At 50.0% G+C, this 144,179-nt stretch overlaps 1 protein-coding gene across 13 annotated transcripts; it reads right to left on the reverse strand.

Annotated features, from left to right (window-relative positions):
• Positions 1-19,218: 19,218 nt before the first annotated feature.
• Positions 19,219-95,134, reverse strand: LOC116950050 (uncharacterized). 13 transcript variants are annotated; one of them, XM_032967442.2, is made up of 31 exons: positions 94,889-95,132; positions 89,953-90,151; positions 82,705-83,357; positions 81,108-81,232; positions 80,516-80,750; positions 80,107-80,304; positions 79,329-79,432; positions 77,751-77,811; positions 75,787-75,891; positions 73,351-73,560; positions 71,160-71,459; positions 69,988-70,176; positions 69,250-69,420; positions 68,064-68,180; positions 67,273-67,330; positions 64,015-64,098; positions 63,478-63,634; positions 62,663-62,828; positions 62,172-62,354; positions 54,825-57,332; positions 52,830-52,967; positions 41,441-41,538; positions 40,957-41,077; positions 37,942-37,997; positions 34,452-34,475; positions 32,295-32,315; positions 30,146-30,263; positions 27,467-27,629; positions 23,957-24,027; positions 21,839-21,969; positions 19,219-20,380 (listed from the first exon to the last, which is right to left on the reverse strand). In XM_032967442.2, the coding sequence occupies exons 2-31, from the start codon at positions 90,035-90,037 to the stop codon at positions 20,158-20,160; spliced, it is 6,873 nt and encodes a 2,290-aa protein (XP_032823333.2). In that variant the 5' UTR covers positions 90,038-90,151; positions 94,889-95,132; the 3' UTR covers positions 19,219-20,157. The 13 variants fall into 13 exon arrangements, with proteins under 13 accessions (XP_032823333.2, XP_032823332.2, XP_075928698.1 ...); XM_032967441.2 differs by having other exon boundaries at positions 23,957-24,030; positions 94,889-95,131; XM_076072583.1 differs by having other exon boundaries at positions 23,957-24,030; positions 37,942-37,994; positions 94,889-95,130.
• Positions 95,135-144,179: the final 49,045 nt, after the last annotated feature.

The following is a 144,179-nucleotide window of genomic DNA, read 5'->3' on the forward strand; positions in this document are numbered from 1 at the left end:
TAAAAAATATATTTTTTTATTACGTTTTATTCTTCTTATTTTATTATTACCCTTCTGCATGACTATACCGAAAGAACCAAGAAGAGGTGTAGTTCACTTTTTCTGCTGCACCTCCTTCTCCTGGTGAGCCGGGGGGGGGGGGGGGGGAGGTACAGCTCCTCCTTGAAGCCCACGGGAAGGGAGTTTTACAACATTTGCGTGTGATACACTAACCACTACAACTATTAACGACCCGTTTTAAATCAGTGCTAAAGGAAGATACATCCGTAAGCGACCCATTTGCATTCTGCGAAGGTCCGGCAGCTGGGGAGGTTTACGGGTTCAACTCCCCCTTAGGGGAGGCTGTCTCAGCCCATCATCCCTCCCGGGTCGATACAATTACCAGCACTTTGCGGGGAAGTCAACAGCGATCGCCCTAGGTGATTGATTGCTGGCTTAAATGTTGGAGGAAAACGGAGAATCCGGTTAAAACTCACCACGCATATGCGTGTGGGTCGGAGGTTGTGGAGTGATGGGGGGGGGTAGGTGGGGTGGGGGGAGAAGGGGGTGGGCGAGGAGTGAACACACGAAGCTGAGCACAGACCGGGTTGACAAAATAAACGCAGCCAACCGATTAGCACGGTTTGCCACGTACGGTGCAAAAGAAGTTCAACATGCAAATTAACTCGCTGTGTACTACCATCTCCTGGTCATCTCGCAGGCGAAAGGCCTCGAGCGATTTTAATGTTAAAGTCCCACCCCCCCCCTCTCCCCCCTTTCATGTCAAGGAGAGTTATACTTCTACGGGATGTTCAGGGCCGTTCATCAATCGAAGTTGATATTTCCATTGGCCACGGTTGTGGGAATATCACCACTACAAATCTCGACGTGATCCCCCAACACTCGCCTGCCGAGACCGCCGACCCGGCTCGTGAGACATACGCCACCACGCACGGACGCCCTTCGCTCGAAGATTTGACGGCGTTCAAAAGAAGAACGCCGTTCGGCGCCCCCGTCCCATCAACCTTGGCTGGGCGCAATGGAGCCGTCCCTTAATATCTGTGATGTAAAGAGTCACAGAAGATTAATCGTAAATTGGCGTGCACTGGAGGGTTGCGAAGGTCCATCCAAGGTGGCCAGACGGCAAACACACACAGATACACACACACAGACACACACAGACACACACACAGATACACACACACACACACAGACACACACAGACACACACAAACACACACAGACACACACACACAGACACACACACAGACACAGACAGACACAGACACACACAGACACACACACAGACACAGACAGACACAGACACACACAGACACACACACACAGACACACACACACAGACACACACACACAGACACACACACAGACACAGACAGACACACACAGACACAGACAGACACAGACACACACAGACACACACACAGACACACACACAGAGAGACACACACACAGACACACAGACACACACAGACACACACAGGCACACACACACAGACACACACACACAGACACACACACAGATACACACACAGACACACACACACAGACACACACAGACACACACACAGACACACAGACAACAACAACAACCGCCATTCACCACTAAGTGGCGGTGACGTCACCACGACGCTTGTGCCAGGCTATGTGCACCCTGAGGCCACGTGAAGTGTCGAACGCCCGCTGGCAGGAGGTCACAGGGCAGACCCAGGTGCTACGGGTCGACTGAGATTACTGGCTGATGCACCACCTGTGCCCCCTACTGTGCCAACCCGCTGTGCTTCAGCCACCCGGCGCTCCGCTCGTTGTTGTGAGCGTCGCTCCTCCGCCCTCCGTTGTTGTTGGAGGGCGACTACCTCCAACTGCCCAGTAGCGTCCTTCACGAGCCTCCTCCACAGAGGCCGATCTTGACACCGCTGGTACCAGTCATCGGCAAGTCCACTCAGCTCCACGTCCTCCTGTACCACATCACTCCATCTCTTCTCTAGCCCGTGCCGCGCCAGTTTAGCCCCTCAATCCGGCCGAACAAAAGCTGTTTCAGCATGCGGTGGCTGGGCATGCGGGCTACATGACCCAGCCATCGCAGCCTTGCCCGCTGGAGGAGCTCACCGATGGGACCTTGCCCAGATTTTCAAGGATTTGTGAGCTCCTCACAAAATCCAGTCTGGTTAAACCCAGGATGGATCGTAGGCAGGACAGCCTAAATGTTTCTAACCGGCGAAGATGTTCCATTAGGGGGGTCCACGTTTCGCAAGCGTAGAGAAGGGAGGGAATGACCGTGGCCGAGAAGACCTGAAGCTTAGTGCGGAGCGACAGACCAGGTAGCTTCCACACACCGTTACGCAACCGATGAAAGGATATTGCCGCTCGACTGATTCAGAGTGAGACCTCTGCTGTTAAACTGGAGCCGGTAATAAGCACACTGCCCAGGTATGGGAAACTCTCCACTCTCTCCACAACTGCCCCATCACCGATTGGGAATTGTGGGGGTGGAGTGTCCTATGGTACAACATACCCAGGCAGGTGCTTAGTTTTGGTGGGGCTGATGGTAAGGCCCCACCTCTTAGTGGCACGCTCCAGTCTCAACAGCAGCGTCTCCAACTCCTCCTCTGAATGAGCAGCTATTACCAAATCATCAGCATACATAACGTGGTTGAGCAGTAGGGAGCCATCCCTTGACTGCACCCGGGCATCGATCAGCCTCCAATTATATCTGTACCATATGGAGATTCCCCCGGTACAGCTATTGAAGGCTTCACGAACTACGTGGTCAAAATAGATGTTAAATAATGTGGGAGCCAGAATACATCCCTGTCGCACCCCAAGGTGTACAGGGAATGGCTCTGACTCCCGGCCACGTAGTTTTACCCGGGCCCGCTCACCATCATGAAGGTCCTTAATGATCGTGAGCAGAGGGTCAGGTACTCTAAAAGCACGAAGAACAACCCAGAGCCCAGGCCTACTGATGGTATCATAGGCCTTGACCAGGTCAATAAAGCAGAGATGTAGGTCTTGTTGGAATTCCCTACACCTCTGCTGTAGCAGACGGACAGAAAATATGGCATCTGTGCAGGACCGCCCTTTCCTGAAACCGCATTGGGGCTCCGCAAGCCTCTCCTCAGCGTGCCTGGCAAGGCGATGCTGAATAATCCTTGCCAGGACCTTTCCCGGCACACCGAGTAGTGAGATGCCCCTGTAGTTGTTACAGTCTGTGCGGTCCCCCTTCTTAAAAAGGGGGACCACCAGGGCATCCTTCCAATTTTGCGGAACCCGTCCAGTGGTCCACACCGTTGTTATGATGTCATATAGGGCAGTCTATGCACAAACGCCACCCTCCCTCAGCATTTCGCTTGGGAGATCATCTCTGCCCGCTGCCTTTCCTGGTCTCAGACTCCGGATCGCCTTCAGTACTTCCTCTACAGATGGCACCTCAGCCAGCCACTCACAGGGGGTGACTTCTTCCAATATTTGAGGCACCGCAGCCTCAGCAGGGTCATCCTCACTTTGTGCCACGATATTTTCCTGGCTGAGGGATTTTCCCTCCCCCAGGACCTCACAGAAATGCTCAGCAAATCTGCAAACCTGCACACAGACACACACACACAGACACACACACAGACACACACACAGACACACACACAGACACACACAGACACACACACACACACAGACACACACACAGACACACAGACACAGACACACACACACAGACACACACACAGACACACACACAGACACACACACAGACACACACACAAGACAAAGCCCTCCTCTTCCCCCCCCCCTACCCACCCCACCCACCACTACCACCACTCCGACAGCCATTAGCACACTGCTGGGGACAAGTGCTATTAGGGAGCACCGATGGTGCAAGCGGTGATGCAAGCGGTGGTGTAAGCGGTGGTGTAGGCGGTGGTGTAGGCGGTGATGCAAGCGGTGGTGCAGGCGGTGGTGCAAGCGGTGGTGCAAGCGGTGGTGTAAGCGGTGGTGCAGGCGGTGGTGCAAGCGGTGGTGTAGGCGGTGGTGTAGGCGGTGGTGCAGGCGGTGGTGCAAGCGGTGGTGTAAGCGGTGGTGTAGGCGGTGGTGCAGGCGGTGGTGCAAGCGGTGGTGTAAGCGGTGGTGCAAGCGGTGGTGTAGGCGGTGGTGTAGGCGGTGGTGCAGGCGGTGGTGTAAGCGATGGTGCAAGCGGTGGTGCAGGCGGTGGTGTAAGCGGTGGTGCAGGCGGTGGTGCAGGCGGTGGTGTAAGCGGTGGTGCAGGCAGTGGTGCAGGCGGTGGTGCAGGCGGTGGTGTAAGCGGTGGTGCAGGCAGTGGTGCAGGCGGTGGTGCAGGCGGTGGTGCAGGCGGTGGTGCAGGCTGTGGTGCAAGCGCTGCACTTCGCTATCCATCCCGGCGAGGCCAACCCAGGTCGATTCCCGCTCAGTATCAACAACGATGCCGAAAAACTGAACCGGTCCTGTGCTTCACCTAGGGCGACTTGGCCTCACCTGTTTTGGGTGGCAAGTGCTGTTAGCCTCTTCCTCCCCGCCGTGGCGATGTTTCTACACACAGCACCGAGTACTCATTTTGAGGCCGAGTCGACCCAACCGGTAGGTGCAGGACCGGTACCGGATAATCGTCGACTGCTGTCGTTGATCGCGAGGGGCGATCGAACTTCGGGTTCGCCGAGTTCGTAGGGCGCTTCGCCCGCTGCGCTACAGCTCCCCACCAAAACAGCGGACATCGCCGTTGATACTCGTTCTGCAAACGGACACTTCCAAAGAGTCGCGGCGGAAATGACAATTCACGCGGTTGTCCTGCCCACGTGATTGCGCGCGGGGTTGTCCGTCCGCGAAGACGAAGAGACAACATCGATGGCAATGAGGGTGGCGGGGCGATGGTCTCAGTCGAACGAGTGTTGAGATTTGGAAGGGAAAAGAGAAGCTGTTGCCCCCCCCCCCCCCCCCGTCAACTCACAGCCACAGTGATCTCCTGGCTCGATGAGCGTTGAGGTGTTGGTGCTGATCTCCTGTTTAGAGCCCTGGGGCCAAGTTGTGGAACATTCTACCAATTCATCATTCCCATGGCCGGGAGCTGGAGGGGTGGGTGGGTGGGGGGGACGATGAGGAACCACAGATAATTGGTGTTGGTGGCAGTCAACTGGGCCTCTAAATTTGTCGATTTAAAGCTTTCGTGACTGCAAGGATTCATATTCTTTGGTTCTTTCGGTAAAGTCACGTAGAATGAGAATAAAATAATAAATTGATAAAATAAAGAGGTTTTCAGACTAGTGAGTGTTTTACACGAGGGAGGATAGGACGGATGAAGATTAGTTTAACACGTAGGATTTCGCGACCAATACCATCCATAATAGAGGTGTTTTGGGTTCGTTAAATCCGCCACCACCCGACACAGCCAATTAGTAAGGTTTGTCGCATAAACAAAACGTGTGAATTCGTTATTAGTACAGCACGCCAGTGTGTTGTAAATGTTGTGGGTTGACTCTCCAACACATTGGCTGTGTCGGGTGGTGGCGGGTTTAACGACGCAATTATATTTACGCGATCCAACCCAAGGCACCTCTTATAGACGGAAATGCGTCCACACATTCCTGTGCCTCCTTCTCCTGGAAAGGCAATGGCTATGGCACCCTCATCAAAGCCCACGGGGAGATTTAAATTAAACAAGAAAACAACGTGATCTGAAGTAATCTTCTCGTTTGTTTATTTTTGTAAACATCTTATTTCCGTGTGATTTTTTTTAAAATTTTAGTGTGCATTCTGAAATATATGTAATTGTTTGCTTGAGCGGTGAGTCAAGAAATGTGTTTGTGCCGGATTAAAAGCATCCACGTGCGTGGATGCCACCCCCCTCTCCCTCCACATTAATAAACAAGACACGTGTAAACAATATTTGTCCGTGATTCTATTTCCCCTCCCACCCCACGTGTAATAATAATGATGATGATGAAGCCACTCGGATGATGCTGACATACGATCACGTTTCTGGACAGCAGCTCGCCGTCTGAACAAGAGCTAACGGCTCAGTGTTGGGATGGCTTTATCTCGTAAATAAATGTTACTATTTGTATTTAAAACAGTCTCAGAACGTTGCTAACGTGAGTGGCTGACGTACCCGCCCCCTCTCCCCCCAATGTCGATTTTATTTTCTTTCGTGGGTCGCGAGCAGAGCAGCACCGATGTCATCGCGAACACAGCGCACGCGTTGGGGTGCGCGCGCGCGGCAATTTACGAGCGCCCAGACGCAGCCACCGCTTAATTGGGACCGGCAATCTGGCGCGGCTGCTGTGTTGCAAAGGCACGACCGAGCGATTGCCCCCACCCACCAATCCACCCACCCACCCCCACCCACCAATCCACCCCCCCCCCCTCCTCCCATATGGATAAAGAATAACTCAAGTCTACCGCACGGTGACATTACCACACCTCCCCCCCCCCCCCGCTAATTTAATCCGTTTGTTGCTGAATTATTGGAACGCGTTGTGGTTTCTATCGGCGGCGAGTTTTGTCTGGTAGCCAATTGACGTTCTCCCTTCGCCGCAACGGCGAAATATACAGGGTGGCCCAAAAGTCAGGTCACGTGAGGGTTATTGTAATACAGGGTGGCCCAAAAGTCAGGTCACGTGAGGGTTATTGTTATACAGGGTGGCCCAAAAGTCAGGTCACGTGAGGGTTATTGTAATACAGGGTGGCCCAAAAGTCAGGTCACGTGAGGGTTATTGTTATACAGGGTGGCCCAAAAGTCAGGTCACGTGAGGGTTATTGTTATACAGGGTGGCCCAAGGGTCAGGTCACGTGAGGGTTATTGTTATACAGGGTGGCCCAAGAGTCAGGTCACGTGAGGGTTATTGTTATACAGGGTGGCCCAAGAGTCAGGTCACGTGAGGGTTATTGTTATACAGGGTGGCCCAGGAGTCAGGTCACGTGAGGGTTATTGTTATACAGGGTGGCCCAAGAGTCAGGTCACGTGAGGGTTATTGTTATATATGGTGGCCCAAAAGTCAGGTCACGTGAGGGTTATTGTTATACAGGGTGGCCCAAGAGTCAGGTCACGTGAGGGTTATGGTTATACAGGGTGGCCCAAGAGTCAGGTCACGTGAGGGTTATTGTTATACAGGGTGGCCCAAGAGTCAGGTCACGTGAGGGTTATTGTTATACAGGGTGGCCCAAGAGTCAGGCCACGTGAGGGTTATTGTTATACAGGGTGGCCCAAAAGTCAGGTCACGTGAGGGTTATTGTAATACAGGGTGGCCCAAAAGTCAGGTCACGTGATGGTTATTGTTATACAGGGTGGCCCAAGAGTCAGGTCACGTGAAGGTTATTGTTATACAGTGGCCCAAGAGTCAGGTCACGTGAGGGTTATTGTTATACAGGGTGGCCCAAGAGTCAGGTCACGTGAGGGTTATTGTTATACAGGGTGGCCCAAGAGTCAGGCCACGTGAGGGTTATTGTTATACAGGGTGGCCCAAAAGTCAGGTCACGTGAGGGTTATTGTAATACAGGGTGGCCCAAAAGTCAGGTCACGTGATGGTTATTGTTATACAGGGTGGCCCAAGAGTCAGGTCACGTGAAGGTTATTGTTATACAGTGGCCCAAGAGTCAGGTCACGTGAGGGTTATTGTTATACAGGGTGGCCCAACAGTCAGGTCACGTGAAGGTTATTGTTATACAGGGTGGCCAAAAAGTCAGGTCACGTGAGGGTTATTGTTATACAGGGTGGCCCAAAAGTCAGGTCACGTGAGGGTTATTGTTATACAGGGTGGCCCAAAAGTCAGGTCACGTGAGGGTTATTGTAATACAGGGTGGCCCAAAAGTCAGGTCACGTGAGGGTTATTGTTATACAGGGTGGCCCAAAAGTCAGGTCACGTGAGGGTTATTGTTATACAGGGTGGCCCAAGAGTCAGGTCACGTGAGGGTTATGGTTATACAGGGTGGCCCAAGGGTCAGGTCACGTGAGGGTTATTGTTATACAGGGTGGCCCAAGAGTCAGGTCACGTGAGGGTTATTGTTATACAGGGTGGCCCAAGAGTCAGGTCACGTGAGGGTTATTGTTATACAGGGTGGCCCAGGAGTCAGGTCACGTGAGGGTTATTGTTATACAGGGTGGCCCAAGAGTCAGGTCACGTGAGGGTTATTGTTATATATGGTGGCCCAAAAGTCAGGTCACGTGAGGGTTATTGTTATACAGGGTGGCCCAAGAGTCAGGTCACGTGAGGGTTATGGTTATACAGGGTGGCCCAAGAGTCAGGTCACGTGAGGGTTATTGTTATACAGGGTGGCCCAAGAGTCAGGTCACGTGAGGGTTATTGTTATACAGGGTGGCCCAAGAGTCAGGCCACGTGAGGGTTATTGTTATACAGGGTGGCCCAAAAGTCAGGTCACGTGAGGGTTATTGTAATACAGGGTGGCCCAAAAGTCAGGTCACGTGATGGTTATTGTTATACAGGGTGGCCCAAGAGTTAGGTCACGTGAGGGTTATTGTTATACAGGGTGGCCCAACAGTCAGGTCACGTGAGGGTTATTGTTATACAGGGTGGCCCAAAAGTCAGGTCACGTGAGGGTTATTGTTATATAGGGTGGCCCAAAAGTCAGGTCACGTGAGGGTTATTGTTATACAGGGTGGCCCAAAAGTCAGGTCACGTGAGGGTTATTGTTATATAGGGTGGCCCAAAAGTCAGGTCACGTGAGGGTTATTGTTATACAGGGTGGCCCAAAAGTCAGGTCACGTGAAGGTTATTGTTATACAGGGTGGCCCAAAAGTCAGGTCACGTGAGGGTTATTGTTATATAGGGTGGCCCAAAAGTCAGGTCACGTGAGGGTTATTGTTATACAGGGTGGCCCAAAAGTCAGGTCACGTGAGGATTATTGTTATACAGGGTGGCCCAAAAGTCAGGTCACGTGAAGGTTATTGTTATATAGGGTGGCCCAAAAGTCAGGTCACGTGAGGGTTATTGTTATACAGGGTGGCCCAAAAGTCAGGTCACGTAAAGGTTATTGCTATATAGGGTGGCCCAGTCAGGTCACGTGAGGGTTATTGTTATACAGGGTGGCCCGAAAGTCAGGTCACGTGAGGGTTATTGTTATATAGGGTGGCCCAAAAGTCAGGTCACGTGAGGGTTATTGTTATACAGGGTGGCCCAAAAGTCAGGTCACGTGAGGGTTATTGTTATACAGGGTGGCCCAAAAGTCAGGTCACGTGAGGGTTATTGTTATACAGGGTGGCCCAAAAGTCAGGTCACGTGAGGGTTATTGTTATACAGGGTGGCCCAAGAGTCAGGTCACGTGAGGGTTATGGTTATACAGGGTGGCCCAAGGGTCAGGTCACGTGAGGGTTATTGTTATACAGGGTGGCCCAAGAGTCAGGTCACGTGAGGGTTATTGTTATACAGGGTGGCCCAAGAGTCAGGTCACGTGAGGGTTATTGTTATACAGGGTGGCCCAGGAGTCAGGTCACGTGAGGGTTATTGTTATACAGGGTGGCCCAAGAGTCAGGTCACGTGAGGGTTATTGTTATATATGGTGGCCCAAAAGTCAGGTCACGTGAGGGTTATTGTTATACAGGGTGGCCCAAGAGTCAGGTCACGTGAGGGTTATGGTTATACAGGGTGGCCCAAGAGTCAGGTCACGTGAGGGTTATTGTTATACAGGGTGGCCCAAGAGTCAGGTCACGTGAGGGTTATTGTTATACAGGGTGGCCCAAGAGTCAGGCCACGTGAGGGTTATTGTTATACAGGGTGGCCCAAAAGTCAGGTCACGTGAGGGTTATTGTAATACAGGGTGGCCCAAAAGTCAGGTCACGTGATGGTTATTGTTATACAGGGTGGCCCAAGAGTTAGGTCACGTGAGGGTTATTGTTATACAGGGTGGCCCAACAGTCAGGTCACGTGAGGGTTATTGTTATACAGGGTGGCCCAAAAGTCAGGTCACGTGAGGGTTATTGTTATATAGGGTGGCCCAAAAGTCAGGTCACGTGAGGGTTATTGTTATACAGGGTGGCCCAAAAGTCAGGTCACGTGAGGGTTATTGTTATATAGGGTGGCCCAAAAGTCAGGTCACGTGAGGGTTATTGTTATACAGGGTGGCCCAAAAGTCAGGTCACGTGAAGGTTATTGTTATACAGGGTGGCCCAAAAGTCAGGTCACGTGAGGGTTATTGTTATATAGGGTGGCCCAAAAGTCAGGTCACGTGAGGGTTATTGTTATACAGGGTGGCCCAAAAGTCAGGTCACGTGAGGATTATTGTTATACAGGGTGGCCCAAAAGTCAGGTCACGTGAAGGTTATTGTTATATAGGGTGGCCCAAAAGTCAGGTCACGTGAGGGTTATTGTTATACAGGGTGGCCCAAAAGTCAGGTCACGTAAAGGTTATTGCTATATAGGGTGGCCCAGTCAGGTCACGTGAGGGTTATTGTTATACAGGGTGGCCCGAAAGTCAGGTCACGTGAGGGTTATTGTTATATAGGGTGGCCCAAAAGTCAGGTCACGTGAGGGTTATTGTTATACAGGGTGGCCCAAAAGTCAGGTCACGTGAAGGTTATTGCTATATAGGGTGGCCCAAAAGTCAGGTCACGTGAAGGTTATTGTTATACAGGGTGGCCCAAAAGTCAGGTCACGTGAGGGTTATTGTTATACAGGGTGGCCCAAAAGTCAGGTCACGTGAGGGTTATTGTTATACAGGGTGGCCCAAAAGTCAGGTCACGTGAGGGTTATTGTTATACAGGGTGGCCCAACAGTCAGGTCACGTGAAGGTTATTGTTATACAGGGTGGCCCAAAAGTCAGGTCACGTGAGGGTTATTGTTATACAGGGTGGCCCAAGAGTCAGGTCACGTGAGGGTTATTGTTATACAGGGTGGCCCAGGAGTCAGGCCACGTGAGGGTTATTGTTATACAGGGTGGCCCAACAGTCAGGTCACGTGAGGGTTATTGTTATACAGGGTGGCCCAAGAGTCAGGTCACGTGAGGGTTATTGTTATACAGGGTGGCCCAGGAGTCAGGTCACGTGAGGGTTATTGTTATACAGGGTGGCCCAAGAGTCAGGTCACGTGAGGGTTATTGTTATATATGGTGGCCCAAAAGTCAGGTCACGTGAGGGTTATTGTTATACAGGGTGGCCCAAAAGTCAGGTCACGTGAGGGTTATGGTTATACAGGGTGGCCCAAGAGTCAGGTCACGTGAGGGTTATTGTTATACAGGGTGGCCCAAGAGTCAGGTCACGTGAGGGTTATTGTTATACAGGGTGGCCCAAGAGTCAGGCCACGTGAGGGTTATTGTTATACAGGGTGGCCCAAAAGTCAGGTCACGTGAGGGTTATTGTAATACAGGGTGGCCCAAAAGTCAGGTCACGTGATGGTTATTGTTATACAGGGTGGCCCAAGAGTCAGGTCACGTGAAGGTTATTGTTATACAGTGGCCCAAGAGTCAGGTCACGTGAGGGTTATTGTTATACAGGGTGGCCCAACAGTCAGGTCACGTGAAGGTTATTGTTATACAGGGTGGCCAAAAAGTCAGGTCACGTGAGGGTTATTGTTATACAGGGTGGCCCAAAAGTCAGGTCACGTGAGGGTTATTGTTATACAGGGTGGCCCAAAAGTCAGGTCACGTGAGGGTTATTGTAATACAGGGTGGCCCAAAAGTCAGGTCACGTGAGGGTTATTGTTATACAGGGTGGCCCAAAAGTCAGGTCACGTGAGGGTTATTGTTATACAGGGTGGCCCAAGAGTCAGGTCACGTGAGGGTTATGGTTATACAGGGTGGCCCAAGGGTCAGGTCACGTGAGGGTTATTGTTATACAGGGTGGCCCAAGAGTCAGGTCACGTGAGGGTTATTGTTATACAGGGTGGCCCAAGAGTCAGGTCACGTGAGGGTTATTGTTATACAGGGTGGCCCAGGAGTCAGGTCACGTGAGGGTTATTGTTATACAGGGTGGCCCAAGAGTCAGGTCACGTGAGGGTTATTGTTATATATGGTGGCCCAAAAGTCAGGTCACGTGAGGGTTATTGTTATACAGGGTGGCCCAAGAGTCAGGTCACGTGAGGGTTATGGTTATACAGGGTGGCCCAAGAGTCAGGTCACGTGAGGGTTATTGTTATACAGGGTGGCCCAAGAGTCAGGTCACGTGAGGGTTATTGTTATACAGGGTGGCCCAAGAGTCAGGCGACGTGAGGGTTATTGTTATACAGGGTGGCCCAAAAGTCAGGTCACGTGAGGGTTATTGTAATACAGGGTGGCCCAAAAGTCAGGTCACGTGATGGTTATTGTTATACAGGGTGGCCCAAGAGTTAGGTCACGTGAGGGTTATTGTTATACAGGGTGGCCCAAAAGTCAGGTCACGTGAGGGTTATTGTTATATAGGGTGGCCCAAAAGTCAGGTCACGTGAGGGTCATTGTTATACAGGGTGGCCCAAAAGTCAGGTCACGTGAGGGTTATTGTTATATAGGGTGGCCCAAAAGTCAGGTCACGTGAGGGTTATTGTTATACAGGGTGGCCCAAAAGTCAGGTCACGTGAAGGTTATTGTTATACAGGGTGGCCCAAAAGTCAGGTCACGTGAGGGTTATTGTTATATAGGGTGGCCCAAAAGTCAGGTCATGTGAGGATTATTGTTATACAGGGTGGCCCAAAAGTCAGGTCACGTGAAGGTTATTGTTATATAGGGTGGCCCAAAAGTCAGGTCACGTGAGGGTTATTGTTATACAGGGTGGCCCAAAAGTCAGGTCACGTAAAGGTTATTGCTATATAGGGTGGCCCAGTCAGGTCACGTGAGGGTTATTGTTATACAGGGTGGCCCGAAAGTCAGGTCACGTGAGGGTTATTGTTATATAGGGTGGCCCAAAAGTCAGGTCACGTGAGGGTTATTGTTATACAGGGTGGCCCAAAAGTCAGGTCACGTGAAGGTTATTGCTATATAGGGTGGCCCAAAAGTCAGGTCACGTGAAGGTTATTGTTATACAGGGTGGCCCAAAAGTCAGGTCACGTGAGGGTTATTGTTATACAGGGTGGCCCAAAAGTCAGGTCACGTGAGGGTTATTGTTATACAGGGTGGCCCAAAAGTCAGGTCACGTGAGGGTTATTGTTATACAGGGTGGCCCAACAGTCAGGTCACGTGAAGGTTATTGTTATACAGGGTGGCCCAAAAGTCAGGTCACGTGAGGGTTATTGTTATACAGGGTGGCCCAAGAGTCAGGTCACGTGAGGGTTATTGTTATACAGGGTGGCCCAGGAGTCAGGCCACGTGAGGGTTATTGTTATACAGGGTGGCCCAACAGTCAGGTCACGTGAGGGTTATTTAATTAAATTTTACATTGGCGTTAAAACGTTTAATTTATTCTGTAAATTAATATTTTATCTATTAGAATTATTGATATCCACATAATTTTCCTTCTTCCTTTTGAGCTATTTAAAAATGTGAAGAAAATTGCCTAAAGGCGAACGAGTTAAACTCGCTTTTATGTACGCTAAAGAAAAGGCAGCTGTAATAAAAAAAAAATCGTAAATTAATTCCAAAAGACCATTCATGCACGCATTTATGTTAATGGCAGTCCGTTTGAACGTTTGTTGAAATAAATATCATAATCCTGTGTGTCCTGACGTTTGGGCCATTCTGTATATTGAGCTGGAAACCAATTTACTTTGCAGAAAGTGGCCCTCGCCTGTGAACCTCGGGGGCGTGATGTTTATTTTGGGTTTGGATCGTGCGAGTGTCTGCTGAAACGTCGAACGTCAACATCTTGCTCGGGCTGTTCCAACACTCCTCCTCCTCCGCATGTTGCTGAAAAACCAAATCGATCGGGATACGTGCCCACGTGACGCGACAACTCGAATTGACTGGCTCAGTCGAGAGGTTGGAGGGCTACAATTAAAAGTGTTGACATTTAACCTACACAGTGAACTAACCCAAAATATAAACTTAATTATCAACAATACATATTGGTTCGGGAATAGCCCGATCCGGGCTGTTTACCAGCATATATTAAAGAGCGCCCGACTCTGCTAATGATTATTAGGGTGCAATTATTATGGTGCAATGCTTTGATGTTGTCTGCCAACCGAGTCGCCATTGAAAACGCGCGTATTAGCTCAATGGGCTTTACTCGGTAAAGACTTATAATTCTGACTGTACGCTACTTTGACGAGACACTGAATAAAGAAAACGATTCACGGTCTTTGCCGGCATGCGTTGAACCAACTGTTGCTCATAGCAAGCTTTGTTGCCACAAGGTCGCGATGATGGGGACGTCTTAAAAGTAAAACTTTTTTTTTAAGTTCATGTTTTGTGTGGAGACACGTATGGGAAAGGACGCGTTAGTTATGATTTGCTCAGCATTCTCCGCGAAGCCGCTGCATTATTATTGTTGCCGTGTTACAAATAACGTGAACCTTGTACGCATCGGAGGACTTAACATACCCTTATTTGCGAGCCATGCGAATTCAAGTGACCTCAAGGATACATCGTTTATTTCTATAGATTTGAAAATATACACGTTCTGGGTTCTCTCTCTCTCTCTCTCGGCACATATACTATAGCAATATACAAGAACGTCGAAATCATTGTGGGCATGCAGCATTCTAGGTTTTTTTATTGAGTGGATAACAGCACTGTATTTAAAATTCTTACGATTCCCCCCCCACCCCCCCCCATGTCGTCCCTTGACCCCCGGCCAACTCCGCCTCACGCCCACCTTCTTCAACACTATATTCGGCCAGTGGAGTCTATCACAAACACGATTCATCACCTCACCAGGCCGGGTCGAGAGAGCTAGTAATAGCCATGGAAACACCGTACAAATTTTGCATTAAAGTGACAATTTCCTCTTATTTTGTTTTGCTCCAGAATCCCATCAAACAGTCTCTTTCATAAAAACGACGCCAGCCGTACATAACACTTCATTGCGAAACGCGCGACTTAAGTGCCCTTTAACATTTCCCCCCACTTGTTCGGCAGGCGGGTGTAAATTTATGCGTTTACGATTCGGGGGCAGACGTGTGCAAACGTGACTTGTAGCTTAAAGCAAAGGATACCTCGCACAATGCTGCACCCGGATCAGACGCACAAAAGCAGGGATTCATCTCCAGTTGAGAATATAAACAGCAGCGGTGCTGGTTGGGGGTAGCGGTGGTGTAGCGGTTAGCGCGCTGCGCTACACACCCGGCGACACGAGCTCGCTTCCCGCTCACGTCCACCACACAACCCCAGCGACGATTATCTATCTGGACCGGTGGCTTGGGCCCCACCCAGATCGGCTCGGTCTCACATTCTTGTGCGATGTGTCGGAAACAGCGCCACTGGGGAGACAAAGGCGGTCGAGCGTGGTGCGAGCCACACACCCACTCGTGTTCCGTTGCGGCCTTCATTGGGTGCTTGGGAACAGCACTAGTCCTAACAGTCTGTTTATGGCTAAGAGGGGATATTTGTCTTTGGGGGGAGGTGGGGGGGAGGTGGGAGGAGGTCGTGGCGCTACGCACCTGGAAACCCGAGTTCGATTCCTGGCCACAGCTAATGTCGTCCGTGGCGAGAGACATCGGAACCGTTCATGACGTGTCTCCCTCTCCACCGCCGCAAGGCATTAATTAACCAGCGCTGACAAAGCGTGGTAAAGTATGGGTAAACGGCCATGCCACTTAAGTGAAGCGAGGAAGCCTTCATCCAGGAAGGGCTGTGAATTCCTATTATCAATATGTATCACGATATAAACAATTGTATGGCCATACTGGAAGAGTAGGCCAAATATACTTTGTCAAGGGGCTCTATATATATCTCTCTCTCTAGAACTCACGGTGGAGGCCCTTCCGGCAGTATTGGCGTGAGCAGGCAATTGCAGGGCTGTGCCTTTCCCTCCACATCAAACAACTGAATCCCGACTCCAGTCTAAACAATGCATTTAAAATGCCCTTCACTCGCTCCAGACCATTGTAACAATCAAATTTTTTTTGTCCCCAAGTGTTACAAACTGAGAATCAACTCCCTTCATCTTCTTTGGTTCTTTCGGTAAAGTCACGTAGAATGAGAATAAAATAATAAAATAACACAATAAAATTCTGACGACGTTTCGGCCACAACACAAGTGGCCTTCTTCAGGTGAAAGGAACAGACCTGTCGGGACGACAGAGCTTCAATGACAGAGCTTCATTGAAACTGTCATTGAAGCTCTGTCATTGAAGCTCTGTCGTCCCGACAGGTCTGTTCTTTTCACCTGAAGAAGGCCACTTGTGTTGTGGCCGAAACGTCGTGAGAATTTTATCGTGTTATTTTATTTTATTAATTTATTATTTTATTCTCATTCTACGTGACTTTACCGAAAGAACCAAAGAAGATGAATCCTTGCAGTCAAGAAAGCTATAAATCGAAACTCCCTTCATATTAAACCAAGAAAGGCAGCCTTTGTTCGTGCCCAAATTTGATAAGATGCTCACAAGTACACAAGCGCGTGCACGTGGTATTGTAGATTTGTTGTTTTTAAACTTCCGCTATCTAATTACAGCTACAATATATTATCGTATAATATAACAATGTACAATGTGTACACAACAACAACAACAACAAAAAAACCGAACCCGCCCCGCGTTCCACCTCGTAACCACATCCCCCAGCCTGAGGACGTGTCCGCGACGCACGTTGCTAACGAGCGGCTCAAACTCCCTGCACATTAACGATCGGTTTCCACACGCGGCGCGACTAAAGAGTCGCATGCAACTCGAATCGCGGTATCCGTATGCGGACGTCTCCGCAACCGGTTGCGGCAACCGGTGGGAGGGCTCGCATAACGAAGAACACAAGTCGACTTGCAAAGCCGGCAATCGGCTTGCTCGGCGAGCCGCGGAGACGCGATTTCAAATCGCGTGCAATGCTCGCAACAACAACAACAAACCAACCCAATAGCTCGCGTGCGATTGTTGGTTGCTGCGTTCACGAATGACGCCACTGCCGCAACTGCTCGCTCGCACACGTGGACGAAGCAGCCGCAGGCGATTCAAGTCGCGCGACCGACCACCACTCGGATGTGGACCCCCCCCACCCCCCACCAAAGCCCCACCCGGCCTTGCACACCCGACGCGTTCCTTAAGCCGGCTGCCCATTTCAAACAGCCGTTGATGAAAGGCCCCGACGAACCGTTACAGCTCTCTGGCGTACACTCGCTTACTCGCTCGCTCGCGCAGTCGTAAGCCACTCTTAGCAGAAACCTCCCCCCCCCTCCCCTTCCCATCCGTGTAAAATATACAGCATACGTCAAAAAGAGCATGGGGGGGTGGGGGGGGGGATACCTTCACGCGACACTGCGCAGGCGACCCCCACGGCGCGGACGGGGGACACCGCGAATGAACGATCCCATTGGACCGGGTTCCTTCCGTTCGTCGCATCGCTCGGCGCTCGCTTCCGACGTTCGAAAAGTGTGGGGCGGGGAGTTGAATGGATGGATTCGGCCGGGTGACACCGAATGATTGCACGCGCTCACCGACACGCACACATACACACACTACACACACTACACACACAACTAAACAACCCAAGGTGTGCGCGGGCGCGTGACGTTTGGTTTGTCGCTTCAAATAATTCCAGCTCTTTTTGAGTTCGGCAAACTTTTCGAGTTTGTTTTGTTTTGTTCCGACTGCCGTGCGTCGGTCACACCGAGGGCGCATCATCGCCACCCTGGCGTGAATTGCGAGGCGACCGAAGGGAACTGGGGAAAAGTGGTTTCTTACGACGTCAACTTCAGCAGCCGTCCCCTGTCGAAAATGTTGTTACATTACACTGCACACCCTCTGGTATGCGTCCCAAGCATTTGCGTCTTCATCGCAAGGGAAGGTCGCAGCAGAATGGGCCAAAGTGGTGTCCCGCATGCTGAACTTCTGTCGCACCGTACGTGACGGGCACGTGATAATCGGAGGTGCGCCAAGGGGAGGGGTCCACCAAAGCGTGCGCGAGTCGGCCAAAGTTACCCTCCAGAAAGGAAAGGAGGGGGTTAACCCTTCGCTCAAGTTCCCCGCGAGTGGAGACCGCTCCGCCAGCAGTGGCGCAAGCAAAAGCAATTCCAGCGCTGCACCTTGACCATGACTAAGTTTGGTTTAAAACAAAAAAAAAACACGACAAAAAAAACCTCGCGCCCACTTCGTGTCTTCACGCGGAAAGATGTCGCTGACGATGACCGCTCCGATAAACTCGACGGGCCGAGGAAGGCAGCGAATAAATAAGGAGAAAAAGATTGTTGTTGCAGAGCCGGGCGTAGGAAGGCGTCGACGACACAATTTGGCGTGCGGGTTCGCGACAAGGGGCGGTGCGGGCAGCGCCCGCGCCCGCGCCCTCCAAGTGCGTCGGGTAGTTTACGGCCTCGCGCTCCGGCGCGGGCACCTGTGATTGTGCTCGCTCGCTCATCATCTCAATTCAAGCTAATAACAACAGCAGCAGCAGCGGCAGCGGCGGCGAGCGATACTCGCGCTCCAGAGGTCCCGTTTCTCCCCCGGCCTCACCCCCACCATGGATTCCACGTGAAAATTGAGCCGCGGTTGATTTACGAGAACGGCCCCGCTCCTTCGAATGAGATTAACAGTTTCTTTCCGGCGCCGGACAGATTTACGACGGAAAAATGACTACAATCATTGGTGCAGGAGCTACAGTTTGATGTTAAACCACTCCTCAAGTATATATATACATTTCTAAAATTTTATTACGGGTTTCAGGGGCGTAAGCCGTAGAATGTGGTTTTTTTTTCCGTGCAGAATTTAAGGCTTCATGAACGGAGCAGCTGATTGAAATTCAGGACCCCACCCACCCCCACCCCCCACCTGCTGAAGGTAAAACAAAAACAAAAATGCGCGTAGAAAATTAAATGAAAACAAAAGTGCCGCAGGTGGTCATCCGTGCGCTTGTGCGAGCAGGAAAACGCGCGCAAAACGGTCGCGTGCAGGCGCATCGAACGGCTGCAGAGGGAACCACCGACGCACAAAGACACACGAGACTCCCCGCCCTCCTCCTCCCCTTTCGTGCCGAGTCCCGTCGCGCGTGCGTGTGCACAGGGGGAGGCGTCCCACCTCCGTCCCACCTCCCCCAGTGTCGCACAACGCGAGGAAGGTGGCGCCGAGCGTGCTTAGACCGGCGCGCGTGACAACGAACGCCGCAAATGCATATATACAGTGACCCCGACAAAACGAAACATTATTTGGCGATACTGCTTTGGCAGTGGTGCACAAGGGGCAATTGAACAAACAACGAACAGATCAACGCATTCGTCAATAACGTTGCCTTCAAAAAGGACATTGAAATATTTAAAACCGGACGAATTTTCGACAATGGTTACACAAATTATGTTGCGTGCTATGAAGAAGGGCCGTTGCCTGAAACGTCGCCTTAATATATTCATTTCCTTTTTATGGCAGTAACCCCTGCAAGGTCATGACACGTGTTCGGATAACCGTCACCGGCAAATTGTCACCAGCAACTATCGCTTTGCCGTCATCTAGTTGCCAAAATGCGGAGCTCTGTGCATCAGTCACTGCTCATCGAACGCCACACAGCGCTCGACAACCTCTGTCCGGATGAGCTGAACTCTTCTCAATCTACGCCACTCTGGCATAACGACGGCGCTCATAGTTTAATGCATTGCCGGTGGCAATCGTAGGTGGCGGTTGCCCTGAAGTTGCCACGGTGACCTATGAGCATAAAACCCACCCTCCTTTCATCTCCCCCCACACCTCCCTAGCCAGGGAGGAGAGGGAGGAGGGGCGGGGGTATTGAGAATTCGTGGTGGTCAGAGTGGTGGTGGTGGTGGTGGTGGTGAGTAGAGGTGAGAATTGAGTTGGTGGTTGAGAGCGACGGTGGTGAGTTTGGAAACTGAGAGACGATTGTGGTTGTGGGGGGAGGGAGGAGGGGATGAAGCAGGGAAGGAGTGGAGGGGAGGGAGTAAGAGGTGGTGGGCGGGGGAAGTTTGGGGTAGGGCAGCACACGGAGGAGGCCGGAGGGAAGGGAAGGGCAGGAGAGGGCGGGAAAGGGTAACGAGCGGATGGACTGAAAAAGCAATTAACGAAGCGATGAGGTCGTCCGTTCGGAGAGAAGACACGCGTTTGTTGGTTCGCCATGAAAAGTGGGAGGCGGATGGGGTCGGTGGCCACGGTGAGAGCGGTACGAGAGAGCGGGGGAATGGGGTCAAGCTGGGCAAGGCGTACTCGGCCGTCTCTAGAATGTCTCGTCGTCGTTGCATTGCTCGGCGGTGTGGCCAAACGACTCGCAAATGCCGCAGTAGGGCCGCTTGGCGTGCCGCTCGCCGTGGTGGGCCGAGTGGGGCGGCTCTTCCTCGGGCTGGGCCTGCGTGGGGCAGTCCTCCGTGTCGTGCAGGTCGAAGCAGTCGCAGATGTCGCAGAAGAGACGCGGCGCCACCTGGCGGCGGCCCTCCTCCGGCCTGCCGGGGGGGAAGGGGTCACGGCAGAGATGGGGTTAGGTGGGGGGGGGGGCGGTGGGTTAAATGCATTTATCGATTCCCGCGGGTTGCCGAGCGCGGGATTAAAAGGGCCGTGTGATGTAAAGAGGTTGGCGATGGAGAGAGAGGGAGGAGGGGGGTGGTCGAGAGAAAGAGAGCGTGCCGACGATAGCGTAAGGAGATAAGTAATGGGTTTCTTGCATTGAGCAAGGTTAGAGGGGGATTGGGATGAATTCCAATGCCCGCTGCAGAAAGCAGCGGGCATTGGCAAAGCAGGCGAGACCTAATGCGCTGAACCACCGTGAGCACGCGAAACTTGTAGGCGAGCCGGGAACACCGATAACGGATGGGAGTCACGATGATGGCAGCGGTGATGATACCAGCGCCTGATCAGAGCTACCACGGTGTCTCCCCGAGTCGGGCAATGGTTACAAAAGCTTGGGAAAAAAGATGACGCCAGAGTTTCCCCAAGCAAGCGACGAGAGAGCACGCGTGACAGGGCAGCAGATGAACGGTGCCGGGAGAGATGGAGAAATGTTGTTTCCCCGCAATTTGGGGCTTTGACGGCAGTAGAGGTTAGAGGACACGGTGGTGGTGGTGGTGGTAAGACCAGGGGAAGTATATGCGGCGAATTACTTCAATGAAAGGAGGAGAGACCTGGAGATCCAGTTGAAGATCAAAAGCAGTTCTCCCGAGATGGAAAAATTCGGGTAATGCGATAGAGATGTAGACAAAGCACCACTGTTAAACCGGTAATAGCGGGCAAGTCCGGGGAGTAAACACAAATAATTACATCTGGGCGCGCCGTCACCGACGCAGCCCTGTTATTACGTCGTCCCCTGTTACACAGCCAACACTGACGAACCTCGCCTTTCGCTCAGCGGGGGCTAAAACACAAATGTTTCCCTTGTAAATCCAAAGGGGAGGCGGGGAGGGAGGGAGGGAGGGAGGCAGGGAGGGAGGCAGGGAGGGAGGGAGGGAGGGAGGGAGGGAGGGAGGGAGGGAGGGAGGGAGGGAGGGAGGGAGGGAGGGAGGGAGGGAGGGAGGGAGGGAGGGAGGGAGGGAGGGAGGGAGGGAGGGAGGGAGGGAGGGAGGGCCACAATAACGCAAGCCGTCAGAATTAGCGTTCTCACGAAGCTCTCCGGAGGATTGCTGCATTGCATGCTTTTCTACTGTCACAACAGTAGAACGCCCGCACGCTTGCTGGCATTCAGCACCGCCGCCGCCACCGCACAGGCGCGCCGAAGCAACACGCGTGCGCTGCACGGACGGACGGACGGACGGACGGACGGAGGGACCGACGGACGGTCGAACGGTCGGATGGATTGACAGACAGACAACAGACAGACGGACAGCCGAACGGACGGGGCTTGCGAGCGAACGGGAATAGTGGGAAAAGCGGTGCCTGCGTCGGGCGGGGCGAGGCGGACGTCTCCTTACTCTTCAGCGCTGTCCCCCTGACCGGCGGCGCCATTCCCATTCACGGCTGCCTGGGCCAACCTCTCCAGCTGCGACTGGAGGTCCTCGTTCTTCCTCTGCAGCTCCACGATCACCGAGTTGAGGAAATCCACCTTGCGCGCACGCGGGGATGAACATAGAGCGACGGTGCGCCGAACACAGCGGCGGCGTCATTAGCACGCACGTGGTGATGCGTTCATGAGACACTCCTGCTGATTATTCTGTTGGGACTACATTTTTTTCAGGAGGGCCCTGCCCCGGTTTTTTCGCAGGAGTGGGGCGACGGTTGCGATGTACAATAACCCAAAAGACGAGCAAACGTGCGGATATTTTTTTTTCTTCCAAATTGGCAAAATGTGGACCGTGACGGGGGGGTCGCATACGGTGGGCCCACTATAGCTCCACTCTGCACTCAATTACTCAGTAAGTGCCGTGTGACCGCTATAGATGTGCCCTCTCTCAATTAACTGCTTTCACGGGTGCACTCGGCTCATCGATAATGACCCTCATGGCTACCCACTTGGGTCCCCCCCCACCCCCGACTTCAAAGAATCATTCCCATGTGGCTGCTTCGTTCATCGCTCTCCTTTTGTACCTAAAATGCGACTAAATTTAGATGATTGCCCATTTACATTTTCTTAATGTCCAGATTACCACGGACATTATCGTATGCTCTGGGTTATAAGGCACGGTTTTCCCCCTTTGTGCATCTGCCAGTCATCTCAGTCGGTGACCCTGTGGGCTACACCTGGGTCTGTCCCTGCTGCCAGAGAGCCTTTGACACTTTGCGTGGCATGATAAAAAATGCACATAGCCTGGCTCAAGCACTGTGGTGATGTCACCGCCATTTAGTGGCGAATGGCGGTTGTTGTTGTTGTTGTTGTTGTCTGGTGTGTGCAGGGAGCAGTGGCGCTGTGGTTAGTGCGCTTGTGCTACGAATCGATTTACGCTCACGGCCATTGATCATCTGAACCAGTCCTGGACCTTCCCTAGGTCGACTCAAACTCAAATGAGGATCTGGTGTGGTGTGTAATCACCACTGGGGAGACGAAAGCAGACGGACGTGGTGCTGGCCACCCATCCCCTCGTGTGCTAAGCTGGCCTTCAAAAAGTGCTTGCTAACAGCACTTTCCCCACCGGTGTGTTAAGGCTATGAGGAGGATCTTTGTCTTTGTGTGAGCGACCACATACATTTAACTATTATTAGCATCGGGTACTAATAAAGTTCGGGGTGCGTCTTACTTTCCAGAGCATCTTATAATCCGAAGAAAACGGAATATTTGTTGTATTAGAAAGAATACATTTATATTATTGGTTCTTTCGGTAAAGTCACGTAGAAGGGAAATAATAAAATAATAAAAATAATGTGTTGGAATCGAAACGTCGTGAGAATTGTATTGTTCTATTTTCATTATTTTATTATTTCCATTCTACGTGACTTGACCGAAAGAACCAAGCTTTAAATCGGGAAAAAAAAAACATTTATATATTATGATTATTATTTTTTCCGTATACAAATATATAATCTTAATGGATTTCAGTTTTTCTGGCCGCGATTCAACGGCAGTTGGTGCTGACTACTGGAGGCCGGGAGAGGGAGGTGGGGGGGTTACCGCACGCACACGCACGCAGCACCAACCATTTGCTGGGCGAGCCAAGGAGCCACGGAGGATGTGGTGGTGAAGGAGGAGGAGAAGGAGGAGGTGGAGACAGTGAAAGTGCAGCCAGGAGATAATTGTGCATCAGGGTTCGAACGGGTGACGGTGTTTGTGGGTTTGGTGGTGGTGGTGGGGAGGGGGGGGTGTAGTGGAGAGAGAGGGTGGGGGTGCAGAAGGGGAAGCAACAAAAGGAATACAGAAACAAAGAATGAGAAAATAAATCACGGGGAAACCAAGTGGAAACAAGAGCCAGAAGGTGAGACTACATTGAAAACTAATCGCACGACCTGAGATAACGAACGCTCGTGCTCCCAAAAAAAAAAGGCACCGCGCGGGCAAGGAGACAAATTAAAGCGGCGTTCGCCGCCGCCGCGGTGCGTTGCGTGTTTGTGTGTTTGTGTGTTTGTGTGTTTGCGTGTTTGTCGACCGCCACCGCGTGTACCTGGCTGCTGATGTCGTCGTCGTCCTCCTCGTCGTCCGCGTCTTGCCGAGCCGCCTTGGTGGCTGCGGCGTCTGCTGCGGAGGGAAGAGGCGGCATCGGTCTTTGGGTCGCATTCACTCAATTGTCAGTTTCGCGTCAAACAGAGCCTGCGTGGCGAGTAACAGGCGCACAAATGCGACTTCAAATGTACGCACGTATGTTGTACGCACGTTGAACTTCTTTCGCGTCTTACGTAGCCAGCCGTGATTATCCGAGGTGCGCTGGTCCATTAACTGGACTGTGAGACATTGACTGACTGTGACATCAACAGACCGCCAAATAATGGGTCATCTCTACTTCTTTGTAAGTCAGGCCTGGCCACCTTTAATATGATAATTATTTGAAACATCATAAAGGTTAATTTGAATGGTCTTCAATGGACTCCCAAATCAAATGGCAACTCCTGCTATGGTAATCCTTCCAATCGGCCTTATTTAAAATATCTGCAAAAGCATGGGGTCCACACAATACCTTCCAAACAATCGATTAACGTGATGAAAGGCAATACAACAAAGGCAATTTTAGGACAACGGTCGATTGAAATTGTCACCGGTAGTGCAGCTGCCACACCATTTGCAATTGTACATATTGTTGGAAAAAACTCTGGATAAATCTGATCGACGCACTCAGGAGTGGGAAATTGGGATGGCAACTTCCAATCAGATCGCAGACACAGGTCACATGACTGCACGGGGGTTGTGTATTGTTTAGACTAATACATGCTTAACAAATACATTTTCAAGGAAGTCTGTTTTTATTGGTTAGTCGGAACTCTAATCACTCTATGCCCCTGCCATGGCACGGTGCTCACAGTAAGCCCTACATTATTAGTCACGGCTCAGATCAGCTCAGGCGTGCCTCTGGCTCACACAAGCCGGCTCAAAGAAAACGCTTAACCCATTCCCGTTCCGGTGACGTACGTGTACGATAACAAAAAACAAAACCGGAAGGAATAATAAAACAACATTATTGGTACCGAGGCTCACACGACGCCATACGGGAGGTGCGCGTGGCACAGCTTGGCGCCGGCTATCGGAGAGTGCGGTCGTGTTGTTAGGGCCTCTCTGCCGGGTGAGTACTGTGTCTTTAAAAACAACGGCGCTACGCCTCTGCTCGTTCCGAGATTCGGCGGTGAATGGAGGTCGCGGGTTCGATCCAGACCCTGATGCCTGTATACTTAGAGTTTGCAAATCTCTCTCCCCGTGGACACGTGGGACTTTCTCCGGGTCCTCTGCTTTTTCCCTCCACATTTAAAACCATGCGTATGGATTATTTTGATTATTTGGATGCTATAAATTTCCACGTAAGTCACTTCGTTGAGCGATCATTTTTTTTTGGCAAGGTCGCTTCTGAAAAAGAAGCTAACAAGCTCAGTAGGCTTTATCTGGTAAAATAAAAATAGCTTAGCTTATTCGTATTTTTTTGTGCTTTGCTTACCTTCCTTATTCTTTGCACTCCTATCGGTTTTTTTGCATTGTTTGCAAAAATAGAGCTTAATAGTCCATCGGATTCCTCCTCCAGTCTCAATAAAGATTCTTAATTCTAATGAGTGGCAACAATAATTGCCCCGAACGTGTCACGGCCTTTGCACATTTGCACCGCAACTATTGTAACCGCAAAGCAAAGATGCGAGCGTGAAGCGCACGTGTGAAATTCAAAAACTGTTCCCACAGCGCTCCCGAGTGAAGCACTACATTTATCACAATTACGATGATGTATTATTTATCTTGTGCCTCGCACCTGCGCACCTAGACGTGTTTTGACATTGAAAATTTACGCACGGGTAACGCAAAAATAGAAATTCGCACCACAGTAGGCATCGACAATATAGAAATGGTAAATCAAAAGATAATCAACTCAAACTAAAACTATACTTGTTTTTTTAGCAGGTAAGACCCAGTGAGCTATATAGCTCTTTTTCAGGAGCGACCCGGCCACAAATGGATAACTCAACGAAGTGGCTTATCAAGTGGAGATTTATATCAGCCAAATACTCTAAACCCATGTTGTAAAAAAAAATCCACGCGCCCACGGGGAGAGAGGACATGCAAACGCTGAATCATGCAGGCTCCAGGATCGGGATCGAACCCATGACCTCCTGCATACCAGGCTAGGGAGTTAACATCTCACCACTGTGGCGCCCCAAGATATCGCCGGCCCGAGCAATCAAAGGAGAGTCTGATAAAATAGGTATTGAAATGAATTGTGAATATTTAAATAAAATTAATTAGTAAAAAAAAAAAATCCCCAACGTTATCCCGATTGTGCTATCGTCCTCGCGTCATCACGTGATGCAGAATCCGTTCAGAAATCTCACACAGCCGTGCAGCCATTCGTGTTAGAGAGTGGGCGGCGGAAGTGGATATCGCACCACTACCGCCAAGATCCTTTCAAATAACCTCATGACCACACACGGTCGAAGGTAGCGCGTCCCCACCCACTCTGCCATACGAGAGCAACGTTTGTCGCGAGACAGCCAATCCAACAATCAGTTCATGGCGCTAAAACGTATCCTGATTGAGCGCAGAGCTACATTTTACGCGATGGCTTTTTAATTCAGGCATTGGTGACCTGGCCGAGGGACATCAAATGGTTGCACTCGAGAATCCGGTTTAACGACGAGCGGCCGGGACCCGGATTTGAACCCAGAATCTCAGAGTGACGTCTGCTTGGCGCTCCGACCTGTGAGCCGGCGGGCAGCCTCATCAACGCTCATTGAATTTTGGCACCGCTTAGGCAGAACTGAAATTCTCGCGTGGGTGCATGTGCGATAAGATAATTAGTCACATTTTAACTTCATTCGGCATCGACAACGCACGACGGCAAACCGGCAGCACCTGCTGTCCATGCTGCTGCTGCTGGCCTGCCACTGATGCATGTTTGCTGTTGCTGATGCTGCACGGGCCACCCGTTCTACAGCGAGCGGTCAGTATCTGTGAGCGTCACACCTGCAGGGTGCCTGGTATGCAGGAGTGCGGTGGGTTTGATCCCGACCCTGACGCGTGTATATTTGGAGGTTTTTTTTTCCCTCCACATTCAGAAACATGCGTTTAAGAGCATTTGGCTGCTACAATAAATTTCTATGTGATAAGCCACTTCGTTGAGCTATCATTTGTTGCCAGATCAATTCTGAAAAAAAATGCTCATTGCTCAGTAGGCTTTACCTGATAAATAAAATAGTTTAGTTTCAGTACTCAAAAGAACCGTTTACGATCGTGTTAAGTTCCCACTCCTAATTCGCGGTTTAACCTTTGCGGTCGACAGAGGAGGGCGAATTAAGCGGCGGAGCGGTGACGATGAAGTCCCACGCTCAAAAGTCAGACCCACATGTACGTATGTTGAACTTCTTTGGCACCATACGTAGCCAACCGTGCTATTCGGAGGCATGAAAGTCGATACGTGAATTCTAACCAAGGCTGCGGAAACCCTCAAATTCAATACCGCTACTCGTCCGTGCGTGCGCTTCCTCACTGGAGGCGGCGATGGGCTGAGTGTCGAGCTTCCTCTTGGTCTCGCCGAGCGCCGACTCCAGGCTCCGCACCTTCTGCTCCAGTCTGGCTTTCTCCGTCTCCAGGGCCTGCACCGTGCTCTGTAGGTCCCGCGCCGCGTTGCCCGCACCGCGCAGGGCTGACAGCTGCACGCACACACAAAGGGGTACAAAGTCCAGAAACGTGCCGTGATGGGTGTCCGTCCAGTGCGTGCCGCGCTGCACTGGCTTCCGGTTGCTGAACGAATACATGATGAGGTTCGCACTCATTGCTCACGAAGTGCCTGCCACTAAATGGAACAACAATACCGCTGCTTATCTCGTCAAGGAGCGCAAATCATCATTCGAACTCCGGTCATCCTTGTAGCGGCTTATGGCTTAGCCATCGAACAAAGACGGTGACTGCATTGTGCGCTTTCAGATGTGCTTCTGTGGCCATCTGGAACGCTCTTCCTTCAAAAATTAGGAAGCCACCGGAACTGTGCACGTTTAAATCTAGATTGAAAACTCATTTTTTTAGAACAGGTTTTTGCATTTCTTTTGTTTTCTATCCCCTGGCACCTCCGATTAGCACGGTTGGCTATGTACAGTGCGAAAGAAGTTCAACATAGATATATACATACACACGCACGTGATTCCGGAACATTCTAGAACGCTTTCCAACACGCGTTTGTGCTCGCGGGTATTTTTTTTTACAAAAAAGTCTATGTATAGTATAGAAAATGGGTGTTACCTGCTTTAACACATCAGAAATTAAGACAAATAATCGTTTTTTTGTGCAGTCGTTGGGTTAACAGGCTGAGCAAGATCAGCTTGATAAACCTGAGAAGCCAGTTCAATCACAGGCTGGTGAAATCTGAATTTTAAACGCAGGGTCTCAGTGTTACCAGCTAAAGTGCAGACATGGCGATTATGCACCCCTTGAGCCGCCTGGCAACCTTAAAAATAATAAAAATGATAAAGCAATTCACAACGGGCGCAATATATCACGGGGCATAAATGACCGCGACCCTGAGGAGTGGACACTGGACAGTCGATGAGGCCGAGTCAGCGGGCCCCAACGGGGAATTGAACTCGCAACCTTCCTCCTGCGAGCCGCTCGCCGTCCCCCTCGGATCCATGCGGAACCGCACGGTTCCATCGGATACAAGCAAGCTGAACTGCAATGTCTCATGCATGCAGAGACCATGTGGCTAACTACACGAGCTTCCTTTTGATGCAGGGCCTCTGATTTCCAGGCTTGGGCCAAATAGTTCCTTGGTTAAATGCCTCAAGCCACGCGCAAAGACAAAGATCCCCGTATAGCCTTTCGACAGACTCTTGGGGAAAGTGCTGTTAGCGAGCAGCACCTACGAAGGCCGGCACGCCACACGACGGGGTGGGTGACCAGGACCACGCACCCGGCCGCCTTTGCTTCCCCGGCGCCGATGTGCATACAGCACACCAGGTACTGACTTAAGGCTGAGTCACCCTAGGAGAGGCGCATGAACGGTTCAGATAATCATCACCGATGTTGGCCGTGGCCGAAAATCGAACTCGGGTCGCCGGACTCGCAGTTCGGCACGGTGAACCACCGTAACTACTGCTCGGCGGGAAGCCATCCACATGCACGCACGCACAGCGCTGGCAACGTTGACCGAGAGATACTAGAACAGATTGAGGCAGAGCGAACAACTTAGAGGCAGCCACATTAAAGCATTTTGGCAAATCCCACTCGGTTTCACTGGTAATGCGTTTTAGTGGCAGTATCCAGACAGTGATTTATACCGGGGATATTAAGTCGTACCCGCCGGGGCAATTTTAAACAAAAGGAAGCAACGGTAAGGCGTGCGAAGATTCACCCCACCTCCCCCACCCTCCCACGGAGTGATTCGATATGAAGTTACGATTCAGGGTTGTGACTCGATTCAAGAATCCATTCTCTTTGGTCAAATCATCTCTTGGTGTCGTTTCTTGAGTTTTATTTCTTCATCCCGTCTTGATAGCACGATGACCAAAACAAACAAATCAGTGCGGTCAAGTTCTTGTCAGATCTTGGTAGGATTTGAGCCTGGTCAGTACTTTGCATGGGAGAGACTGCCTGGGAGTACCACGTGTTGTAGGTTGGAGCTACAAGGTGGTCAGGAGATAGCATTAGAGTAATTGATTCTTAAACCTATCCGTGCGGAGGCTTGAATGTTACAACCTCGTATGGCGAGTTAGGTCTTCTGTGGGTACTCCTGTGTAAAGCTCCTGAAAAGGTGTCCTTGAGACTGGCACCACTTTTCCACTAGCACACCCGAGCCAAGCTGGCACGGCGCCCTCGCGGTACAATGGGAGGTTTTTCTCCACTGGCTGTCTGCCGTGTCCGAGCCAGAGCCAGAGCCAAACCGTGCTCCACTGGCCTCGCAAGAAGACATCCGGAATCTGGATCCCAGCAAAGTGGAGCCAGGGGTGGGGCTAACGACACGTACGCCGCGAGTGACGTCGGCGCCTCTCGGCTTCTGCGGTCGGCAAAACGCAACCCCCCGGGGTCACCCCTTGAGCCGCGTCGGACTTGCCTCGGCTACGGCTCGGATGTGCAGTGGAAAAAGGCAGGTGTCGGCTAAGGCTTTTTTGCTGGGTAAACAAATGTCGTCCGCGATACGACGGACTCCGGAAGCGGGCGGCTGCGCCTCACTCACCTCGGTCTTCAACTTGTCCAGCTCGCGGTCCCTCCCGGAGATCTTGCTCGACGTCAGGTCCAGGGTTTTGCGCAGCGACGAGCGCTCCTCCTCAAACTCGGCCACCAGGGTCGACTCTCTAAGCGAGGGGGCCGGGGAGAGGGGTTGAAGATGAGGAGGAGGAGGGATGAGGAGGGGGGAGGAGGAGCGAGTCACATTTGAGAGCGAGCGTACGTAGGCAGTGGCGGGGGGATGAAGGATGCAAAGGGATGGGACAGAGACAACAGCAAAACCAGAAGCGCGTGAGGACCGCGGGCGGTACACGGATGCAACTGCAGGGGCAATCGTCACTGGAAATAGTTGCCACGGCATTTTTAATTTCCCGAAAACAAGATGTGCGCGGGCATGCATCAAAATGCATTGATGTTCTGTGCTTCCATGCTTCCACGTCCATGCTACCCACACGCTCACAAACCCGCGCTGCAAAGAGGGGTGAGGTATGGTCAAACAACCACCGCAATCCCGCACGGGGTGGGGAGGCCCTCATCCAGCAGTGGATTGCCCAAAAGGGTTGCGTATGTATTACTTGTAAAAAAAATACCAATGGGGAAGTGCTGTTAATATGGAAGGGTTTCCTGTTCAACCGAGGACAACCCATCCCCAACCTGATGACAGCCCTAAAGCTAGTGGTAAATATTCCACATTCCTATGATGGGGGCGAGATATCCATCGGAACATCGCCGTTTTATTCCCACATGGGAGTTCTAGTTTAACTGGCCGAGCCTCCTCTCAACTGTGACTCGATATGTTGCATATTCAAAGCAAAATGGAAATACATTTTGGTCATGTACAGCCCTTTGTAAATCCACTGCTGGCTGAAGACCTCTCCTACGCCGTCTCGATCGTGGGGGAGGGGGGGGGGGATTGTTTTAACTATACTTCACTGCGCTGATCAGCGCAGATTGGTGAAGAGTGACGGGGTTAGGACCGCTCCAGATTATCGCTCGCCACCGCTGTTAGCCACGGCCGGGAATCGAACTCTCTTCACCAAACCTCATACTGGAACGTGCTAGCCAACGAGCCGTCGAGTTCTATATAGAAAGGGCATGGTGTGCCTTAAGAGCAAGCCGGTCCCAACGTTGTGGTCCGTGGACAGCTAGCGAACGCGGAACTGTTGCAGATGCTACGGTGTTTAACATTGTGAAATATATGTTATTGGCACACGGTGGTCCCGTGAAAATGATTTGAGTTGTTGACGGCGGTCTCGCGGGTCTAGAGAGGTTGGGGTAACTCTGCTGCCTCAGGGTATAAAGGTAGGCAAGCCCGAAGGTTAAGAGTAAAACAGGTTTTGAAAAAAAACGTCCCGTAAATTTCACTTCGACTCTTAATTGGGCGAAGCCAGACGCAGAGCGCAAACGTACTTGCAAGCACGCACACGGATGGACGCGAGCACGTGGATAACATCGGCGTGCTATGCAGATCCACAGCCGACAACACGACGTCTGTCGCAGCGACGCGCAATGGCAAATGCATGCACGCAGCCACACACCAGGGATGCAACGATTTGACTTCCAGTGTGGTGGATTTTGACAATCCGCGGGTGGGCGGGGAGCGGGGGAGGGTTACAATTCATGATTCGTGAATCCACCGTTATTCTGCGCGTGTCGCGTTTACAGTAAAAATGAGCAGCGCCTGCAGTTGCTTGCCCACACGAGTGCTGGTGGAAGGGCCCTCTCCAGGAGAGGACGTTTGAGACGAGCCACCTCGTTTTTTTTTTTGCCTACTCTTCCACGCTGGCCAGACACGATTGAAGGAAGGGAACGCTAACCCTTTACCACACCGCGCGTGACGAGCCGATCGACTACAGATGTTGGGCGCAACCCATTTATACCGCTGCAATTTACGGCTGCAACGAAAAAAAACATAACAAATCGGAATCAATTGATTCTCGAGTATTCACACGGGCAGGTGGTTTGGTGCGCGCATCGCGGGCGCCGATGGTCGATCCGAGCCGACGGACCATTAAAACGCTACATCCCTAACGGGTGGGTAGCCCCGACTCGAGCACGTAACGGACACGGGAAAGCCGTCAGTCAGGCATCAGCAAGCCAAGTGAGCAATCAGAAAGCGAGCGAGCGAGAGGCGGCTACCAGGGCAAGCAATACGGTACCTTGGAGCATTGCATGGGAGGCTTTGGGTTGTAAATGAAAGGTTAACGCAGACGCATCAGTGCAAAGTAAAGCCAAAGCGGATCAACAAAAGACCTTGGCGCCACGCAGCGCAAGACTGCATCGCGCCTTATCGAACGCCGCCGATGGGGATTAAGCGCAAACTGATGTCTCGTATCGCCGGCTGAAAGGGGCACTGTATGTGAGCACGCGCAAGCCAGGTCCGTCACGGAGGGGTGGCGGTGGGACAGCTTTCTCGCCCTCAAATGTGAAGCTTCGCAAATATATTCTTAGTTTCATATTTGTACACACACAAGCGCGCGAGAAATTCCAATTGAAATTGAAAGGGTCCGGGGATACACCGGTTGGTCTCTGGAGGTTGTTGCCTTGCCAGATTGAGAGTGCGGGGAGGTGAGGCAGGGATGGTGTAACGGTGGCGGTGGTCTGTTGACAATGGGTTCAAGTTGGATTGGCGCACGGTTTTGAGTTTTTGGTGGAAATCAGAGCAAAATCTCGGGGCTGGATTGTTTACGCTGTCAGCTAGCGCAGTATATGAAATGATTATTGGGCAGGATCGTCTGCTATCCCCCCCCCCCACCACCATCATCTGCCCACTTTGCCCCCCAACTCCGACTCCCCTCAGGGTCTAATGATGCTCCAGAGCAAGGCTGCCGTGTACCCCGCAGGACAAAGCTCTTTGTAATCTTCAAAGCACAACCACAGCGTCGGCGGAATTAATAGTTTGGAAGGAAAGCGTCGGCACGGAAAGCGGCGCGCGGATATTAAATAATACTTATACGTGTGTCTAATGCGGCCGAGATGGCTGAATAGAAGAATGCTAATTCACCGTCAGGAATATTCACCCCCTCCCCCAACTCCCCGCCGCCCCCCCCCAAACCCACTCGCCCCACACCCCCCAGGGCGCCTACTTAAAAATGCGCAACAATTCCTGCTTCATTTGCGCAAGAGAAAGAAGTAATTATCGCGTTTTGGCGTAACGGCTTTGCGCAAGTAGCGGCTCTTGGCTGCTCGAGATCGTCGCCCGACGCGCTCATCTCTCGATTTCCATTTTTTTTCTCTGACGCCCATAAAAAAACCTGCAAATCGGTGCAGTTAAAAAATATATAAACCTTTAGAAAACATTTCGTAAGCAACGCAACAGTTGTTTTATGCACGAATATAAAATTAACAGGAAATACGTCGGCTTTGTTTTTCCATTGCGGTCTTCTTCCATGACATTTCTCCTGTAATATTAACCGTGGGTGTTTATTTAAAAGATGTAAAAAATATATATATATAAATAACCCAGTCCCTACTGCTTTCTGAAAAAGGCCCTCCTACCGATTTCGAATCAGCGTCGAGATGCGGTCGCATTTAACATCCAAATCGTGTTGTACAAAAGGCGGGTCTGAAGTCAAAGTGCCGATATACAGTGTCCTTTTAAAGCCCTTACTATTACCAGCCAACGGCCATGCCCACTCACCGACGACTGCCGCCCCATTGGGCTTGGATCACAATCAGAACCAGAAATATCTTAATAACTCTGATAATAATCAAGAGCTTAAAATCTGTACGCAACATCCGCCAGCGCGGACTAGCATCTCTCTTCAACGTCACGTAACCCCCCTTGCCCATCCACATTTGCACCTTACATTTGTGTTGTTGTTGTTGTTATTAATTACCCAGCGGAATTTTTCGCACCGGCAAAAAACGCGTTTGAAGTTAGCCCCCCCACACCCACCCGCCCCGACTCTTAATTTAATCCGCTGGCAAATCACACGCTGCAGAGGCAGTGAGTCCAGCAACGCGGTGGCGCAGCAGCAGCAGCAGAAGCGTTAACAAACTGCTCGTCAGTTGATATAAAACATAACACGTCAAATATTTATAGTGGTGGCAGGGCGAACAAAAAACAATTAATGTACAGATTTTTTTCTCGCTCTCTCGCTCTCTCTCTCTCTCTCCACACATAAATTTGGTTAAAATCTATCTCTGTCCTGGTTGTGATCAAAGCAGTCGGCGGAGGGATCATCAAACAGGCAGGTCTAATGATTATGCTGAGAGACAGGGGCCGGCGGCGGGGGGGGGGGGTGGGGGCGAGCGTAGGGCAGGGGAAGTTTATGAGAGTGTGTTATAATTGAAGGGAGCCATTAGGAGAGTACAGCTTGGGGTTGACTTTTTTCAGCCTTACCACAGCAAGACACAAAACGCGTACGGAGAGGGGGGGGGGCAAAGAACGGCAAAGAGAGAGACACATACACACACGGAACACATCTTGCATCACGGACACAGACCCCCACAGCTAAATCAGATCACGTGACAACAGCAGCAGCAGACGAGCCCAGATGTTACTCATGGCCGACGAGATGCTGTTTACATCCGGCTGTGTGACCGGTGACCTTCATTGCAGACATTCGATGAGTTTGGTCCGCAATTCGTGTTCATGATTTAGATAATAGTAAAAATAATTTTTAAAAAATCTATTTTTTCTAGCGTCCCATTTTTAGCATCTCGTTTGTATTGTTTCGTCGTCATTATTCAATCGGTTCTTCCATGTGGTTTAGTTTGCTCGATTAGACGAGATGGAACGTGTGTCTGTCATTTGCATGTTATTTGCTCCTCTGACTTGCATCCGATTGTTCAAATTGCTTATATAACTTAATTCGCTGTCTTCCACGGCTCTTTGTTGGACTTAGAATTTTCCCCATTCGGAATATCATTTACAGTGCGTCTCTTGGTTTCCAATTGCATGCCTAATAAATCAAATTCCGCCTTTCTCCAATTGCTCTCACGAATCTTCTTTTATTTGCACACACCATAATTATTTACGTGCCCAATTTGATGCACATACCACTCGCCAGCAAAGAAATATATTTATATCGATGCACCCTTCCATGTCTTAGTATATTAAAACACCAAGGCATCTGCAATTAATTCGTATGAAACACATAGCTGCAATATTTATATTTAATAACTGCTCCTGCAGATGCTATATGTATATTATGAAAATGTTTTTGCTTTGTTGAACCATAGTCTCATACCGTACATTTTGTGCACAGATATATATTTGTGCAGTAAAGTACTTTGTAATGTATCCCAAGTCTCCCTTCCAAGAGACTTATTTTGAATAGGCTCTCACCCACCTGGAATGTGTAATAATAAAAATATATTACAAATAAATTATTCACAAGTTTGTATCGTTCCGCTGCTAGATGAAGTTCTCTCCACGGCACGGTGGTTGTTTGACCGTACTTTACCGCGCAGTTCAACGCCGCTCGCCACTCACGTTGGCCGGGAATGAAACCCAGGCAGCCGGGTTGATGACGTGGTGTGCTAACCACCGCTCCACCCATGTACGTGTTCACATGTTCTGGAGTCTGTTCGTATTGACCCAAGGTTTGTGTCACGCACGTGTCCCCCCCAGTTTCGGGGGGGGGGGAAGCCTGCTTGGAATATGACACAAACAGCGGCAGCAGCAGGACAACGACGGCTATGCCATACTGATGAGGCCTGATAAGCACGAAAACCAGTATACGCCAAATTTTAAGATATTTTCCACCGGTGGCTATTACAGGCTGCGTGCACAATGTATGCAGGAATGGTGATGTTCATCTTGACATGCAAATAATGCTGGGGTTTTATATCGTGATTTTGCAGTCGAAAACAACATTATTATTATGATCATTTTGTTTCCAGCCCGTGCACTTTTTTTGCGGATAATTAGCTTTGCTCGTGGGGAGCGGTAGTGTAGTGTTTAGCGAGCTGCGCTATGAACCCGGTGACCTGGGTTCCGTTCCCGCTTACGGCCACCAATAACCAGTGATGATTATCTGAACCGGTCCTGGGCTTCCCCTCGATCGACTCAGGCTCAAATGCTTCCTTGCTGCAGTGTATAAATATCATCACTGGGAAGACAAAGGTGGCTGGGCGTGGTGCTGGCCACTCACCCCCGTCGTGTGCCGTGCGGCCTTCATAGGTGCTCGCGAACGGCACATGCCCCAACAGCCTTGTTAAAGGCTATACGGGGGATCTTTTGTTGTCATTTATGTATGTGTAGTGACATCAGGGATGTCACTGTATGGTGCCGGCCCGGGAGGGCCGCGGCGTGCGATAAACTTACGTCGCGGACAGCACCGTGTGGGTTGCTGTGTGAGGCCGGCTCTAGCACAACACGACGTGCGATGCACCGTCATCGCGTACACCCCGTGGGTGGGTGTAGCACCAGCACTAGCGGGGCCTGGTGAGCGCTGGGATAGCGCGGGCACCACGGGCTCCTCCCACAAGGGGGAGCGGGAGAGCGTCAGCCCAGAGACGGAGTTGCCCCGAGCCATGGCACTCTGGTTGACCCCGTAGACACGTGATCTGGAGTGTCCACAGAGAAGGCCCCAAGTGGGGGGGCTAGGGGGTGATCACGTGTCCAGGGAGAGCTCTCGAGGGGGATCGAGAGGGAGCTAGAACGCTCGAGAAGGCGGGCGGGGCCGAGGGCGGAGCCGGCCCCGACCCGGGAGGATATAAGGTGGGTCCCTGAGAGGGACCGGGGTCTCTTCGTTCTGCAAGCTGGAAGCTCTACGTCCTACGAGGCATCAACACGTCACCGGGGACCCGACTGAGGGTCCGACCCTTCATAGCTGTAACTCCAATGTATAGTGTAGTTAGCTGGGTGGTCACCACCCTAGGCTGTATCTGGTAAAGGGGCAGTTACTCCTTTGTATATACGTGTTACAATACATGTGTTGCCTCTAAAGAATAACGTCTGCGACTCAGTTGGACTCACTACATATGCGAACTCAAGGTGCAGTGATCAAAGCACTGAAATGGTTATGGAAAGCATTACATTATGCGGGAGTTATTTTTCAAACAGCAAATTACTTCCAAGAACCACGATGCCTTTCTTGGAACAGAATGGAAGCACCAAATTGCAAGCGCCTCTATTAAGGCATATATATTTATATTTGAAAACAGCAAATTTGCAAATAACACTGGAAAAAGCATGCATGGCAGAGAGACGATGTCTCTCGCTCTCTCTGTTGCTGTGTTGAGACAATGCCAGAAACGTTAACTAATATAAATATATTGTCCGTTCCAATTTTTTCCGCGCACAAATTTCACGAAACGGACATAACGTTGTTCCATCGGGATCTCGGGAGAGGTTTTTTTTTTTATATATAGATTCGTAGCAGTTTTGTTGAGAAACACCTTGAGGTTTAAATTTTGATGGGACGCACCACCGCCAACGCGGCACCACCAAAAAAAACACGCGTGTGTGAGGATATCGCGCGGCAACATTTGGCGCACCGCAAACAGCTGGGGGTGCGTACGTGTTGGCAGAATGTGTGCGCGCACGTAAGTGGTTTGATACTGATGTATCGAGGTCAAGCGTAGAATCTCACTTCAAAACTAAAGCTCCTGTACGCAATTAAATATAATCATTGGAAATGAATGCAATTTGCACGCTCTAACGCGGAAAAATGGACTTAATTAATGGTACAAATTATTCCAACCCAAGTCTTTTCATTGCCATTAATTAATAACCATTGCAAATTCTGCCCACACCTCCCCACCCGCACCCCACAACGGCCTTTCATCCCCCACCCCTCCAACCGCCCCCCGCCCCCCCCACTCCCCACACCCAGTCCGTAAAATAAATCGCACCTTCTTTTCATGTCGAGCAGCTGCTGATTGAGAGTCGATTTCTCCTCGTCAAGCTGCTGGGACGACACGAGACCACGGAAAGTTGCGTTAGGCACGAGGAAGCCGACAGCGTGGCGACCGCGCGGTCGACGAGTGGCGACAAGTGGCAACGCGTCCGGACGGCCGCCCTCACCCCCACGGCACGAGAGCCGAAAATCCCAACGGGCGCCAGCGGCGAATCGGCGCCAGCGGTCGAAACCACGGGGGAGAGGAAGCGATTGGTGGCGAGTTGGGGGGGGAGGAAACACGACCGCGGTCCACTCACACACAAAGCCAACAAAAGAGCCGCATCGCACCGATAATTTTTGAATGATTGTCCGTACTTCACCACGCTGGTCAGTCAGTGCTGGCTGTTGAACGGTTCGGGTGGGAGGGGTGGGGGTGCGTGCCCAGGACACGGTTAAGGTGCGTTAGACATGTCCGCCACCGATGTTAGCCATGGTCAGGAATGGAGCTCGGGTTGTCAGGTTAGGAGAGCAGTTTGCTAACCTCCTGCGCCACCGCTCCACCTAATGATTCATTACGTAGCTACAAATGAAGTTACACAGACAGGCCTTTTTGTCATTCCACTGCTGGATGAGGGATTTGCATGATCGCCTGGTCATGGCAGTAAAAGCAAAAGGACTGCCGAATCCATCTGTGCAAGAGCGTGGAGGGTTTTATCCGGGTTCATCCGGTCTCATCGCATTCACGAAACAGAACTGGCCAAACGTCAACAATGTAGTGGGAGAAGAGGAGACTTGGGAGACTCGGTGAGGCTTTCCTGGGTAAATAAAGGACATTTTCTGGTTATAAATATTTATATTCGTTTCCCCAGTGGGTCAGGCACACAACAGGCAGCCGCAGGCAAGTGTGGGCAGCAATAGCGGCGGTGGCGGTAGTACACACATCATCCGACCGCACTGTGAGAAGCGCAACACTTATCACATTCTGGCAGTGGCTTTCGTGTTAATTTTTTTTTGTTCCTCATCATTAAATGCAAAACCAGCTATTTAATGAGTGCACATTGCACGCACGTTTTGCAATCCACTGCAAATTCCCCGGAACAATTAATTCGGTTTAAAAAACGCCAAACTGCAAACGACTTTGGGATGTAATGTGTGATTATGGGTTTTTGTTACTTGTGAAGTATACGCTGTAAGATATTTTTTCCCATAAAAAACACAATGAGTTATTTATGGGGGGGGGGGGTGGCTGCTTGCAATTACAATGCAATACAATTTGGGGTTATGCATACAATGCAATTATAATTATACAACTTTAGTACAAATTTGCGTTGCTATCTGAGACTTGGCCAACAGAAATTATGTTAAATTGGTTCAAAGAAATGAGCCAGAGTAAAAAAAGACAATACTAGAGTATTTGAAAATACGTTACCCCCGCCCCCCCACCATCTTCCTCACTGCCACTTAAAACAACTATTTAAGCAATTTAACAGTTCCTGACGCATGTTTTAAAAACGTTTACATATTTCATGCATATGCATGATTGTTCTGCCTTGATTTCCTCTAGCCAACGACCTACCGGCATGGCTGCCTGCCTACCTGCCACTCCATAAACCAAATTACAGCCGCCGTTTCGGCAAAAGGATCTCGACATGCAGTCGCGCATATGGGTGCCGTATAAATCCAGTGGCATCGCCGTTACTATTCTCGCCATCATCATTCTGCCGCAGCGGCGCTTAAGAGCCGCGTGCGGTAAAGCGACGTCGTTTCGGCTGCGAGGGTGCCAAACAACGACAGCGATGAGCGGCGCCCGCCGCCGTTTCGAATACAAAAAAAAAAAACGTAGGCTGTCAAGACATTTTGTAAAACTGAAGGGTCTGGACGCCCGTGCTCAAATAATCACCGATATTTTCAAGAAATGTGCAAAGATTTAGAAAAGGTCAAGCACGCGCGTGTTAATGGGATGGCGTTGGAAGAACATTGCCACTGTTTTTTCGACCTCGCACGTTTCGGCATCAGGGCAAGTGGAGGAGGGGGTTACGGGGGGGGGGGGGTGGGTGGTCAGTATTAGAGCAGCGGAAACGGGCAATACTTTGACTGGTTTCAATACTAAATTAATAGGGCGAGGGCCTGTTTCGCGGTGTCGTTGTGGTCCATCGGCCAATGAGGCTGCTGCACCAATGTTTTCCAGCAGCATTTTGTTTAAGCAGACGCAGAGTCTCATCAGCAGAGACTGGCCGGTCAGGGCGGTGACGTGGCCCGTCGGTAGCGCGTTCGTCGCCTGTTGCAGAGGTGCACGGTTCCAATTCGGTGGCAGCCCCTGATTATTACCACGGTTATAATAACCATAAATAACACTCCGTGCCATCTGCTTCACTCGCAGTGGACTTCAAATATTCCCACGACGTGATTCGAAAGAGCAGGCCAATGTGTTCCATCAGCGTCAGGGTCCAAACTTGCCAATTTCGAAAATTACACCGCTAATTACTCAATTGGGATTCTACACACAACAGCAGTGATCTTTGAACCCTATTGGCAGACTCATGCCCCTAGTCTCTGGCTTCTCACACTGGTAACATAAAATAATTTTTTTAATTGCATTAAACATTGCTAGGTTGCCCAACGTTATAGACAAGAGCATTCTCAGAATTACAGCAGTGCCAATTATGCAATTTAAAAAAGCTAAAATATTTTCCGACATTCCTGCTCCTCCGCATCTCCGACGCGTTTTCAGGTCGTGCCGCGTGTTGTTTGGCGCAACGTCCAACGTTTCACTCTGCGTGCCGGAAGCTTCTTCAGTATTGTGCTACCGGCACGTGCAGCGGACACAACAGACCGACATCACCGTGCGGTACAACACGAGAGAGAGCGACACGTCGGGACAGACGCGCAGCAACAACCGCGAACACCCAACACGGTCGTGCCCCCGATACCAACGGCAAAAAGCAAAGGCACGGGAACAGGCGAGCACGGCTGGGTGCGCCTGCAAGGCGCGATCATTACCATGTGACAGACAGGCCCCATGTCTTACCTTCTGGCCGACCAGCTCGCCCTGCTTCACCTGTGCCAGCTCTGACACCAGCCTCTCTTTCTCTTGCTTCAGTCCAGACAGCTGCGCTTCCTTCTGGGACACGCTTGCCCTCAATTCTTCGCTGCACGGAGAGAAGGCGGCGATAAATAAATGATAGCCACGCGCTCAAGAAAGATTTCCCTTTGCGAAAAAAGGGAATCTCTTAGGCCGGGGTCCATGCTAGCCCAAGCAATTAGACGTGCGAATCTGCCTCTTCTGCAGTGAGGAACCGGTTGCGCAACTTCCTCGCAACTGGCTGCAAAGACGTCCGCATGAGGAACTCCTCATGCAACTAGTCATGCAGCTATCCCTGTGCAGCACTGGCTAGCAAGCGGGCATTAAGTCTGCCAGTAAGTCGGCGGCGACGTTGCTATGCACCTTTCCCAGATACAGTAATTCGCGAGTGCTCGATCACATTCGGACCAGTGCCCAGTGAAAAACTCACAGCTGAGCGGTGAGCCCCACAATCCTCTGGTTGCTGCCATCGTCGCGCTCTCTCCCCGTCTCTCGCTCCTGCTGACTCAGCTGCTTCAGTCTCTCCAGCTGCGGAAAAACACATGCACGCGAAGAGCAAAGGCACGCTGCAGTAACACGCGCAAGTATGTTCCCACACCCCCCCCCCCCCGTCAATCTACTGCTGGATGAGGGCCTCCGCAATGCCGTGTAGGTCGGCTTAGCTCGAGTTGGTGAAGGAGGCAGGGAGCATGGATGTGGGGACGTAGAGGTATATCACAACTGCTGTACTGCCCTCTGCTGTCCGCCATGCAGCCCTTATGTCGATAGTCGGAACGCCTCTCATGTAAAGTGGTCGCCCACCCAAGCATTATGCAGCCTTAAACCAGCTTAGCTTCCGAGATTGGACGAGATCTGACGCATTAAGTGTTGCAGCAAAATGTTTTTCAACTGGTTTAAAAAAAATAAGTTGTCTTTTCTTCCAATTTTATTCCAACTGTGCTATGGGTGTCATGTCAAGCGAGGAAGCATCCATTAAGATCTCTTGCAAGCCAGTGACCCTCCGTGTAAAGAAAACGGCTCGTGGAAGAAGATATCACAGAACGACTTCTGAGAACCTCTTCAAGTGACCTGCGGTCCACTCGGTGGGTGCCAGCACTCATCTACCTGGCCTGCCGCAGGGAGCAACGTTAATCTCCTGACGCATAAAACCGATATTTTCAATTCTCAGCAGGTTGAATTTTACCAAATAATGACCACAATCTAATTTAGTCGAATAGTTTTGTTTCTGTATAAATCATTGGTTGGTGGGGGCTGGAAACATCAACTTGCTACGCTTGGCAGCAACCTGGTTTAGTCGGGCGACATGGTGACGAGATGTTTACTACTTTGCCTTGGTATACAGGGCATGGGTTCGATCCAGACCCTGACGCCTATATATTTGGAGGTTGCATTCTCTCCCCGTGGTCGCGTGGATATTTTTCCAGGTCGTCTGGTTTTTAACTCCACATTTAGAATCAACATGCGCTTAGAGTATTTGTCTGCTATAAATTTCCACGTGATAAGACATTCATTTCGTTGAGCTATCATTTGTGGCCAGGTCGCTTCTGAAAAAAGCTATATAGTTCAGTGGGCCTTACCTGCTAAATAAAAAAATAGTTGTTCCATATTCCAAGTGGGAACCCTCTGGGCCACGTCAGGCCAGCCCAACATTTGCGAACACTCAAATCGTGCACGTACACATACACAAATGCACGCGCCATTTAATGTAATTGGGCTTAGCCTCTATGGACACAAATCTTCCCGAACTCCCATCCGCCTTCAGCGAAAATTACATGCGATCAAAACCGTTCACGGTCTGGCTATACGCCGTAACATTTAATAGTAATAATGAACGTAAAGTAATTATACTTGGGATTTATACGGTGTCCTTTATCATAGTTCTCAGAGCGCCGAGCAAGTAAAGGATGGGAATTAATAATAAGCAAGGAGTAAGCGGGGGAGAGAGAGGCTAAAGAAAGAGAACGAGAAAAGAGTCGGCCCCTAGTCAGTCGACTCCCAAGTTTAAACCTCCAAGGGGGCAGGAAATTTCCACGGCCTGGGTGCTGGTGGAGACAAAAAGCCGGGGCCACCACAGGACGCAAGCTGAGGGTCCAATAATGCAGCACACGCTGGCATTTCAGCGCACGCTCAAATACAAGCATAATCACTTTGAAAAAATCAGTTCACGTCCGGCGAACCAATCGCCGTGACATTGTGCAAATACAATGCCTCACCTGCACGCCGGTCCTAACGGAGACCGGAGTCGTCCGACCGATTCCAAGCGTGTATCCTTTCAGCGGCGCACGGTAAGCACTCGGTGCAAGGGGTTACATAATTGCATTCTGACGGTGGGGTTTTTTACGTAACCAGCCCCCTCTCTGGACTGCGTAGCAAACAGTGAGACAGAAAGCAGGGCGATCGTCTGCAGGATTAAGCAACTTTTAATCTTCGCCAAAGCGCTCCAAGGTCAAAATGAAATGTTTGATACCGACAGCAGAACACGGCAATAGAGCGACGGAGAATACTCTCCGAGCTAAGCAAGTGACATCAAGCGCTTCCCAACCCCCCTTCATCCCTGGGGAGTGCTTCGAGACGCCAACAAACACGTGGCTCCTCTCTCTAAACGAACGACATTGCCGCTTCGTTAATGCGCCCATCCCTCCGCTCGTTCGCTCCCCTCCCGTTCCCCCTCCGCTGTAACTCCGGCCTCCTTCCACACATCCTCCCCGCCCCCCTCCCCTACCCCCCCCCCCCGGCGATGTTCCAAAGCTGTACTGTCAGCAGCGATTTGCGTCACTGGCCCGCTGAAACGCACACACGCGCCGCCGCTTGATTAAGGCCGTCAAAAACGCAACGGAGGATCGGGGCCACAGGTCAACACCTGCGGGGGACATCTAACGGGGAGGTTACGTTGCGTTTGCCCGAACAGTTAACGAAATAAAAGGAGAATTTCAGCAAAAACGAAACCCATTACAATAATCATCCCCGGCGAGAGCAACGTGGCTATGAATCCTTGACGGTCATTAGACAAGCAGGTATGAAGTAGCACATGCATGGGGCGTACGTAACAGAACGTTTCTTTTGCAACAGTCCGCTGACCGACGCTGTTGAGAGGTGAGCGGCGAGAGACCGGCACGCGGAATCGTTCCACACGGTCGGCTTTGTTGGGGCAATCGCCAGAGACCGGGAGCGGCAGCGACGGTGAAAATTCCCGCTTGCGGAAGATTCTGCTGCAAATCCCCCGAAAGACCTACGCTCTCTCCCTGCTCGGCGACGTGGTTCTAAATCCGCTCCTGCAAATAGCCGCCTCCATTATTTATTTATAATAGGGCGTCTATTTCCATTAGCCGGCACGTTACGGGGACTGGGGAGTAGGTTGGGGGCGGGAAATTGCGTACGCCGGGAAAAAAATAAATGAACGAGCGTACCGCGTGGAGGCGCCGTGCAAAAAGCAACCGATGCGAGCCGCACAGCTTGCAACGGCGCGCAGAAATCCGCTTAGAGTCTGCTTGTCGGGAGGGCAAAAGATAAAAGCCGACGAATTGTTCGGACGAAATTGTTTCCAATGGCGTTCGCGTTCCTCGATGTTCTCGCTTCCCGGTGCACGCTGCAGCGGCGACGACGGGCCGCCAAGTCGTGCGGTGCAACGAGAAAGGGCGAGCAACGTTGGCGCGTCCCGTCGCCAAAGACGGCCATCTGCTGCCCTCTGCAGGGGTTATGCTTCAGGGCAGGGACCACCCTCCTCCGCCCCCCCCCCCCCCCGACCGCCTCTCTAATACGGCTCCGAACAACGGGAGCCTCTCGCCACCCTTGGTGACCATTACCCAGCCAGCGCGTGTCTATAGGTGTGCGCCAACGCGGCTATGCGTCGCAGCTGTGCCTGCTTGTAGACACGCCATGGGGGGAGTTGAGGGAGGGGGGCAGAGAGTGGGGAAATTTCCGCCGCCCCCCCCTCCCCCCGCTCCGTCGCCCTCCCTTCCCCACAAATTTTATTGCTTGTCCGTTGTGCCTCTGATTAGCACGCTTGGCTACGTACGGTGCGAAAGAAGTTCAACATGCATACTTACATAAATCACAAATTCGATTATATGTAGAGATAGAGAACAGAATTTTTATTTTTTGATTTAAAGCTTTCGAAAAAACTAAGAATATAACAGAATTTTTCTCACCGACACTGGTTTAAGCGAGCTTGACTAAGTTGATGAGATACTGAATGCCAAAACTGGTTCCAAAATGTTGCGTGTATTAAACCAATGCTGCTGAAAATATATACACACTCCCAAAAGGCCGTACGGCTGATGACATGCATGTAAAAAGGGACACTTTTAATTTATTTTTCATGTGGCGAGACGAATATGGGAAGGAGGTGTAATTGTCTACTTATTTGTTTTCTGCTTACATGTGTTGTATGTCACAGACCATTTGCTGGAGATATTATTCATTAACGTAAATAATTCATGAACAATTCTTGATGTATATTTCATTGTGGATGCATTTAATGTCATACCACGAAAGGTTAATTTATAGGCTATCGATTTTGCCTCCAAACATGAGTTCATCCAAGTCATTTACCCCGGTCACCCTCGCAATGTTTCACGTGCCTCAATGGGTTTATGTTAAATAAAGTTTTCCGACTAAATAATGGATACCGACTGAGTGACTTTGTGTTCCAGTATAATTAATTTTGCAGTCTGAAAAATGTTCTTCCATCACCGTCTGGCCCTACCTCTGCCCCTGCGTACAATCTCAGCAGCCTACTTGCAAGCACGCATACCCCATTGAGTATTCGTTGCAAAGTGTCGCCCGGTTACGCAAGGACGGTGGACATGCAGCTCTGTCACACTCTCAGTGCCTGCCTGCCCTGCCCTGCCTGCCTGCGGCACTCAGTCCCAGTCATGTTCAGCCTCTCCCCATATCTCTTACCGAGGATTGTCCAGTGGTGGTCTCAAGACTGCTCCATTCAAGGCATACGGATACCCCATTAAGTTGCCACATCCGATCACTGGAGAAACCTCATGCGGGATGTTTACACTTGAGAACACGTGGAGGATCTGTTGCAGGGATCGCTGGCGGTGTACATGTGGGTGAGGATGCCCTTTCTTGACTCAATGTCAACATGATCTTGTTCTCCATCGTGAATACCTGGCGAGAAGTCCCCTTCTTTCTCTATCGTGTCCGATCCTTTCCTCTGTTCTCTCCCAGATTTGCTTTGCTTACCTCGTTATTTTCCGAACTCAATAAATAAGCAATGTCTCTTTCACACATCCGTCTCGCCACGTAAAAGAGAAAATTAATCTAAAGTTTTTCATCAGCTGCACGACCTTCCGGGAGTGCATATATCATTCAAGCATCATTGTTTCAATACAGGCAAAAACCCTCAACTGGTTTCGACTTGACTTTGCTAGATCACGCCTGAGAAACACAAAGGTTTTAACTCACTGACACAAACATGCATCGTTGCTGTACTTCTCCGGTTCTGTATCGCTTTGTTACCGCAGAGCGTAAATAAAAAATAAAATTAAAATTTAAAGCGGGATGTAACGTGCGCTCGGCTGTGTGTGCAAGCGTGCGTGAACATGCACGTTTATGCTCCTGGCTCTCTGCTGGCAGGAGGGAGGATGATGAGGAAGGCATGGAACAAGAGGGGGGGGGGGGGGGGGGGGAGGAAATCCAATGCTTGCTGCTCCATTGCCTAGCAATTTTTTCTCCCGCTCACCATTTACCCCAGGCACGAAATTACTTTCTGGATGGGATTTAAACATTTTATGGCGCAGGAATTGCGCTCGAGTCTCCGGGAGCCGGCGAGAGGGAGCGCGCCGCGGTGCCGCAAGTCGTTCATTAGCGCGCCGTGATCGCCGGAAAAAGAAAAAATATATATACACCGTTATGCGCGGGAAGGCAGCATAAATGGGGCGGAAGGTACGGAAGTATACCGTTTTTAAATGCGGTGCGTAAATGAATTAACGTGAGTTCGGTCTTTGAAACCACTTCAAATGGCCAATTATTTTATATATATATGCCCATCTTGCATTTCTGCTTGCAATATTCAAATCAAATATATATATTTTTTAACGGGCAATATGAAAAGGTAATTAAAACGCCGTGCGTTATAGTGGCTCTTCTGTCCCACGTTAAAAGCACCACTGTGTAAACACGCACACGCATATATGCTAGAAACTTATATACGTGTAGTGACGCATATTGAGTCACTACGGCGTTTAGCGCCAACTACTCATAGAAAGTGGAACTGTGCGTGTTAGAGTCTCTCTCTGACACCAGAGTATGTATGGCATGGAAGGGGGCCCTAGGGAGCATGGTTCTGCTGACTGTCAGAGAGGGGGCAGTTAAGGACGTGACAGTCTGGGTGAACCCGAGAGGACACGTGACCAGGACGGGATAATGAGGGGGGCCAAAATGTGGCGAGAGGGACACGTGATGTATAGGCCAGAACCTTCTGGTAGAATCTAGAAGGGAACATGGCCGAGGGCAGAGCCAGGCCACGCTCAGGGGCATAAAAGAGAGGTCCCGACAGCCAATCGAGGCCGTCTTCTGGAATCAACCTGTCGGTGCTACGTCTCTTCGATCCTCGGTCTTCGGTCTTTACGCTCGGCATCGTGGGTCAGACAGTGTGTCCTGACTGACCCGGTTATGTAGTTACACATTTGTGGTCTAGTTACCCCGTTGTGGTCCAGTTAACCTGTTGCACGTTTATGCAGTTACCCTGTTGGGGTGTGAGAATAAACGTGTCGCCTCCAAATTCCAAGTGTGTGCCTCCGTGGAACCCACTACACATCTGGCGTCAGAAGTGGTAAAAATAGCTAGGTGATAGCCCTAGCGTAGGGCGATGTTTACGGGACGAAAACGACTCACCAAGGCGTCTATGGATGAAGAGGACGACGAGGGGGTGATTCCCCAGACAGCCCGGTTAAAGACTGCAAGGCGGCTCGATAGCGGGAGGGAGCCGACGTCTCCGCGCCGCCGCCGTTGGGGAGCAAGCGCCTGACGCGCATCGCCTGCCCCGTCGATTTTTTTTGCCGCACCAGTAGCGTTGGGTCGCCGTGTTGGAACTGGAGGGACCGCGAAGTGAAGTCGCTGTGCCGGGGGATCCACGGGGAGACGGCTCCGCCGCTGCCGTTTCCCACGCGCGGGAAACCCAAGAAACGCGGCCCGCCAGCGCGCGCGGCCGCCATTCTGTCAGCCGGGCGGGAGCGGGTTCCCGCCAAATCACGTCTCCCGCCAAAAACCGACCCCTGCGGAGGGGAGGACCTCCACTCGTGCCAGGAGCGCCCCCGTCATCTGCTTTGAGTGCCGCCCGCCGGGTCACGTCTCAAGAGGATGCCGCGGGACGCCGTTCGACTTCCACTCTGCCGTCCTCCGCTCACCTCTGGGTCCTCAGGCGAGTCGCGACACATCTCACACCAGTGCCTTGCAGGCACACCATGCATCGTTTTCATGCGCCAGGTGGGATTTGTTTGCTGTTACTCCTCGCCGGGTTGCGGGGCGTGAGGATCGGGTTGCGTTGGGTGTCGGATTGGCCACGGCGTCCGTGTCAGTTGTCCGCGTTGTAACTTCGTTTTTTGTTGTTGTTGTTGTTGTTGCCGTAGAGTTCAGGTGCTCTGAGCCCGTGTTTTGTTAATGGGTATATCCAAATGGCAGGTCCAGTGTTGTTCAAAGTCACTGGCTGTATCCTGTCTGTTGTTGGACTGATTTATTGGGAGATCCAAACGACCGGTCCGGTGCTTGTTCAAGGTCAATGGCTGTATCCTGTCTGTGTTGCACAGATTTGTTTTTGGTGCGAGAATGCCCCTTAAGATCTTGGTGGATCAAGGGTGCGTTGATCTTCCATCTGTCCGTCCTTTTGCGTTTTTGTCCTCTCCGTTTCGATTGTGTACAGCTAACGCTGCGATGCGAGCCCTGGTGAGAGAGACTGTTAAAAATTCCCCCCCCCGATACGGCCAATGCGTGCGACTGAAAAGTGAGACGCCGCGTCAGAAAGACGGGAGGGTGGTAAAGGGCGACTATAAATGTCCCCAGTGATCCTCAAAGGAGGGCTGCTGATGTGTGGGATGGAGAATTGCAACGCTATAACTGTGTGGTACCCACCGTTCTATGGGGCAAAGTATAGCGGCTGCACACTAACGGTTGCTGCACCTTGGGGTGCAGCATACTGGGTCGACCTTGAAGCCCGACTTCTTTGACCTGGTATATGGGTCGACCTCGAAGAGCGACTTCTTTGACCCAGTATGTGGGTCGACCTCGAAGCTCGACTTCTTTGACCCAGTATGTGGGTCGACCTCGAAGCGTGACTTCTTTGAGCCAGGATGTCGGAAGATGTCCACAATCTAATTAAGAGGTGGATAAGCACCTGGATGGTTCAGACTTCACCCTATCACCACCTGAGTGATGGGATGGTTGCACTGCCTCCCCCCTATGTTCCGTTTGGAATTGATAAAAGCTACCATACTGCCTCTACTTGATTACTGTGCCATCGTATATAAATTAGCCCCCAGTACTGTACTGAAGAAGCTTGACTCAATTTATCACTCGATTTGCATTGAACTGCCCATATAGGACCCACCACTGTGATCTCTACATTGGGTCAAACTTAACATCTCTTAATGATCGACCGCTTGTACATCAGATCTTATTTATTCACGATGTACTTACAAAAAAATCCGCAGACTACCTGCTGGATCTCCTGTTTCGAAGAACAAATGTGACCTAAGGTCTTCACTCATTTACCAGCTTCACATTCCTTATTGCCGTACAAATACTGGAGGAAGGGCCTTTGCTATTGATGCCCCCAGGCTCTGGAATGCTATTGCCAATAAACTGCAAGTTGAATCATTACCTATGAGATCTTCACTCAAAACTGCTCTAGAGGAATTGTACACCCCTAGCTGCCACTATTCAAATCAAATGTTTTGCTCCGGATGACTGCTGCAAAGTATGATCTTGTGTTTTGATTTAGTGTGTGATCTTTAAAGGTGTATTGAAAATTTTTGATACTCCTACTGATGCTCCTGCTGTTGTGGAGTGATTCATGCAGCCAGCTATGGCTACAGGGCTTGGTGGTACATGTTGTTTAGGTCGTTTATTGTGAAATTTCGGTCACAGTTCCTATGATCACTGTTACATTGCTTTTATGGCTTCATTTTGGTGATTTAGAAAATGTTTTTTGGTTTGGCCATGTTTATTTGTTGTAGTACGGAGTTAAACTGATTGCTTTAATCTAAGTTATTTTGTGGTTGTTGTTGTTTGACTTGAATCCCACTGGTATTTTTGCACACAGCGTTGGTGTACGGTGATTTTTCTGGAAGATTTTGCTGGTTTTTCCTGGATTTTTCTGTTTGCGCGTAGTCACTTTAAGATGTTTTCTTGTTCATATTTTAGTTTTTTTGTTTGTTGCGGTTGCACCCGATTCAAGAGCCGAATGGCTCACAGGGCGATACCAAATGAAACTGAAACTCTGGCAGGGGACCCTGACGTCCATATTGTGTCGATGGGTGTGTACATATCCAGTATGACTACTCAAGGGCCAGGTGGCTGATGTGTGTGCCTCCGTGGAACCCACTACATACGTATAAATAAATATGTACAGGAAAAGGAACAAAAAACTGGAGCAAAGAGTCAAGAGAGATGAGGATGGGGAGGAAGAGGCTACACGAGGGCCCCGACGCTGCTGCTGCTGCACGGGGGAGCGGCGTTTTGTTTTCACAGTGGACGGCGGCGTGGAGAGGGGAGGGGTTCAAAGTGGGCGTGGCCACACGCGGAGGTCACATGGTTTACAGGAGACTTGAGCGGATTTCACCTCCCGATTAGCACGGTTGGCTACGTATAGTTTTGAAAGAAGCTCAACATACGCACATATGTATATTCTGTGAACTGTGTGGAGCGATGGCATAGTGATTGGTGCCCTGTCCAAAGAAACCACCGCCTAGACTTTGACTGTGGGCCAAGGCTAACATGAGTGGTGCGTGATATCCCAACCGGTCCTGAGCCATTCTCCCACTTGGCCATCCCACAGCACAGACCAGTGTGGTGAAGCAGTCTGCCAACCCCCATAATCGGAACGATGTGGAAAGGCCTTCGTACAACAGTGGCTTGACAAGAGCGCTGCACTTTCATTTTAAATTGTACAGTACAACGTCGCATATCGAACTCAGTGGGGACAAGAGGTATAGGCAGATGTGAGAAATGGTTGGATACGTCAATGTCTATTGAACGACGGCTACACCACGCACTAATAGGTTTAGTGGATACGAATAAAGTGTATGCTGCTGTACACCTCCGATTAGCACGGTTGGCTAGGTACGGTGCGAAAGAAGTTCAATAAATATACTATCTCACGGGAAAATACTTGGCTGGGCCTTAGAAGCGAGCATATGCATACAAGAGATTTAAGAGCACGCACGTGAAGAGGTCCTGATTCGGCAACATGCAAAATACAACATCCATAACCCTGGACACCATTGCAAATGTGATGTTCCACTGATTTAAAGCTTTCGTGACTGCTAGGATCCATACTCTTTGGTTCTATTGGGTAAAGTTACGTAGGTAAAGTCACATACGTGACTTTACCCAATAGAACCAAAGAGTATGTTCCACTGAGGCAGGTAAAATACGATGCGCAGATTAATTACCATCGGTTGAGTATATTTTAATGAAATATATATGTAACCAATAAACAAATATATGGTCGGAATTCAACAATCTAGATTTGAAGTTTTCGTGACTGCAGGGATCCATACTCGTTGGTTCTTTCGGTAAAGTCACGTAGTAGGTAGAAAATAAAATAAATAAAATCACGACATTTCGATTGCAACACAAGCAATCATCATCAGGTGGGAAAACCACAGCAAGATTTTTTTTTTTTGCTGAAGTGGGAGAGAGAGTTGCCGTGGTAGGAGGTTATATCGGTAAGAAAGGGGGAGGAGCAAGGGGGGAGAGGGAGGAGTGGGGGTGTGGGGTAGGGGGAGCGCTGCGTGGACGCGAGGAGGAGTACGCGAGGAGGCGTACGCGAGGAGGAGTACGCGAGGGGGAGTACGTGAGGCTGGGGGGGGGGGAAGTAGGCGGGGCTGGGAGTGGGAGGCCGAGAGAGCTAGGGATGCGGAGGAGAGGTTAACTCGGAAAAATAGAGTAGTAGTGGTACCCGGCAGATATGATAGACGGCAACCACTCCAAAGCAGTTGGGGTTTTACCTGGTTAATAACATCCTTCCAATGATTGCTCATTTTGTATCCATCTTCTCGGTTGAAATTATGGCTATGTTTATATATCTGGATGACTTCATGAACAAACCTTTGATAGTAGCCTGAAGGTTTGCAGAGTACCTTGGTCTCGGACAAAAAACAATATCATGCGAGCCCACAGCGTTATAACGGTGGTCAGCAACGGCAGAGGTATTGGTTCTGCCGTGTTTCAGATCTGACTTGTGTTTGCGAACACGGTCCGAGATATGTCGTTTCGTTTCCACAATGTAACAGCCACCACAGGTGCAACTTAGTTTGTAGACTCCAGGACATTGCAAATACAATATCCAGGCCACTTCTTTATAACTCTTGACCTACACCCATTTCAAACCTTTTAAAACAGTCTGCCTCAGCAGCAGACCATGCTTTCCCACCTGAAACGTCGTGATTTATTTTAATTTATACCTACGTGACTTTACCCAAAGAACCAAAGAGTTCGAAATTTACCATTTTACAACCACGCACAAATACCGCGTGGGTCGAAGGCAGTCAATTGGTTAGGCCAAACATGTGACGGACGGTCGGATAAGCGACGTTGTACCGTATGCTTAACGATAATAATAGTGAGTGAAATAAAATGGCGATCACCTCCTGGGCCAATCTGTTGTTGGCATCGTTGGTCTTCTGCAAGGTCGTGGAGATGCTGGCATTTGTCTCCGCCAGGGCCTCTCTCTCACCCTGCAGCTTGCTCAGCTTCTGCAGGAGCTCTTCATTGGCTTTAAGCGACTGTTTAAAGGCACCGCCACAACCGACACAAACAACAACAAAACACACCAAGGGAAGACGTGTTTGAAATGCAGTGACCTGCCAAGCATCATACCCAAAGCACATTATGTATTGAATTTAATCAATACTTGATTCCTTTAATAAGGTGTGTTTTCTTTAATAAAAGGTACCCATACATAAATTATCATCCAGCTAAAAAAATTAAAATCATGCCATTAGAACAATAATAATATTAATGATCAGGTTGATTTAAAGCCATAAGTTTGGCAACGCGACATCAACCTTCATTTGTAAACGCCAATTTGAACAGGTTAATGTTTGAATAAATTATTGAAACTTTGTGGAGGGTTAGTCCAAGTCTCTTTCTCATCTGGCGACGGAGAGAATGCAACAGGGTCAGTGGCCGTGCGAGCGGTAGAATTATACACGAGCCAACGCAACATGTCACCGCGTTCAAGCGCGGAAAAAAAAAACAAGGCGCATGCTGATGCAAGTCCAAGCATTGCACCCTTCCAAGTAAATGGGGCCGTGCTCCTTACCGGACGCCCTCCCTCCGGGCGGCGCATGCGTGCGCCTTTGTAAACTCCATGTGCTCGGTGGGTTCTCGTCGGTTCGTTTGGTCGTGCGTCGACGCTCGTGCACGCCGAATTATTAGAGACGCGACGTGCGGTTCGGGGAGTCGGGGGGCGGGGGGGGGGAGCTTGGAGGTCGGGCGAGGGAGGGGAGGGGTTAATCATTTCGACGATGTGCAGAATCACGCTGCCTTCTCAATCGTCTCGCAATCGATGAAAATGAATGGTTTGTGAGAAAAAGATTTCAGAGGATTCAATTTCTAGACAAGAGTAGGTAAGAACACCTCATTACCATATCCTCCGGATTACAAGAGGTGCATTTTCACCCCCCCCACCCCCACCGCTGTATTTGGGGATGTGTCCATCACATAATCCAGTATTAAACTAAAAACCTCCATAACATTCATCAATAACACTACCTGAGCAGCAAATGCGCTAAGAAGAAGGGACAGTGCCCAAAACGTCGCCTATTATATTTATAATTAGTTTTTTAAGGTCACACACACAATGTGTTAATGACGAATGCATAGAGTTATTTTGTGTTTATAATCTTGGAGATGGGTGCGTGCAAACAGCAGGGTAGGCCCAACTCCCATCATGCCTTGCAAACCTATCATGATGTGATCACCACATTGCATGTACAATGCCCTTAGCCTGTTCCAGACCCTACCAGTCGTATTTTTGTTAAACCTATTTGTTTCCAGCCTGCCAACAATCTCTCTGTTGTGCTGGGGGGGATGGTTTCCCATGGTGCTACAGAGAGCGTCGCGTATGAAGATGCGTGCGTGTCATCAGATTATAATGAAATTATTGGGGTGTTTCTAACTTTTCCAAAGCGTCTGACAATCCGGAGAATATGATCGGAGAAAATCCTAGGTGTCAAATACCGTGTAAACAGTAAATGTGCTTAAGAGGCGTCACACAGGCAAAGCATGATCGTTAATATCTCATTAAAGCAAAGCTTAAGTGTGGAGTGTTAAAAAAAATTCGAGTGGAATGCATGAAGAAATGAGAAAATGTGACATCCCTCTGGACATGCTTTCTTCAATTAAATAAAATACTGAAATTACCAATTGAACACAATGTGAACAGTGTAAAGCACACACTGTCATGTTATTTTTTTTTTTCCAAAGAAGCAAAACACGTGCAGAGGTAGAGTCAGAGTCAGATAAGACGACATTCGCATGAGGTAATTGGACAGGAGGATGCTGGTTAAGCAAGTCAGATTGTGACTCGATTCAAGCTCATTAGACATGTAATCTATTTTTTGCGGCATCCCAGATACCTCCTCTGCCTGCGCCGATTTGGCAGAGCACATCAACTCGAGTTCTTTCAACTGCGCTGCCGTGTCCTCCTCCTTCTTCAGCCAGCATCCCCTCTCTTCATCCAGCGCCTTCGCGACGGCAGCCCGCTCCCGCTCGCGCGCGTCGCCCTCCTGTCGCTCCCTCTCCGCCACCGCCCCCTCCGTTTCGCTCCGCAGGGAAGCGACGAGGGCGCGCAGCTCTGCGCACTCCCCGGCCGACGCGTCGCGCTCCCCCTCCGCGTTCCGCCGCTTCTCCGCCAGCGCCGCCTCCCTCGCCTCGACCTCCCGCCAAAGCGACTCCGCCTGCTCCCTCTTCGCGGCCGCCTCCGCGATTTCGATGCGGAGAGCCGCGGCCAGCTCGCCAAGCTCCGAGCAGCGGCCCTCGAGTCGCCCGCGCTCCTCCTCCAGCCGCGTCCGTTCGGCGGTCGCCCGCTCGCGGCCCGTGGCGGCCTCTTCCAACCGCTCGCCAAGTGACGACGCTTCCTCGCGCAGCCGCGCCATCTCCTCCGCCTGCCGTTCACGCTCAGCCTCCAGCTCCTGCTGCTTGGAGATCAGCTCGAGTTGCTTGCCGGCCCCCTCCTGCTGCGCGGCGACGATCTCCCGTCGGGTTAGGTCCGCCTCCTCGGCAGCCCTCACCAGCGCGACAACTTTCTCTTTTAGCTCCGAGTTTTCCTTGCTCGCAGATTCACACTCCGCTCCCACCTCCTCCAGTTTCGCAGCGAGCGCTTCGTACTTTGCGATATGCTCCCCTTCTCTTGCAGCCGCCTCCCGTTGCAAGATGCCGGCCTCCTCTAGGTCTTTCCTTAAGCCCGACGTCTCGTCCCGGAACTGAGCGTTGCAGCTCAGCAGAGCGTTGTACTCATTCGTGAGCCGCTGCTGCTCCGTGTCGAGCTTCTCGCATTTGGCGTCGGACTCCTGCTGCCTCGTCGCCATTTCCCGTTGCTTCGAGGCTGCGTCGTCCAGGTCTTTGCGCAGAGCCGACACCAGATCTTGAAGCTCCTCGTTCTCCTTCGACAGATCATCACGCCGAGTCGCCAGCTCGGACTGCGCCAGCATCATTTCCTCCTGCTTAGAGATCAGCTCCTGCTCCCTGGCCGAATCGCTTTGATGCTTAGCGACCGCGTCTTCCAAATCCCTACTCAGGCAAGACACGTTCGCTTCGAGAGACGCCTTTTCTTCCGCCAGCAAGTCCCGTTGTTTCTTCAACGCGTTACACTCCGACTCGACCTCCTTCTGTTTGGCGGCCATCTCCTCTCTCTCCAGCGCCGCTTCCCGCTGTCTCCCAGCCATCGCTTCTAGCTCGGCGCGCAGAGACGCCGCCTGCTTGCGCATCTCCTCCCCGTCTTGCTGCAGCGTGGCGTTCTCCGTGTCCTGGCGCCGCTGAGTGGCCAGCAGCTCCTCCTGGCGAGAGACGAGGCTCTCGCGCTCCTGCAGGAGGGCCGCGCGCTCCGAGTCCGTCACCTTGCTGTCGCTCCGCAGCTCCTCCAGCATGCGCGCGAGCCGCCCGTTCTCTGCCGACACGCGTTCGCTCTCCAGTCTCAGCGACTCGTTTTCGGCTTTGCCTGCCTTCACTGCCTCTTTCAATGCGTCTCTCTCGTTCTCGGCGACCTCCAGACCACCCCGGGTGTCCTGCAGAAGGCCCGCACCACGTTCCTTCTCCGCCTCGAGTTTGGCGACATCTTCTTTGGTGCAGCTGAGCTCGCTCCGAAGCCGTTCGGATGACGCTAGCAGCTCATCCCGTTCCGATTCCGCACGCAATTTGCCGCTTTTCAACTCCTCGACGGCAGCCGCCAGCGTTTCAGCCTCACCCTTGAGCTGCGTGTTGCTCGTGCGTGCCGTTGTCAGGTCGTTTGCCTGCTGCTCAACAACGCTTTGCAACTGCCGCGCTAGGGCATCCGCCTCGGTTTGTTTGCATCGAGAGTCGCCGAGCTCTTCTGACAGCTTCTTCTTCTCCTCTGCCAGACTGCCGGCTTCAGATCTTCCAGCTTCGACTTGACCCTTCATTTCCGCCAGTGCGGCCTTCAAGCTCTCCACTTCATTTTCAAGGGCGCCACGCCTCTCCTTCTCCTCCCGCAGAGCCTCGCTCAGCCCGTCCCGCTCCCCCGTCACAATCGCCGCCTCCGCCGCGACCGATTCTCCGATCTGCCGGTCCTTCTCCACTCGCTCCCCGAGCGCGTCACGGTCCTGCCGCAGGGACGCGGCCTCGGCCTCGAGCCTCCGGCCCTCGGCGATCAGAGCCTCCTTCTCTTCGAGCAGGGCGTCGCGGCCCAGCGAGAGCTCCCGCTGCCCTGCCCGCGCCGCGTCTAGCTCCCCGCACAGCGAGACGCAGCGTGCTTGCAGGTCGGCGAGCCGGCTCGACGTCAATTCCTTTTCGGAGGCGAGCGAGTCTCGCTCGGCCACTGCCGCGCCGTGGCTCGAGAGCAAGGCGTCTAGCTCGTGCGACAGGCGCGCGCGTTCGGCCTCCGCAGAGGCTAGCTCGACGGTTAGCGACTGTGGAAGGTGTTGTGTGTGTGGGGGGGTGCGGCGGGTTGGGGGAGGGGGCAAAGTAAAAACAATAAAAAGCAGCAAAATAAAAACAAGCAAATAAATACAGACAACCGGCAAGACAGAGGGCAGCAAGTAGAAATGTGTAACGTAAAATGGGAGAAAAAAAAGTGTAATTGCTTTTCCATTATGAAATGATATTAGCCTCATGAAGTTCAAAAACAATAAAAATGGGCAAGGAATGAAAGGAATGGCGGCATCTGCAAAGGTCCCATTCCACATTTTAAATTCACTCGTTTTTCTTCCTTCTTTTGTGGCTCCAAAAGCAAAGGTGCGGTTGTATGGGTTCACAATCCGTCCCTGTAACATGGCCAACATTCCACTGTACACATGACACGCATTTCTAAAACCACTTACCCATGACCCAGGTCTACCCATTGCCCACGTCTACCCATCACCCAGGGCTACCCATCACCCAGGGCTACCCATCACCCAGTTGTTACCCATCATCCAGGTCTACCCATAACCTAGGTCTACCCATCACCCAGGTCTACTCATCTCCCAGGTCTACCCATCACCCAGGTCTACCCATCGCCCAGGTCTACCCATCACCCAGGTCTACCCATCACCCAGGTCTACCCATCGCCCAGGTCTACCCATCACCCAGGTCTACCCATCACCCAGGTCTACTCATCTCCCAGGTCTACCCATCACCCAGGTCTACCCATCTCCCAGGTCTACCCATCACCCAGGTCTACCCATCACCCAGGTCTACCCATCGCCCAGGTCTACCCATCACCCAGGTCTACCCATCACCCAGGTCTACCCATCACCCAGGTTAACCCATCACCCAGGTCTACCCATCACCCAGGTCTACCCATCACCCAGGGCAACCCATCACCCAGGTCTACCCATCACCCAGTTGTTACCCATCACCCAGGTCTACCCATCACCCAGGTCTACCCATCACCCAGTTGTTACCCATCACCCAGGTCTACCCATCACCAAGGTCTACCCATCACCCAGTTGTTACCCATCACCCAGGTCTACCCATCACCCAAGGCTACCCATCGCCCACGTCTACCCATCACCCAAGTCTACCCATCACCCAGGTCTACCCATCCCCCAGGTCTTACCCATAACCCAGGTCTACCCATCACCCAGGTCTACCCATCACCCAGGGCTACCCATCACCCAGGTCTACCCATCCCCCAGGTCTTACTCATAACCCAGGTCTAGCCATCACCCAGGGCTACCCATCACCTAGTTGTTACCCATCTCCCAGGTCTTACCCATCACCCAGGTCTACCAATCACGCAGGTCTACCCATCACCCAGGTCTACCCATCACCCAGGTCTTACCCATCACCCAAGTCTACCCATCCCCCAGGTCTTACCCATAACCCAGGTCTACCCATCACCTAGGGCTACCCATCACCCAGGTCTACCCATCACCCAGGTCTACCCATCACCCAGGTCTTACCCATCTCCCAGGTCTACCCATCACCCAGGTCTACCCATCACCTAGTTGTTACCCATCTCCCAGGTCTACCCAAACCCAGGTCTACCCATCACCCAGGTCTACCCATCTCCCAGGTCTACTCATCACCCAGGTCTACCCATCACCCAGGTCTACCCATCACCCAGGTCAACCCATCACCCAGGTCTACCCATCACCCAGGTCTACCCATCACCCAGGTCTACCCATCTCCCAGGTCTACCCATCACCCAGTTGTTACCCATCACCCAGGTCTACCCATCACCCACGTCTACCCATCGCCCAGGGCTACCCATCACCCACGTCTACCCATCACCCAGGGCTACCCATCGCCCAGGGCTACCCATCACCCAAGGCTACCCATCACCCAGGTCTACCCATCCCCCAGGTCTTACCCATAACCCAGGTCTACCCATCACCCAGGTCTACCCATCACCCAGGTCTACCCATCGCCCAGGTCTACCCATCACCCAGTTGTTACCCATCACCCAGGTCTACCCATCACCCACGTCTACCCATCGCCCAGGGCTACCCATCACCCAAGGCTACCCATCACCCAGGTCTACCCATCCCCCAGGTCTTACCCATAACCCAGGTCTACCCATCACCCAGGGCTACCCATCACCCAGGTCTACCCATCCCCCAGGTCTTACCCATAACCCAGGTCTACCCATCACCCAGGGCTACCCATCACCTAGTTGTTACCCATCTCCCAGGTCTTACCCATCAGCCAGGTCTACCCATCACGCAGGTCTACCCATCACCCAGGTCTACCCATCACCCAGGTCTTACCCATCACCCAGGTCTACCCATCCCCCAGGTCTTACCCATAACCCAGGTCTACCCATCACCTAGGGCTACCCATCACCCAGGTCTACCCATCACCCAGGTCTACCCATCACCCAGGTCTTACCCATCTCCCAGATCTACCCATCACCCAGGTCTACCCATCACCTAGTTGTTACCCATCTCCCAGGTCTACCCATCACCCAGGTCTACCCATCACCCAGGTCTACCCATCACCCAGGTCTACCCATCACCCAGGTCTACCCATCACCCAGGTCTTCCCATCACCCAGGTGTTACCCATCACCCAGATCTACCCATCACCCAGTTGTTACCCATCACCCAGTTGTTACCCATCACGCAGGTCTACCCATCACCCAGGTCTACCCATCACCCAGGGCTACCCATCACCCAGGTCTACCCATCCCCCAGGTCTTACTCATAACCCAGGTCTAGCCATCACCCAGGGCTACCCATCACCTAGTTGTTACCCATCTCCCAGGTCTTACCCATCACCCAGGTCTACCAATCACGCAGGTCTACCCATCACCCAGGTCTACCCATCACCCAGGTCTTACCCATCACCCAAGTCTACCCATCCCCCAGGTCTTACCCATAACCCAGGTCTACCCATCACCTAGGGCTACCCATCACCCAGGTCTACCCATCACCCAGGTCTACCCATCACCCAGGTCTTACCCATCTCCCAGGTCTACCCATCACCCAGGTCTACCCATCACCTAGTTGTTACCCATCTCCCAGGTCTACCCAAACCCAGGTCTACCCATCACCCAGGTCTACCCATCTCCCAGGTCTACTCATCACCCAGGTCTACCCATCACCCAGGTCTACCCATCACCCAGGTCAACCCATCACCCAGGTCTACCCATCACCCAGGTCTACCCATCACCCAGGTCTACCCATCTCCCAGGTCTACCCATCACCCAGTTGTTACCCATCACCCAGGTCTACCCATCACCCACGTCTACCCATCGCCCAGGGCTACCCATCACCCACGTCTACCCATCACCCAGGGCTACCCATCGCCCAGGGCTACCCATCACCCAAGGCTACCCATCACCCAGGTCTACCCATCCCCCAGGTCTTACCCATAACCCAGGTCTACCCATCACGCAGGTCTACCCATCACCCAGGTCTACCCATCACCCAGGTCTACCCATCGCCCAGGTCTACCCATCACCCAGTTGTTACCCATCACCCAGGTCTACCCATCACCCACGTCTACCCATCGCCCAGGGCTACCCATCACCCAAGGCTACCCATCACCCAGGTCTACCCATCCCCCAGGTCTTACCCATAACCCAGGTCTACCCATCACCCAGGGCTACCCATCACCCAGGTCTACCCATCCCCCAGGTCTTACCCATAACCCAGGTCTACCCATCACCCAGGGCTACCCATCACCTAGTTGTTACCCATCTCCCAGGTCTTACCCATCAGCCAGGTCTACCCATCACGCAGGTCTACCCATCACCCAGGTCTACCCATCACCCAGGTCTTACCCATCACCCAGGTCTACCCATCCCCCAGGTCTTACCCATAACCCAGGTCTACCCATCACCTAGGGCTACCCATCACCCAGGTCTACCCATCACCCAGGTCTACCCATCACCCAGGTCTTACCCATCTCCCAGATCTACCCATCACCCAGGTCTACCCATCACCTAGTTGTTACCCATCTCCCAGGTCTACCCATCACCCAGGTCTACCCATCACCCAGGTCTACCCATCACCCAGGTCTACCCATCACCCAGGTCTACCCATCACCCAGGTCTTCCCATCACCCAGGTGTTACCCATCACCCAGATCTACCCATCACCCAGTTGTTACCCATCACCCAGTTGTTACCCATCACGCAGGTCTACCCATCACCCACGTCTACCCATCTCCCAGGTCTACCCATCGCCCAGGGCTACCCATCACCCAGGTCTACCCATCACCAAGGTCTACCCATCACCAAGGTCTACCCATCACCCAGGTCTACCCATCACCCACGTCTACCCATCACCCACGTCTACCCATCGCCCAGGGCTACCCATCACCCAGGTCTACCCATCACCCAGGTCTACCCATCACCCAGGTCTACCCATCACCCAGGTCTTCCCATCACCCAGGTGTTACCCATCACCCAGATCTACCCATCACCCACTTGTTACCCATCACCCAGTTGTTACCCATCACCCAGGTCTACCCATCACCCACGTCTACCCATCACCCAGGTGTTACCCATCACCCAGGTGTTACCCATCACCCAGGTCTACCCATCACCCAGGTCTACCCATCACCCACGTCTACCCATCACCCAGGTGTTACCCATCACCCAGGTGTTACCCATCACCCAGGTGTTACCCATCACCCAGGTCTACCCATCACCCAGGTCTACTCATCACCCAGGTCTTACCCATCACCCACATCTACCCATCGCCCAGGGCTACCCATCATCCACGTCTACCCATCACCAACATCTAAATTCTGCCGCTGGTAAATTCCAGCATTTAGCCGTCCACATGATGGGATAGCGGGACAATTATCATCACCGTACCTTCCCGCTCTCCACCTGCGTCCCCAGAATCTGCACCTCGCGCTCGGACTGCTCTGCACGAGCCGTCATCTCAGTCAAGCTCCGCTGCACCTCCTCTAGGGCTTCCTGCACATTCTGCGTATTTCTCTTCAGACGCTCGGCCTCCTCCTTCCCGAGGGCTTCCGCTCGCGAGACCTCCGCCTCCTGGATCGCCAGCAATCAATGACAAAGTTCAAGTTTGTTTTTGTTCAACCAAATGAGAGCTGACTAGGCCAACGTAGAGAGTCTCAATTGCAATCGTGACCTGGGGCGCCAAAACGACAACAGCAATCAAATAAAGAACGGCAACGAAGCAAACAGAAATCGGACGAAAAGCAAAGCACGTCATCGGCGGCCTCGGTGGTTTGTTGGGAACGGAGGGGAAATAATTTGCTGGCTCCAAAAGTAAACGAAAAAAAACGTGATACTGGCGGAGGCATTCATCCAGCAGTGGAGTGACAAAGGGCACCTACCAGGCCGGCAATGGAGGCTTTGGCAGCGTTGACCTCAGCCAAGTGCGTCTCCTCCGCCTTCTTCGCGCTCGTCTGGGCCCCGCGTTCCAACTCGAGCAGCTTCTCGGAAACACTGGCCGCCAACTCGCGCTCCTGCGCCAGGCTAGCCTGCAGCTCCTCCACTTGCCTGGCAGGACACACATCGTCACGCGAGGAGGAGGAGGAGGCGGGGGAGGCGGAAGCTACGTTGGTCACACGTACGCAACACGTTTCTATCCCCATTGCCCCTGTCGGCTCGTGTCTCTCGCAAAGCGGTGCAACCCTGTTGCGCCACGCATGGCGTTTGCCAATCAGGAGCAGTATCCACTCGGTTCAACCCTTGCTTAACTTATCAGATCTGTTGAAACTCCAGACACATTTTTCGCGCGTGATTCGGTCACAGTCAATGTTGCAGTGACACCGCAACAAGTGTATTTATATTTTTTTTATTTATCCCGACTGTGCTATCAAGTGTCCATTCGGATCCGCCAGTGGAGCAGCGGCAAGCATTCGTGATGAAGAACGACCCGTCGGGAACAGCGGATACCACGGGGGCTGTCTCCGAGATCCCTTCGAGTGGCCTCTTGCCCACGCTGGTCAACGCGGGTTTCTGAAGGCAGGGAGCGCCGACGTGGACACACATTAGTACTACGCAATGTGACGATGGATTTTTCGCTACAATGCCCACAGCCGAGCCGCCACGTAGAAGAAAAAACCTTGCCAGTTGCTCTGCCTCCATAATTTCCACAGAGAGAGCAGCCAACAGCAAAACAACAAAAAAAGAGAGGCAATCGCACTTGTCTCTCTTCCTGATGTCATCGTTCATCTTTGTGAGCTGTGCCGAGCTGTCTCCGGAAGACTGGATCATCTGGGCGATGTCCTCCTCCAGCTTCTGCTTGTCTCGCGCGAGCTGCTCGGCCTTCTCCTCCCCCGAGTGCACCTTACGCTCCAGCGCTGGACAACAAAGACAGATTCCCCCATATAGCCTAAACAGACTATTTGAATCGATACGGTAACTTAGAACGATATAAAAGACGTTTCTAAACGATGTGGTTTCCAAGAGCAACCAGCGAGCGCGAATAAATTATGTCATGCATGCAGAGCGTCTGTTGAATTATTATTTTTTAATCGCTTGCAATTACTAGCAAATTAAGATACTTCACAAAATGGACAATTGATTAAAATATTCATGTTCATTATTCATACATTTATTTCTCAGAACCATGGAGGGTCAGGCACACGGTGGGGGGGGGGGGGGTGCTACTCGGTTGAAACAAAATTGAACAAGGGGGTAACCAGTAGCCAAAGGTTGAGAAGCCACTGATCTACCTTACCGGACAACTCAGTCTTCACTTGCTGGAGCTCGACGCTCAGCCCTGAGTTCTGCTCCTCCCGCGAGCTCACCTTTCCTTCCAGTTCTGTCGGGGGAAAAAATTACAACTCAAGGCCATCGCCCGTTACGGCCCACCAGATTACCGTATTCTCCCAATTATAAGATGCTCTTTATCCCCCCTTTTATTTTAAAGCAGATGTATTATAATCTGGTTGTCATTTGTGTACCTGGTCCGGGGTTTAAACATCTTCTCTAGAGAGACAAAGGTGGTCGGGCGTGATGCTGGCCACCCACCCCCTCGTGTGCCGTGCCGGCCTTCATAGGTACTAATCGCTAATAGCACTTGCCCCAACAGTCTGTTTAGGCTATATGGGCGATCTTTGTCTTTGTGTGTGAGACCAGATTTGTGTAACTATGTTGACACCCGATGCAAGTTTCTCGTGAGTTTTAATTTCATGAGCATTTCATAATCTGGAGAATATGGTTTTATTTGTATTTTAAAAACAATCAAGACGAGGATGCGTCTCATTTACAAGAGTGACCGGGGGGTCACACAAATGCCAAAGTTAAAAAAAACTGTAAGTACAGATCTAAATGTTGAGTGAAATTGGAAAAATAACACTATGTAACAAATAGTGTTACATAATAACCAGGCTACAGTCTACATTATAGACTGCCCGTACACTAACTCCGATTTAGAACCAGGCTAGTCTACATTAGTGATTTTTGCTTAAAATTTGTTTTTATTATTTTTCACTTTATTTTTATTTGTTCTATCTACGTGACTTTACCGAAAGAACCAAAGAATACTAAGTAACATAATTTTTGGTCTGAGTAGTAAGTGTTATTTCCTAATTGCTTATGCCTAAAAATAATGGAAAATGGCTATTATTCCCCACAATCTTTGCTTTTGTGATCAGGACAGTGAATTTTTTTAATTTACGTATTTTCAATGAGAAAACGGGTGAATTTGTGTCTTTTCGTTCAAATAAAGCCAGAAAACAACAACATATGAATAAAAATTAACATGTATTTATAAAGTAATACAAAAATGTCTACAAAAGATTTAGAAGCGAGTAGTTTTTCGAGATTTACGATTATACTGTAAATCACTTTCACGAATCCCCAAAATATAGTCTCCCATCATGTTCTCGTTATACTGTCCTTGGTAGCGGCGTTCAAAGTCCATATACTGGTGGAAGTGCTCGCCTTGCTCCTCCGAGTACGCTCCCATGTTCTCCTTGAATTTATCAAGATGAGCATCAAGGATATGGACTTTGAGGGACATGCTACAGCCCATTATGCCGTAGTTCTTCACCAGAGTCCCAAACAGCTCCACATCGTTTTCGACCTTGTGATTGTCCAAGAAGCCACAAACCACTGCGACAAAGCTGTCCCAAGCCGCTTTCTCCTTACTAGTGAGCTAGTAAGGAGAAAACTTAGCTGTCCCCCCCACCCACGTCCCTTCCTGGCTCCTCCCCCCCCCCCTTAACCTGTATATAATCTCGGATGTCTCAGAGCTCTTCACTTGATACAGATATTTTGCTGTGACTGTTCCACCTGCTGTGTTGCCTCCGAAACGTCGTGATTTAATTTAGTTGTTTTCATTTATTTTATTTTACCTACGTGACTTTACCGAAAAAACCAAAGAGTATGAATCCTTGCAGTCACGAAAGCTTCAAATCTAGAATAGCAAGGAAACTTGGTAAAACCGGCTTGGAGACCCATCAGGAACGCCACCATTTTGGAATCTCCGATGACCTCCCAGCGGTACTCATCATACTTCAAGGCGTCCAGAAAGGTCTTGATGCTGTTGTAATCCTCTTTGAGGTGCACCGAGTGAGCCAGGGGAAGAGACGAATACTTGTTACCATTATGCAGCAGCATGGCTTGGAGGCTCCTGGATGAGCTGTCAATGAAGAGGCGCCACTCATTCCGATTACAGGCGATTCCGATTGCCTCGAACAGACTGGTCACATTGTGGCAGAATCAGAGCCCATCTTGATGGGTGAAGAAGCTGCAAAAAGGTTGGCAACGATTCCTCTGATCTGCGACTTGCACACTTTTATCCAACAAGTTCCACTGCTTGAGCCGAGACTCGGCATTGGACTTGGTGAAACCAAGATCTCTGATCAAATCGTTGAGGGCTTTTTGGTTGAGGTAGTATGGGTTTCTCTCCTCAGCTCCACCTCTGAAATTGTCATCTGGATCTACAACATCTTCCTCACTCTCTGACTTGCTGCTCTCTTTTAAAGACGGCTGCTCTCTCTCCGGAGGAGTGGGTACAGGGAGCTCATGGCAGTGTGGCACCGGGGCGATGGATGAAGGAAGGTCCGGATACGTGATAGCAGGTGCATTCTTGCCAGTCCGACGTTTGTAAGGGTTCACCATGCAGAAGTAGCAGATGCTTGAGTTTTGTCAGTGGGTTCCCGCAAAATTATTGGGATAGCGAACTTCATGGCTCTCTTTTCCCCTCTGTACCATCCTACAAAAATACATTTATTTCACCCATGACTAATGTGTGAGAGATACTCGCAATATTTTTCACGTGATATACATTTTCAATAACATTCAAAATTGTAAAACATTTTAAAATTAAAAACTTTTACAATTTTTTTTAATTGTAACAGATTTTATTCCGTAAAATTCCGAGCAACAATTGTCCATCTTACCTTCCAGAGTTTTGTTTGCATTGCTCGCAGGTGAAATTAGGTGCCCAGGGTTTGTCTTGATTCCCGACAGGCATGCCGAAATATGCCTTGTAGGCCTCACACATCTTAGCAGATGCTTCCACAGAGCAGTATTTCGCTCGTCTTAATAAATTGGCCACACACATAGCAAAATGCGTCTGCTGGATGCTTACAGCCTCTTGATGCCATCTCAGAAAAAGGCAGATATATATCCACTTAGGCAGCTGGAACTAAACTAAACTGAACTGGTGGGCTTAAGGCCCCTGTATTTATACTACTATTTATATGACTGGAAAGCACTAGAATGTTCGAGAAGGTACTCCAAGTTTACTCAGCACAGAATCTATCTGGAATATTCTGGAAAATAGGTCAATTTAAAAATATCACTATCCTGGTCACAAAAGCAAAGTTTGTGGGAAATAATTGCCATTTTCTGTAATTTTGAGGCATAAGCAATGAGGAAATAACACTTACTACCCAGGCACAAAAAAAAATTGTCACACAGTGTAATTCAAGGACAAACAAATAAGACAGATGTGCAACTCTAAATAAAATTCTATTGACTGCACCTTCAATAATTTGTTGCAGGCTGCTTCCTTTTTCGGTCGCAGACTTTATTTCTTCCATCTAAAAGCAGACACCATGTGTGTTAAACGATAACTGTAATCATCATCATCATTATCATGATTGTCGTTTAGCATGTATTCCACGCCTCCCGTGCAATACCTCTCGAGGCGGCCTGCGGCAAGGGACCCCCAGGGGCAGCTGCCCGTGTAGGGGCGACGTTGTTACATGGCTTCCTAATCAGGTAACGTTCGAAAACAATCACTGCATCGCGCATTTTCAAATGTGCTTCTGTAGTCATCTGAAACGGTCTTCCTTCAGATATTACGAAGCCACTGGAGATTATGCACTTTTAAATCTAGATTGAAAACTTCGGTTTTTAGAACCGGTTTTTTTGTTGTTGTTGTTAGTTTGTTGTCCTTCCACCGCACGTCCGATTAGCACGCTTGGCTACGTACGGTGCGAAAGTTCAACATGCAGTATGTACATATATTATGAGATATTTATCAAGCTGGCCAAACTTCTGGGACACGAGGCGAACACACGTGGCCCTAACTCTCGAATCACGTCGCAGGACCTTTGAAGTTCACTGCAGAGCAGGCGGCACCGTCATTTATCATGAATACACCGGGCAGTATATACCAGGGCATCCGCCGGGGTCGAACGGCGAACCCACACAAAAAACGGAAAGAGCACGCTACCGCTGGGTCAGATCGCAGTGGATGTGACTTGAGAACACTTTCGCTGGCAACGCTAAAATCCGGTACGAAATGTCAAAAACGAGGGCCACACTTACCCGCGCAGACAGTTTCTGTTGCAGCTGGCCCCTATCGTCACTGAGAGATGAAACCTTCTGGCGCAGGCCCTCCAGCTCTCTGTCCATCACTTGCAACTTCTCAGCGAGCTCTCCGGCCTGTGCGGACGGGGCAAAGTAAAAATACCGCCAAACCCCACTCTCCCAAGTACCTTCGCTGCAATAATGCTAAACCAGGCAGCCGAGTGTACTGCAATATTTATGGAGTGAGCAGGTGGGAAACGCCACTGCCAATTCACAGATAAATGATTCCTCATTTAAAAAAAAAAATTTTTACTCACGCCGAGCCCTGGCTCAAAGCCCAGGATAAACGTTGTGAAGTATAAAGATTGTTTCATTTCCCCTGTAGCGCCTGACTGACTGCCGCGTAAAGTACCGTTAGAAAGTGCATATTAAGGCCGGCGCAGTGCACGAGGGGGTTGGTGTGGCCTGCACCACTCCCAGCCACCTTCGTCACCCCTGTGCAGATGTTATGCACTGCAACCTGGTACTCATTTGAAGGCTCAGTCAAGCCACTTCATTATTGGTAAGGCCCATTGAGTTCAACTTTTTTTTCAACAGCAACCCAGTGTGGAGGGCTTCATCCAGCAGTGGCTTCACAAAAGAGGTGTAAACTAAACTAATCAATGGAGGCCTCGGGGAGGTCCAGGAACCAGTTCAGATCTTCGTCAACGATGTTGGTCGTGAGCGGGAAATTAAACTCGTGTGGTCGGGTTCGAAGAGCAGCACGCTAACCACTGCTCTACAAAGACAAAGATCACCCGTAGAGCCTCAACAGACTGTTGGAGCAAGTACTGTTAAGCGAGCACCTATGAAGGCTGGCATGGCACACGAGGGGGTGGGTGGCAAATACCACGCCTGACCGCCTTTGTCTCCCCAGTAGCGATGTGTACACACAGCACCAGATACTTATTTGAGGCTGAGTCGACCTAGGGGAGGCCCAGGACCGGTTCAGATAATTGTCACTGGGTGTTGGCCGTGAGTGGGAATCGAACTGGCATTACTGGGTTCGTAGAGCAGCTCGCCTAACTGCTACATAACCGCTGCTGACACACAACACAAACACACAAACAGACGCAGTTTCACACGAACGCGCACGCGCGCACAGGCGCCCAATTTCCGTGCATGTAAACAAACGAGAGGCGAGTGTGGCACAGACAGCCGTTACCTTGTCGCCAGCAGACAGTCTCTCGGCCTCCACGGCGCTGCACGTGCTCAGGGCCGCGGTCAGCTTCCCCCGCAGGGCCTCGTTTTCCTTGTGGGAAGCCTCCGTCTCCTCCGCCAGCCTCTCACACTCGCGGCACTTCGCCTCGAGCTCTGACACGCGGCTCTGCAACGCCTGTGGCAAAGCGGGCACACGGAACATGCAGCTACGCTATTACCACCGTCAGCGGTTCAATGCGTGCTCTCAATGGATTCATTGCTTTCAATTTTGTTTAAAAAATGCCCCCCCCCCCCCCCATGTCAATGTCACGAGAAGGAGTGTCCATTCAAAACCCCTTCACCGAGTAGCACATCGCCACATCTCACGAGATTTGGCCCGAAAGAAGGCAAAATTGAGGAACCGCTTTCCGAGATCCCTTCCAGTGGGCGGCTGCACTTTTCCCATGTGGCCTGGCACAGGCAAACATTCTTCGCCCGGCAGTCAGACAGCGCGCCAATCCCGTTGCACTCCCACGCTTGCACACACAGACAAAGATCTCCCGGAAATGGCCTTAACAGACTTGTTGGGGGCTTGTGCTGTTAGCGAGCACACAAGGGGGTGGGGGTAGCCAACATCACACCTAGCCGCTCGTGCACACGCACACACACACACACGCACACGTACGTACGTGCACGAGCGCGCGCAACACACAGACCCACTCGCGCGTGTGTCGGCGCGTGTCATGCAAGTGACGTAGTCAACCTGCTTCTCCGTGTCCGTCTTCTCGGCCTCCTTGAGCTTGTCCTCGGCCTGCGAGAGCTTCGTCAGCATCTCCTCGAGCTCCAGCATGTGCTGGGTGCCGGCCAATTCCAGCTGCTGCTTCACGCGCTCCACCTCGCTCTCGCGCCCCTTCAGCGCTTCTCCGAGCTTCGCCTTCAGCTCCTCCTTCTCCTGCGCAGGACAACCAGAGCAAAGCACCGGCGACGATAAACTAAAACTATTTTAATTCTGACTTAAAAGCTTTCGTGACTGCAGGAATCCGCATTCTTGGGGTCTTTCGGTAAAGCCACGTAGATAGAAAAATAATAAAAGCATCACGACGTTTCGATCACAACACGAGCAATCGTCATAAGGTGAGAAAATATAGCGGGAGAGCTGCTGAGGCAGGAAAAAATATAGCGGGAGAGCTGCTGAGGCAGGATGTTGTAAAGGTTTGAGATGGGTGTAACCCAAGGGTCATAAGAGAAGTGAGCGGGGTTGGAGATGAAATTTGCATGTAAATGTAAGATCGGAGAGCTGGGCCACCTCCACGTTGACGAAGCTGTGAAGGTGGCCATTGTATTGAGAGATTAGCATGTCAATGTAAGAAAAACGAACAACACGAAAACCACCGTCACATCGAAGAAAACGAGCAACGGTGGCTGTGTTAGTGAGACATTTAGCCTGTGAATGTAAAGACATTTAACCTGGTAATGCAACTCAGAGAGTCGAAAATACCTGCTAACATCGGCAGGTAGGATGGAAACATCACAGCCAGTTATGACTTAAACTGGTTAATAACGTCCTTCCAGTTTGTATCCATCTTCTCGGTTGAAATTGCACCTGTGTTTATATATCTGGATGGCTTCATGAACGAATCTTTGCTGATAGCCAGTGAGCTTGCAGAGTGGTCGGGATCGAACCCACGAACTCCTGCATACAAGGCGAGGTAGTTAACATCTCCTAGCCACCGGGGCGAGATGTTAAAGAGGGTTGCTCCGGAGCCGCTGGTTGCCGACTGCCTGCGTTGGAGGGACCACAAGAGATGGCGACCGTGCGGCAAAGCAGTGGAACAACCACGTTTACCACCGCCACCGTCCACGACGCCACCCTGTTCTGCGAGCGAGGGCGCGTGCAGTTCCACGGATGATTCCCACGCGTCACGCCCCACTCACCCTGAGGTGCGCGGCGCTCTCCCGCTCCAGTTTGACACGCTCGCCCTTCAGCGCCTCCAGCGCCGCCGCCGCTTCGGCTCCCGGGGCGGCCGAGCGGCTCGCGGCGTCCTCCAGGGCCTGGCGGTGAGCGGCCTCCACCGCCTCGAGGCGTTCCTTCCACAGCTGCACCTCACTGGTCGTCGCGGCCAGCTCCCGGCGGAGAGACTCGGCCTCGGCGTGGGCCTTCTTGAGGGCTTCGGCCTCGCTCAGGGCCGCATCGAGACTCTCCTGGAGGGCCTTCGCCGCTCGCCGCTCCTCCGCCTGTCAATGGGAAGACAACAGCGGTCGGGGGGGGGGGGCGGGGAATTGGAGCAAAGGGGCCAGCAGGCACGTGCGTGCACGCGCATCCGGTTGTGCCGCATGTTGTCCGGCACGATGTCCAGACGTTTCGAACCGCCTACCTGTTTGGAAGCGTCTTCAGGAAGCGAAGCTTCTCCTGGAACAATTTAGCCATCATATCGATTGAAACAAATACATTAAATTTTTAATACACAGCACTTATTCGAGCGAGATGTATACGCAAAAAATGTAACGTACCGAAGAGAAAATGCCGTCATCGCCATCATCATCGTCGTCGTCATAAACGTGGCAGTGTTGACCTGTGTGTCTCTCAACGTAGCCAACTTGCGTTCTTGTTTTTTTTTATAATTTTCATTTTGTTCCGTTTATTTGAAAGTCAAATTCCGTGAACTGTCCACGTCGATACGGTCGCCTTGATGCCGCGGTAAGAGAATGCTGCCGCGTTATGAACTCAATTATCGCCGCGACGTACATTACACCCAAAGAGTTATATTCAGAAAACACGTGGCTAGCAATATTACACGCAGAACGAAAGTGCTCCGTCAAAAGCTGGCTTTAATGAAATTCCTGTTTAAAAAAAAAATATTATTATTTAATCAGACGCAACACGTTGAAAGAAGCAGCGCTCTGCTATTCGTCTTGCATAGCCAGAGGGCACAGCGCAACGCTGGGTAACTTGCGCTGCCACCTGGCTGTGTCGCGCAGTGGATAGAGCACGTGACTCACGATGTGTAGGTTACGAGTTTGAATCCGGGTGAAAGGAGTGCGTCACGCGTTACCACCTGTTTTTTTTTTTTTACGCGCGCCAGCACAAACTCATGTCCATCACTCAGACTCCCTGTGCATCGATCAGCTTTTATCAGGCACCGAACAGAGTTGACTAAATAAATATCACATTTTAGAATCAGTGGTTTTCCAATCGAATGACTGGTTTCCTCCACAGGAATGTGGAATTTCACCAACGGTTCATTGCGGTAAACGGGACATGAGACACCCGCTTGGACTATTCAAAGGCATCGCTTCCAAATCCTCCTGAATGTGCCCAAACTCATCAGAAGGGTTGAACCTGGTTCATTAAATTGACGAGAGACTGCCTGGAAAATACCAAGAGCTGTAAGGTTTTGGCTGGAAGCTGGCCAAGCAATGTCAAAACAGCACTGGATCCTTGACTCTATCCGCGCGGAGCTCGAGTGTTATCCCTTCGTATATCTGGTGGGTTTTCCCCAAGTACTCCAGTTTGCCCCGCCCACAAGCCAAACAACTCCTAAATTGAAATGTGCCAACGATCCCAGTGCAGGTCCCTCTTGAAAAGTCTCGAAAACTCAGCGAGGCTTACCGAGGTAAATACAATCGTCATTAACAAACGCTTACCATCGGAAATGAATGTTCACCGCTGTGCGCGTCCTCATTAGCACCGTAATACGGTGGTGCATGTTGTCAATTTTGACATGATTGATGAGTATACCGAGTCTGCCGTTCCATCTGCTCCATCGCCGACACAACATAGCCCGTGGCATTGAGAAACGGCCGCGGAGTGTGTGTGTGTGTGTGCTCAGAAATGTAATTGTCGTGCTGCCCAGGCTCGCAAGACAGAAGCTGCTTGAAGCAACTGCGTAGGGCCATCTGCAGCTTACAAATAAAGACGAACTCTTTGGTTCTTTCGGTAAAGTCACGACAAAAACGAGCAAAAACCGAATAAAATAAAGTTAGAGCAATGACGCAAAGAGAAAGTCAGACACCAAAAATTATCGAGGAGAGAATTGCAACAAATTGAAGAAACCAAGCGGTACGCACGCACGCACGCGAGTCAAGTTTTCGCCTCAAACAACATTCAGCAGAGCGGGGGGGCTACCTTGTCCTTGTTGGCGGCGGCGAGCTGCTCCTTGAGGGCCTTGATCTCAGCCTGCAGAGCCTCCATCAGCGCCGCGGCAGCGGCCGCGTGCGCGGCGCCCGCTTCAGGGCCCGCGTCCGCCGGGAGGGCCTTGCCGGGCAGGCCCTGCCTCGCGGCCTCCAGCTCCGCCTCTAGCTCCAGGATGCGAGACTTCTCCGAGACGGTGGCGGCCTGACCAGCCGCGCGTTAGTTCGCCGTTATTTTTTTAACCGTTCCAATTTTTCTGCCGGTAAATCCATCGCGTCGCGGACGAGGCAGTTGCCGATGGCCAGATTTTTTTTTATTCATCGCCAAATATTTTACGAGTCGCTTAGTAAACCCGAGCAGGTGGCATGTTGCCACAGCCATAGCGAGAGGTGTACTGGATGTTGTGTGCCAGGTGTGGGCAACATCCTCCAGGATTATTTGCTAGGCCCGAGTAGATGGTTTGTGACCAGTAGCCACACCCAGAGAGATGAATACTGGATGTGGTTGTTCAAAGTGATTTATTGCTCACAGGGTATTTTCCAGGTTGTTAGTTAACAGGAGTAAGTGGGACATGCCCAGTGTTATTAGCTACAGTCACAGCGAGAGTTACACTGGATGCGGTGTGCCAAATGAAGAAATATTTTCTGAGCCCGCCAAGCCAGACAAAGACCCGGCCGAAATTAAAGCCCGGCTTTCAGACGATTACCAAGGTTGGGCACACAGTGATTGAGCAGCGTCGCACACAAGGTTAAGTGGTTATGTCTCCCACAGTGGGTTAAAAGTCAGAAGCGTTTAAAAGGCAGACGCAGCCCAAGGAACAAATCCGTGTAAGGCATTACCTCGGAGGTGCGACCCAGACTATTGGAAACCAAAGTAAAGTGAACGTTAATGAGAAAAACAGACTTGAAAGTGCCTCTCAGGCACGAGGCCGTCACTCTCGAGCGATGTCACTGCCGGTGTGACCACCGTACTTTTCGGGACGCCACTGCAGCGATGCCGCTACATTGCCGCGGTCTGCCCGTTTGATTTCAAGATTGAATTACTATCGGGCGTCAGTTTTAGTTTTTTTTTTATTTCTACTGTGCCGACCGTAGCGCCTCGGTCGGCAGTCGTGTCACTACATTACATACAGCATACCTACAGCCCATTGGTCAATCCACTGCTGGATGAGGGCCTCCCCCTACGCTAATCGAGTCGTGGGTGTGACCTTGCCTGTACGTCTCCACGCCGGCCACTTCGGGTTGGCGAATGCGGGCAGCAAAGAATAGAATAGTACAATGGATTTCTCTGCACTGCCCTCTCTGCTGCCCGCCGCGTAGCCTCGTAGCAGCCTGTAGCAACCTGACGAGCACGGTGGTCACCCACGCAAGCACCACCATCCAAGAGGATATGTTTTTTTTTAACTAATTGGCGAGTTATTGAGCCACTTTTTAATTCGTTTTTTCTCCACCCATTACCGAAGCTTCGAACTCGTGTCGGAGAGCCAGGAACACAGCACAGCCATGCGACTAAAGTAGAACTGCGTAGGTTTTTTCGCAGTTATGCCGCTACGTGTTGTTCGTCGCGATATCCGATGTTTAGAGACGGCTCTGGGAAGAAGCTCCCGGGCACGTGGCGAGAAACTACGAACGACACGTAGCGGTACAACCCGCAAAAAACAAACACGTCGGACAGCTACAGCGCAGGTCGATACCTCTTCGGTCGTTTGTTGTTGGAATGCGTCTGCCGTAAGATGATTAATTATTATTTGGCGCCATGCTTATTATAACCCAGTCAAACAACACAAAGCATTAGAAATAGTTAACTGGACAGGCAATTATACGGAAACTTTCAATCCACCGTCTCTTTAGCATGGCTAGAATAATTGAATATATATATATTTTTTAAAACAGGTCGTTAAATACAACCTGCAGTCACAAAATACGTAAAATATATACGGTACAACGTCGCATATCCAACTCGCTGGGGACTGATGTATGGGCGGATATGCAAAGGGGGCAGGATACGTGAGCGCGTGTAGACGACCACACTTTCACGCGACGCACCAATTTTGTAACTGTAACAAATAAAAATGAAGCGCCAACTGCTTTAAACGAGGCAAGAGAAGCCGTTTTGCACCGCTTTAGGAGTTGGCGAATTCACGCTAAAAATGAAAAATACAAGATTGTACGTGAAACCAGGGTGGATTTGCGAACACCTGCGGGAGAAAAAAATCCACGGCTCCGCTATGCGCAGCACGTCGCGCTGGGTTCGGGCGATTAAACTGGTCAGGGAAAGACATGCGGCAGTCGGGGCATGCGACGTTGTGCAGTAGCATGTTTAAATTCTGGATTGAAGGTTTAGTACCGTAAAAAAAAATATTTTGTTTTCGTTTGTTTGTTCCGCATGATCGCTACGGACGGACAGTGTGAACGTTGCATCCCAGTTTACCCGCGAGTCTTCTAACTCTCTCTGCAGCTTCTCGGCTTTGGTTTTCTCAAACAGAAGGCTCTGCTCAAGCTCCTTAATGCGCGCATGCTCCAGTTTGGTTTGAGTCTGTTAGTCGAAAAAATCCACACGCATGCAAAACTCACACCCACGCCAAAGATAGAGACCGCACACCAATGAATGAACCGACATTTGATGGGGGGGGGGGGTGAGTGTCAGACCACAGACAGCCACACAGACACCGAGGGTTAAGAGAGAGCAATCGGAGCAAGTACGAGCGCACAGCCGACAAGTCGATTAAACACACACGAGCACACATGGAGAAAGGAAGGCAGTGTTGGAACAGAGGTCTAACAGCCTGTAAACGTCAGTCACTCACTCAGCTGCGGTCAGTCACCTCCTTAACACTCTTGTATGTATGTATTCTATCGCTACTTCTACTACCATGATTAAACACATGCGCGTGAGCGTGCACATAGGGAGAGAGAGAGGAAGGCAGTGTCAGAACAGAGGTCTCACAGCTTGTAAACGTCACTCACTAGCTCAGCGGTGGTCGGTCGCCTCCTTATCATTCTTGTATGTATTATTATCGCTACAACTACTACTACTACCATAGTTGCTGTTACTGTTCCCATGAACTTCACTCATCGATTCCTCCGCCCGCGTTGAGAACTCGGTCGACCAAACACTGACTGTTTCGTCTCCATCCATACTGCGTTCAATCTTCACACTTGCAGGTCACAACATCAAACTCACTCACCCATTCGCTCAGGAACTAACTCGCTCATTCACCTGATCACCACAATGCAAATCACAACACTTGTCTTTCACCTTCTTTACCCTGCACTGCTCCACTTTGGAATTCCCTCCGATCATCTCTTTTCCCCAAGCTCTTATAATAATAATCTTGCTCAATTCAAGAAACGTGTCACAGTTGTAATGGATAACGATTACAACTTTGCTAACAGTGCTGTTTGTTGCCGGCCTCTTGAAAGTAAAGACACGCGCGCACACACACAGCCGACTCGTCAGCACAAACTGATTGAGCCCGACGGGAATAAGTGTACGTGCACGCGTAAAGACACAGATCCAGAGAAGTGCGTGTCAGCTCATGCACATGCAAGAAGGAACCACTGCTGCAAGAAGGTGCCATCGCAACAGGCAACAGAGAGTGGCAATTGGCAACGCCGCACCAGCTGCCGTCATACACGTATGTATGCACGTACGTTGAACTTCTTTCACACGGTACATAGCCAACCGTGCTAATCGGAGGTGTGCGGGGGGGAAAAGACAACAAACTAAACACAAAAATCAGTTGTAAAGAAATTAGTTAAATAGGTGTGGCACATGAGTCCCAGCATCGTACTTAAAAAAAAAGCACGATTTCAACTTGTACCTCGCCACCGCACGGCATTCACTCACTCTTTTTAAGAGAGAGGGAGACTCCAGAGGCGAGAGGAGGAGCCACAGACAATCAGAATCAGAATCTTTTTTTATACCGGAGGAATCCGATAAGCTATAAAGCTCTTTTTCACAGATGTCCAGCAGTTTTTCACTAAAGTCCAGCGGGAAGGCGGCAGCCAGGCGGTGACCCAGCAACCAAATTGTGCACCGCACCCCAAGCTCTGCGCTCCTCTACATATTAAGGTGTTTTCGACCAATTAATGAGTGTTTATACGTATGGAAGGAAAGTGGAGCACCCGGAGAAAACACACGCATGCGAGGGGACAACACTCTCATCCCGTACAAATCGAACAGTTGGGAGTCTGCATGGCTGTGACTGCCGCGGGATCAAACGAGAATGTGGGCTAGTTTCATGCCGGTTAGGAATCATCAGTTGAGTATGGCCAATCATTGCCTCCACCCCATCCAATGGTGCCTGATGTACCTGTGAGGAACGTGCTTGTGATTTCTTACACGCCGATTATTTTTAACATCTTGACAAAGGCTAAATGCTCTCGGTGTACCTCCAGGTCGCCCTTCGTAATGGATTCCTCCTCCACCCGAAATTGCAGGTCTTCCACCCTTCTGTTGAAGACAATGTTAAGTGGGAGAAACTGAATACAATTTAAAATACATGCGTGCACGTGACCATTTACTTATTTCCATCTCTCCCCTAAAGTTTTTCGTTTGTCAATTAAAATACTGTCTTCTTTGTTCTTGTTGTCTCTCTGTCGGCGTCATGGCAAGAGATGGCGCGTCCTACCATAACTCTCGCGAGCACATCGTCACTTTGTTAGAGTACGGCCCTCCCGAGGAGGGCGATATCGCCCACGTATCACAGGCCAGAGGGAATCCCTTCATGCGACTTCTGGAAATGCCTTCAAGCGGCCTCATCATTTGCTAGAGGGAACGCACTTTCACACGGGCCCTACAACAGTGAAATATTCACCGCACGGCCCTCAACCCGACATTTTTGTTGTCGATTCTCAGAGCTGGATTTATTTTGGTGAAAAAAAAAATAACTAATTGGTGATTATTGTCTTTGGTCATTGGGGCTGTGACAATCAAACTCACAGGCGAAATCTGGATTCGAACACAGGCTCTTAAAGGTGCTGGTTTATTGCCCCCTCTCTGAACCCTGAGCCACCCAGCCACATCCCTTGAAGGTAAAACCAAATGTTAAACGCGAAACTCAACTGGGACGAAAGTTGAATTTCTATTAAAACTCTGTTTCGTGTAATAACTCTCAAGATTACCACTCTTTCGCAGGCTTTTGTTTTCGATGTTACATTTACTTTAAAAGGGTATTTCATTCGATTAAAAACGTTAACTCAAAAGGAGAAACTTTAAATAACCGCTCATTTGCGAAAACAGTTCCACTGAAACTCTATTTCAGTGGAACTATTTGTACTCTCGTGTCCTGTTCTGTTTTAGCCCTCCTCGATCAATAAACAGGAACATCGTCCGTGTAACAGAGAACATCAACTTAAGGACATCTCCCACACTCCAATGCAATCCATTTTAGAGTCTTTGGGAGTTGACCGGGTGGCTCATGAAGCTAATGAAAAGATGGAAGTGCGAGCTGGCACCCCACAGAGATCCTGGGTTCAAGTCTGGGTTTCCGCCGCCCGTGATTAAACCGGCTTCTCAAGCGGAGCGACTTTTTGATAGCTTCAGCTCACCCAACCATTGAACGCATAAAAAAAACTAATATTCCATAATGTTTTTTTTCCCACCCAATTCCAATTCTATCTGCGGGAATTACAAACTGCTGATTTTATTGATAAACGGGCAACGCACAACAACCCATCACGTACATTTTAGTTTTTTCACTGACTTTTGTCCGAAACCATCCGTCTCTGAGAGTAAAAAAATATATCAGTTTAAATGCCATGCAACGAGCATCTACAGCAGAACAAGAGGGAACATTTGACTCTTCATTCTTTTTGGCTTATTCCAGCTAATTTAATGTAAACGTTGATTTGACCGACACGTGACGAGGACTCATTGCAGTTGATCGATAAAAATGGCCGTAAAATAATTACCGATGATTGTTATTAATAATTGGGAATCAATGGTGTGGCCCCACCTCTCTCACTCACCGTCTCTCCTCCTCCAACTGATTCAGCAGCTCCACCTTCTCGCGATCGGCTGCCTCCACCAGAGTCCGCAGGCTGTCCATCTTCTCCTCCGCTTCAACCACGAACTGTTTACGGAACACGAGGGAGATCGCATGGAAAGCACGGACGAATGAGACCCGTGAGAAAATGGCAGCCAAAAGGCGAGGAGATGACCGTGAAGACAACCGCCGTGTTAGACGACGCAAAGAGATCGGCTCATTCGCAGGAGGGAAATGGACTCTTGCATTGTAGGGCTGTGAGGGATGGTTGACGCGGTTGGGAGGCCTTCATCCAGCAGTGGAAAATCAATAAAGATGAGGATGCTAAGTGATGAAACATGCGATGCTGATAATTTTACACAAATCACATACACATGATGAGGATGAAGCTTTCGATAAGAACGCATGCATATGACGATAATGACAATGGCATGCATAGGCAGTGGGGATGAAGGCAGCGATCTAGCACCATAAAAGGTCACGCTTGCAAGAGGCACAATGCTGTTTCGTGCGTCTCAATGGGTTTATTTATTTCACCTTCTCGTTAAATAAAGGACAACAGCAACAACAACAAGAATAACAGACTAAAGACGAATGTAAAGAGATCAGCGAAGAAGCAGCAGCGTAGAAGAGACGCAGTGACGCATCGATGCGGCAAGGACCGAAGCAGACTCTGCCTCCCCTCCCCACCCGCCCCCGCCACAGTGATCGCGAAGATCAAGAACGGACTGAAGTAGAATAGGATCATTGGGGTGCCTCACCTGCGAGTGCGCGTGTCTTACGAGAGACAGCTCCTGCTCCACCTCCCCGACCTGGCTGGTGGCTCGTGCCACCTCGGCGCGCTCCATGTCCCGCTCGGCCATCAGCTGCTCGATGTGCTGCTGCTTCTCCTTGAGCGCCTCCTGGAGCGCCGTGTTCCCCGCGATCTTGCGCGAGTAGCGGGCGGACGTCTCCGCTAGCTGCGGGGGACACACACACACACACGTGGGGTGGGTTTGGTGTGGGTGATAAGCCACTTCGTTGAGCTATCATTTGTGATAGCCAGGTCGCTTCTGAAAAAGAGCTACATAGCTCAGTGGACCTCCTTTCCTGGGTAAAAAAAAAAAAAAAATGTTATTTTTTTTTAAATGTTATTTGAAAAAAAAATGCTATAAAAAAAAATAAACATACCAGGCCGGTGCGGCTGGGCTTGGCGCTCACGGACGAGGCCACGGAGCTGAGCGTGCTGATGGAGGAGGCGCTGGGGCTGCGCTTGAGCGCGGCGATGCCCGAGCTGACGGTGCGCCGGGTGCCCGGCACGGCGCCACCGGCCTTCGCCTTAGCCGGCGTCGTGGACGGGAAGCCAATTCGCGTCACCTTGTGCGTCGGGGCGAAGAGGCCGTACTTGGGCTGGCATTGGAAATATCTTCATGCAAGGGGGGGGGGGGGGGATGGGGGGGAAAAGGTGAAACCAGTTTGTTGTTGTTGTTAATACTGCTATCGTTATGCTCTGCTTTCAAAGCCACTCGCAATGCAATCGTGGTCACAATTGGTAGTGGTAAACATGAAGAGTCACTATCCAACTGCAGAGGCCTAAGGGGCCAACAGGATAATGGGGACGAAGGCAGACAGCACAACGATGGAGGAGTGCAGGTGAGATTCGTCAGTTCAACCGCAGTAGAGTGTGGCTGAAGCTTCAGAGAAGATATGCTCGACATAGACCCCACACGTGGGGTCGTCTTCTCATTGGTCTACAGAGGAGGGGGCTCGAATTATCTGATACCTGGTGCCAGCCACAGAGCCGTCGTTCTTGCCCAGGGGCTCATCCAGTTCCACACCGCACCACTCGCCCTTGGCAAAGTCCGCCTCGCCAAGAAACCTCACCACGCCCGCCTTCGTGCCACTCACCTAGGAAGGGGGGAGGGGAAAGGTCACACCAAGCGGTGGTTAAAGAGGGAGCGGTATGCGCCGAGATTATGCGCAAGAACAGAATGGACAGTGCGACACACCGGCAATAATACGCTCTGGGGGGAAACAAATACAATTAGAGATATTAGTGGAAGGTAAATGTTCAGCCCTGCAATTTCTAGCTCACACCACTGCTGGTGGAAGGGCCACCATATGCCCTCTAGAGGGAATTTGGTCTTCTCATCCACCTTGGCCAGGCATATTGGAAGAGGTTGTTGATACCCACACTTTACCCCACCGCAAGCGATCTGCCGACGGACTAAGCGTGGCATACCCATTTATACTGCTGGATAACAATATGACATATAACATTTAGTTGCACGAGAGTAGCATTACGTAGCCTATAATGTATTACTAAATGAACTAGAATACCATTACACTGTATAAAATCCATATTAAGTGCACTCAAATACTGTTATGTAGTATATTGTGCATATAAAATGTGCTCGAATACTGTTGCGCATGTATATTTAACAAATTAAATGCAGTGAGAATACCGTTACGTGGTACATATTATTTCATGCCCATTACGAGCTCCTACTATTTCAAGCCGGTTTCAAGGCTGTTAAAAAGAGTCACCTGCCACGGAAACCATCCCACAAACATTTACATATTTATTGGGCAACAAGGGGGAAAGTGACATTGGTCGCCGTTGTGCAAAGGTACGATGCCGCAGATGTTGGGAGACACTTTAAGTTGAGATTTATTGTAAACAAGGACGTAAAATGCAGTCATTTACATGAGCGTGAAATTAGACCGCCGTGCGGCCTATTTTCAGCGGTCGCACGGCGACGATGGAATGAGAATGCGTGTGCATAAAACACGACGAGATCGCGATAATGTCAAAGGAGGAAAAATGGAAAACAGCCTAAACTTCACCCCGGGATGGACAACGTCCAGGCACACGTGAAACGGTGTTGAAGCATCCTGGGAGGTTTTGTGACAGCTAGAGACCAGAAAAACGATGTTGCCGACGAGACGGATGAACGTTGAAATTGATGAAAGAATCCTAAAGTGCATTCACCACGAGCCAACATTGCCCCCTATTGGCAAAAGCAGCGCCTTCTTGATATCCTTGCGTGATAAAAACGACGCTATCAAGATTGCACGGATTTACTGATGAGACATTGCAATGACAAAACCGTTCGAGAGTTTTGCTCGTCTTGAAACAATGCTCCTGAAAACGATGCACTTCCAGAAGGCCATGTGGCCGGTCGGTTGTGTCGTTACCGTTCTTAAAAAAAATTTAGGTGGAGATGTATCGTCTGCATACTTTTTTTTGCATTCTCCACAATGAGGCCAATGCTTATTTGGTGTCGGAAGGTTAGACTTGCGGTCGGGAGCTCTAGGAGGAGTTGATGGCTGCTGAAACATTACCATCAGCACTATTATTATGGATGATATGTCCTTACCAGTACGCGGTCGCCAATCTTCAGCTCCCGCTCGCCCTTCTTCATCGACCCGGCTTCCGACAGGTTCGACACCGACCCGCTCGTCATCTTGCTCATCGACGCGGGTGTGGACGAGGGCGGTCTGGCTGTCGGCGGCGGCAGTGACGGCGGCCCCGTCGTCGTTGTGGGAATACTTTTGGGGGTCGCCGGGCTTGCCGGGGTCATGACCTGCGGGGACGAGACGGTGGCGGCCTCGGAGGAGGAGGACGGAGGGGTGGCGCCGCTGGAAGATGCTCGCGTCGCCGTAGTGGCCGCCGCGGTGTTAGGGGACGCGTCGGTCTCGGCGGCCTCGCCTTCGCCAGCCGTCGGTGCCAGCTTGGAGGGCCGTGTGAAGACGCCGTGTAGGGGGCGGCACTGGAAGTAGCGCACGCCCGCCACCGAGCCGTCGTTCTTGCCGACGGGCTCCTCGAGCTCGATGCCCGCCCAGCGGCCCGGGGCGAATTGCGTCGGGCCCAGGAAGCGCAGTGTGCCGGCCTTGGCGCCGTTGACGAAGACGCGCTCGCCCACCGCGAAGGCCGACTCATCGCCGCCGCCGCTGCCCGCGGCCACGCTGCCGGATTCCGACTCGGGAGGGGACGATGGCGCCGATGGGGCCGACGTCGCTCCACCTTTAACTGTCGCATACAGATTTGGAGAGAATTATTCAAGATTTTTTTTTTTATCAGGTAAGGCCCAATAACATATCTAGCTTTTTTTTTTTAATGACCTGGCCACAAATGATAACGCCACGAAGTGGCTCATCGAGCGGAAATTTATAGGAGCCAAATACACTAAACACATGTTGATTCTAAATGCGGAGGGATATACTGGAGACCAGAGGGAAAAATCCACGTGACCGTGGGGGGAGAGACACCCAAACTGCAAATATACAGCAGGCGTCAGGGCCGGGATCGAATCTATGACCTCTTGCATACCAGGCAAGGTAGTCAACATCTCGCCACCACGGAGAGATGTTAAACAAACGAATGTTAGGCAGGTCACGATTACCTTAAACGTCAAGGCCCGATTCTTAACCTCTCACAGTGCATCGGACGCGTGTCGAATTGCGCACGTGGTGTAGCACTCCAGTTATTTCTGTTGAGTTTCGGTCGATTTTTATTGCGTTTTCATTTTTTTATCTATGTTTAATCAGCGTTTCTTGAAAAATGGGCCGTTGATATCAAATGTGGTGTTTACTCATGGAACGTAACATAATAACAATAGTACTGAAGTACATTTTTTCAGCGCTCCGATGTGGTTTCTGGGTAATACACTTGCAGTTTAAGGTACACCTAATTAGTAATGCTATGTAATGTCCCAAGAGTAAATATCAAATTTGATACAAACACCCTTTTTTTCCAAAGGAGACTGATTGAAAAATAAATACGTAACAAAGTAAAGAAAGCAAATGAAATGGAAACCCAAACCAAATTAAACTAAATTATACAAGATCCATGAATAAAATAAACAGACTTAATCAAAGATTCCAAATGTAAACAGCTCGTGTGAAATTGAGGCAAATGGGAAAAGTCGTCACATGGAATAGTTTAAACAAAAGCAATATATAATGCAATTTAGATTTTTGGCGTTTGGGAGTTGGGGAAAACACAAATTAGAGCAACGTCTCACCTTGTTATTACTCTTTGGTTCTTCGGTATAGTCACGTAGGTAGAAAAATAAAATAAAATAAAAAATAATATATCACGACGTTTCGATTGCAACACAAGCTGTCGTCCTCAGACCGAAAAAATTATCCAGCAGTGGAATTGCTGAACCAGCGAGAGAGCTGTTACAACAAGAAGTTATATATGTGGTTTAACCTTGTGCGTTGTTGCGTAAAATAAAACTCTACGTTCATTCCAAACGGCACGCGAATGTAAACCATGTATGCGTATGTTAGGCAGGTGTCTCGAGTGGTTTAACTTTGTGCGTCATTATTTTGGAGAGCATCTACTACGGTACAATTTAAGGAGAAAGCTGTCCATGGCACATGGTGGGCTCACAGGGTGGCCAGCAGAGGGCCAACCATTAACAACCACAGTGGCAGCATCCGCGCATAGCGTATACCGAAAATAATATTTAGGAAATAATACAATTACACAGGTGTCGGACGTACAATTTTCCACACCGGTGCCTCGTTTTAGGCGGACCCTCGCACGAAAGCGGCAATTAAAAATAAATCGTCACGCTGGATGAGTCTGCACGGTAGCCGTCATCGGTATTTCGTCCTATTAATAGCCCCGGTTATCTGCGTCACGTAGGGGGTACAAAACAAGGAGAGGTTGCGCCGTACCGCGTGTGGCCTCAGCTCTATCTGCTCGTCCCTGAGGAGCCACCTTATCCAGCACCACGGTGCAACGCGAGCAGGCATACGATGGCTACGCCATGGTGCACTGCGAGTTGCGAAGTCAACAGCAACTTCCAGTGCCTGCCGCCAAGGTGAATTTTTCTCAGGAGATCAAGGTCAAAATGTATTTTAATCCCACAGTACATAGGATTTTAAATGTTAACCCGAGCTCTAAGCCATGCTGTTAATGGAAGCACAAAGCCGGTGGAATAATAATAATACGAATAAAAAATAATGTACAAAAAAATCTTGCATAATTTCATTGGCAAATTTAAATTCATAACACAAGCCACCCAGTGTTTTGCTCGAGAAGCGAAATTAGTATTCTCTCATGGAACATTTAGGAGCGGCAGTCAACGGTAAAATGTGGCAGCGATATTGGCTTACATATATGAATATTGCTGAGAAAACAAAAGTTATTCAATGTTGACTGCTCTACGGTTGACGTTGTGCATGATCGTGACAATATTCTGCGGTGGTAAAAAGGTGCATGGCTTAGCACAACATGCAACGTAGAATTCGCCAATTTGATTTGATGTTCCGGCGCCGCAAGTTTAAACAATAATGCAAGTTTATAAAATACTGCCCCCCCCCCGCTTCCCCCACATCGCCTCTGCTCACCCAGCAGTATAAATTGGTACAACTACAGCCAGTCCATTGGCAGGTCACGTGTAGTGGGGTAAAGTGTGGGTACACCCACCGCTTCCAAGACGTCTGATCAGCATGAGAGGGTAGGCCAAATACCCTCTCGACTGGCTCTCTAGAACTCCCTCTATTGGAGGCTCTTCCACAGGCAGTGCAGGGACTCCTCTACTTATGAGATACGAACAAACCTGTCCGTATGTCCAGTTTCCTGTTCGGACCAAGAGTCGTAAGTTTAACCGCCGCGCAATAGATGGCGATGGTGGCATCTAGATCTGCAGAACATGAAGAACCAGTGGTATCCAGGGGTGGAGCCAGGGGGGTGACAGGGTAGACAATTGTCACCCCCGAAAAAAAAATCGAAAATCTGAAACATTCTGCGTATAAGTGTACGACACTCCGTGCAACTGCATTGTCAGAGTGTGTCACCAACCGATGGCGTCTAGTTCAACAGGCTGACTCTCTAATCATTCTTGAAATTAAAATTTGTTGAATGTCACCCTGGGCTGAAAATCCTGGCTCCGCCCCTGGTGGTATCTACACCTAAGGAGATTATACAACTTTTAAAGCCATTCCCTGTGTTTAGTGTACACACCGTACAACATGTTTGGAATCGACAGAAGTAAAATTGGACTTGGGAACAAATTGACTTACGAACAGACCTCTGGAACCTAAGTTGTTCGCAAATGGAGTCCCTGTAGTGTGTGCAAGCTATTGTATAGTTTCCCCGTTCCTCGTCACCTAACACAATACAATCTTCCAGATGTATCAATCTTCTCCGTTCATATACAAATTCAATCATATATACTGCTGCATGTGCCTGTTTGGTAAACACGTCTCCATATCTATTTGTAGTGACATTGCGGATGTCACTGTGTAATGCCAGCCCTAGAGAGGCACGGCGTGCAATGTATTGACATCGTGGGCACCACGTGTATGTAGTACCGGCCCTAGAGGGGCTCGGTGAGCGCTGTCCGACAGTGCTGAGTGGAACCACGCTCTGCGTGCAGTGCCGACCCCTACAGGATAGGGTGTGAGAGTGCCGGCCACGAAAATGGGGTTACTAAGGGCCATGGCACTCTGGTTGACCCCGAAGGACACGTGACCGGTAAAGTCTACACAGGGCCCCCAGGTGGGGGTTAGGGGTGGTCACGTGTCAGGGTCGAGATCCTGCTCGAGGATTCTAGAAGGTGGTCGTGGCTAAGGGCTGGGCCAGCCACGCCACAGAGGAGAAAAGCCGGGTCCCCGAGAGGGACCGGCTGCTGTGGTTCATCTTGAAGAAATCTTCGTTCTACGTCCTACAGTCACCAACACGTGGACCTGGACCAAGCTGTGGTCCTGTCCGTTGTAGCTACTCCCAGTGTAACTAGTGTAGTTAGCCTGGTGGTCCACCACCATAGGTTGTTATCTTGTTAAGGGGCAGTCTGTTGGTATTAAAAAATGTGTTGCCTCCAAGAAGTGTCTGTGACTCAGTTGAACTCACTACATATTGACAAAGATAAAGATCCCCCATGTGACATTTGACAGACTGTTGGAGCAAGTGTTGTTCATGCACGGTTATTATGGCTGGCAAGGCACACAGGTGGATGGGTGGCTAGCACCACGCCTGGCCACCTTTGTCTCCCATATGCTGATGTTTTAGACATTGCAGCAGCTACTCATTTAAAGCCGAGTTGACCTAGGGGAGGCCCTATATATCCGTGACTGATGTTAACTAACTGCGAGTGGGAATTTAACTCAGGTTGCCGGGTTCACAGCGGGGTGCTCTAACCACAACACGACCGCTCCACGCACAAGATCTTGAAAATGTTCCGCGGTGGTGCAAGGTGAACGGTTAGCACAATGGGCTTGCAAAGGAGAGGTCACCAGCTTGAAACACACAAACGCACACACACACCTAAGGCCTGAATCAAAATATCAAGTGGCGTTCTTTAGATCACGTGGTACACGAAAACCAATCGCCAATCAGATATATGCAGCGTATGGCCACTGAATTTGTATTTGAGCCAAGGAAATGTGTAAGCATGGAAATAAAATCTGAGTTGGGTCAGACGCGTAATGGGTTCAATTGAGGCGCACACTTGATCTTGGAGGCAACACGTTTGTTCATTATCCCAATAGGTAACTCTCTACTTAACCGGATAATGACTAAGGGTGGTGACCACCACGAGTAACTATATACACTTGGAGGGGTGAACACCACAGGTGACTATCTACACACTGGATGGGATAACTAGTAAATCGGACCAGGACAACCAACACGCTGCCTGGTCCATATGCGCGAAGACCGGAGACCGAGGAACCACAAAGAAGGAGGATTCCTTCCCAGAGATGAACAACCACGATCACCGCCGAGACTCAAGATTTTATCCGCTGTGGCGTGGCCTGGCACCGCCCTTGGCAACGCCCCTTTTCCAGATCCTTCTCAACGATTCGGGGCCCACATCACGTGTCCCTCTCACCTCCTCTCTGGTCCTCGTTACCACCTCATCCGGTCACGTGCCCCCTCGGGTTCACCCAGACTGTTGTGTCCTCACTCAACCTCTCCCATGGTATACTCACTCAGGTGCTAGGGAGAGGTTCCGCACATACAGTACCACTCGCTCGGTACTGTCGCTACACTATAGTGACATCATTTATGAAACTTGAGAAACCCTGACATAGTGACTGAAACACGCGACAGTGTCGCCAAGAATTACAGAATAAGGAAAAATGTAAATGCTAATGTAATCCCAATGAAGATGCATGACAATGAGCTGCGAGCTAGCCCGAAGATGGCAGAATGGAAACCACACACTCACAAATGTAATTAGCCAAACATTCCAAAGTGGTGAAACTGTCGTAAAAAAACAGTTTTGAGGCTCAGCGAGGTTTTCCTGGGCAAGTAATACCCCTCTTCCACTGGCACATCTGCGTCGAGACAACGCAAAGCCCTCGCAGTCATTTTCCACTGGTTATTTGCAGTGCCAAGACAGAATCTAAAGCACGTGCATTATTACACTGGCCTCACAAGACGACATAAAAAAACTGGCTTGGGGTCAAGCAGGGACAGGGCCGGGCTTACTGCCTCGTTCACTGCATGTGAAGTCAGTCCGTAACCCCAGAAGAAAACTGGGCCGTCGAGTCTAAACTATTCATAAACTATTTTTAATTTGCAAGGTAAGGCACACTGAGCTGTATAGCTCTTTTTCAGAAGCAACCTGGCCACAAATGATAGCTCAACAAAGTGGCTTATCGTCATGTGGACATTTATGGCAGCCAAATACTCTTAAATGCATGTTGATCCTAAATGTGGAGGGGAAAAACCAGAGGGCCTGTAGAAAAACCCACGCGACCACGGGGAGAACATTCAAACTCTAAATATACAACACGAGTCAGGGTAGGGATCGAATCCACGACCTCCTGCATGCCAGGTGAGGTAGTTAACATCTCGTCACCGGTGCACCTCAAGACGCACGTGTCATCTACGTGCGTCTTGATTCACTGACTGCGCGTGACGTCAGCAGGACGGCTCGGCTTCTGCAGTGAAAAGACGACCTGGTGAAACCTGAAATGTGGCAGTCTGGCTCGGCACAACCCAATTGCATGGCGGAAAGAGGTTTAAAGGCATGAGTATTTGTAAGCAGCCAGGTGGCTCAGTGCTAGAAGGTTGCGAGTTCAAATCTTGGTCGGGTGTTAACTCAGCCCATCATCCCTCTGGAATCGACAAAATTATTATCACTTTGTGGGGAAGTCAATAGTGGTTATCCTATGGAGACACTTTCCCCCACCATAAGATTGAGGAATGTCCACCAAATGGCTCAGGGCTGTAAACAGATTAGATTTTTATTTAGCAGGAAGGGCCCATGACCGGTTAGGCTCATTTAGTGGGTGTCATTCGAGGGTACAAATGAGCACCGCCTCAATGTTCATTTGTGAAGAAAACAACTTTGACTTTGGACTTTTACCCTTTCCGAGACGTCTGCAAGTTGCAGGGTGGGTCCCGTTCACCGCCGAATCTCAGCACGCACAAGCGGTTCACGTTAATTTTATTTAGAGAGGTACAGCGCTGCTGCTTTTAAAAGACATTTTGCAGTGCTCATCGCAGAAAACTTTACCAACACAAGCGTACTATACAGAAGCTGGCGCCAAACTGTGCCACGCGCCATCCCGCACGGCCTTTTACTTTCGATTCCCTTCGGAATTGATTCCGTTCCGATGACGTAAACGTGGGAAAGGGGCTATTTATAATTATCACTCACCATCTCTGCAGGGTCTGGCGATCGCACTGGCCGGTTTGGCAATCTTGCTGGGGGCCTTTAGCCCGCTGGGCTTCAACGAGCTCATGTCCGCCCTCCGACGAGCAGCGCATCCACACACGAGTGATGCTATGCAGGCTTCAACGTGGCCAAGTGTCCAGCTGGCAGGCTCTGCTCGATTTGACCACCATCCAACAGGGACCTGGATTATACAAAGAAAAGTAATTCCCAGCAGTTAGCATCCCAGCATTTCGAGCAAACATTGAGCAGGCATATAATAATTCGATTTCATGAACCGCGAACAGGATTTAAATCAAGATTCTATTTGTTTTTGGCATCGTGGTGAATGCAGTAGCTGTAGGCTGAGGGGATGTGAGCCGATCACATATGACATATCCAAATGAAACAACGTTCGATTATCATGTGCGCAATGTGATGCGTGTATCGGTGTATCAATACAGGGCTACTATTGTGTAGAAGCCTAATTGTCCGCAGTTTTTCAAGAACACGCATTTTTTTTAAGTTGAATAACAAGTTTATGAATGATAATCTATCTATATAAAAGGGAAATTTGTGAATGTGTGTCTGTTCAAAATGGGTACTTTCCAGACTGTACACCATGCAAAAATTATAAAAATAGACTTTTGTACTTTTTTTTTTGGGGGGGGGGGGGCATTAATGCATATATTTTGCACGGCAAGTGAGCTGTGACGTCACATCTGTCATGTCACTCGCAAATGCAAAAACGTCACCCACCCCCCAACCCTCCGCGGGTACAGTGCCATACAAATGTGTTGCAGGTCGAAGGCATTCTTCGCGCAGCATTGGTTTATTATTTGAGTCGTTTACTGCCGTACGCACCCTGAAAGTTGTCTGAAGTCTGCAGAAAGCGCGTGTATGTGTAACTATGGACGCGCGCGCGCGTGTGTGTGTGTGTGTGGGGGGAGCGGTAGTGTAGTGCTTAGCGCGCTGCACTACGAACCCGGCAACCCGAGTTCGATACCCGCTCACGGCCACCGCCGGTGACCATTATTTGAACCGGTCCTGGGCCTCCTCTAGGTTGACTCAGCCTCAAACAAGTAACTGGTGTGGTGTGTGAACATCGCCATTGGGGAGACAAAGGCGGCCGGGCGTGGTGAATCCAAGTCCCGGGCGAAGCCGGGTAGTATCGCTAGTAGAGTATAAGAGTGGTGACTCTTAGCCATGGCTTAACATCAGTGGTGAGTGATATTGCAAATGGTCCTGGGCCCCTCCCTTCACCAAACCGCATGGACCAGGGTGGGGAAGTATAGTTAAATAACTCTCAAATCAACATGGTATTCAGCAGTGTAATGCCAAAGGTCTTCATTCAGCAGTGTAATGCCAAAGGGATGTAAATAGTTATATTGTTAATGCAACTATAATCGGTTACGAGCTATACAAGTCTTAAACATTACAGGTTTGGTTTTGGAGTTTGGTGAATTCTCATACTGTACAGAAAATCCAGCACACTGCTAGTAGTTAAGCTTTTTTAAAAAAATGTAATTCTTACAAAGGCAACATACCTAAATCTGGCCCTAAGGAAATCCAGTACACTGGTAGCTTAAGTTAAAAAAATAATGTAATGCTTACAAAGAATACATACCAAAATCTGGCCCAGGGCACGGGGTTGGGTTATGGGAAGGGCTGCTGTAATTTATGGGAGGCATTTTGCAACAATTACATTTCACAGCTGGAAAACCTGGTCTGCAACGTGCTAATCACAGTAAATCAGCCACACATTAATTAAGCCTTAATTCTTTGTAACAAATATATTGAAGTGAGGTAATCGGCATGATTAAATCTCCACCCGCTGCGGGCTTTTCTTGGCCCGAGATGTTGACGGGCGCTCAGTTTGGTAAAAGTTTTGCGGCATACATACATTCAGCGTATGAAAATGTATGAGATTAAATATCTGTAATCGGCTTTATACAGGCTTACAGTCTTCTGAGATAGAATAAAAAACACATGAGCCCTTATCAGTTTCTCCCAGTGTTCACTGTCATTTCTGATAAAAACTCAAGGGACAGCTTAGGCATGTTTCGTACAAGCAGCAGCCAAAAACACCTAATGACAGCGACATTTTATTAAGGCAGAGCTAATGTTATGTACTTATTTTCTCTCAAAATCATGCTGCCCTTTGTCATACACGTAGTTTGGACCAAGTCCGTTTACTTCATTGTGAAAGTGAGAAACAATTAACTTCATGTTTTCAAAAATGTGATCTTGGAGGGAGGAAGCCTTACAATAACATTTTTTTTTAAATAATGTTGTTCATAAAGTGCTAACACGTGGCAACTGTTTATTGTATCATCGTCGTGGGTTACGGTTAAGCCACTGCTGAATTAAGTCTGCCACCCAACCGCGCGATGCTGCCATCCAATCACTTTGTTTACACCGCCGTGTTTACGCGTGCACGTTCACTCGTATATTTCTGCACAAGAGTGCGCGCCCAAATAAGAGTGACAACTCACGACGCACACCACTTCACAGCAGCTGCGTCTGCTTCGTTGACGACGTGTATTTATTTTAGCGTTATTTTAACCGCGTCTGCCATGAAAAGGGAGCCGACAAGTCACGATATGCAACCACGCCCATAGCCTATCGCGCACACCACCAACCCGACAGCTGCCAATAGCTCGTGGATATGATGGCATTGAGTTGGGTGGTGCCGCTTAAAATGAATTAAAATGTATCCTTTTAAAAAAAAATCGCCTCAACCGCACACCGTGGCAAATCTAGTCTGACCAGAAGAAAAAAAAGACGCTCGGTTGCCCACCCCCCTCCTCCTCCTTCTGCTACGCTGTTCACGAGTCAAGACTCCACACCACAACGCCCCTTTGAAAATATTTTAAAGCCCCCTCCAGAGAATACATATTGACACGTGCTTAACGACAACAAATCTGGGGCTATTTACGAACAGAAATTACGGAGCGCTGGCGCGATTTGGAGACGCTTACGGAAGTAGCGCGAGTTACGAACAACGTTGCGTTTGGCAGTTGCGCAAAAAATAATATATCTTGAGCGACCATAATGACATCAGCTACCGCATTGAGGAGAGGAAACGCACAGCTGAGATACGATATCTTGTTACCAGAGGGCGTATCCTTCATAGAGCACACGTACTTAGAACATTGTTGCGGCAATTCGATCAAGCAGTTTTAAGGCAAGCGTGTGCGTGGCATATTTCCATATTTGAGGAGGCTCGTGACAGACGCTACTGGGCAGTTTAGAGGCGGCAGTCGCCCTCCAACAACTGAGAAGCGACGCTCACAACAACGTGCGGAGCGCCGGGTGGATAAAATAAAACAAGTTGACACAGTAGGGGCGGGGGAGGGGGTGGTTATAGCTGGTGGTGCATCTACCGGTCATCTCAGTCAGACAACCCATCGGGCACTGATAGAGTCTGGTCCCGAGACCCCCTGTCGGCAGCGAGCGAGGCCTTCGACACTTCACGTGGCTGTCTCAGAGTGCACGCAGCCTGGCACAGGCGCCGTGGTGACGTCACCGTCACTTCGTGGCGAATTCCTGGTGTGGAATATTTGAATGACCATTATTTTACGTTAACGGCACCGGCAAGTTAATAAGCTACACGGTTAGACGTTAACCAACATCCGCCAATGGGCCACTTTGTGAAAGGCAAAACGATGTTTATTCGTAATTGAAATAGACTACCGTGGTCCACCCCCCCCCCCCCCTACGGCCTGTCAACGTGTACCGCCAAAGTCGAATCTAATCCCGCAAGAAAACTAGTCGACAAGGGGTGGGGGGGGGTGTGACACCGTCCTACGTGTGAAATATTTAATGATAGCCAATGGGCGTTCCGTTTTAGCCATAAAACAAATATGCTTAATAGCATTCACGTCTCCCAAATGTGTGCAAGTGTAACTTAACACCAGCCGTGACTTTGAAATCTAACTTTGGACTGGGGGTGAAACGGTAGCGCAGTGGTTAGCGCAGAATAAGAGTGAACCCAGGCAATAAGAATATGATGAGATCGATTCCTGGCCACGGCTAAGCAAAGTGGCAAGAGATAGTCGAGCAAGTCTCCTCCCCGGCTACACCTACCCGCGTGGTGAAGCATGGTCAAGCTTGTTCACTATATTGAATGAGCCGTCAACTTGAATACGTGGCTGTCAATATAAACGTTAAATAACGCGCGTTTCGAGCCTGCAACTTTTCTCAAACTCTCCGCAGACTGTAATATGGACAAAAAAAAACGTGGCTATTTAAAATGCCCGTTGGCTTTTGTTTATTGATCACGGAATTCACTTATTGTTAAAATAATGCTGCCAGTGCCACCCTTCCCCCCCCAAGGGATGGATAGGCGCGTTACGAGAGGGCGTCAAAGCGAGGAAGATGGAGCGACGGAATCTCGCTCGTGTGCAAGTTGCTAGGCGGCTTGTGGTACATCACCGCAGCATAAGCGCGATAAAGGCGGCGGCTTGGAGGGAAGGACGCCTTCATCCAGCAGTGGATAGACCCTGGATGACGGTTCATGTGACTGCAGCGCGTACGGACACGTACACGTCGCACGAACTATACTATACCGTACATACTTTTTTTTTGTACATTTCCAACAGAACATACGCACTCATGAACACCTTCTACGCTGCTGACGTTGACGCATTCAACTATCGTAAGATTGAACGCGGCGTTACAGCGTTATAACAGCATCGGTGGCGGTTACGGGATCGACCTGTTTCGGCCTGCCGGCAAAGGCATCGCCCAGCCCGGCCCAGCTTCTATCCGAGCCTCGGTGCCGCCCGCCGCCGCCCCCACCCCACCCCGAGCACGACTCGCGTAGGCCGCAGCCGGTGTCAACACGAAAAATCGGCCGCAAATTTCGCCGAACTTTGAATCAAAAACGCAAATCGACACAACCGCGCCCCCGTTCGCTATCAACAATCACGCGACTCACCCGGTCGACTGGCGATTTATTTACGGGCGAACAAGAAGACCCGGGGGTAAGGGAAGGCAAGGGCGGTGTTGAGTGTTACGGTGTTTCGCGGCGTCTCTCTCTCTCTCTCCACACACAACAACCACCCCCCTACCACTACCACCAGCACCACCACCCCTTCTCTCGTGTTGCGAAGGTAGGCGGGCGACGCATGGACCGGGTTACCCGGGTCTCGCGGCTTCAACTCGGAACCGGCTCTTGTCTCTCTGTGTCTCTCTCTGTCTGTCTCTCTCTCTCACGTGTGAGATCACTGCAGGGCCACAGATTGAAGTTGAACGGGTTTTTTTTTTAAGACAAAAAAATTGTGTACAGGTCTAAACACGCGCAACATACCCCCCCACACACACACACGTGTGTTTGTGGGGTGTGTTTTGTGTTTAGGAGGAAATTAACGATACGAACTAATGCTCGATTGAGGTTAATCATAATTGGCACCCATAACACAGGGGAGGGGGGTTGGGGTTAGATCGAGTAAATATACAAATGTGTCGTTAAAACCCGCCACCACCCGACACAGAACAACTAGTAAGGGTTGTCACGTAAACAGAACGTGGCCAATTCGTCACGAGTACAGCACACCGGCGTGTGTTGGAGAGCCAAGCCACAACATTTACAGAGTACGACGTTTCGCCAGTAATTACAACCAGCTTCATCAGGCGACAGCCATAATTGGCACCTCCGTCTGGAACGCTCTTCCGATATTCGGAAGCCGCTGGATGCTATGCTCTTTTAAGTCATCTAGATTGAAAAGGAATTTGTTTAGAACTGAAATTGTGTGTGTTTAGTTTGTTGTCCTTCTCCACGCACCTCCGATTAGCACGGCTGGCTACGTACGGTGCGAAAGAAGTTTAACATTCATACACACATATGACGTAAATATAATCAATAATACACATACCTGTCAACCCCTTATGAGCGCCTACCTTATTACAGACCAATCCAGACCTTATTGGTCATCCCGTGCCCGTTATAAATCACAACGTTCATCCTACAAAGTCTCATCACAAGGGATGTGTGAGCGACAACTAGAGTAGGAAAACTAAATTTCGACTTTAAAATTTCGTGACTGCAGGAATTCATATTCTACGGTTCTTTTTAATATATATTTTTTTATTTTTGACATTTTTTACTTCTGTTATTTTTTATTATTTTTATTTGATTTTCTATCTACGTGACTTTGCCGAAAGAACCATAGAACAGGGTGAAAACTAGTCCAAGGGTCAAAGAGAGACTTCGTGAAGAGTGGCATGGCCGCGCTCGGGGGTATTTAAAGGGGGAGTGTGAACGGGGGTTTCTGAGCGCACGGGGAGTTCGGGGTCCTCATCATCGTCGTTGCTGCCACCTCTTCTTCGTCATCATCGTCGTCGCTCACTATATAGATCCATAGAACTACACAGTTAGCATCGTCGTCGTCGCTTTATAGTCAACCAGCTGTATAGTCAGCCAGGGATAAGTAACAGTGACTGCGTCATTAAAGTCGTTAGCTGTATGCCGACGAGAAATAAATGAGAAGCCCTCTACAGTCCGTGTCTGAAGTCATTGCGTTCCACATATAACAACTGTGTAATGATTGTGAAGGCTTGGGAGTGGCTTCGTCCAGCGGTGGATTGACCATGGCCGTTGATGATGATGACATGCATCATAATATGGCTTGTAACGTTGCTTGTCCTCGGGGTTGGGCTGAAAGGATGGAAAAGAGAGCCAACTCAATTATTGCTCTCCCACCCCTCACCCCGCCACCTCCATCACCCCTTGTCTAAGTCATCCCTTTGGGCAGATCTCATGTATGTTGAACTTCTTTCGCACCATACGTAGCCAACCGTGCTAATTGGAGGCACGAGTGAATGACAAACTAAGCCCTAAAGAAACTGTTCTGAGGAAATTAGTTTGCAATCTAGATTTAAAATTGCATAGTTCCAATGGCGTCCTTATTTCGAAAGTGAAGAGCATTCCAGACGGCCGCAGAAGCTCATCTGAAAGTGCTCTCGATGCGGTGACCGTCTTTGTTCGATGGCTAGCCAAAAGCCTGCTGCTGTAAGAATAACCGGAGTTCGCGTGATGGCTTATGCTCCTTCACGAGATCAGCAAGGTATCATGAGCGACCAGGGGCGGAGCCACAGGGGGGCTGGGGGGGGGGGCATAGCCCCCCCTGAAATTTTGGGAAAGTCGGTAAATCGGGATAATCGGATATCCGGCTGCTGTAAAATGCTGGCTGTCACCTTGTGCTGCCCTGCAGGCTGCTTGAGCGGCAACCTTTCGAACTTATCGAACTTAGCCACATCAGCGGCTCCGACCTATTTGTGGCGCCATTGAAAACATACACTGGATATCTCAGAATATTGAAGTCAGCCCCCCCAAAGTCAAAATCCTGGCTCCGCCCCTGTGAGCAACGCACTTGAAGAATCCACCTAGCCTGCATGTCATTGGTGGTGAATTTTCATCTCAGCATTTTTTTATGAGCCATATACCATTTTTAAGCTCGAGCGATAGCCGCTGTTAATACATCTTACAGAAATGGCGAATAAATTATGCCATCTTCCGTCCCATTTCTAACGGCTTCGACCCATAAGGTTGCAAACGGGTTGGTGCATCAGCTCTGGATCACGATAAATAACGATGTTCTAATATGAGCGAAACTTTAGTCAAAAGTTGCGTTCGGTATTAGGGACTTACCCGAAATACCGACCGAATTAATCAAAGGGTTGTTTCCCGAAAAAACCTGGAGACAAAAAAAAATACCGAGAGAGAAGATTTTTTTTTAACGCTTGCAAATATGAAAACGTCCCCCCCCCCACCACCACGACAGCTACGAGCAGCTAATTAAATACTCGGGGAGACAAGACGCGTGTTGGAAAGCGCTGCGCGCATTCCACGCGTACGCTTTTAGTTGAACTTGTCTCAACATTCAATGTACAGAGTCCAAAGTGTGTGTGTCGTATTAAGGCGGAGGAACACAGAGAACACGTCCCTCATTATCTCCTTGCCGGTGGCTAGTGCCATCGTCGGGTGCGAAATACCTCAGCTCGCTATGATGTCCCTGTTTGACATCATATCTAACGATGTGGTGGTGCGCCCACGCACCCGTGCCAATGTGTCTGGAGCCAAACGGAAAGATTAGAGACAGCTTATCTTTGTGCGTGTGCCGTGGCTTCAGCCAAACTGACTACAAATGGCGATTAAAATGGGATTTTTAATACACAGTGAAAGTATTCAACGGTCATAATAATAATAGACATTTACAGCCCCTTGTTAAGCCACTGCTGGATGAAGGCTTCCCCCATGCCGTGTCTATTTCACAGGTTGTTTCGGATTTCACTCGTCTTCGACGTTGATCGTGGCTGGGAATTGAACTCAGGTCGCCGGAGTACAATGCGCTAACCGCTTTTTTTTTGTTATTTTATTTTTACCTACGTGACTTTACCGAATAGAACCAAAGAGTATGAGACGTTAAGTCAAATTCATGTTGTTTAACCAGGTTAGAAGCCAAGATACCGTGATACATCTCATCTGCGTCAGTGACCTGGGTCACCAAATTTACAAAAGCAAAACCAATAAATAAAGCACAGCAGACGTCCGTGAGCGGCGATGGACGAGGCAAAGAAAAAGCTCATTGGGCACCCGACTGATGGAGGCACGGGGCTTCTCTCTGACCATGACCGCCAACGGACCTCCTCGCTACGCCGCGCTCTCCAACGCTGCGTGGGAGGACGCGTGCGCACACTGTGCACAAATGGAATATCAAAGAATCGCGCGAGCTGCGATTGCGGCCGCGAAGTCCAAGCCATCATCAAAACGCCATCGCCGCCACCACCGCAGCCGCCGCCGTCACCGACGGACGCGTCATCCGTGTAACGTCCAGGCCGTGTCGTCTGCGTGATCCACACAGAGGCTGCTGCTGATGATTCTGCTGCTGATGATTCTGCTGCTGATGATTCTGCTGCTGCCACGGCTTGCTTCAAAGGTCGTCAAACTCAATCGGACAGCGGTGCCGCTTTGGATTCAAATGCACCACCCGCGGACCACACTGTTGGGCCTATGAACATGAAAAGCATAATAATAATACGAAGCTTTATACGAACCTCTCAAACCTTTGTAACACCCTGCCTGAGCAGCGCTCCCGCCATATATTTTTCCTGCCTCAGCAGCTCTCCCGCTGTATTTTTCACCTGATGACGATTGCTTGTGTTGCGATCGAAATGTCGTGGTATTGTTATTATTTTATTTATTTTATTATTTTCCCATCTACGTGGCATTACCGAAAGACCCAAAGAAAACAATAATATGGTATTAATTTACGGATTAAAAATCTGAAAGCGCGGGAAAAGAAAATGTAATTGTTGTTTGTGTGACAGGTCTAAGTAGGCCGGGGCTGGCCTACTTGGATTGGTAGAGAAAAAAAACTGTCCCTTTCCCTTCCTGCCATACGACAGACGACAGAAGATTCGAGAATTGGGGAATTGACATTTTCTGAGTCTCGTTTTTTCCCCCGCCCGCCCCCACTCCCTATCATTTGTACAGATTTTGCAGTGGTGGTGATCCTGCTTGCATAGACAGTGGGAACGAATCTACTTAGAACTGCTTTTATGTGTTTGGTTTGGTTGACCGTCCCCCCCCCCCCGGCACCTCCGATTAGCACGGTTGGCTACGTACGCTGCGAAAGAAGTTCAACATACATACAGTGGCACACAATCACAACTAAAGCGCAGCACAAAATCATCACGTTCTTCAATAGCGTGGCCTTAAAAGGAAAACAATAACTGGCGACGTTTCGGGCAATGTCCCTTGCCTTCTTCGTAGCAGATACACAGGCCAGGAGAGAGTGAGTGCTAAGAGTTGGAGACTGCACTTAATACCATGGGGCCTGATAAGAATGACATTAAAACAAAACATCCTAACGACCAGTATTTAAATTTTCATGTGAATAGTTAACACTAACATTATCTCATTTGTACAGTTTTGTTCACCGGAATGACCTAAATGTAACATTAGTAAAAAAAAAACAAGATTAACTGTGGCGCATAATTGTGGGAGTTTTCACCAGTCTGTATGCCTCGCGTGCCTTCATCCAGCAGTGGATTGAACATGGTGAATTCTATTCTTGCGTGTGGCGATATGTTCAGGAGCGAAATGGCACAGTTGATGATAATTACGATGCTGATATTTATAAACAACCGATTATCATGCACAAATATCCCCCCCTATAGCCTGAACAGACTGTTGGGGCAAGTGCTGTTAGGGAGCACCTGTGAAGAGCACCGGAACGGCACACGAGGGGGTGGGTGACCAGCACCACGCCTGACCGCCTTTGTCTCCCAAGTGTTGATATTTACACACCACACCAGGTACTCATTTGCGACTGAGTCGGCCTAAAGGAGGCCCAGGACCAGTTCAGATACATCGTCACTGATGTTAGTTGTGAGCGGGAACCGAACTCCGATAGCCAGGTTCGTAACGCAACGCAGCAAATCGCTACATCATCAACCCCCACCACACACACACAACCCAATGCAAGCATCATGAGCGCATGGGAATTGACTTAAATTGACGAATTACTGCTTCGCTCCGCGCATTGCTGGTAATTTCACTACACTGTCAACCTACTGCTAATGAGAAGACTTCTTCATCGACTCTCTAATTGGCTCAATGGACACAGCACTTTGGCTTTGCACCGCTGCATTCGTTTTGTGAATAAAGCAAAGGGGCAGATGCCTCCAGACTGAAACCGAAAGCGACGCGTCGCGTTGCTGGAAATGTGGGTCACGAAAAAAATATCTTACCAAAATATGTTTGCAAAAAAGTTTTTGGCCGAGGATTTGAATAATTTATGTATGCACGTGTTATACGGTTTTAACAGCTAGTTTTTGGCACGAGCGCAGAAACTGCAAGCGGCATAAATTGAACAATTACTAAGTGTACAAAATAGGGAGCAGTATGAATTTGAGTGGTATGGGATGGATGCTGCACTTATTTTCAGTGGTTAGCGCCCTGCACTACGAATCAGGCAGAATAATGAGTTTGGTATCTCGGCCACGGCTACACCAGTGGCGAATTATATCTGTACCGACTCTTTTACAAAGCTATTATTGCATGGAACAGATTGCGTTCCCTTTCAACTCATAAAGTGTCTTCGTAATTACATGTTGAATATTGTTCAGGACTCTCCATTAGGTTCGGCGGAGAGCTACAAGAGCTACACGTGGCCAACAAATATAATTCTTACGCACTGGATGAATGAATTAATACATGTTTTGGCAAAATAACCGTGCCCTGATTAAGAAATTAAACTAAATTTATAATTGTAAATTGGTCAAACATCCCAATGTAGCAGGACCCTTGCTGAAAAATATTTTTGAGACTCAGAAAGGCTTACCTGCTGGATAATTTAATGGCATTGGGATGTTTCTTATTTGCACGGTTTTGGCTACATAGCACGGTGCGAAATAAGTTCAACATACATACATGAATACATACAACAAACTGGAAGAAGAAAACACGTGGCTGGGAGAACTCACACGTGACATGCACGATTCCAACTGCGAGGTGGGCCCGGGGAGAACACGTCACTGGCGGGAAGGGCTGACGTCACCGATGGTCAAGAAGAGTCACAGCCAAGGTTGGGGCGAGGGGCATTTACCGAGAAATTGAGAACATTGCGATTATTTTGCTGCTATAAATGTCCACACGATGATAAGCCACTTCGTTGAGCTCTCATTTGTGGCCTGGTCGCTCCTGCAAAATAACTTAGTACCTCAGTGGACTTTACCTGGTAAGATTCAAACAAAAACATTTTTAATTTCTTAAGTGATTTGTTTACTTTTCCTATACATTGCACTCCTATTGTGTTTTTTTTCTGAATTGTTGTAACGTTCTGACCCCGTGCCCCTACTGGACATCCGTAGAAAGTAAGCAAGCTTTACAGCTCATCGGAATCCTCCAGTATAAATAAAGATTCTCATTCTGAAATGATCCCGTGAGCTAGCATTCCCACGGCGACGCAAACCTTTATTCTGCAACAGACTATGCGAGCGCGGCAGTACAACGTGCAATGTTCAACCATGACCCCAAGGTGTCACTCCACGACAAGGAAATCGCGCGAAGCAGCGACAATGCGCAATTTCAACACACGCGTGGTTCCCCGTTCAAAGCTCCGCATCACGCCGAGGCCGCGTTTGTTTGCGGGCAGCTCGAGAAGTTCGGCTGGCGGGGATTTGCGAAGAGGGAAACTGTGCAAATGAACTCACGTGGCAAAGACTCTTGATACGTCACACGACGTCCATGTAGCCATGCAGGAGCGGACAAATGAAACGCGATTAATTATTTTTTTTTAAAGAGGGGGACGTGGATTTTCAGACGTCTGATACATTAGTGAGACATTCCTGTGACGTTGAAAACACGATCCTGAGACATCACAAAGACATTCCTGGGACGGTGCAAAGACATTCCTAAGACATTCCTGAGACGTGGCGATGACATTCCTGAGCCATCCCTGAGACGTTGCAAATGCATTCTTCAGACATCCGTGAGACGTGCTGCAGCAGCAGCGCCACGCAAGCCACTTCAGCACCGATAATAATAGGTTTTATACCCTTTTATCTGGCAACAAAACTGACACCTTTTAGCAAGGAATCATGTTTGCATTAACCACAATACCTGGGGTCAGAATGCAAACAAAAAACAACTCTGATAATGTATGCATTGTCCTTGAAATTGATTGACCGCAGGTATTGTGGTTAATGCAAACATGTCAGTTTTGATGCCAGAAAAAAAAGAGTAAAAAACCTATTTTTATATTTTGCTACCAGTAGGCAAAGGAGGCCTCGTGATGTTTTCAGCGCTGATGTCAAGCGCCCGGGTGTTGGTGGTTCGTTGTCCTCTCGTGGTCCCATCTCCACGAGAGACGCTGATTATAGATTCAATGCGATGCTTACGATGTTAAGAACCCAGGCTTGCAAGGGAAAATAAAATAAATCTACGCGTGCATTGTGAGAGAGATAATAATTAATAACAGTTCCCTGCAAAGGTGCGACCGCACGGCACACGCGCAAAAATGCGTTGTTTGCTTCTTCCAAACTTCTATTACAATGACGTCGTGCAATGACGAGCTCACCATTCAGAAACTCTTTGCAGAGTGGTTAGAGAGAAAAAAAAAAAACTTTAAAAGATCATTCATTCGTCATCATCATAATCATCATCGTCGCATTTCATTGCGCTCATCGGAAAGCACGTGCCACTGAATGTCATTGATTTGGACGATCGATGTCAAACGACGAGGGAGCACAAGGTAACCACGAGCAGGGCCACGTGGAAGACTTGTCGTGCGATCGGTGAACCACGTGCGCGAGCTAACCGAGACGGATGTCTTGGAAGAGGCGGGAGTTACCCACCACTTTACCCCACCGTGCCGCTGGGGAGGCAAAGGCTGTGGCGAGATGTTGACTACCTCGCCCGGTATACAGGAGGCCAGGGGTTGGATGGAGTGTGCGTGTCTCTCGCCCCCGTGATCGCGTGGATTATTATCAGGATCCTCCGGGTTTTCCTTCCACATTTGGAAACGTGCGTTTAGAGCATTTGGCCGCTATACCATTTCCACGCGATAAGCCACTCCGTCGGGCGACCATTTGTGGACTTTTCGCTCCTGAAAAAAGGGGCTGTATAGCTCAGTGGGCCTGACCTCGTAAAAACAAATTAAACGTTTTAAAAGTTTAATCGTTTAAAATGTGGTGTGGCCCATTTATACTGCTGGGTGGATAAAGGCGGCGGCGGTGGTTCGGGTGCATGGTTGTGGTGGTGGTGGTGACGGAGTTGAAGTCACTTTCCACCATTGTTTCAACTGCCGCGCCTGAAGATCGAATGCGATGCCGGCGATCACTGGACCGCAAGCGCAGTGTGCTAACGAACCATTTTTGTGTGTGTCCTTTTGTGTGTGTGTGTACACCGCGGCATCGCCTCTCGACGTCGACAGAACGTTAGAGGGATGTTCCTAAACGGTCACATGAAATTGGAGCGAGACGAACAACCGAACCACAACAGTGGAGTGCTCAGTCACTCGGCGTGCAACGCCTCATTATAGCACCCAATTGTCGCAGGAATCGCGTAATGCGAGCGTGCGTGAGTGTGCGCCTGTGTGTTGTTTGGGAGCACGTGTGGGGAGCGGTGGCGCAGCGGTTAGCGCTGCGCTACGAACCTGGCGACCCGGGTTCCATTCCCGCTCACGGCCAAAACCGGTGACGATTATCTGAACCGGTCCTGGGCCTCCCCTAAGTCTACTCAGCGTCAAACGAGTACCTGAGGCGATGTGTAAACATCGCCATTAGGGAGACAAAGGCGGCCGGGCGTGGTGTTGGCCACCAACCCCCTCGTGTGCCGTGCCGGCCTTCACAGGTGCTCGCTAACAGCACTTGCCCCTACAGTCTGTTACAGCCTATACGGGGGATATTTGCCTTTGTGTGTTGTTTGTCTGGAAGCACGTGTGGGGAGCGGTGGCGCAGTGGTTAGCCACGCTGCGAAACGAACGCGGCAGACCCGAGTTCGATTCCCGCTCGCGATCAACAGCAGTGGCGTTTATCTGAACCGCTCCCGGGCCACCCCCTACGTCGACTCGGCCACAAATTCGTAACCTTGTGCGACGTGTAAACATCGCCGCTCGGGAGACAAAGGCGGCCGGGCGTGGTGCTGGCCACCCACCCCCGTCTCGCGCGCCGCGCCGGCCTTCATAGCTGCTACTCTCTTCCAGAACTCGTCCAAAAGTCTCATGAGGCTATCCGGGGGAATCTTTTGTCTCGTGTGTTACAGACACGAGCTCCAATTGCTGGACCGACACAGCCCTAACAAGGGGAGGGGGGGGGGTTGAGGGGGGGCGTTATTTATCCTGGCGTGGTACTGATAGTTACCGGCTTGGCTCGAGACGCAGTGATTATCCACTGCAAACTCACGGTCTATTTCACTCGCTTGTTTGTCCGCCCGAGGACGGAATATTTACGAAAAAAGTTCAGCAGAGTATAATTGTACCTTGTGTCAATTTAATGTCAGCGAATCTTGCACAAAACTACGTCATAAAACACTTCACTGCATTTCACTATAGCACTGTATATAACTGACCTTCAGTTTGTTCAAATTCACTGCTCTGATACTTTATTCTCTTCTGCTTTCGGTCGCTGGGGTTAACATTAAATGGAAATCGCTACAATATCTGGAACATCACCGAGAAATGTATATTTCGCAATAATGTAGAAGCATAAATTAGAATTATCTTTTGTCTCAAGTGCTGAAGAAATAAATACAAACACCAAATTCACTTTGTTGCTGCGCAGAATTATTTATTAGATTCACTTTCAATAAAGAAACGTGAAACTTAAAGCGAATTTGCGAACAAAATTATTTCCAGCTCTTCCTTTTCTGCGTGAGTGTAAAAATCCACCCGCTCATGAATATTAATGACGGGGGGGGGGGCGGTGCGGCATGTGGAGTGACGTCACACGCGTTACACACAAACAAACATTATTGGCTCATTATTCTCTTTAATAACCGTGCTAATGAAACGTAATGCCGTGGGGTTGTTTATTTTTTGTTGTTGTTTTTTTTTTTACGATGATTCGTCCGTCTCGTGGTTGTTCTGCTTGTGGTGGACCCACGATCAAATCTGGAATCGCCGAGCTCACGGTGAGGGTGCGGGAAGACTCCGCCAAGACGGAGACTCTGGCAGCGGTGATCGACGTCGTGTCCATGAGTCCTACTCACGACGACACCAGTTTGTCCATTCACTGCATCACCGCCGCTGTCAGTCATTGGTCACATGAGGTCAACATTTATTTTGATGGCGATTGAAGACAAGCAGGAGCGCAATGCGATTCTGCAGGAACTGCTGGTGGTTTTTTGCACGTGTGTGTGTGTGCGTCTTGGGGAGCGGTAGTGTAGCGGTTAGCGCGCTGCGCTACGACCCTGGCGACCCGGGTTCGATTTACGCTCACGGCCAATACCAGTGACGATTATCTGAACCGGTTCTGGGCCTCAAATGAGTACCTGGTGCGGTGCGTAAAAAACATCGCCACTAGGGAGACAAAGGCGGCCGGGCGTGGTGCTTGCCACCCACCCCTCGTGTGCCGTTCTGGCCTTCATAGGTGCTCGCTAACAGCACTTGCCCCTACAGTCTGTTAATGCTATACGGGGGATCTTTGTCTTTGTGTCGTGTTTGAAACCGCCGCTTTCGCCATCGGGCATTTTGTATGCATTAGACAGTAACATTCAGACCTAGGGGAGGTCCCAGGACCGGTTCAGATAATCGTCGGTGGTGTTGGTGGCCGTGATCGCGAATCGAACTCGAGTCGGGGGGTTCGTAACGCGGTGCGCTAACCACTCCGCTACCGCATCGCACACACACACTGCCAACCAGCCACCACCGTCACATCTCACAGCACGTCATGCGTCAAGATGCTAATCCATTTGTGTGTGTTGTGTGTGTGTGTGTTGTGTGCGTGTTGTGTGTATGTTGTGCGTGTATGTGTTGTGGGTGTGCGTATTGTGCGTGTGTTGTGTGTTTCTTGTGTGTGTGTTGTATGTGTGTGTTTTGTGTGTGATGTGTGTATGTGTGTATGCTGTGTGTATGTGTGTATGCTGTGTGTTGTGTGTATGCTGTGTGTATGTGTTGTGTGTGTATTGTGTGTATGTACTGTGTGCGGTTTATGTGTGTTGTGTGTAAGTTATGTGAATGTGTATATTGTGTGTATGTTATGTGTGTGTGCTGTGTGTATGTATGTTGTGTATGTGTTGTGTTTGCTGTGTTACGCCTCTCCCAGTAAACCCTCATCCCCGTGACCCTGCTCGGCGAAGCAGATCGTGTACTCTGCAGGGGGTGCATTGTTTCACTTCACAAGGGGATAGACGATCGCAAAACCTTCGCGGTCACTCTATCCGCAAAACCGTCATCTCCCCCAGCCCCCCTTCATCCCCCCACCCCATTCACTCGATCTGTCTAAGACTCTAGGGCAGTTGTTATTAACCTATACTGCAGCCTTGCCCCCATTTGGTTCTCTATCGCAAAAACAAATATATATATGCTAAAGAAAATAAGTAGCTTTGACGAAACAAAGTAGCTGTGCCTAAGTGGCCGTGCTTAATTTGTGTTTTCTATTATTAACGTTCGGAAAAAAATCTGGGCCACGTCTCGCACCCCCAGAAAGGGGCATCTCGCACCCCCAGAAAGGGGCATCTCGCACCCCCAGGGTGGTGCAGCGTGCACCCCGGGTGAAGAACCACTGCTCAAGGGTGTCAACTGAGGGGGTCGGTCGATGCTCCTCGTGCGGTCCGTGTCTTCCACCTATCGCGATCTTCAGCTTCTCCCGTGCAGAGTCCCATTCAGCCGTCTCGCATCTCTCCATACCGTTCTTAGCTCAGCTCAAGCGTCCCCGCGAATCGCGTGGCTTCTGCGTGCGGCCACGCCCAATCTGAATAATCCGTTGGCCCCGCCCCTTCCCCGCCATTTCCCCGCCCTCTGTGAAAACAGACGCCGCTCCTCCTCCTCCGAGGAGCAGCGTCGAGGCCCTCGTGTAGCCTCTTCCGCCCTATCGGCATCCCTCCTGACCCTCTGCTTTTCCATCCTTTTTCTCTCATTTCCCAATCGTCTTCTTCTCTCGTCCCTCTCCAGTTCCTTTCTTTTTCCCCATGCATTAATGAACGAGACTCGTTTTTATTTTTATTTTATTTGACCAGGTAAGGCCCGCTGAGTTACATGGCTATTTTTTCAGAAGCCACCTGACCACAAATAATAGCTCAACGGAGTGGCTTCTCACGTGCACATTTATTGCAGACACATTTTCTAAAACGCATGTTTCTAAACGTGGAGGGACAAACGGGAGGACCCGGAGAAAAACCCACGCGACCGTGGGCATAGAGACACGCAAGCTCCAAATAAACAGCAAGGCGTCGGGGTCGGGATCGAACCCACGTGCTCCTGTATGCCAAGCGAGGTAGTTAACATCTCGCCACCGCGGCGCAGTTACATCCTTGACTCGACTCGCCTTCCCACGGTGGTGTGGCCACGGGTACCACAGTTGCTCGTTGTCCCACCAACCGATCCATCTCCTCCACCCCTCTCGTCCCCCGCGACCCTCACCCCCCCACCCCAACTCCTCCCGTCTCTCCACAGACAGATACCCCCCGTATAGCCTTAACGTACTTTTGTGGCAAGCGCTGTTCGCGAGCACCTATAAAAGCTGGCACGGTACACGAGGGGGTGGGTGGCCAGCACCACGCCCGACTGCCTTCGTCTCCCCGGTGGCGATGTTTACACACCGTGCAAGGTGCTCATTTGAGGCTGAGTCGACCTAGAGGAGTCGCAGGACCGGCTCAGATCATCGTCGCTGGTGTTGGCCGTGAGCGGGGATCGAACTCGTGTCGCCGGGTTCGGAGCGCAGCGCGCTAACCGTTACACCACCGCTCCTCAAAAACACACACACACGGCCAGCTCAAACGGGCACGTGTGCGCGTGTGTGAACTTGGATCGTGCTTGGCCGAAGCTGATAAATAATTCAACACAAAACAGCCTACCGCGCAGCTCGGCTAATGTATATTTAATGTATTTTTCACAGCCCCTCTGTATTGTTACTGCACAAGAGAGAGAGAGAGAGAGGGGGGGGGGGTAGGAATGGGATTTTTTTCTTGCCGTGTGAAAAGGAATGATTTGTGCAACTCAGGGGCACAGCGGCTGTGCATCTACGTTCTTTGTGGTTTTAAATTCGCCACGTTAAGGAACACATTTGCAAACGTTCCCTCTTCCTCTCTGTCTCCTCTCTCTCTCGCTGCTGCTGGTGGTGGCTACGCTGCTACTGCTGCCCGTGGCTGCCCATAATCCAGCGCCGTGGAGGCAACAGCTAGGGGTTGGTGGATGACTGCACGGGTGTTGGGATACTCCCCTCCCCACCGCGGGGGTTTTCGAGGAGATGCCATACCCCTGGCTCGCCAGGAGAAAGAGGTGCAGCCAAGGACGGACCAATCGCCATCTGTTTCCATCTGTACGGGCACAGGGCGCATGGGTTTTTCTCCGGATGCTCCGTTTTCGAGCGGTGCAAAAGAAGTTCAACATACTCACAACTTATCATTCATTGGCTGAAAGCATACAACAAATAAACAAGCATAAACCTCATTGTAGCAGCGGCAGGACCCTATTGAAAATCAGTCCTGCGGCTCGGCGTGGCTCTCCTGGAAAGAAATCAATATATTACATATATATTTTATCATGTAATCTTAAATGTTATCTAAAATAGCGCCTCGTTTCCACGGCGCTTTAAAAAAATAGCGCGCAGTTCCCGAAGAAGCTCCCAGCACGTGTAGCGAAACGTCAGACGTGGTGCCAAACAACAACAACAACAGCAGGTGGCAACACTCCAAACATCCGCAGGAGAAGAGCTGATTAAGTTGCCTTCGTTGACAATTGAACACACAACAAATACACACACACAGAAAATAGAGAACTGTACATCATGAACAGAAATATATTTTGCTTGAAGCTATACGTGATTTGCATTTTTTTTTCTTCAGATCAAACGGTGGAGTTTTTCTCCCGATGTATTGATCGGGTTTTCTCTTTTATTTAAACTTTTCGTGTAAAAATGTCCGGAGCAGACGTCAAAAATAACGCTGTGATTTTGGAGCAAATGAATCTGCCCGTTTAATGAAGATAGGGCTATGGACGACAAATGTTCTCACTGGGTTCATGATGTTCTCTAAATACTGCCCTGAGTGTATACATTCAGAAGAAGAAAAACTAAAAAAATAAATGAATAGCTTTGTAAAATCACCAATTAGCATGTGTCTTTTTGTCGCGAGCACTCCTCCTTCTACAATTTTGCTTAAAATCCACGTCAATTGGAGCATATTTGCCCACGTATGTATGTGTATATATTGGACGTCTTTCGCAACGTACGTAGCCAACCTCGCTAATCGGAGGTGTGGGTAAAGGTCAATAAACTAAACACAAAAAGCCGCTCGAGAGAAATGAGTGGCAACTCGAATTGATTGGCTCGATCGGGTGGTGGAGGGAAATTGTTTGTTTGTTTGATTACATTATACCTACACAGTGATCTAACCCAGAACTAAGCGTAAATATTGGTCTTGCAATGCCCTATACGTGTATAATGAAACGTGTGTGTTTGTTTAAAAACATTTCCAAACCAGACTGGGAAGTGTCAAACATTTGAACAAATCACCGAGGCAGAGATAACCCCATCTGGAGTTCGAATTTTTGTTTCACCTCATCTATATTTTACCAGGTGATAATTTATGAGCTCAGGATGGATATGGGGTTGAAACCTGAAAGCTCTGGAATTGGATTGATGGCCAGTGGGAGTGTACCAAAAGCGAAATGAAGATGTATCATGACTACACGTTACAACAACAACAACTGCTGCCACAGTGGTGGTGTAATGGTAAGCGCACCTGAATAAGATAATCCACTTCTATCGCAGTGTTCGATTCCCTCTCCAGGCACGGCAGTAGATGCACGTTGTTGTTGTTGTTACACTAATCAGACCTTGCCAATCACGACCCATCGATCAGCAATTAGCGCTAATTGTTAAACGGGCATCGCATGCACGGTTTGTCGCGATTATGTCGTGGCGCCTTATTGAGGACCTGAATAAGACAAGCTGAGCCCCTATTCGCACCCTGGCGATGCTGGAGGTGATCTCCAGCGAAACGTCGGACAATGTACCTCTTATCCGTTCAGAAGAATAAGAATGCTATAGTATACACCACTGTATACTCCTACAATACTATGGTATATGTTTAAGAATATGAGGACAAAATAAGGCGAGATGGATTTCGTGGAGTGCCGGAATAATTCACGGGGGTTCACCGATCTGGATATTTTTCCGCTCTGAATCCAAGAAACCGTCCGGGACATCCAGCCCGGTCTTCGTCCCCGGAATTTCACAAAGCGCAGCCCTGCAATTGCCTACTCAGACCACTGCTGGCAGAAGGGCCAACACGATAGGAGGGAGCTCTAGAGGATGTTGTTGGCCTACTCTTCCACGCGCGTCGCACGTCTTGAAAAAGGTTTGAGCACCCACACTTTACCCCACCCTACACCCGACTAACCATGTAGTGTATAACGTATGTTCTGTGACTGTGGGGTTGGAGCCGTGGGACAGAGGTCAACGCACTGCACGATGAACCCGGCAAATTTCGGGTTCGATTCCTCGCCACTGTTAACATCAGTGGCGAGTGAGATTTGAACCAGTCATGTGCCCCCTTTACCACTGCTGGATGTAGGCCTTCCTGCCGGTTTGTTTGACTGCACTTGACCACTCTGGTCAGTGCGGAATGGTGAAAGAAATGGGCCCAGGACGGGTTCAAAAACTATATATTTTTTTAATTTACCAGATAAGGCCCACTGAGCTATATAGCTTTATATTCTTGGTTCTTTCGGTAAAGTCACGCTGAAGGGAAACAATAAAATAATAATATATATAAATATATATATATTTTATTATTTTATTGTTATTGTTATTATTTTATTGTTTCCCTTCAACGTGACTTTACCGAAAGAACCAAGAATATGAATCCCTGCAGTCACGACAGCTTTAAATCAAAATCTATATAGCTTTGTTTCAGAAGCGACCTGGCCACAAATGATAGCTCAACGAAGCGGCGTATCACGTGGAAATGTATAGCAGCCAAATGCTCTAAACGCGCGATGTTGATTCTAACTGTGTAGGAGAACAAACCGGAGGACCCAGAGAAAAATCCACGCGACCACGGGGAGAACACGCATGCTTCAAATATACAGGCGTCAGTGTCGTAATCGGACCCACGACCTCCTACATACCAGGCGAGGCAGTTTACATCTTCGCCACCGCGGTTCAAATATCGCTCGTCCACTGACGGCAGCTGTGGCCGATAATCAAACTCGGGTCGCCGGGTTCATTGTGCAGTCAGCTGATCCGTGCTGTCGATGTCCGAGGGCAGATGTACCAAGCACGCCTCGAATTCTCTAAAAATATAAACCGAGCTTAAGTTGATTTGTTCGCCGAATGAGTTTCTCACAACTGATGGGATTAGAGAAATGGTCTGAAATTTAGATCTACGTGGCAGGGTGGCTCAGAGGTCACAGCGCCTGAGCCAGCGGCCACCGAAATCCTGGGTTCGAATCCGAGTGTTATCAGCCGCTCAGCCACAGTAGTTAAAACAGGGTTCTCAAGTGCAGTAATGAGCTGATGGTCCCAGCCTGGTTACCGATCACTGTTTAAAAAAAAAACGTCAAAGTTGGTATTGGTGCGACTGAGCTGTCGTCGGTTAAATGCCACGGAAGAATGGGATCCTCTCGAGGGAGACGTGGGAAGCGATGGTGGTAGTGGTGGGAATTACTGCCGTGTGGATTATGCTACTTTCTTACTAAACTATAACTAAACTATTTTTTATTTTGGCAGGTAAGGCCCACTGAGCTATTCAGTATAACGCCTTTTCAGAGGCGACCTGGCCACAAATCATAGCTCAGCGAAGTGGCTTATCACGTGTAAATGAATCGCTAGTCAAATACTCTAAGCATACGTTTCTAAATGTGGAGGGGAAATCCAGAGGACCCAGAAAAAAATCCACACCACCATGGGGTGAGAGAGTGAGACATGCAACCTCCAAATATACAGCAGGCGTCAGGGTCGGGATCGAATCAGCGACCTCCTGCATGCCAGGCGAGGTAGTTAACATCTCACCACCATGGAGAGATGTTATCCCTCCACCCCCGTCTCACTCGCTCCCCTAGAGAGAAGCCACCCTTGCTGCCTCCAGGTGTGAGATGTTGCAGGACACTCTCGCTCCTTTTCCGGCGAATGTTTACGTGTACCGCCTTGAAATCATCGTTATTATTTGTATCATCACCTCATTAATTAGAGACAAACATCAACAGTTGCGTTGTGGGACCCTCTTTTGAACCTTTGTACCTCTAGCCCCACCCCCCTACCCCCACTAATCTCCGCCCCCTCCCCCAATCCCCACCGGGACTAAATAGCCCTACTTAAAATGCACTGATTTTTGTTATTGCTGTTGTGTTCATTCAAAATATGACAAGCATACAACCCGTGCGTTTCATCCACTGCTGGACGAGGCCCTCTCCACGCCGCGCAGGTCGCCAACCACGGTGAGCTACGTACGGTGCGAAAGAAGTTCGGCATAGGTGCATGCCGAAGGCAGCGGGCGAACGCATCGGTGCTTAGTCGGGGTCATGAAATATCCTTCTCCCCCCCCCCCCCCCCCATCTAGGGCCCGATTAGTGCGGCTAAGATGCTGGCAGCGGCGGATAGCGTATCGTACTGCGCGCCGTTTTGAAGCGGTTAGAGCCTCGTGCGACCGCGTTTCGTGTGGAACGAAGTCGTGGGCCGCGAGAAATGAAAGCCACAACGAGTCCGACTCATTTTCACAAGGGTCCTGCAATTTGGATGTTTTGGGCAAAAAAAAACATTTCCCTCTACGTAATTTGGTTTGTGTTTTATCCGTGGAAGGGAAACACCAAAGAGCCCACAGAGAACACGTGGAGAACAGGGGGGGGGGGGGGGGAGTCTGGAATCGAACCGAAGTGACAAGCAAGAAGGCGCATTACGTCTGTGCCATCCTGGCGTAAGAGAAATGCAAAGTTTGAGCGCGTGCGTGAGATTTAAGTCACGGGCGATGTGAAATGAAGTCGCGGGTCGTATCCCAGCTGAGAGCCCAGCTCACGGGCCCTTATCCCAGCTCCAACCACTCGTGGTGGCGGTACAATGCCAAGGCCCGTGTGCGTAAAGCTCCACGGAACGCAGCCCCAGCTGGTGCAGGACCTCGGTCCCTACAGGGACGTCTGCCTCTGCAGGAGCTGCGTCCAATTAACGCGCTGCCCAAGGCATGGAGGAACGTATAGTAGGGGGGGGGGGTGAGAGAGGGGGAGGTATTGCCCCATCTGCCAGAGCTGACCCCCCCCCCTACTCGGTCCCATCGTCCCCCCCCCTCCCACCCAACCCCCTCTTCGCGCACCGAGAGGTCTCGCGGACTGTCAGCGCGAGGATGCGCTGGCAATTAGCACCTCGCTAGCTGCCGAGGCTGCGTTGTACAACCACCACCACCACCACGTGCGTGCGTGCGTGCGTGCGAAGTGAATGAAATAACGCGGCTTGTAGGTGGAGTGTGAACGTGCTGCTTTGATGGGGAGGGGGGGGGGGGTTCGTCACTTAAATTGTTTTTAATATATAGCATTCGTGTGTTAACTTGGGATATATATACGACATCATCATCATGATCGTCGCAAGCGCATGTCACGGTCACGCTGACGCCGTGCGGTGGTGCATGCACGTGGCTGCCCGTAAGCCAGCACTGCGCAACGCAATAGAGAGGGTTGGTGGATCACGGCGCACTACTCTTGTGAAACTCCCTTTCCTTCCCGTGGGTGTCGAGGAGGAACCGTAACCCCCCTGCTCGCCAGAATGCGGTACAGCAACAACAAGAACATGTGGACTCAACGTGTTCCGTGTGTACGGGACAGACCCGTTGCCCCTTCGCACGCGTGGGTTCACCGAGTGATGCTCCGGTTTCCAACCACACGTTGACACTCATTCATCGGCCGATAACACCCTTGATATGTAGAGGACCGCAGAGCTTGCGGGAGGGGGCTGGATTTGTCCGCTGGCTCAATGCGTGGCTGCTGCTGAGTCTTCATCTCCCCCCCTTTCTCTCGCTTGTTTCTTTTTAAGAGTGAGCGGATCGAGTGCGGTGGCGACGCGTTACCAGTTCGCGTGATGATAACGATGATTATTGTTATTATAATGCTGTTTAACACGTGGGCTTTCGCGACCAATATCATCCATAATAGAGCGGTTTATTTGGGAGTTAGATCGCGTCAATATAAATATGTCGTTAAACCCGCCACCACCCGACACAGCCTATTAGAAAGGCTCGACACGCAAACAAAACGTGCCTCATGAGGCTGGAGTAATTACCGGAGAAACGTCGTACTCGAATTGTAAATGTTGTGGGTTTACTCTCCAACACGCCGGTGTGCTAAAATAGTTAACTAATTGGCATGTTTTGTGAACGTGACAAACCTTACCAATTGTCTGGGTCGAGTGGTGGCGGGTTTAACGACAACACATTTATATTTAAGTGATCTAACCCGAAACATCAACAACCAAAGACCCCTCTTATGGATAATATAACGCTGCGAAATTTTGCGATCGCGGTTTCATGTTCGACTTGTAACCAACATTAGTGATGGGTTAGCAGCTGCTGCTGCTTCTGCTACAGCTGCTGTTGCTGCTACTACTGGCGGCCCTCTCTGTCAATCCACTGCTGGATGACGGGGGACTAGCCAATCAGCAGCTAATCGGGTGTGAGCCTGGTAAGCGCTTGGATAGTAGGAAGAGCATCGTCGCCACCGGGGCACTGCCAGATGTTGTAGGTTGTGGTGGCCCCGGGGAGTGTTTGCCAGTGGTGGTGGGTGTCGCCTCCCCTCGTACACAGCACACCGGTTTTCTCCGGGGTTTTCCCGTTTCCACCCACACGCAAGCCAAACTCTCGTTAAGGTAATTGGCCTAACATCCCAAAGTAGCAGCATCCTCCCGAGACTCAGTGAGGCATTTTTTTTTGGTCCATAATTTGTTTCATGATAATTGCCAATTTTACATTGTGTCTACAATCTGTGTTGTCATCATCAACAGCCACGATCAATCCGCTGTGGGATAATGGAGGCCTCCCAGAGCTGTCTCCATATCCCACAATCTCGCGATGCAACATCTATAAAAGCACATGCATATTATAGATGTTCCCGATATTGGAAAATCTCAATGAAAATTCCGAAAATCGGGCCAACGAAAGCAGTGCTGCACGGGAGGCAAGTGGCGATCTGACAGTCTCCACCACCAGCTCGCCTTAGATTCACTTGGATACCCAGGGACTCACTCAGAGACCCAAAGACGCACTCAGAGACCCATAGACTCAATCAGAGATCCAGAGACTCAATCAGAGATCCAGAGTCTCAGAGATCCAAAGACTCACGCAGAGACCCGGAGACTCACTCAGAGACCGAAAGACTCACTCAGAGACGCCAGAGACTCATTCAAAAACCTAGAGACTCAGAGACCCAAATACTCAATCAGAGATCCAAATATTTACTCAAAGACCCGGAGACTCACTCAGAGACCCAAAGACTCACTCAGAGATCCAGAGACTCACTCATAGTCCCAACAACTCACTCAGAGACCCGGAGACACACTCAGAGATCCAGAGACTCAGATCCAGAGACTCATGCAGAGAATCAGATACTCACTCAGAGGCCCGGAGACTCACTCACAGATCCAAATACTCACTCAGAGACCCAGAGAGTCAGAAACCCAAAGACTCAGAGACCCAGAGACTCACTCAGAAACCCAGAGACTCAAAGACCCAAATACTCACTCAGAGATCCAGATTGTCACTCAGAGTCCCATAGACGCACTCATAGACCCATAGTCTCACTCGGAGACCCAGAGACTCACTCGGAGACCAACATACAGATAGATCCAAAGACTCATAGAGAGTCCCACAGACTCACAGACAGAACCATAGACGCAGAGAGAGAGAGACCCATACACTCACAAAGAGCCGTAGATTTGTAGAATGGTCTTTGCCAGAAGCGTCATCGTTCATGTATATATTTTTCTTACAGATTACTGCGTTATTGGCGAATTTGTTTAGTATGTTTTTTCATAATTATAACCAGGTCGGCGTGCCGAGTTCGAACCGCGAACCTCTCGAGCAACCAAACGGCACCGGGGCCCGCGTCACTCAACGTGAGAGTGTTCCCAGAACGAAGCAGCAGCAACAACAACAACCAAACCACTGCTCGCGGTAAAGGCGTTCGGAAGTAGCAATACCAATCCCGTCGGATGTGAATCACTGTGATGAATATCCTCTTTGAATCTGTCACATCATCAGCCTTTGCACCTCGCAAGCTCAGATCGTGCATTAAGGGGTGAAAGGAGGGCGGGTCGGCATTGTTAAGTGCACTTTACCCAAGGTGGGGGGGGCTAAGGGGGTAGTGGAGGTGGGAGGAGGGGTAACAAATGTAAAAAAATATAAGTTTGATTATCTTTGGCCCTCGGGCCGCATCGAGTTGTGGCTCCGTGGGGAGATTCCCCCCTTCCCTCACCCCCCTTAGCCCCCCCTCCCTCGCCCCCCCCCCTCCCTTGCCCTCACGTTCCATCAGTGGAATCCACTCATTCATAATTTATCAGCCGGCTGAAATGGCAGCAGACGGGCGCAGTAAACAAGTCAGTGGGCAAAGACGCCCCAGCAAATTTATGAACCCCGATGATTGAGAATTTGTTAAGTTATATGGGACGTGTAAAACGGCATACGCTTCTGCAACGTTCCTTTAAAACCACAATGCGCTGTTCATATTACTGCTGTTGCTGCTGCTGCTGCTATAGCTGTTGCTGCTTTATCAGTCGAGTGAGCCGTTCGCAAAATGGAAAGTTGCGAGTTCGAATCTTGGTTGTTGAAAGAGGGTGGGGGGGGGGGGGGTGCAGGTTGACTCAGCCTGTCTTACCTCCCGAGGCCGCTAAAATAGGTACCACTTTGCGAGGAAATAAACAGTGAAGCTGATTGTAATCACCGGCGAAATGTCGTACTCAAATTGTAAATGTTGTGAGTTTACTTTCCAACACACCGCTGTGCTGAAGTAGTAACTATTGGACACGTTTTTTTTTGTTTACGTGACAACCCTTACTAATTGGCTGTGTCGGGTAGTGGCAGCTTAACGACACATTTATATTTACACGATCTAGCCCATAACACCTTTATTATGCATATAAATCAACAGTGGTTGTGCTATGGAGAGACGCACCCGTATCATAGGAACGTGGAATGTCCGCTACTGGCTCGGGGTTGTGAACAGGACATGAGCGACGCATCAACGCTCATTTGAGAAGTAAATCAATTCATTTGGCCGCTTCTGCTCGCTGCTGCTGCTGCTACAGCTGCTGTTGCTGCTACTACTGGCGTTAACGAAGCCGCTGTTAACGCTGCTGCTGCTGCTACAGCTGCTGTTGCTGCTACTATTGGCGTTAACGCAGTCGCTGTTAACGCTGCTGCTGATGCCACTACTGCTGCTGCTGTTGCTGTGGTTGCAGCAGCAGCAGTAGCAGCATCAGAAAGAGGACGAATGATGAATTACAATTTAACACGTCGGCTTTCGCTCACCAACACACCGGTGTGCTGTACTGGTAACGAATCGGCACGTTCTGCTTACGTGACAAACCCTTGGCAATTGGCTGCGTCGGTCGTTGGCGGGGTGTTTTTTTAACGACGCATTCACATTAACGCGATCTAACCCGAATACGCCTACACATTGCGGATTAATTGCAATGTATGCCTTTATTTCGCTCCGCCGCAGCGGTGGGATGCTACCGGTGCATCTCATCTGTTCCGCAGGAAGAAGCTCGCGGAACCACGGAGCCGTTCGCGTGCGTGCCAGGGCGGCGGGGGGGTGGGGGGAGAGATTTCCCCGGACGGTTACGACGAACAGTAGCTGCTGGAGTTGGCGTGTAAATGCTGGAACGAGGAATTTGTTTGTGGTGAAGGGGGGGGGGGCGGACTCGGGTCTGTGGGGGGGGGGGACAGAGTAGATTTCCATGGGGGCTGCCATCGCCCTCCCTCCCCCCCCACCAACCCAACACTCCCCGTTACCCCACAGCAGGAGCTCAAGCCAAAGACCAAATATGCCTCCCCTCTCACCCCCGTGTAGACTCTTCACATTGCTTGCGGCAAGCGCTGTTAGTGCGAGCGGCACGGCTCTGTACGGCGCGTCCGTCCGCCACCGTGCGTCTCGCAAGCGGCAATGTCAACACTCCACACCAGGTACATGACTGTGCACTAAGGGACCGGCCATAAATTACGTCACGCACCTAGGGGGGGGGGTTTGGGGGTCAGACATTTGTGATGATGTGTGACGAGGTGGAGGGGGTTGAGAAATGTGACGTCACATCAAAATGCGCAACTTTAAATAAATATAGACAACACGTTCTACTTAATCAAATAGACTTTTTAATAAATGTTTTCTCTTACTGCATCAGAGTGCAGCGCCACATTAAGTACGCAACTACAATGACAATAGTTTAAAGCGATTTGAAGCTTGTTTTATATATTTTTTTGGGGGGGGGCAGAGCTTTGTGACGTCATATTTGAGGGGGGGTCTGACTTTTTGTGACGCCGTGTGACGAGGGGGGGGGGGTGAAAATTCATCCAAAATCGCGTGACGTCATTTATGGACGGCCCCTTATCTACTTTAGGCCAAGTCGAATTATGGGGGGGGGGGGGGAGGCACAGGACCGGTTCTGATACATCGTTCGCCACTGATGTTCGTTTGCCGTGGTCGAAAATTGAATTAGTTTTTTGTTTTCTGCTGCCGGGTTCTTTGCAGCGCGGCGCGCTAACCACTCCGCCACCGCTCCATCCGAGCACGTGCATAACACGTGGGGCGTCAAAGACGATTGGGTGGGAGTTTTAATTGAACCCAGCCGCTTCCAAATCAGCTCGCGTCCAGGTGCTGCTGCTGCTGAGTGCATCGCAGCACCTCGAGAGGTGAGAAGGGACTTGGGGAGGTCTTCCTCCAGCAGCGGAATGATCGCGGTCGATGAAGACAATGTTGATGGTGGCGGTGGCGGCTATGAGCGTGGGCTGTAATCAAGCATTGTGGAGGACCGCAGCGAGGGTTGGTGAATCACCACACAGATGGGCAGTGAAACTCCCGTCTCGCGGGTGGGCGTCGAAAAGGAGCCCTTCCCTGGCTCGCCAGGAGAACGCAGTGCAGCAAATCACGCGGACTCCATCTATATGGGATAGAGCGCTTCCCCCTCGCGCGCGCGTGGGGTTTCTCCTGGCGCTCCGGTTTCCTCCGACACGTGTAAACACTTCACGAATTAGCCGAGAGCGCCTTAGCATATGTAGAGGACGGCAGAGCTCGGGCACTTGTTGGAAGCGCGTGGCTGCTGCTGCTGCTGCCTCTCTCGCCCCTCGTCTGTGATTCCTCCTCCTGAAATCTCTACGAGAGCGAGCGAGCGAGCTCTATACGGCGGCGGCGTGCGAGTTTTACTACTTGACGCTATTACGATCGCCACGCTAAACAACAACAACAAACTACCCCCCCTCCCCCGCCCCCTAGGGCCAAATGTCCGGTGCCCGTAACTCGACCCCGCCCGGCGAAAAGTCACGTGGGCGAGAGATCTTCTCGGTCGCGCGCCGCGCGAGACCCGGAGGTTGGGGGGGGGGGCGGCGGGCGGGCGGGCGGGGGGGAGGTCACAAACAGCCCAATAGAAATCGTCAATAACAACGCTGTGTGTGACCTTGAGAAGAAAAGAAAGGCGACGTTTCGGGCAATGGTCCCTCTTCAATAGTACCACGTAGTGCGCCCAGAGATGGCACGAGTGGATGCGAGTTCGAGACAGCGCACCGTCCACGAGCAGAGTGAGACCATGGGAGGCCTGATAAAGAATAGGCGACGTTTCGGGCAATGGACCCCTTCGCAGCACGCAGAGAGACCCGAGAATATTTGAGCTGATAAGAGTTTAAGACAACACTTGCTATTTAAACCGTGGTGGCGGGTGCTCAAATCGTCATTTTGTTTGCCCTGATTTGCACATTTTTTTTTTACATAATCCACTTTGTGAAGTATTGGGGTCACCGACGCCATTATGGCCCAGATGACGTGCGGTCGCGAGGGGGGGGGGCTGGGATTGGGGAGGTGTGGGGGGGGGTCTCCGGGGTGGGGGTGCAAGGGGGGGGGGGGTGCAGGGGGTGGGGGTGCAGGGGGTGGGGGTCAGTCTCCTTTAATCCTCCGCATACCACCTGTTCCGCTGCGTCATCCATTGGGATGAGAATCCGGTTAGGGAGGGGAGGGGAGTGGAGTGGAGGGTCGAAGGGATCGGACCCTCCTCTCTGTGTGATCCTCGCCCCTTGTGTCCGTGTCGGTAAGTCCCTCGAACTGGGGCGGTCTTTGTGGCTTGATCCGAGAAGATCGGGGTTCACAAGTCGACACGCAACACCCGCCACGGTCGACGCGGCGGGGACGAAGTTGGGTTCCACTGCCGACGCGGGGATTGTGCGCTGTGTCCCGTGTTGTTGTTGTGTCCCGTGTTGTTGTTGTTGTGTCCCGTGTTGTTGTTGTTGTTGTGTCCCGTGTTGTTATTGTTGTTGTGTCCCGTGTTGTTGTTGTTGTTGTGTCCCGTGTTGTTGTTGTGTTCCGTGTTGTTGTGTCCCGTGTTGTTATTTTTTTTCCCGTGTTGTTGTTCTTGTGTCTCGTGTTTTTGTGTCCCGTGTTGTTGTTGTTGTGTCCCGTGTTGTTGTTGTTGTTGTGTCCCGTGTTGTTGTTGTGTCCCGTGTTGTTGTTGTTGTTGTGTCCCGTGTTGTTGTTGTGTCCCGTGTTGTTGTTGTTGTTGTTGTTGTTGTTGTTGTTGTTGTTGTTGTGTCCCGTGTTGTTGTTGTTGTTGTGTCCCGTGTTGTTGTTGTTGTTGTTGTTGTTGTGTCTCGTGTTGTTGTTGTTGTTGTTGTTGTGTCCCGTGTTGTTGTTGTGTCCCGTGTTGTTGTTGTGTTGCGTGTTGTTGTTGTTGTTGTGTCCCGTGTTGTTGTTGTGTCCCGTGTTGTTGTTGTGTCCCGTGTTGTTGTTGTGTCCAGTGTTGTTGTTGTTGTGTCCCGTGTTGTTGTTGTTGTGTCCCTTGTTGTTGTTGTTGTGTCCCGTGTTGTTGTTGTTGTGTCCCGTGTTGTTGTTGTTGCTGTGTCCCGTGTTGTTGTTGTTGTTGTTGTGTCTCGAGTTGTTGTTGTTGTTGTTGTTGTTGTGTCCCGTGTTGTTGTTGTTGTTGTTGTTGTTGTTGTGTCCCGTGTTGTTGTTGTTGTTGTTGTTGTGTCCCGTGTTGTTGTTGTTGTTGTGTCCCGTGTTGTTGTTGTGTCCCGTGTTGTTGTTGTGTCCCGTGTTGTTGTTGTGTCCCGTGTTGTTGTTGTGTCCCGTGTTGTTGTTGTGTCCCGTGTTATTGTTGTTGTTGTTGTGTCTCGTGTTGTTGTTGTTGTTGTTGTGTCCCGTGTTGTTGTTGTGTCCCGTGTTGTTGTTGTTGTGTCCCGTGTTGTTGTTGTGTCCAGTGTTGTTGTTGTTGTTGTGTCCCGTGTTGTTGTTGTTGTGTCCCTTGTTGTTGTTGTTGTTGTTGTTGTGTCCCGTGTTGTTGTTGTTGTTGTGTCCCGTGTTGTTGTTGTTGTTGTGTCCCGTGTTGTTGTTGTTGTTGTGTCTCGTGTTGTTGTTGTTGTTGTTGTTGTTGTTGGTGTGTCCCGTGTTGTTGTTGTTGTTGTTGTGTCCCGTGTTGTTGTTGTTGTGTCCCGTGTTGTTGTTCTTGTGTCTCGTGTTATTGTTATTGTTGTGTCCCGTGTTGTTGTTCTTGTGTCTCGTGTTGTTGTTGTTGTTGTTGTTCTTGTGTCCCGTGTTGTTGTTGTGTCCCGTGTTGTTGTTGTGTCCCGTGTTGTTGTTGTTGTGTCCCGTGTTGTTGTTGTGTCCCGTGTTGTTGTTGTTGTTGTTGTTGTGTCCCGTGTTGTTGTTGTTGTGTTCCGTGTTGTTGTTGTTGTTGTTGTTGTTGTGTCTCGTGTTGTTGTTGTTGTGTATCGTGTTGTTGTTGTTATTGTTGTGTCCCGTGTTGTTGTTCTTGTGTCTCATGTTTTTGTGTCCCGTGTTGTTGGTGTGTCCCGTGTTGTTGTGTCTCGTGTTGTTGTTGTTGTTGTTGTGTTAATTGCATCGTCGCCGATCGTTGTGCAGTTGGGCCAGCGTGCTTCACCGCCATCTCCCGCGTTGAGATGAACACAAAGCCAAAGACAAAGATCCCCTCTGTAGCCTTAACATACTTTTGAGGCAAGTGCTGCTCGCGAGCACACAAAGACAAAGATCCCCCGTATAGCCAGTAACAGACTGTTGGGGCAAGTGCCGATCGCGAGAACCTTTGAAGGCCGGCACGGCACACGAGGGGGTGGGTGGTTGGCACCACGCCCGGCCGCCTTTGTCTCCCCAGTGGCGATCTTTACCCACCGCACCGCGGGTACTCATTTGAGGCTGAGTCGACCTAGGGGAGGCGGTCCAGGATCAGTTCGGATAATCGTCACCGGTTGTGTTAAGCCGTGAGCGGGAACCGAACTCGGGTTGCCCCCGGGGGTGCTTGTAGCGCCTGGCGGTGACCGCACTCACACACACAGCCGCCTCCGTCTTGCTGGAACTCACTCCATTTGCACCTCTGGCAGGAGGCACAAGAGGAGGAGGAGGTGGAGGAGAAGGAGGAGGTGGAGGAGAAGGAGGAGGAGGAGGAGAAGGAGGAGGAGGTGGTGAGCGCCACAAGGAGGAGAAGGAGGCGGTGTCGGCGCCAGGCGTATGCACAACGGCGACTATGCACGGGGTGGGGTTTGCATGGAATTGAAGTTTGCACTGCATGAAGGGTTGCACTGCATGATCGGTTGCATTGCATGAAGGGTTGCACTACATGAAGGGTTGCATTGCATGAAGGGTTACACTGCATGAAGGGTTGCATTGCATGAAGGGTTACACTACATGAAGGGTTGCATTGCATGAAGGGTTACACTACATGAAGGGTTGCATTGCATGAAGGGTTACACTGCATGAAGGGTTACACTGCATGAAGGGTTGCACTGCATGAAGGGTTACACTGCATGAAGGGTTACATTGCATGAAGGGTTGCACTGCATGAAGGGTTACACTGCATGAAGGGTTACACTGCATGAAGGGTTACATTGCATGAAGGGTTGCACTGCATGAAGGGTTACATTGCATGAAGGGTTGCACTGCATGAAGGGTTGCACTGCATGAAGGGTTGCACTGCATGAAGGGTTACATTGCATGAAGGTTTACACTGCATGAAGGGTTGCACTGCAGAAGGGTTGCACTGCATGAAGGGTTGCATTGCATGAAGGGTTGCACTGCATGAAGGGTTGCACTGCATGAAGGGTTACACTGCATGAAGGGTTGCACTGCATGAAGGGTTACACTGCATGAAGGGTTACATTGCATGAAGGTTTACACTGCATGAAGGGTTGCACTGCATGAAGGGTTGCATTGCATGAAGGGTTGCACTGCATGAAGGGTTACACTGCATGAAGGGTTGCACTGCATGAAGGGTTGCACTGCATGAAGGGTTACACTGCATGAAGGGTTGCACTGCATGAAGGGTTGCACTGCATGAAGGGTTGCACTGCATGAAGGGTTGCACTGCATGAAGGGTTACACTGCATGAAGGGTTGCACTGCATGAAGGGTTACACTGCATGAAGGGTTGCACTGCATGAAGGGTTGCACTGCATGAAGGGTTGCACTGCATGAAGGGTTACACTGCATGAAGGGTTGCATTGCATGAAGGGTTACACTACATGAAGGGTTGCATTGCATGAAGGGTTACACTACATGAAGGGTTACATTGCATGAAGGTTTACACTGCATGAAGGGTTGCATTGCATGAAGGGTTGCACTGCATTAAATCCAGCGATGAGCAATTACCTGCAACAGACAAACACTGCCAACACCCGCCGCGGTGTCACAAGTGTAGAGTCGCCGATGTAGGCGAGTGTCGCAATCTTGAACGTTTCACAGACGGACCTAGTGCGAATCGACGGCTGGTAGCCCAGTCGCAAGTGACCGCACGCACACAGACAGACACACAGAATCTCACAGACACACACAGACACACACACAGAAAGAGCGACGATTTACACTCTGGGTACGTCGCTAACGTGGACTCTTTGAAAGTTTGTGCCGATTGCATTCAAGCATTAGATACCCGTAGCCGTATCGTTAGGTGCCTCTCCAAGTGGAGATGTCACAGGTGCGACTTGGTGCGTAGTACAGTGCATTAATCACTGCGCTACCGCTCCCCTGTACCCCCCCCCATTCCCACACACCTCCTTCAAGCGTAATTTTACTGGTAGGAAACGTAGTGGACTGGAAGCCCGACCGGGATTAATTCACAGGAGGCAGGGGATTAATTGTGTATGTCTGTGGATGTCTGTCCACGTGTATCCGGACACCCGGATATATAACAAATAAGCTCCTAGTGGGCATTACTGGTAGAACACGTAGTGGATTGGAAGCCCAACCGGGATTAATTCACAGGAGGCAGGGGATTAATTGTGGATGTCTGTGGATGTCTGCCCACGTGTATCCGGACACCCGGATAAAATGGGAGGGGTGGGGCTGGGTGGAGAGGGGAGGGTGGGGAGGGGCTGGGGAGGGTGGGGAGGGGAGGGTGGGGCTGTGTGGGGAGGGTGGGGCTGGGTGGGGAGGGTGGGGCTGGGTGGGGGGTGGGGAGGGTGGGGCTGGGTGGGGGGTGGGAGGGGTGGGGCTGGGTGGGGAGGGCCTGGTCACCCCGTGGTGCCCTCATAAAACTCAACGTTTAACCTACTCACGCCGGCTTGTGCCCGCCCTCACAGTCGGGCATATTTGCGGAATACACCACGTGGTGCCGCCCTTGTTGACCCTGGCCATTGACCGAGCAACCCAACGTTCCTACCAGCTCCCTCCGCAGGAATGTGTTAAATGTGGTGGGTTGTGTGGCCATACCTCCCCACGCGGGTCATTGCAGGTTCGTGAAGGTGGTGTGATAGAGGACTGGCTCGGATATCACTCACTACTGCCCAATAAGCCGCGCCTGGGTATTCAAACTCGGGCAGTCATTCGGTTCGTGAGCAATCAGAAATTGGCTGTTTCTTTATTTTTTGTGTTTTGTTTCAACGTTCCGCTGGCACGGAGCATAGCGGCAGCACGTGGCACGCACATCCAGCGGAGCCCTTACGCCCGCCGCACCTGGGCAAGAGAACTCGTGCACACCTGTGCGCACGCGTGGGTGTGGGTAGAGAAGTGTCTGTTCGGCGCAAAGGCCCGCGGGCCACGCATGGTGAAAACACCGCCCCACCATCACCACCAGCATCGCCGTAGTCGTCGTGCTGCTGTCAAACCCAGCAATGGTTTCAAACGCGTGGCGGCCCTCACACTGACGATGTCTTCTCGGCGAAGGTGCCCCCCCCCCCCTTACTCCTGACCCCCCCCCCCCCCCCACCACCTCTAAAAATTAGTGAAGAACTCTGGAGTGGAGCACTCAGCAACGGCATCATCATCATCAGCAGCAGCATCATCATCATCAGCAGCATCAGCAGCAGCAGCATCATCAGCAAACAGCTGTCGTCCCCGTGTTCGTAGACGCTCCTCGCATAGCTGTCAGGGAACGCACGTGCTTTGCGGCGGCTCCCCTCCAATTGAATTCACATTTGTTCGCGCGACAACAACAACAGCAACAACAAAACAACCCCACATTTGATTTGTACCGAACGGCGCTAAGGATGAGGTGGAACGTCGAGTCTGTTACTTCGACTGCTAACGCCGGGAGGCGTAGAGACGCGCGCTGGGTGCAGGCGTTCGCCTGGTGGGTTTCGTGAATCTCTCTGACGAGCGAAGTTTTTCGTTCCGTTTTGTTCTGCCCGCCGCCAGCGCAGCGCCGCGTGAATGGTGCTCGGGTCGAGGAGGTGACGCGTGGGGAAAAAGAGAAAGGAGCGGGAGAGAGAAGGGAAGAGAGAAGGGAAATAAATATCGGGGAAATAAGAGCAGTAGGGCGAATGAGGAGCGCCCGTGCAGGAATGGGAGAAGCTGAAAATGGAATGACCGGGCCAAGATGTCGGGGATGATGAGAGGGTGGTGGTGATGATGATGATGGGATGATGATCACGAGATGGTGATGACGAGAGGGTGATAATGAGAGAGTGATTATGAGAGTGTGATGATCATGAGTGGGTGAGGATGAGAGTGTGATGATGACGAGAGGGTGGTTATGAGAGTCTCCGTGTGATCCCCTGGGTCTCTAAGTGAGCCTCTGGGTCTCTGCGTGAGTCTGTGAGTCTCCGTGTGAGCCCCTGAGTTTTTAATGAGCCTCTGGGTCTCTGAGTGAGTCTCTGGGTCTCTGAGTGAGTCTGTGAGTTTCCATGTGAGCCCCTGGGTCTCTAAGTGAGCCTCTGGGTCTCCGAGTGATTTTTTGGGCCTCTGAGTGAGTTTGTGGGTGTCTGTGTAGACCTATGTGTCTCTAAGTGAGCCTCTGGGTCTCTGAGTGAGTTTGTAGGTGTCCGTGTGGACCTCTGGATCTCTGAGTGAGTCGCTGGGCCTCTGAGTGAGCCTCTGGGTCTCTGAGTGAGTTTGTGGGTGTCCGTGTGGACCTCTGGGTCTCTGAGTGAGTCTCTGGGCCTCTGAGTGAGTCTCTGGGTCTCTGAGTGAGTCTCTGGGTCTCTGAGTGAGTTTGTGGGTGTCCGTGTAGATCTCTGGGTCTCTAAGTGAGCCTCTGGGTCTCTGAGTGAGTTTGTGGGTGTCCGTGTGGACTTCTGGGTCTCTAAGTGAGCCTCTGGGTCTCTGAGTGAGTCTCTGGGTCTCTGAGTGAGCTTGTGGGTATCCGTGTGCACCTCTGGGTCTCTGAGTGATAATTTGGGCCTCTGTGTGAGTCTCTGGGCCTGTGAGTGAAAATTTGGGCCTCTGTGTGAGTCTCTGGGCCTCTGAGTGAGTCTAAGGCCAAGCAGTTGGTGGTGGAGGCTGTCAGGACAGAATCTTGGGAGGTCCCTGCGCGTCTCCTGTGCAGCAGCTGCTGAATCTGGCGTAGTGGAGAACGCGTGGTGGTGGTGGTGGCGGTGGTGGTGGTGGCGGTGGTGGTGGTGGTGGTGGCGGTGGTGTCATCAACAACGGCTTTGGCAACGCTGATGACATCGCCATTCTTGATGGACACAACACTGGCAGTGAAGGTAACCAGGTGCGTGTGCCATGCGATGCCTGATGAAGACACACACACACACAAAGGCAGACTTGTGTCAACGCGGCAATTAATTCTGCGTGTTTACTCGGGGGTCCTCTTTGTGTGCACGCGTGTGAGTGTTTCCAATGCCACGCGTTGTATATTCTCCCCCGGTCGCCGTGTCTCTCTCTCTCGTCCTTCAATCGTCTTCGGGGCCAGTTTACATGACCCCCCCCCCTCCCCACACAACGTTGTCGATAGCTTGAAGATCAATTGTTCAAATCGCACGTGGCTATCACAGTTTGAAAAAACAATGTTTGAGTCTTGCCCGTGTGCAACCGCGTGCTGCTCCGTCGGCCGCATGCAGCGGGCGTTTTTGTCGTCGCATAATGACCCCGCGGTTCGACACCGCCGCAGGCCGACCTGGTTAATACTGCGCGTGCATCGACAGTGACATGCTGCGAGACGTCCGCTTCACATTGCACGTTAAACATCCGGTGATGTTATTCAAGAAGATGCTAAGCCATTGTGTGACCAGCTTCGCGCTCTAAATTTGACACATTGTAAAAAAAAAAATGCCCGCAAATTCCTTAATTGTATATAACCCACGCGGCAATTTCGCCTCCCTGCTGTGAACATACTACCGACTGGAACAACACAGACAGACAGAAAATGTCTCCATATACAGTATATCCGTCTCTCCACATGCAACATTAACAACGTTCTTCTCAGAGCTAGCACGGTTGGCTACGTACGACGCGAAAGAAGTTCAACATACACTACATACACACTACATACATACACAACATACACACACTACATACATAGACTACATACACACACTGCATACATACACTACATACACACACTACATACATACACTACATACACACACTACATACACTACATACACACACTGCATAAATACACTACATACACACACTACATACACACACTACATACATACACTACGTACATACACTACATACACACACTACATACACACACTACGTACACACACTACGTACACACACTACGTACATACACTACATACATACACTACATACACACACTACATACACACACTACGTACACACACTACGTACAGACACTACGTACATACACTACGTACACACACTACGTACACACACTACGTACACACACTACGTGCATACACTACGTACACACACTACATACACACACTACATACACACACTACATACACACACTACATACACACACTACATACACACACTACGTACATACACTACATACACACACTACATACACACACTACATACATACACTACATACACACACTACATACACACACTACATACATACACTACATACACACACTACATACATACACTACATACTCACACTACATACATACACTACATACACACACTGCATACATACACTACATACACACACTACATACATACACTACATACACACACTACATACATACACTACATACACACACTGCATACATACACTACATACACACACTGCATACACACACTACGTACATACACTACATACATACACTACATACACACACTGCGTACACACACTACGTACACACACTACATACACACACTACATACATACACTACATACACACACTACATACACACACTGCATACACACACTACGTACATACACTACATACATACACTACATACACACTACATGCATACACTACATACACACACTACATACACACACTACATACACACACTGCGTACACACACTACGTACATACACTACGTACATACACTACATACACACACATACATACACTACATACACACACTACATGCATACACTACATACACACACTGCATACACACACTACGTACATACACTACATACATACACTACATACACACACTACATACACACACTACGTACACACACTACATACACACACTACATACATACACTACGTACATACACTACATACATACACTACATACATACACTACGTACATACACTACATACATACACTACATACACACACTGCGTACACACACTACGTACATACACTACATACACACACTACATACACACTACATACACACACTACATACATACACTACATACATACACTACATACACACACTACATGCATACACTACAGACACACACTGCATACACACACTACGTACATACACTACATACATACACTACATACACACACTACATGCATACACTACATACACACACTGCATACACACTACATGCATACACTACATACACACACTACATACATATACTACATACACACTGCGTACACACGCTACGTACATACACTACGTACATACACTACATACACACACTACATACATACACACACTACGTACTCACACTACATACACACACTACATACATACACACACTACGTACACACACTACGTACATACACTACATACATACACTACATACACACACTACATACACACACTACGTACACACACTACATACACACACTACATACATACACTACGTACATACACTACATACATACACTACATACACACACTGCGTACACACACTACGTACATACACTACATACACACACTACATACACACTACATACACACACTACATACATACACTACATACATACACTACATACACACACTACATGCATACACTACAGACACACACTGCATACACACACTACGTACATACACTACATACATACACTACATACATACACTACATACATACACTACATACACACACTACATGCATACACTACATACACACACTGCATACACACTACATGCATACACTACATACACACACTACATACATATACTACATACACACTGCGTACACACGCTACGTACATACACTACGTACATACACTACATACACACACTACATACATACACACACTACGTACTCACACTACATACACACACTACATACATACACACACTACGTACACACACTACGTACATACACTACATACACACACTACGTACACACACTACATACACACACACACAAAGTACGTGCGGTTCGCCTGCAAACAATCGAGTTTGTGGCGCGTGAGCAGCGGCAGCAGCAGCAGCAGCAGCCACCACGGACGTAATCGAGAGGTATACTCGATGCGGTGTGCCGGGAGACCGGGCTGGGCGACCCGCACGGATGCGACTCGCGTGCCGTTTGGGGCAGCCTGGGACACGCGGCCCGCTCGCCCGTCGCTGAACTCGAGGGCCATAAGCACGCGTGCCTCGACGCGTAAAACTGCGTGCTAAGCTCCAGTCGGCCGATAATTACCGATTTGACAGCTGGGCAGAGGGTGCCCGTGGTGCCAACTTGCGCGGGGTTGGGTCAGCCACTGCATCAGGGGGTGGCGGCGGCGGGAGTTGGGGGGGGGGGGGCATTCCCCAGCCCCCGAAAAACCAACCCTGGTCGTCCAGCGCCACAGTTGAGACCGGCAGCGCTGTGCAGTGGAATTTATATTTTTAATTTTGTATGCGTCCCACGGTCATTGGACTCCTGCCTAGACATGCCTGCACTGCTGCTCAGTGTTCGTATGTGGGGGGGGGGGGGGGGGTTAGTGGTAGTGGTGGGCTATTACCTCCTGTTACCCTACATCCACTTGGCAAGACTGTTCAGGGGCAAACAACGGGCCCTCGTCCCCCATTATCACAACATTAATGTCCGCGCGTGGCCACCCACGGTAGGGCAATCTGGGCTCAACTTTGCGAGGTGGTCGAGCCTTGCCCTCGGATCACGCAGTGCCGTGTGATCTGGGGACAAGGCTTCGAGGCTGCATTAAGCCACCAAATCCGCCATCCCCCTTTGGCTACGGCTCCTTACGGTGGCAAGGTGGTGGTGGATTGGACCATGAGATTTTGGTTCATAATGAGAATCATTTCAACTCGTCACACTGCAGCGCCGCCCCACGGTGTGTCCTCGCCGAGAGAGAGGACGACGCAGAGGCGCCAAGCGGAGGAACCACAGACGAGCGGGGAAGGCGGCAGCAGCAGCAGCCACGCTATGAGCCGATGCTACCAAACGTTTTCCCAAGCTCTGCGGTCCTATATATATTCAGGCGTTTTCGGCCAATTGATCAGCGTTTACATGTGGGAGCACCCGGAGCAAACCCATGCGTGAGAGTGGGATACACTCCTATTTCATAATAATGTTTTTTTTTTGGGTTAGATCGCGCAAATATATATATAAATGTGTTGTTAAACCCACCACCACCCGACACAGCCAACTAGTAAGGGTTGTCACGTAAACAGAACGTGGCCGATTCGTCACGAGTACAGCACACCGGTGTGTTGGAGAGCCAAGCCACACCATTTACAATCTGAGTACGACGTTTCGCCAGTAATTACAACTAGCTCCATCAGGGGACAGCCAGATTTGTGGAGAAGTCCTCGTGTATCTGTTTACGTGACACACCTTACTAATTAGCTGTGTCGGGTGGGGGCGGGTTTAACGACACATTTAGATATTGACGCTGATCTAACCCAAACAACCGGTATCATGGAAGATATTGGTCGCGAAAGCCTACCGCGTGTTAAACTCTATCCCGTATAGACGGAACGGCTGGAAACCACATCTTTGCTCTATCGCTTTCTCCTGGCGAGCCAGGTTATGGCTCCTCCTCGACAACATTTCTGCGGTGATCCACCTCGCTGTTGCCTCCACGGCGCAGTTGTTACAGCTAAGCCACGTGCATCATCATCAGCATCATCATCAGCAGCAGCAGCACCACCACCAGCGACCAGCTGAGAATTCCAGGGCACAATGTGCGTGCGGGGTAGTGGAGCGGAGTTAATTGGAGGCGGGGGGAGGGGGGGTTTGAGAGGGGGGGGGGTGGTGAGAGGGGGGGGGGGGTGGCATCTGCACCCCCTGGAAAGATCCTAACCCTGGCAGCTGGCTCCCCACGAGAATGTAAGTGCAGCGTTTACCACTGCGATGAGCGATCACCATCCCCCCCCCCCACCACCCCCCGCTCCTCGCGTTCTCTTCCAGCCCCTCTTTAGCTGAGGCCCCCATCTGCTCCTTCCTCACCCCCTGCCCCTCCTCCTCCCCCCCACGCAAACCCTCTTAGCCATCTTACCCCGACTGCCAAATAGAATTCTCTGGGTAAATCGCATGGTCAAGTGCACACTGCCTACCCTCCTTGCCTCCCCCCCCTCCACCCCCGCAATCTACTTACCCACGGCTAAATTTCTCACTCGAATACCTCAACCCGTCCTGGACCCTCTCCTAAGTCGACTCAACCGTAAACAACAACAACAACAACTACAACAACAACAGATGAGTATCTGCGCGCGCGGGCGGGCGGGCGTGCGTGCGGCGTTTGTACACAATCAGCAATGCGGGGAGATGGAAACACAAAGGAAAACACAAAGGAAAACACAGAGGCGGCCCTGGTCGTGGTGGGCATGGTGGGCGTGGTGCTTCAGCCACACCACCACCACCACGTCTTTGTGTGTGTCCGCTTTGAATTCTTATCAACCACCGGACGGTGGAGTCTTCTCACTCGACGTTATTATTTTTTTCTCCATCAGGGCTGCGACGTTGGCACGGCAGCGCGGATCGCTGTGGGTTTGAGGACACGGACCGCCAGGGTCCTCGGAGTGAGAATCTTTACTTAGCACTGGAGGAGGAATCCGAGGAGCTATGAAGCTCTTTTTCTTTATTGGAGCAGGGTTCAGCAAGTTACGGCGACAAGAAACGATACACAAACAACGGGTAGTGCAAACATTTTGAGATGAGTGAACATAAATACATTATCCACTGTACAGGTTTATGTTTTGTTAAATCGCGTAAATATATAAATGTGTCGTTAATACCCGTCACCACCCGACACAGCCAACTAGTAAGGGTTGTCACGTAAACAGAACGTGGCCAATTCGTTACTAGTACAGCACTAACCGGTGTGTTTGAGAGCCAAGCCACAACATTTACAATCTGCGTACGACGTTTCGGCAGTAATTACAACCAGCTTCATCAGGCGACAGGCCGATTTGTGGAGAAATCCTCCCGTTTCGTTCCTTAAATAGAGGGAGACATCTGACGGCGTCACAAAAAATCATACGAATTTCATAAGCGCATTATTTCCTTGACGATTTGTCAACACCAAATGCATGCTTGGGAAAGGCAGCATAACAACAACAACAACAATAGTCCCAGACCACACCAAGACAAAAAAACACACGGTCTCTCGATTAAATTGCACATTCAAATTGATCTAATCCCTGCGCGATGGGGGAGGGGCTGTGGGGGAGGGGGTTAATGATGCAAGTTACAAAGTTGCCCTCGTGTCAGAGTGCCTTACTATTTACCCCAAACTGATATTTGCACAACCAACACGCGCACCCCTCCGCAGTATCAAATGTACCCCCCACCCCCACAGTTTAGTTTTTTAGTTTTAGTTTTTTTTATAGTCCAGTGAGCCATTCGGCTCTTGAATCGAGGGCAACCACAACAAACAAAACAAAAACAAAAACACGAACAAGAACAAGAAAACATCTTGTGACTGTGCAAACAGAAAATCCATGAAAAAATAACAGCAAAATATTCCTGAAAAAGCACCGTACACCATCCCAGTGGGATGCAAGTCAAACAACAATAACCACAAGAAAACTTAGATTAAGGCCATCAGTCTAACTCCGTACTACAACAAAACAAACATGTCCAAACCAAAAAACGTTTTCGAAATCACCAAAAAATAAAGTCATAATTGCAATGTAGCAGTGATCATAGGGACTCTGACCGAATTTTTACAATAAACTACATAAATAACATGTAACACCAAATCCTAGATCCATAGCTGGCTGCATGAGTTACTCCACAACAACAAGCATCAGTCGGAGTATCAAATTTTTCAATGCACCTTTAAGATCAGCACGCTAAATCAAAATACAGATAATACTTTGCAGCGTCATCCGGAGCGAAACATTTTATTTTACGCCAATGAATAGCAGTGGCAGCTAGGGGTGTACAACTCCTCTAGAGCTTTTTTGAGAGAATATCTCATTGGTAGCGATTCAAGTTGCAGTTTATTGGCAATAGCATTCCAGACCATGGGGACATCAATAGCAAAGGACATTCCTCCAGTTTTTGTACAACAATAGGGAATGTGAAGCTGGTAAATGAGCGAAGATCTGAGGTCAAATTTGTTCTTTGAAACAAAGAGGAGATCCAGCAGGTAGTCTGCGGATTTTTTTGTAAGTACATCGTGAATAAATAAGATCTGGAGCACAAGCCGTCGAACATTAACAGATGTTAAGTTTGACCAAATGTAGAGATCACAGTGGTGAGTCCTATATGGGCAGTTCAATGTAAATCTTAAGGCCGAGTGATAGATGGAATTAAGCTTCTTCAGTACAGTACTTGGGGCTGATTTATACATGATCTCACAGTAGTCAAGTAGAGGCAGTATGGTAGCTTTTATCAATTCCAAACGGAACATTGGGCAGACTAATGCCCCCCCCCCCCACCACCCAGGGCCCACTTGGATAATGAGAATGATACTTTATACGTGGACTCTGTTGCCAGCAGCCTCGAGTCTACTGGCTGCAGGAATGTGATATGAGCCTACGGGCAGCATACGTATGATTTGAGTGTACTTCCAGCAGGGAAGTGATTTGAGTCGACATGCGGCTGGCATGTGCTGCATTGCTGCTGCATTTTGCCCAGGTTTCCTTGAGCGTAACAGGAGGGAAACAGTCGTTTATTTTCACCATATTTTATTGGAGTTTTCCGCATCGATGTGTAAGGGAAGCTGCCCCGCCGGTGTAATGGCGAGTGAGGTTGAGCAGCACGCTTGGAATTATAACTCGAAACAGAAAGAATAACAAATTAAACTAAACTATATTCTTGGTTCTTTCGGTAAATTCACGTAGAAGGGAAAAAAATAAACACCTGATGATGATTGCTTGTGTTGCAGTCGAAACGTCGTAAGAATTTGATTGTTTTATATATTTTTTATTATTATTATTTTATTGTTTCCCTTCTACGTGACTTTTCCGAAAGAACCAAGAATATGAATCCCTGCAGTCACGAAAGTTTTAAATCAAAATTTCAACTAAACTAGTTTTGTGTTTTACAAGTTAAGCGCCCACTGAGCTATACAGTTCTCTTTCAGAAGCGACCTGGCCACAAATGATAGCCCAACGAAGTGGCTTATCACGTGGAAATGTATAGCAACCAAACACTCTAAACGCGTGATGTTGATTCGAATTGTGGAGGGAAAAACCAGAGGACCCGGAGAAAAATCCACACGACCACGAGAAGAGAGAGAGAGAGACACGCAAACTTCAAATATGCAATAGGCGTCAGGGTCGGGATCGAGCCCAAGACCTCCTGTATACCAGGCGAGGGAGTTAACATCTCGCGGCCACTGTGGCGTCCATTGTGATTGATGTGTGCGGAAAGTCGCGAGTCCCAGGGCCCACACGCGGCAACACGGACTAACGGTGTTGCTCTTGCGCGGCACGAACGTTCCATTCACGTTGCGTGTGATGCACGTGACCCGGGGATAATTAACCCTCAAAGCGCCGGGATTAGGAGCGATCAATGTGGGCTGAAGAGTGAGCAAACTCTCCCCACTAATCGATATGTTATTTAAAGTTCCCTACTTTGCGAAAGTGAGTCGCTCGCAAGTGAGTTGTTCGGAGAAATGGAAGGTCATAGAGGTAAGATCTAACAATGGCTTGACGGCACCATAAGAGATTCGTGCCAGAAAGACGTGGCACTATTTAAGCAGTTTAACGCGTAGGCTTTCGCGACCAATATTATTCATAATAGTATTATTATTATGACTGTTTGAGCACATTGGCACGAAACGGAAGAAAGTGGAAACAAATGGCAAAATGTGCTATGGACACTTCCGGGGCTATCTGCCCATGGATCGTGATGATGACTTTGCGAAACGAAATAGCACGAGTTGAGTTTTTTTTATATTTTTTTCTCAATGTTGATCTATGTGCCTACTCATTTCGCGTGCTCGATTTTGACGGTGGTCGGGAAGCCAACGCTAAGTTACTCACAAAGTTCCTTTAGCACAGGCGGAAAGAATGCACGACTGCAAACCACATTTGTAGACCGTGAGCTCACCCACAATGCTGTGGCAGAGTCGAGCTAATTTCCTGCCTAGATGAACGTTGAGCACGGAGACCCACCCCTCTACCCCACCCACTATAAAAACAGACGCCTCGAAATGCAAAAGCAGCAGCGTCGAGGCCCTGATGCAGCCTTCTCCTCCTCCTCCCTCCTCCTTCTCCTCCTCCTCTCTCTCCTCATTTCTCCCTGACCCATTCGTTCCCGTTTCTCCACTCCCTCTCCATGCTGTTCTTGCGGTCTCCCAAACTCTCTCTGAATCTCTTCCATCTCCCGTTCCGTGCTCTCTGTGGGACGCATCACAGCCTTGACTCCTACCGCCCTTGGCGTGGCGGTGACGGTGCCACGGGTAAAAATATTTTCTAATAGCAAAAATAAAGCATGTTGTTTTTTTATAGCCACCCCGAATTGGCTTTGAGCGGTGGGAAGCGTGCATCGTTTCATGTGTACTGAATGTAGAACCACAGCTACTAAACAGTCAAATACAATAATAAAATCTTCTGCAGCCCTTGATCAATCCAATGGCTGATAGAACACCTTCCCACGCCTCTTGTTTGCTCGTCTCACCAACATCACTGTCTCTCGTTCGTCCGCCTCTCGTATTACACGATACCCGTGGTGATAACAGCCTCGCCTGCTATACAGGAGGTCGTGAGATCGATCCCGACACTGACGCCTATATAATTGGAGTTTGCGTGTCTCCCTCGCTGTTGTCTCGTGGATGTTTCTCCAGGTCCTTCGGTTATTTCCCCTCCACATTAAGAGTATTTGGCTGCTACGGATAACATTTCCACACGATAAGACAGTTCGTTGAGCTATCATTTGTGGCCAGATCGCTTCTAAAAGAAGTAATAGAGCTCAGAGGGCCTTACCTAGCAACGTTAAAAAAAACGTTTGTGGTTTAATAGTTTGGTGATACACCTTCAACGCACTGGGCGGTGCAGAATGGTGAAGCTGGGAGGAGTGGTTGCGGTAGGGGTAGTGATAGGGGTTGGGGTAGTGAAAGGGGTAGTGATAGGGGTTTGGGTAGTGATAGGGGTAGTGATAGTGATCGGGGTAGTGATAGTGATCGGGGTAGTGATAGGGGTAGTGATAGGGGTTTGGGTAGTGATAGGGGTGTAGGGGTAGTGATAGGGGTAGTGATAGGGGTAGGAGTAGTGATAGGGGTAGTGATAGGGGTTTGGGTATTGATAGGGGTAGTGATAGGCGTTTGGGTAGTGATAGGGGTAGTGATAGGGGTTGGGTAGTGATAGTGATAGGGGTAGTGATAGGGGTAGGGGTAGTGATAGGGGTTTGGGTAGTGATAGGGGTGTAGGGGTAGTGATAGGGGTAGGAGTAGTGATAGGGGTAGTGATAGGGGTAGTGATAGGGGTTTGGATATTGATAGGGGTAGTGATAGGCGTTTGGGTAGTGATAGGGGTTGGGGTAGTGATAGGGGTTTGGGTAGTGATAGGCGTAGGGGTAGTGATAGGGGTTGGGGTAGTGATAGGGGTTTGGATAGTGATAGGGGTTGGGGTATTGATAGGGGTTTGGGTAGTGATAGGGGTAGGGGTAGTGATAGGGGTTTGGCTAGTGATAGGGGTTGGGGTAGTGATAGGGGTTTGGGTAGTGATAGGGGTAGGGGTAGTGATAGGGGTTTGGGTAGTGATAGGCGTAGGGGTAGTGATAGGGGTTGGGGTAGTGATAGGGGTTTGGGTAGTGATAGGGGTTGGGGTATTGATAGGGGTTTGGGTAGTGATAGGGGTAGGGGTAGTGATAGGGGTTTGGGTAGTGATAGGGGTTTGGGTAGTGATAGGGGTTGGGGTAGTGATAGGGATTTGGGTAGTGATAGGGGTTGGGGTAGTGATAGGGGTTTGGGTAGTGATAGGGGTAGTGATAGGGGTAGGGGTAGTGATAGGGGTTTGGGTAGTGATAGGGGTAGTGATAGGGGTAGGGGTAGTGATAGGGGTTTGGGTAGTGATAGGGGTAGTGATAGGGACGGCTTGGTGTGGACCAATCAGTTTCAAGGACAATGCATATATTATTATATATTTTTTTATGTTGACTGCAGGTATTGTGGTTAATGCAGACATGAATCCTTGTAAAAAGGTTTCAGTTTTGTTGCCAGAAAAACGGGGAAAAACCCTGTTATTATATTTTGGTACTGGCAAAGGAGGTCTAATGATGACGAAAGCAGTTGTGCTTTCGTGGCCGAGCTTAATTTGCGTTTCGATGATTTACCTTCTTTAAAAAATGTGTCCATGTCTCGCAGCCCCAGAAAGAGCATCTCGCACCTCCAGGGGGTGCGTGCACCCCAAGTTTAGAATCACTGATTTATATGATTTGGCTCCTATAAATTTCCACATGATGGGCCACTCTCTTGAGCTGCCATTTGTGATGAGGTCGTTTCTGAAAAATAAGCTAATAAGCTAAGTGGGCTTTACCTGGTAAGATAAAAACAAAGGAGCTTAGTTTTATTTGTATACATTCAAGTGATTTATTTACTTTTTTCTATACTTTGCACTCCTACCATGTTTTTTTTTAAATATTTGTTCGCAGTAGTGTTCCGTGACCCGCACCCTACTGGACATCTGTGAACAAGAGCTTTGTAGCTCGTCGGATTCCTCCAGTGTAGATACAGATCCCGATTCCGATGTCGCGTCTCGTGAACGAAGGCCGCTTGTGCACAAGAACAGGACGCCCGTGGCGAAGCGTTTCAGGTGCTCAGATGGCCACAACCTTTGAGGTTCCTATCAAAGTTTACGGCGTTATTTCATTATTATTATTTATATTGTTGCGTGTGCGGCTTTAATAATCACGCGTAGCCCATTGATGTGTAATAGCAGATCATGAAAAAAAAGACATGAAACTGCGTGTCCGTATTGATAGTTAAGTTTGATTAAAACCGAACCGTGTATTTTTTAAAAATATCTTTCTCGCTGAGCAGTGGGGGTGGGTTTTTTTTTTTGTTCTTCTTCAGTTTGAATTGTGACAGAAATGGAACATCCAATTACCTCGGTTTTAAATGAACGTGACATTTCGTCATTACATATCTGGGTTGCTTTTGATTGGGGTGGGAGCTTTGTTGGGTAATTTGTGAGCGCTGCGCTCCGAAGCCCGGAGAACCGAGTTCAATTCTCGCTCACGGACAAAATCAGTGATGGGCATCTGAACCCTTTCTGGGCATCCCCAAGACGAGTACCTGTCACCAGGTGTGTTATCATCATGATGATGATGGAGAACAGCCGTTGACTAATGTGTCGAGTTGTTTGTGCACCACTGGCAACGCAGCAGCACATCACCTGGTCATCAGTTGATTCTCAATGCATCTTACATTTTCTTCCACCCTGGCGTCTTTCGCCCCCTCGTGTGGAGCTCTGCCTTCCCTTCTCTCTCTCTCTCTCTGTCCTGCGTGGGTTTCCACCGTCTCCACGTCCAACTCCACCGTTCTCCATCACCCGGTGTTTAACTCACCACGTGGAACAACCAAACCTCCTCGGCTCATTCTCTCGGGCTCTCCGCCCCACCTGGTGCAGCCTCGTGTTCACCCTCTTCCCGTGAGGCTGTCGCGTCTTCTTTGTTTGTCGTTGTAATCCACGTCGTCCCACCCGCCGTGCCACTGCAATGGAGTTTTAGTGGGAGGCGTTGATCCATTGGTGTAGCTTGCGTTTGATGATGATGTTGTTGTTGTGCGATGTTAAACGCTGCTGCCACTGTTAACGATACCATAGCGGAATCAACATGCTTAGAGAGAGAGAGAGAGCGAGAGCGAGGAGGGCTCAGCTATCTCAATGCAATCAGCCCTGAGAAGACGACAGGCTACAGCTCAGAAAGTGTCTAATCCCACAGATTTCTGGATTTCACCTTTTAAGCCAGAGCTAAAATTGTGTTTATTGCGGCATATGCCAATGCTTGTTCGGGGTTTTGTGTGTGAGTGTATGTGAGTGTGTGAGTGTGTAACTTGCTTGTTTGCTGCCGTGTGTTCTATAATCCACCCATCGTTTTGTGCGGCTCTAGGGATTGACACGACAGCCTCGCGTGCCGCCCACTGGCTGGTGGGTGGCTGGGGCCACGTGACGGCCCACTGGTAAACCAGGCCAGCCAGGCCACACTGCGCGGTGAAGGGTTCGCTTGGTAGGGGTCGCAACAACGCTCGCGAACGCTCCCCGATTGCAACGTCCGTCCGTTCGTTTCTCAGTCCGCTTGTCCGGGCGAGGGTCGCGGCGGGCAGCGGCGTGTTGAGTCGTGGCGGGCAACACCTCACTTTCCCTAGCTCGACACTACTATACACGACTGTACACTACACTATACACTACTATACACGCCACTATCCACGGCTTTTTCACTGCTATACACTACACTACTATGCACTACTTGTAAACTACACTATACACTACTATACACTACACTATAGACGAACATACACTACGCTATACACTACACTATACACGACTATACACTACACTATACACTACTATACACTACACTATACACTGCACTATACACTACACTGTACACGACTATACACTACACTACCATACACTACTATACACTATACACTACTGTATACTACTATACACTACACTATACACTACTATATACTACACTATACACTATTATACACTACACTATACACTACTATACACTACACTATACACTACTATACACTGCACTATACACTACACTGTACACGACTATACACTACACTACCATACACTACTATACACTATACACTACTGTATACTACTATACACTACACTACTATACAAGACTCTCGCTGTTTCTGGGGGATTCCCAGGCGTTCCCAGACCAGCTGAGCGACATCGCCCCACCAGCACCGCGTCCTGTGCCATTCGAACTCCTCAAATCATGCCTACACCCGTTAACGGAGCGCCAAACACACACCTAATCAAATATCCACGTGGTGCCGTGATAAATGTGTAAATAGATTGTAAACGCGACATATGTACACGTCTTGCGGAAGCGCGTTCTGATTATTTCTCAATTCATCTTCCGATCTAGGTTACGTTTGACGAGGATGCCGCTGCACATTACATCGATGGTTGATGCAGTGAACTTGCCGAGCGCTGCTTCTGACCGCACATGTTGACCGAGGCTCTGCACAGTCAAGGCAGCGGCTAGGGACGGCGATTCACCGCACTGACGGTTGCGTGAATCTCTCTCACACCCCATTGGTGTGCGTCGAGGAGGAGCCGTGCAACCCCTGGCTCTGTCCAGAGAAGGCGGCACAGCAGAGTTCAGACTGATCGCCATCTGTTTCCGTCTGTACGGGGGATAGAGTGTTTCCCCCTCGCGCAGGGCGTGGGTTTTACTCCGGGCGCTCCGGTTTCCTCCTCCCGCTAGCGTAATGAACACAACTCGCAATTTGTTTAACACGTAGGCGAATTGCCCGATGATGCTGGATGTAATTACCAGCGAAACGTCGTACTCAAATTTTAAATGATGTTGATTCACTCGTCAACACACCGGTGGGCTAAAGTAGTGAACTATTTGTCCTTTGTAAACGTGACACATTTTTTACTGTTTGGCCATGTCGGGTGGTGGAGGGTTACGACACATTTATAAATAACGCGATCTAACCCAAAAAACCTTTATTATGAACTCGTCATCTTCAAATGAACACCTACTGTAGGAGGACTCTCAGTGGCGTAGTGACGACATTATCAGCTCAGGGGGCGCATGCAATCGGGTCAGGTGGGGCCCCAATGTTTGATTTGTATCGTATGGTCGCACCTCGGGTGCTTCAAAAAAGAATGTTAACACTTCAGAGAATTTGCAACGACGCCATAGGAAATGTGCTGCCGCCTCCGGACTCTGGAGATCAGCTGGAGAAGATTCCAGGCCACGCGTTGACAACGATGGCGAACACGTGGGAGACTCTTTGAATTTTTGAAGCAATCAACATACAAACGTGACAGTGCATTGTATCTTCTTTGGTTCTTTCGGTAAAGTCACGTAGAATGAGAATAAAATAATAAATTGATAAAATAAAATAACACAATAATATTCTCACGACGTTTCGGCCACAACACAAGCGGCCTTCATCAGGTGAAGGGGGCGAGACTGTCTGGTAGGACAGCGCTGGAGTGAGAGAGCCACGTTCAGATCACGGCTTTTAAGCTGTGTGAGAGGAACAAAGAGCCTTAGAGTCGCGGCATGAGAATATTATTGTGTTATTTTATTTTATCAATTTATTATTTTATTCTCATTCTACGTGACTTTACCGAAAGAACCAAAGAAGATGAATCATTGCAGTCACGAAAGCTTTAAATCGAAATTTAACTGCCTCTACGGGGAGGGATTCCACACATCCTTAAGATCATTCAACAGACTTCGGGATAAGAAGGCTCAACTAATCGAGTCTCTCACCTTTCTGAAGAGATGCCGCGACTCTAAGGCTCTTTGTTCCTCTCACACAGCTTAAAAGCCGTGATCTGAACGTGGCTCTCTCACTCCAGTGCTGTCCTACCAGACAGTCTCGCCCCCTTCACCTGATGAAGGCCGCTTGTGTTGTGGCCGAAACGTCGTGAGAATATTATTGTGTTATTTTATTTTATCAATTTATTATTTTATTCTCATTCTACGTGACTTTACCGAAAGAACCAAAGAAGATGAATCATTGCAGTCACGAAAGCTTTAAATCGAAATTTAACTGCCTCTACGGGGAGGGATTCCACACATCCTTAAGATCATTCAACAGACTTCGGGATAAGAAGGCTCAACTAATCGAGTCTCTCACCTTTCTGAAGAGATGCCGCGACTCTAAGGCTCTTTGTTCCTCTCACACAGCTTAAAAGCCGTGATCTGAACGTGGCTCTCTCACTCCAGCGCTGTCCTACCAGACAGTCTCGCCCCCTTCACCTGATGAAGGCCGCTTGTGTTGTGGCCGAAACGTCGTGAGAATATTATTGTGTTATTTTATTTTATCAATTTATTATTTTATTCTCATTCTACGTGACTTTACCGAAATAACCAAAGAAGATGAATCATTGCAGTCACGAAAGCTTTAAATCGAAAGTGCATTGTACGTTCTTTTTCCGTTAAAAACGATAGTCCCGTATAAGTTTTGACTTAAAACTTTCGTGACTGCAGGATTTAATATTCTTAGTTCTTTCGGTAAAGTCACGTAGATAGAAAATAAAATAAAAATGAAAAATAAATAAACATTAAAAATAAAAGCAAAAAAACCACGACGTTTCTATCGCAACACGAGCGGTCTTCATCTGCCTGATGAATTTTTATTTGATAATTGTTTGTTTACCCTTTTATCTGGCAACAAAACTGACACCTTTTTTTACAAGGAGTCATGTTTGCATTGACCACAATACCTGACACCAAAAGGTGCGCCTTTTGGCGTCATC

The sequence above is a fragment of the Petromyzon marinus genome, chromosome 38 (genome assembly GCF_048934315.1).
Source record: "Petromyzon marinus isolate PM22_M1 ecotype Great Lakes invasive population chromosome 38, UKy_Petmar_22M1.pri1.0, whole genome shotgun sequence".
NCBI classification, from domain to species: domain Eukaryota; kingdom Metazoa; phylum Chordata; class Hyperoartia; order Petromyzontiformes; family Petromyzontidae; genus Petromyzon; species Petromyzon marinus.

Coding starts and splice junctions, on each gene's coding strand:
- LOC116950050 (XM_032967441.2), bottom strand. CDS start 90,037: ATGAGCTCGTTGAAGCCCAGCGGGCTAAAGGCCCCCAGCAAGATTGCC. Junction 69,421..69,987: donor AGACGGACACGGAGAAGCAG/GTTGACTACGTC, acceptor GCTTTGCCACAG/GCGTTGCAGAGCCGCGTGTC. Junction 41,539..52,829: donor ACAACAGATTGGCCCAGGAG/GTGATCGCCATT, acceptor GTTTTTCCGCAG/CTGGAGAGACTGAAGCAGCT.